Below are 130431 nucleotides of genomic sequence, written 5' to 3' on the forward strand. Positions count from 1 at the left end.
AAGTGAAGGGTTGGCAGGGAGAACCCATCAACCAGCTCACTCCCCAAATTCTCAGGAGCCAGGAACTCATTCATGTCTCCCCTGCGGTCGGCAGACCCAGCAAGCTGCCACATCCAGGGGCACACAGGACGGGGAGCTGGGGCCCAGAGTGGGCCAGGACTCGAGCCCACACCCCACCACATGGGATGCAGGCATCCCAAACTGCGACCAACCCCGGGCCCCATGCCTGCCTTGCGTTGCTCATGTTAGAACTGCGAGGTTTGCTCTCAGTGCCCACGATGGACCTTCCTGCCCCCACTATGAGTGGTCCACACTGGGCACCCACACCCGCTGGGGGAGCAAGCTGGGGACACCAGCCAGCAGCAAACCAGGGACAAACCCAAAGGAGATGGCCTTGGTGAGTCTCCCAGAGCAGGCAGGACAGAGTCTTTATATGAAACTCCGCTGGCGCAAGGCCTGGGGTGGCAAAAGGACAATTCTAGAAGAAAGAAAGTTGATTTGTTTGAAAATCAGAGCAAAAAAGAGACAGATCTCACATCTGGCAGTTCACTCCACAAATGTTTGAGACACCTGGGGCTGGGCCAGCATGGAGCCGGGAACCCGGAGCCAGAGCCTGGAGCTGCATGCTGGCTCCCTGTGGGCAGCATGCAGGGGCTGGGCCAGGTTGGAGCCGAGAGCCTGGAGCCAGAGCCTGGAGCTGCATGCTGGCTTCCGTGTAGGCAGCAGGGCTGGGCCAGGCCGGAGCCGGGAGTCTGGAGCTGCATGCTGGCTCCCATGTAGGCGGCAGGGCTGGGCCAGGCCAGAGCCCGGAGCCAGAACCTGGAGTTCCATGCTGGCTCCTGTGTAGGCAGCAGGGCTGGGCCAGGCCGGAGCCAGGAACCCGGAGCCAGAGCCTGGAGCTGCATGCTGGCCCCCGTGTAGGCGGCAGGGTGCAGGGGCTGGGCCAGGCTGGAGCCGGGAGCCTGGAGCCAGAGCCTGGAGCTGCATGCTGGCTCCCTGTGGGCAGCATGCAGGGGCTGGGCCAGGCTGGAGCTGAGAGCCTGGCTGAAGCCAGAACCTGGAGCTGCATGCTGGCCCCCGTGTAGGCAGCAGGGTGCAGGGGCTGGGCCAGGCTGGAGCTGGGAGCCTGGAGCCAGAACCTGGAGTTCCATGCTGGCTCCCTGTGGGCAGCAGGGTACAGGGGCTGGGCCAGGCTGGAGCCGAGAGCCTGGAGCCAGAACCTGGCGTTCCATGCTGGCTCCCATGTAGGCGGCAGGGCTGGGCCAGGCCGGAGCCAGGAGCCCGGAGCCAGATCCTGGAGCTGCATGCTGGCTCCCGTGTGGGCAGCATGCTGGGGCTGGGCCAGGCTGGAGCTGGGAGCCCGGAGCCAGAGCCTGGAGCTGCATGCTGGCCCCCGTGTAGGCGGCAGGGTGCAGGGGCTGGGCCAGGCTGGAGCCGGGAGCCCGGAGCCAGAGCCTGGAGCTGCATGCTGGCCCCCGTGTAGGCAGCAGGGCTGGGCCAGGCTGGAGCCGGGAGTCTGGAGCTGCATGCTGGCTCCCTGTGGGCAGCAGGGTACAGGGGCTGGGCCAGGCTGAAGCCAGAACCTGGAGTTCCATGCTGGCTCCCATGTAGGCGGCAGGGCTGGGCCAGGCCGGAGCCCGGAGCCTGGAGCCAGATCCTGGAGCTCCATGCTGGCTCCTGTGTGGGCAGCATGCTGGGGCTGGGCCAGGCTGGAGCTGGGAGCCTGGAGCCGGGAGTCTGGAGCTGCATGCTGGCTTCCGTGTAGGCAGCAGGGCTGGGCCAGGCATGAAGCCGGGAGTCTGGAGCTGCATGCTGGCTCCCTGTGGGCAGCAGGGTGCAGGAACTGGGCCCTTATCCAGTGCCTTCTCCAGGGAGCCAGACGGGAAGTGAAGCAGATGGGAGTCTGCAGCACTTGCTCAACACAGAGCAGCACAACGCCAACCACCCAGCCCTGACTCTGACAGCTGTCACCACTTCCAGAGGCCAGCAGCAGCAGTCACAGATGCAGGAACCTTCTGGAATCTTCTGTGTTGTGGTGGGCAGGGACTGTGGGGATGATGCAGAGTATGGTTCAGATAAGATGTTAAGGAGCAGTTTTTATTGCCCAGGTTTGGTGACGACAGCTCCCACTACACTCCGGGAGCCACTGCGGGAGCCGAAGCCGGGGGTTTAAGCTCTCATCCTACAGCCCAAAGTTCCCACACATTTAATTAACCAAGTGGCAGGAAGGGGCTGCCAGAGCCCCAAGTTGCCGAGGAGTCAATTACTCTAACACAGCGCAGTCAGGAAGGGCCGGTGGGCGGAGCCTCTGAAGCCATTGCACTGTCAGTTAACCTGAATGGCACCACAGGAGGTGAAGGGCCAGTGGGCTGTGTTGTTAACCCGGCAAGCAGGTGCACCCAGCACCGGGGTTGCCACAGAAGCTGGTCTGTGGGACTGGACATGCTAGGTTTGCCCACCTCCAGTGTGAATTGCGTTTGTGAGGCCTGTGCTGGCTGATTACTCCAACATGGGCTCTGGTGTGCCTGTCGCGGGAGCCAGACCCTCCTGTGACAGACCATGTATGCCCTATGGGCTCTGGTTCAAGTCCCGGCTACTCCCAACCCAGCTCCCTGCTTATGTCCTTAGAAAGCAGCATAGGATGGCTGAGTCCTGGGGCTCCTGCACCTGTGTGGGAGACCTGGAAAAGCTCCTAGCTTCCATCTGGCCAGCCCTGGTGCTTGTGGCCATCTGCGGAGTGAACCAGCAGGTGGAAGATATGTCTCTTTCTCTGTGTGTAGCAAATAAATAACTCTTTTGAAAAAGTCCAAAAACGTAGAAACTGCTTCGTCATCGCAATAGCTGCGGTTCCTACAGCTGAGCAGGCACCCCAAGCTTCAGACTGCGTCCCATATCCACCGCGCTGTCCGGGCAAGCACCCCATGTGTCCCGGCAATGCCTGTGCCGCTGACCGCTGGGTGTTGAGGTTTTGGTTCCAGGGAATTTTCAGTTTCTGTCTAGCTGACTTGAGCCTCGCGTACGCGTGTCGCTCCTAGGTGGACCCCAAGATGGAGGGGAAGGACCCCCGCGCCCCCACTCAGGAGGGAAAGGGGCAGCCTGGGACAGTGATGGCCGAGGCTGGCGGGCGAGTGGGCATCCCCGCCAGGGTGGTCCGGACGGGGTCCGCGCCGGGGGCGACGCGGGCTGGGGCGCGGGGCTCGCCCCGCCGGTCCTGCCGGCGCGTCCAGCCCGGGCCAGCCCCGCCGCCGCGGCCGCGCCCGGGAAAGCCCGGCCCGCACCCGAGCGCGGACCCCGTGCGCCGTCGCCATTGGCGGGCGCGGCTCTGCAGGGCCACCCCGCCGCCAATGGCCGCGCGGAGGCGGAGCCGCGCCCGCTGGTCCCCGGCCGCAGCTGCGAGCCGGGCGGATGCTGGCAGGCGCCGCGACCCCGCGCGTGCCCACGCTGCCGCCGGAGCGACCTGACGGCCGGCCATGCAGGAGCCCCTGCTGGGCGCCGAGGGCCTGGACTATGACACCTTCCCCGTGCAGCCGCCCGCCTCGCCGGGAGAGACGCCGAGAGGCGGGTGAGGGGTGTGGGCACCACGGGTGGGGGCTGGGGGACAGGGACCTTGGGTGGGTGGCCGCGTAGGGGTCATCTGGCTGCTTTCTTCCCGGGCGCACCCACCTGCTCGCTTGCTCGTCCTATTAATAACCTTGCAGGACCTAGTCCCCAGGGGACACTGAGGGGCAGGGGGCCTCGTCCAGGCGGGCAGCACAGATGGTGGCACTGCCCGAACCTCCTCTCGGGAGGAAAAGGCCTCAGCGTAAGTGGGTCTCCTCTCTGGAGGAAAAGACCTCAGCGCGAGTGGGTCTTGGCTGTGGCCGTGAGCTGACCCTGGGAAATTCCCAGGCGGGTGCAGGCACCTGCCTGCTCGCTGGTCCAAGCCTGCTTGGCCGCTGGCCAGGGAGGACTCAGTGCCCCATCCGTTTGTGCTCCCCCAGGGTCCTACAGAACAGAAGGGTGATTCTGGCCACGTTTGCAGCCGTGCTGGGCAACTTCAGCTTTGGCTATGCCCTGGTCTTCACATCCCCGGTCATCCCAGCCCTGGAGCGGTCCTCTGACCCTGCGCTGCACCTGACCAAGAACCAGGCATCCTGGTTTGGGGTGAGGACTGCGCTCCCAAGTGGGAGGTGGTGGGGCGGGGATGTGGAACTGTGTCCACAGGTAGAAGCCCTCCTAAGACAGCCTGGGGACCCCCCAAGGCCCTGCCCCCACACTCCCTGTTGTTAAGAGGGGTGAGGCTGATGTTGCCGCTGAAAAGAGGAAGTGAAAGCTGGTGGAGAAGGTGTGGGAAGGAGCGGGTGGAGCTGAGTGTCTGCCCCCCAGGTACCGCCCCCAGCTGCCCCTGTGGAGGGGGCGGGAGCACCTGGCATCCTGGGGAGAGAGGTCTCAGTTGGAGCGACTGGGCCCACGGACTTGCATCCACTGTTAAGTCTTGATGGTCAAGTTCATTGTCACCACAGACAACATAGCAGAGAAGAGAAAGTTGCCCAGGGGGTCAGGGATCAGCCAAGACCCCTGAGAACTCATGGATCTCCTGGGCAGGGCGTGGCCCGGGGGACCATGGCCATGCCCATCACACAGCCTGAGGCTGAGCCTGGGACCCGAGTGGGCAGAGTCAGAGACCCCTGGAGCCCCCAAATCTTAGCTGCCCACAGTATGAAAAACCCATGGCTGCACAGAATCCCTGGGGGCATGTGGCCACGCCCAGCCGCAGCACAGGGCTCTCTATGGGTGTCCCTAGCAGGTGGCCGTCCACATGTTGCTTGCACAGCTCGGGGGTGGGCAGCTCACTGCCACTCTTGGCCTGAGTCCCCCATCCCTGGGGTGGAAATTGTCTCTGACGGCAGTGGGGAACTTGGGGGCGCTGTTCAGGCCGACAGGGCCTCCATGCTGCTCCCTCCTCCACAGTCCATCTTTACCTTGGGAGCGGCGGCCGGGGGCCTCAGCGCCATGGCCCTCAACGACCTCCTGGGCCGGAAGCTGAGCATCATGTTCTCGGCCGTGCCCTCCGCAGCCGGCTACGCGTTCATGGCGGGCGCGCACGGCCTCTGGATGCTGCTGCTGGGGAGGATGCTGACCGGCTTCGCTGGCGGGCTCACCGCGGCCTGTATCCCGGTAAGGTCACGGACCCAGCACGATCCCTCCCTCAGCCGCCAGGGTGGCTGAGCACCACATGCCCAAGTGACAAGGCTTCCCAGCCTCCGTGCCTTCCAGTCTGGGCAGCTGACTTTGGGGAAGTTGTCCCAGTTTCCCAGCTTCCCCAGGCCAGGCCCTCTACTTCCTACCTTGTTGTCAGCCACAGAGGCATTGCACAAGGGGAGAAAGTCCACATTGAGCAATGGCTGAGGAAGGGAAGTCGCTGCGCTGTGCCCCACACACCCCAGGCGGGACGACGCAGGGTGCACCTGCTGGGTGTCCACCTCAGGACCCAGTGCTTCTGCCCGCTTGGCAGTTAGAGAAGCGGAGGCCGGAGGGTGGTCAGGCAGTGACCCGCAGCCCGAGGCCCACAGGGGCCGCCTCGCCCATCTTGGCCAGGTCCGGGAACCTGTGTCCCCCCCAGCGCTGGAGTGGGTGTGTCTTGCAGGTGTATGTGTCCGAGATCGCCCCACCCAGCGTCCGCGGGGCCCTGGGGGCCACACCGCAGCTCATGGCCGTGTTTGGATCCCTGTCGCTCTATGCACTTGGCAAGTACCCCCTGTGCTTCCCACTGGGTGGGGTGGGGGCACCTGGGGCCTGGATCCCACAGGGCTGGGGAAGAGACCAGGGCAGGTGGCCCTTGATGGGTACACCAGGTTGCCCAGGGCCTCCACGTGAGCAGCTGGCAGCGGGAGGCTCTGTCTGGCCCCTCACCTGCCGCCCCTCACCGCCAGGCCTCCTGCTGCCCTGGCGCTGGCTGGCCGTGGCCGGGGAGGGGCCAGTGCTGGTCATGATCCTGCTGCTCAGCTTCATGCCCAACTCGCCACGCTTCCTGCTGTCGCGGGGTCGGGATGACGAGGCGCTGCGGGCGCTGGCCTGGCTGCGGGGGGCCGCGGCTGACGTGCGCGCCGAGTTCCAGCAGATCCAAGACAACGTGCGCAAACAGGTGTGGCTGGCCCGCTGGGCGGCTCCCCGGGCCTCTCCCGGAAGGCCACGGGGTTGTGGACGTGGGGCCGAGTGGCGGCAGCAGCAGTGGCAGCCTTGTGTTTGTAGAGCAGCCGAGTGTCGTGGGCTGAGGTCCGGGACCCCCGCGTGTGCCGCCCCATCCTGATCGCGCTGCTCATGCGCTTCCTGCAGCAGTTGACCGGCATCACGCCCATCCTCGTCTACCTGCAGTCCATCTTCAGCAGCACAGCCGTCCTGCTGGTGAGGGACCCTCTGCGGGAACACCCCCTCCCCGCTGTGCTAGGGTGTCAGAGAGCACCCGGTGCTCAGCATGGGACTGCTGTGTCCAGCGGAGTGGGCCAGTGCGTAGGCATGGCCCCTGGGAGCCTGGAGCCTCAGGGCCCCCCAGGAGGACAGCACTTCCCCTCCCACCCCAGCTTCCTGCTCTGCGGGAGGCAGATAGCGGCTCCAGCATCCTGTCCCTGCTCTGCGAGCTGTGGCCCGAGATGGAAGATTAGCACAGAACGTGCGTGGGCAAGGGAGAGCTGGAGCAGCAGGCTGGGGTGGGAGGCCTTTCAGCCCTCATGCCTCCCCACAGCCCCCTGAGGACGACGCCGCCATCGTGGGTGCCGTGAGGCTCTTGTCTGTCCTCATCGCCGCCCTCACCATGGACCTGGCCGGCCGCAAAGTGCTACTGTTCGTGTCTGGTGAGCACTGCCCTTGTCTGTTGGGCCTGCTGCCCGCTCACCCCTGTCGCACCTGTGGGGTGGGGCTGAGGAGCCCAGGAGCCAAATGAGACACAGCACTCCCGGGGCTGGAGCAGAGCTGAACTGGCCAGAGCCCAGCTCTGGGGGGATTCGATCCCCGGGTCCTAGGGTTCATGTGTCCTGGCCCCTGGGGGCCGCCCATGTGTCCACAGCCACCATCATGTTTGCTGCCAATCTGACGCTGGGGCTCTATGTGCAGCTTGGCCCCAGGTCGCAGAGTGCCAACGGAACGGTGGGCCTTGAGGGCATGTTTCTGGAGGCCACGGAGCAGCCCCCAGCCACGCCCCCCAGCTACCTCACCCTCGTGCCCCTGCTGGCCACCATGGTCTTCATCATGGGTAGGTGTCACAGGGGCCTCTCAGGGGCAGGAGTTACCGTCCTGATGTGGCTGGGGGAAGGCAGGTGAGGGCCCCGGCCGTGCACGGCCTGAGCCGTCTGCCTGCTCTCCTGGGACAGGCTATGCCATGGGCTGGGGGCCCATCACCTGGCTGCTCATGTCCGAGATCCTGCCCCTGCGTGCCCGCGGCGTGGCCTCGGGGCTCTGCGTGCTGGTCAGCTGGCTCACCGCCTTCGTGCTCACCAAGTCCTTCCTGCCGCTGGTGGTGAGTGTGAAGGCCCCCTGGCCCAGGGACCCCCGCAACCCTTCCTCTCCAATCAGTGTGCAGACCACACTGCGGTCCTCAGGGCTTCAGTCCGCCTGGGCAGCTGCCCCTGCGCCAGCCCAGGTGAACCCTGCTCCCTCCCGATCAAATTCCCCTGAGGGAGAATCTCAGGGGGCAGCTCTGTGGCCAGGGCGGGTGTGAGGCCTGCTGACTCCCAGGCAGGGCGGGGTGGGGAGCCAGCTGGAGGTGCGGGGAGCCCAGGGCCTGGGCTGACCCCGTGCGCCCCACCTGCAGAACACCTTTGGCCTTCAGACGCCCTTCTTCTTCTTTGCCGCCGTGTGCCTGCTGAGCCTGGTGTTCACGGGCTGCTGCGTGCCCGAGACCAAGGGCCGTTCGCTCGAACAGATCGAGGCCTTCTTCCACACGGGCCGGAGCTCCTTCCTGCACTAGGCTGGGGACCCGCCGGGCACCGCCATCCCTGCCACTCTGCTGGCCCCGGCGGGCACGTGGGCCATGGCAGAGCACCCCAGGGACCATGCCCCGCCAGGCTGAGAACGGGCCACTGCCCGCGGAGGACGTGGTGAGGCTGTAGAGAAGAGGGCTGTGGGTGGCCCGCGGGCAGGGTGCTGGCGCTGTGTTGTGATGGCCTGGCACCATGAAGAGCCCCGGCTGTGGGTCTGGATCCACCGGGGCCCTGCAGGCTCTGCCGGAGACAGTCCCAACCTGCAGAGGCCAAGGGCGGGACCCACAGGCAGCCATGGCCTCCTCCTCAGCCCTGCCTTGGGGTGCAGGCGCTCCCCTCCATGCACAGCACTCTTCTTATTTATATTAATAAAGGACGTGGGCCTGCGGCTCGAGAGATGAAGGTGTGGGGTCTCCTCTCGCAGGGGCTCGCCCATACCCTTGCGTTAGTCCCAACCCACTCAGGGAAAGAGGGAGGCAGCCCATATGTAGGAAGCCTGCCCTGAGTCCACCTTTTAGCGCCCACCCCTGCCCCAGCCCCAGCTTGGCAAGTGGGACGGGGAACAGGCTCCATCCAATGGGACAGGCAACGCCAAGACGCGAGGGAAGGGGCCGAGCTGTGGACAAACGCCCGTCTGGCTTTATTGCTCAAAATGCAAGCTCCAGAACAGACCAGGGGCCAGATGTGGGGTGGAGCCCACTGGTGAGCACTCACCCCAGTGGGAGACAGGGTCCTGTGCTCTGCCACAGGCTTAGCGGGAACCTGGGGCTGGCAGACTGCCCACATTGGCCCGGGACTCAGTGACTGCCTGGGTACCCTGAGGGCCCTTTCCTGTGTGGGTCTGACCCCGTGGTCTGCCCATCCTTCACACACACAGTGGGCAGTCAAGCGCCTGAGCTGGCCAGGAACGAGCCGCCTAAGGCGTTTAGCCTGGGCACAAGTGAGCAGACAGGCAGCTTGGCCCCGGCCCCTCTGGGAGGTAGCACACACATGGGAGGTAGCCGGATCCTGTTCACTGCACACCTGCACACGCATGTGCGTGTACACACACACACACTCACACACACAGCCCTTGGAGGCCAGCGCCGGCCCAAACAAGAGAGCCGCCCGGGCCCTGAAGGCACATGTCCTACCAAGCTATCACACAGCAGCTACCTGCTGCTCCAGCACCCAGCTGGGTCACGTCCTGTGGAGGGTGGCTGCCATCTGCCCCCCCACCGCAGTGGGGCCGAAGGCAGGGGCACCGGCTCTCCCACTCCCCTGCAGACCATCCCTGGAGCAGGGACACAGTTCTCCAAGGAGTGCTCAAAGGTGGAGGCCTCCGGGGGCAAGGGCCGGGGATGCCTGAGGTGGTCAGGTTCATCCCAGCCTGGGGGGGAAGGGGACAACTTCACAAGCCTGGAGGAGCTTGTTGTACCACAGTGTTAGCACCAAGGCCCAATGCAGGTTGGAAACTGGGGGGTCCTGGAAGGGTGACCTGAGGTGCAGGGTCCCGGGGAGAGGGAGTGTCCTCCAGCTTGCTGCCCTGTCACTGCCAAGGCTGTGGTCCCAGGCATGGGAGGGGGCAAGTGGCAGCCAGGGCCACAGCCGCTGAGGACCGCGTGAGCAGCAGATGGGCTCAGGATGTGCTGTTCTGGAGACAGGCGGACAAGGCGGGCCAGGGCCCTCCCTGCTCACCAGCACCCTGAGCCTGGGCCAGGGGGATGGCCCAGCATTTCAGGGGAAGCCGTTCCCCAGCCTGGGGCCCATGGCCACCTACTGCCCACTGCCAGGGCTTCGCTCAGTTCACTAAAGCCCCACACAGGAGTAGGGGTGGGGGAGACCCTGCAGGAGCCTTGGGCAGTCAAATGACAGCTCTCCAAGACTAGCAAGTGAGGGGTCCCCAGGTGCCACATCACAGTTCACCCTCCAGGGTCTCGGCCAGCCTCTCCTCGTCCGCCTGCTGCTTCTGCTGCTGGATCCGGGCATAGGAGATGGCATCGCCCCTGGGAATCCAAGAGCTGGGTCACACAGGCCCCAGGCGCACAGCCCTGCCGCCGCCACCCGGCCTCCTGGTTTCCACAGGCAGGCTGCTCTGCTGGAGGACAAAGGCCCGCCCTGTGCCCTGAGCATGGCCCAGGATGCCTGGCCACTGGGCTCTGCAGGAAGGAGTGGAAACCACCGCAGTATCCAGTGCAGACCCTGCTACGGGCTGCGCTGGGCCAAGACCGGGCCAAGCAGGGGGTGCCTTGTGTCTGCTCCTCACTGCTCAACACCCTGGGGTCCCAGTCGAGTCATGTAGTGAGCAGTAGGACAGAAGGGGCTGCGGGGGAGGGGGCAAGGGAGCAGGCCCTGTGCCCCTCCCCTGAAGGGATACAGGAGACTCACTTCCGGCCCAGGGCCGCGAGCCCGTAGAGCACGCCCGTGGCGAAGGCGATGGCATTGCCCAGCAGAGTGGTCAGTGTCAGGCTCATGATGATGGGGACGACGGCCATCCTGGGGGTAGACGGAGAGCCGGGGCTGCTCCACTGCTCCCTGGGTCCCCCACCCCCCATCGCTTTCTGAAAGAACCAGGTGGTAGGCAAGCCCCCTAGAAGCCGGCAGGGACACGGGCTCAGGAACGGGCCGGCAAGGCTCTGGCCCCTGTTGGGACAGCACCAAGGCCATCAACAGGCGTTTAAGGGCCCATGAGATAATGACCATTCCTTGGGACACATGAATGCCCCAGATCACCAGCTCCTGGCAGTCCTGGCTGCCCTACTTCCTGTCCAGCTCCTTGCTGATGTGCCTGGGGAGCGGCAGAGGATGGCTCAAGTCTTTGGGCTCCTACACCCACGTGGGAAACCTGGGTAGACTTCCAGGTTCCTGGCTTCAGCTTGGTCCAGCGCTAGCTGTCTCAGGCATTTGGGGAGTGAGCCAGTGACTAGAAGATACGCTCCTCTCCCTCTTTCTCCCTTCTCTTTGAAACTCTGCACCAGCCGGTTACCAGGGCACCTGCCCAGTCCCACTCCTCCCCAGGCCACTGCCCAACAAGCCCAGGCCCTGCCTCACGCCGCCTGGCCTCGCCTCACCCGCAATAGAAAACCGCTCTCTGCCAGGAGCGCAGGCGCTCCACGCGCTCAGACACCGCGGTCGCAAACTCCACGAACTGGCAGCAGAAGGGCGCCTCGCACAGCAGCAGGACGAAGGCATTCATGCTGGAGCAGGAGGGAGGGAAGGGGGCCTGCTGGTGACCCCAGGACCAGGGCTGCTGGGGATGCTGGCCTCTCGCCCTCCCTCCTCCAGAGCCTAGCGCTGCCCCAGCAACCCCCAGAGGGAAGAGCCCCGGCTTGCTTCCCTGCCCCGTTTGGGGAGGGAGAAGCCCCCACACCCATGCAGCCGGCAGCAGCTTCGTCCACAGGGAACGCCACATGGCTCTGCAGACTGCCGCCACCGCCATGACCACCAGGCAGGCTGCCCCCACTCGGGGATGGAGAGCCAGCCCAGTGGGTGCCCCTGGCACCTAAGGCTGACCACCCGTATGCCCCACAGGTGAGCCCCCCAAGAAACCCTTGGGTCAGTGCCATGTTAAGGGGAAGTCTCCAGCTCGCCCCGATGGGCAGCATGATGGCTACTGACTGGGCCCCCATGATGCGCCAGGTCCTGTGCTTGCCCCCGCCTGCAAGTCCAGTGCTGCCACCCCTTCTCCCACCCACAGCTGGGACCACAGTGAGCCCAGGGAAGCCCACGGCCTCCTCCTGGGGGCCCCAGCACCTCCAGAGTCCTGGGAGCTCCCCCAGGACAAGCACCCCCAGTGGGCATGGTGTTAGCCCACTGGACGAAGGGTTTGTGGCCTACGAGACATCTCAGTGGTTGGGAGCCCTCCTGGGAGGGGTTGCCCAGGGGCCACAGGGTGAGGGAGGGGCCTAGCATGGCACCCAGGGCGGGCCCAGGGGCTTACATCATCCACACGCCAGCCGCGATGTTGAGAGGATGGATGGTGATGCAGTTAAACAGGCCGGAGATGGCACAAGCTGGAAGGCAAGAGACAGGCAGGCCTTGGCCCAGAGCCTGGGGCTGGCCAGGGAGACCTGGGCAAGCTCAGCGCAGTCCCCCCATGGCACCAACACGGGCCAGGTCATTGCTGCCCAGTGGCCTGCACCAGACCCCCACGCTTCCCCACTGTGCCCAGAGGCCCACACTGACACGGGCCAGGACAAGCTCAGGCAGCCGGCCACATGGTTTGTCCCCGGCAGGATGATGGCCAGGCTGTGGCTGCTGCTTGGGGAGGCCAAGCAGGTGAAGCCCCCCTTCTCTCTGCTCTGGCCCGGGGCAGGGGAGCTGAGCTTCTGGGTGCTCGCAGGGTGCAGAGCTGGGCTTCTGGGTGCTCGCAGGGAATCCTCTAACCCTTAGGGTGAGTGGTTCCTCTCTCAGATCCGGGCTGCGCTGAATGACTGTTGCAGCTCTGGTGGGCACAGCAGCCGAGGCCCTTGGGCACACACTGTCTTTCTGGACCCATCCTATGTCCTCTACATGACCTGCCCAAGCCCTCCAGCTCAGCCCAGCCACCACCAAGACACTAAGCTCCATCCCCTCCTATGCCAGAAGTGGTCTTCTCCGAGGTTCCAATGCAGAGCCTCATACTTCACCCCCGTACCCAGCTCTGTCTTGCCCCCTCCTCCACCCACAGGCATCAGGCTGTTACGGAGAGCCCAGGCCGGGGCGGGGCAGTGGACACGGCCTTTTCCACCAGCCACCAGCTCATTAAAGTTGCAGAAGCCGCTCCACACCGGATCCCTTCCCTCGGAGCTGGAATCCAGCTGTTTTCCATTCTCCCATGTCACCCTACACAGGAAAGGTGCCCCAGCTGCGGCAGGCCCACAAGGCCTCCTGAGACACAGGACCCCAGATGTCCTTCCCTTGGCATCCTTGGGCAGCAAGGTTCCCAGGGCGCCCAAAGACGGTCATGGCTCCTGCCTGCTCGCCAGGTGAGCCGGGTCTCGGCTGCCTGGGGCCAGCTCTTCCTGCTGCGGTCAGCGCCTACCCGAGCTCACCGTCCTCCAACGCCAGCCCGTTATGGGGTGGATGCACAGTCCCTCGGCCCCCTGGGCGTCCTGCTCCCCAGTGACTTCTGTCATTCCCTCAGCACCGCCCACCGAGGGGACCCACGGGGCTGGCTGCGAACCCACGGGCGTCTCCCTCAAAGCCTGAAGTGCACTTGCCCCGAACAGCAGAGATGGGGACCTCGTATGATAGAGGTGGTGATGGGGGACAGCATGTCAGCCAGGGCAACATCCCTAGGCATCCCCTGCCTGAATGTCCACCCCTGACTCAACTGGAGAGACCACGAGCCACAGTGGGTGTGGGCACGTGAGGAAAGCCGACAGGGCCTGCCCTGCCCAGGCCCGTAGGCCCCTCCCTGTGTGCCAGGCTCCCCCTGATGCAGTCCTATGGGCATCCCCGACCAGACCTGGTCAAAGTGGGGGACGGAAAGGCAGGAGACAGAGGTCAGCTCCACCATGCTCATTTCCCCAGCGCACCTGCTGCCTGCTTTGTGCCTGTTCTGGGCTGGTGCTATGAGGGCCACCCACTGCCTGCTGCCCACCTGCCCACTCTCCTGGACCCCCAGGCCTAGTGGCATCCAGGAGTGTTGTGAAGGCAGACAGGGGCCAAGCAGAGGCAGCTGGACGGTGAGGGTGGGTGGCCGGCTGTCCCAGCTTTCAGCACACTGCCCCGCCCCACTTCCAGCGCCTGTTCTCTGCACGCACACACCTCCCAGCCTTGCATCCCGGTGACGCTGACCCCAGCAGCGCTGCAGGAAAAGCTCGGACAGGCCCGGGGCAGCAGACATGTCCGGGGAAGGGACCTGGCCCGCCGCAGGCCCAAACCTGGTCACCACGGCCACCCCAGGGCGCCGGCTCCCCAGGGCCCCCACCCCTCCCCAGGCAGGCGCTCTGCAGACCCCCTGAGCCCTCGCGGGGGGCTACTCACACACGGCCCCCAGCACCCCGGACAGGCGACACAGCCAGCGGTACCACCACGTCACGCCCTCCTCCTGAGCGGCCGGCGCCGCGCCCGCGGCCGCCCCTCCGGAACCGTTCATCGCTGCCCCCAGCAGCCCGCGACCCTCACTCACAAAGGGCTCGCAGCCCGGCCGCCGGGGCTGGCGCGCTGCCTTGTGGGACAGCCGGCTCATTAGCATAGGGGCGGGGCTCGCAGGCCGCAGGTGCGCCCGAGGGCTCGGCGCCGATTAGCATAGAGGGCGGGGCTTGGCAGGTGCGCGACGAGGACGTGGCTCTGATTAGCATAAGGGGCGGTGCTTGCAGGGCCACGCAGCTCCGTGACGTAGAGACCTGCCAGGTCGGAGCCTGGGCCCGGCCAGCACAGGGCAGAGGTGCGCCAGCCTCGGGGCCAGCCGGTGTCCACCTTCCTGTCCTCCTGGGTAGAAGGCCTCGCTCAGGTCAGGGTGCAGCCAGTCCCACCTGGTGAGGGATGGGCATCCCAGGCCTGTCTGGACAGGTCGTATGAAGCAAGCAGCATTCAAACCCTCGTATTCAATGCTGTTTATTGGTCCGGAGCTGCCCACAGCAGCCCAGGTCTGGGGTCAGCAGGGGGAGGGCAGCTGTGCTGCCCCTCTTTGGTCCCACTGTTGCTCACAGGGTCCAGTACTGGCCTCGCAGGCTGGCCCCCGCCTCCAGGAACCTCTGGCTGAACTCCAGCTCTGCCTGGCTGCTCTGGGACACCCAGGAGAGCACCTGCTGGCCGTGGAAAGTTCTGCTACTCAAACTGTGGGTGTCCCGGATCTGAGGGAAAGGGGGCAGCCCAGAAGGCATGAGCCACACTCACCAATCCCACAAGGGCCCTGGGCCGGGAACGCTGTCGTTCGACCAGGAATCTGAGGCCCAGACCAGCCGTGCCACCTCCCCCAGCGCGTGCCAGCGTAAGGGGGCCTCCAGCTTCCTGCTGCTGTACCCGGGAAGGGACGGCTCAAGGCCTTGAGTCCCCGCTCCCACCCTGGACTTGCAGGCTCCTGGCCTAGCCTGCACAGCTGTGGGCCTTTGGGATGGACTGAGTACATGAGAGTCTCAGCTCTCTGCCTGTCAAAGATGATGAAATAAATAGTAAACTGCGCAAAGGAAAGTCCTTTTCACTCTTGCAGAGTTCCAGAAACAGGCTCTGCCGAGGGACACACTCTTCTCCCCATTGCTCCACTACTGCTTTAAGGGTTCTGCTCGAAGCCAACTAAAGGGGTTCCTCTGCCCAGTACCCCTAGTCCCATCCCTGGGGACAGATTGGACCCAAAGCCGGCCCACCGCTGTGCCCACCTCGGTGGCCTCACCGTGACATAGCTGGTGTTGGCCCCTTGGTGGTCAGGGGCCAGGCCAGTGGCCAGGGCATGGATGACTATCCGGGCATGTGGAGCCACACTGATGAACAGCCGGCAGCCTCCTGTCGTCCTTCCATCCGGGCCCAGCGAGGGGCTCACGATGTCCCCCCGGGGGCCAAAGAGCTGAATGTCACATTCTGCAAGGGTGAGCAGGTGGGTGGCCTGGCTGTGTGTCCTCTCAGGGACATGGGGGCCCAGACACAGCCCTGACACCACAGGCCACAGCAGCTCACAGCAGGGGAGTAGTAAGTGGACAGGATGGCACACAGGAGGAAGCCCCCGCTGGACCCCATCACCTCCCGACCTCAGCCCTCGGAGCACACAGGAGGAAGCCCCCGCTGGACCCCATCACCTCCCGACCTCAGCCCTCGGGGCACACAGTGTGGGGCCTCCTCCCGTCATACACATAGACCCAGATGGCTGCTGGATGCCCCGTTCTGCCCATCTCCCCCCCCACCCCCGGGACTGGCCCCAGCTCCGCAGCCCCTGCTCAGACACTACCCTGCTGTGAGGTGGGCTGCCCTGGCGCTGGCTGGCTGAGCATACCTTGGTAGGCTTCCGGGGCAGGTCGGCTTCCATACCGCAGCACCACTCCGCCTCCCAGCCCCACGCACCGCTGCCACACGACCAATGTGTTGCTCTTAGAGACAAAAGTCGTGCCTGGCAGCTGCCTACACACCTTCTTCCATGTGAGCCGGCCCCAGATCACCAGAAAGTCTCCTAGGAGGGAGCAGGTGTGAGGGGCCAGCACCCTGACTCTGCGGGCAGTAAGGGCAGTGGCTCCAGCCCTCAGCCCTCTCCCACGCTGGCCGCTGACGGCCATGGAGCTGAGTCCAGCCCTTAGCCCTCTCCCACGCTGGCCTTTGATGGCCGTGGAGCTGAGTCCAGCTCTCAGCCCTCTCCCACGCTGGCTGCTGACGGCCATGGAGCCGAGTCCAGCCCTCAGCCCTCTCCCACGCTGGCCTTTGATGGCCATGGAGCTGAGTCCAGCCCTCAGCCCTCTCCCACGCTGGCCTTTGATGGCCGTGGAGCTGAGTCCAGCTCTCAGCCCTCTCCCACGCTGGCTGCTGACGGCCATGGAGCCGAGTCCAGCCCTCAGCCCTCTCCCACGCTGGCCTTTGATGGCCGTGGAGCTGAGTCCAGCCCTCAGCCCTCTCCCACGCTGGCCTTTGATGGCCATGGAGCCGAGTCCAGCCCTCAGCCCTCTCCCACGCTGGCCTTTGATGGCCGTGGAGCTGAGTCCAGCTCTCAGCCCTCTCCCACGCTGGCTGCTGACGGCCATGGAGCCGAGTCCAGCCCTCAGCCCTCTCCCACGCTGGCCTTTGATGGCCGTGGAGCTGAGTCCAGCCCTCAGCCCTCTCCCACGCTGGCCTTTGATGGCCGTGGAGCTGAGTCCAGCTCTCAGCCCTCTCCCACGCTGGCTGCTGATGCCATGGCAATGCCTGCTTTAGTGTCCCCCTCTCTCACACTCCAGCCCAAGACAGAACGGAGAGAGGGGACACAGTTGGGACCACCAGTGTGGCTGTGGACATACCCGCGCTGCAGTTGAGGGAGCTCTCCAGCACGTGGAGGGTCACCACCTGCCCCAGGGGTCGCCCAATGGCCACGGCACAGTCCCCTGGCACTGCGCCTCGCAGGTCCAGAGTTCCTGCCGGTTCTAGGAGCTGTCTCCCGCAGGTACCTGGCCCACAGGGAGTATACTGGTGAGCCACGCGGGGTGGTGCCACCATCCCAGGGTCAGGGCTGCTTCTGGGTGCCTAAGCCAGCTTCCTCTCCCTCGTGTGTGACCCTCCAGTTATGGGGCTCTGAGGCGTCGTGTGCCTGGATCTCTGAGTACACCCCTTTAGCCCCAGTGCACGTGTCCCGTGGACCCCACCCCACTGCGCAGCCAGCACCCTTACAGAAAGCAGGGAGGCACCTAACTGGACTCCCTTAGGAGCCCCTGAAGCTGCTGGGAGGCTGGGAGAGCTGGGGGCAGGAGGCTGGTCCGGGGCTGCGGCCACTCCAGGGAGCCGCCAACCCCAGCAGCTGCAGCCCGGCTGGAAGTGGTGGCATCCGTGTGATGGGCAGGGCTGGGTGGCCCCAGGCCTGCACAGGGCCCGGCCCAGCAGCCACGCACAGTCACTGGCTTGGGCAGGTGTTGGCACAAGTCAGCCGGCACTGGGGTGTTGGCCTGGGGACCGAGGCAGGTGTCGCTGCGGTGCTGGACGCCGGCCCCACAGGAGACAGGGCACTGCTGGGAGAGGAGGGGGCAGCTGCAGGCGATGGGAACATGTCCCCGACGGGTGACAAGGACCAGGCCCAGCACAGGATGGCATCAGCTCCTTCCCGGGCTCTGGGCCTTGCTGCCCCTGCCCTCTCCTTTTGGGAGACCCCCTCCCCAGCCCCAGTGGAGGTCAGGGAGTGGGGAGGTCACGGCACTTGCCTCTGTCCAGGAGCCGACCTGCCACCGGAAGGCACAGTCGGCCTTGAGGCAGGGAACCCTGGCCTGCGGCCGTGCCAGAGCAACACAGGCGGCTTCGTCCACCTCAGTGTCCTGGCCGTGGTCAAGCTGCACACAGGCCACTGAGCGAGTGGCAGTGCCAAGGCCACAGCTGGCTGAGCATGGGCCGAGGGACACGACTTTCCACCTGAAGAAAGGAGAAGGCTGACAGAGAGGCTAGGACAGCCCCCAACACAGGACTGTCCCCAGGGGGTGTGTCCACTCAGTGCCACCTCTTCCTCCCGGGCAGGTGTCAGGCCAGGTGAGAAGGGCACCAGGGGCCACCATCTGCTCTCAGGATGCCCTGGCACAGAAGGGGGTCTGCAAGGCCCCTGGCAGTCCCCCTGCTCTGTTGCACACTCTCCATTAAGCCCACATAGCTGTGTGCTGGCCAAGGGAGACACTGGGGAAGGGCTTAGCACCCTAGTACTGCAGGGAGCCGCCCGGCCTGCCAAGGGCAAGGGATGATGACAGCATCTTCCAGAGCCAGACGTGAGCGCAGAGGGCCCCGGGCCCGGGGTTTGTGAGCGCAGAGGGCCCCAGGCCCGGGGTTTGTGAGCCCAGAGAGCTCTGGGCCCGGGGTTTGTGCCCGCATCCCTCAGCCCTTCAGTCCTGCCAGATGCAGGGAGGTGGCAGCGAACCTGCCACACTCCACCACTCTGGGCAGAGATGTTTTCTCTTCTTGGCACTGTCCACGTTCAGGAGGGAGGCCATCCCGGGTGCTGTACCCCACCGGCCTCCGCCCAAGGCCCATGGCAATAAGAATCTCCCCAGAAGTGGCTGGCATCCCTGGAGGCAGAGCTGCCCCTGGAGGCTGAGAAACCTGGCAGGAAGGGACAGGAATGGACAGAGCAGGTGGGGCTGGAGAGCTGAGGTAGGCCTGAGGCAGCAGGGGTGAGCTGGGTGCAGGTTCGAGCAGAGCCCTGCAGAAGCTGGACAGGCCATCAGGCAGCAGGGGTGAGCTGGGTGCAGGTTCGAGCAGAGCCCTGCAGAAGCTGGACAGGCCATCAGGCAGCAGGGGTGGGGGCAGAGAGCAAAAGCCCCAGATCCACAGTATCCCTGGAAGGTTCCAGAGCAAGCTGGCCCGAGTAGCCACAGCAATGTCCAAGAGGCAGGCAGAACTCCTGTGTGCTTGCAATTCCCATGGCAATCCCAGGTCACCCGCACGCATGGCCCAGGACACCAGCGGAAGCCAGAGACCCTTGTGCTGGGAGTGACGTGGGAGCCAGCAGATAAAAGATGCCTCTTTCGGCCTTGCAAATCAGTAAGGTTTAACAAATAAATACATTCAGGGGTTGGTGCCATAGCTTTTCTTTTTTCTTTTAATTAAAGATTTACTTATTTTTATTGCAAAGGCAGACATATACAGAGAGGAGGAGAGTCAGGGAGAAAGATCCTCCATCTGATGATTCACACCCCAAGTGACCACAATGGCCGGTGCTGTGCCGATCCAAGGCCAGGAGCCCAGATCCTCTTCCGGGTCTCCCACGTAGTTGCAAGGTCTCAAGGTTTATTAGCTATCCTTGACTGCTTTCCTAGGCCACAAGCAGGGAACTGGATGGGAAGTGGAGCTGCCGGGATTAGAACCAGTGCCCATATGGGATCCGGGCACATTCAAGGTGAGGACCTTAGCTGCTAGGCCACCGCGCCGGGCCCTGCCATAGCTTTTCAGACTAAGTCTCTCACTGCATCGCTGGCATCCTACATGGGTGCCAGGCCCGAGTCCCTGCAGCTCCATTTCTGATCCAGCTCTCTGCAAATGTACCTGGGAGAGCAGTGGAGGACAGCCCGAGTGCTTGGGAGACCTGGGAGAGCTCCTGGCTTCAGGCTGGCTCAGCTCCGGGGAGGGAACCAGCGATGGGCAGCCTCTCCCTGTCTCTCCTTTTCTGATTCTGCCTTTCAAATAAAAACACACTGACATTAGGTCTTACCCGTGATGTGATCTCCTCCAGGCAGGAGGCAGGGCAAGGCGGACAGCCACGCCCCCTAGCCGGTCCTAAGGAGCCGAGCACACTCACACCAGAGGTGGACACCCAGGCCTCCCCCACAGCTTCCTGCTGGGACCTCCCATTTGCATGCATCATGGTGACCTCTCTCTGCCTTGCATGTTGCCAGACACGGAGCCTACTCATTCCAAACCCAGCACAAAACCAGCCAAGGTAGCTCCCTGGGCCCTGCTCTCCCTCGGCTGCGTCCTCCGACAACATGGCCCCCCAGCTCCCACAGGCCTCGCCCCCCCCCGTGTCCACAATGGCTCTGCGTCTTCCCTCCCCCTCAGGCTCCATGCCAATGTTCCTTCCATCCCCCTGGACAGCGTCCAGCTCACCTGCCCAGCCTGGCCTGCCCTGCCCGCCATGGCTGCCTCCATGCCCCCTCCTGCCAGCACTGGACCTGGCACCCACCGTCCCTTTCGGCCCACTTACCTGGGTGGGCAGGGCTCCAGGCCGCAGGCCTCATGGGGCTCTGGGCGAGGCAGTCCCTGGCACTGGAGGTCTGGCAGGATCTCCTCGCTGCCATCCTTGCCATCGCGGGCACAGTACAGCATCCTTCGCACCAGCCCTCCGCCACAGCTCACACTGCATGCCGCCAGCTGGTATCGCCACCTGCACGGTGACTGTAGTCAGGGACCCCCTCTCCTCGCCCTGCCAGCGGGGTCCTGATGAGTAAACCAGGTCTCCTTGCCCCAGGCAAGGAAGGGCCTGGCCTGACCCAAGGGGTTCCTGTAGGTGAGGGTGTGGCAGGTGGGGGTGGGGGACACTGGGCCAGTGGGGGAGGGCAGAGCTAATCCCTGTGGCCCCTGGGCAGGGCCCACCTGGCAGGGCAGGGCTCTGAACTGCAGTCCTCGAAGGGATCGGGCTGGGGTGCTGGCCAGCACTTGGAGTGAGGCAGGGGCACCAGGCGGCTGCCATCAGGCCTCACACAGCGCACCGCCCGCGGCACCCGGCCTCCTCCACAGGTCACCGGGCAGGGCGCCAGGGCCCGGGTGTCCCACCTGCAGGAGGAAGGACCATGCTCTGCATGAGGCCACGCCCCAGGTGGGCAGGTGGGCCCCCTCCCAGGTACAGCCTCCCTCCTGCCTCACCGAGCAGGGCAGAGGGCCACCTGGCACACCTCCCGCCGACCCTGGGGCTTGTGTGCTGAGTCACACAGCTCCTCCTGAACCCGAGTCCCGAGGACAGCGTCCACGCACAGGAAATGCAGCTCCCGAAGGCCTGTGGGGAGCAAGCCAAGACCCCCAGCATGCCCTGAACACTGAGGGGTCGGGGACAGGCCTGGCCCAGCCCTGATTGTCACAGCATCTGGGGAGTGGGAGCTGTGTGTGTGTGTGTGTGTGTGTGTGTGTGTGTGTGTGTGTGTGTGTGTGCACACGCGCACGCGTGCCTCTCAAATAAACAAATAACAAATCCTAAAGAACTGCCATATTGGGACCAATGCTGTGATACAACGAACTAACACCGGTACCCACTGCGGGCACCAGCTGGCGCTCTAACTTCTCCACTGACGATCCAGCTCCCTGCTAGAGCACCCGACACGGCAGAGCAGCACACATGAGACCCGAAGAAGCTCCTGGCTTCTGGATGTCGTGGCCATTTAGGAAATGAACCAGCAGATGGAAAGTGAAGGTTGATAACACTGCTCACGATGAAAGTATCAAGGCTGCGTCCCTCCTACCCCTTCCTGGCAACAAGAGGGGCTTGCTGTGCCAAAGGGGATCAGCCTGAAGCATGCCTGAGCCGGCCGTCGGGGAGACCGCTGAGCGACCCCAGGCTTCGCAAACACGCCTAGAACTTAGCTCAGCTGTTTCTTATAAATGTCCGCAATCAGAGAACGTGAGCGCAAACCTGCCTGGAGAGTGGGGTGTTCACTGCCCTGCCTGGGGCGGCCTCTGAGGGCTCACCGCCCTGCCCTGGGTGGGTTCCTGGGGCTCACTGCCCTGCCTAGGGAGAGGGGTGTTCACTGCCCTGCCCGGGGCGGGCTCTGGGGGCTGACTGCCCTGCCCGGGGTGGGCTTCGGGGACTCACTGCCCTGCCCGGGGCGGGCTCTGGGGGCTCACTGCCCTGCCCGGGGCGGGCTCTGGGGGCTCACTGCCCTGCCCGGGGTGGGCTTCGGGGACTCACTGCCCTGCCCGGGGCGGGCTCTGGGGGCTCACTGCCCTGCCCGGGGCGGGCTCTGGGGGCTCACTGCCCTGCCTAGGGAGAGGGGACTCAGTGACCTGCCAGTGTGAGGGGGCTCCGGGAACTCACAGCGACCAGTGCCCTCTTGGGCACCAACATGGCTATCGCCACTCCTTTCTGTCTGCCGATTGGTCAGTGGGCACTCAAAGTGGCCATGAGCTCCCGGCCCCAGGGTCCTGGCATGCAGTCAGGGCCTCAGCTAGAGCCACCCTGCAGTGGGGTGGAGATCAGGGGACACAGAGAGCTGACCTTGGGCACACCCCCCAGCCCCCTCACCTCGCCCACAGGACACGGAGCAGGGCCCGGCCACTGGAGTCCACATGGGCGCAACTCGAGCCCCGGGGCTGGCAGTGCCCAGTGAGGGTGGGGCCCCATTCCTTGGAGACTCAGCGTGCAGCTGTAGGGCAGAGCAACAGGGGGATGCCAGGGAGGGGAAGGGTCTACCTGCAGCCCCCTGCCCACAGCCCCTCACGGCTGTCTTCAGGAGACAGCAGAGAACTGCGGAGACCATGTGCCTCCCACGGCTCCTGGCTGGAGCCCCTTTTCCAGCCGCCCACCCTCACCCCAGCCAGGGCAGCAGGTACTGAAACACCCTTCTGGTTCTCCAGTCCAAAACCCCAGGAGCCCACCCCCTGGCGCCAGAGCACTCACCAGCCCCCAGCCTGGAGGACACGCTGCCCCGACACCGGGCTCAGGGCTGGGCAGCTTCTCATTGCCGTGGCAGGGCCTGGTGGTCACTGGCACCTCCCCGCTGGATGCGGCCTGCACACATGTCACGTTGTGTGAGGCCTTGCTGAGGACGGCATGGACAGTCGTCAGGCCCTGCCCAGCCTCCCAGCTGAAGGTCAGCCCAGCTCTGGGGGGCAGGGGCCATGAAGTTGCTCCCCATCATCCAGGAACAGAGCTCAGGGCCTCGCCCCGAGTCGCCCATCTAGCAGTGAATGTGTGATGGGGCGGGGGAGCTGGGACTGAGATGGGGGCGGGGCCAGTGGATCCCATCCGGTTTGCAGATGGCAGGAGGGTGCCAGCTGGGTGCCGACCATGAGCACCAACAGCCAGCCAGTGTGTTAAGAAGGGTGCTGAGGCCACATCAGGCCTCCGAGGGAACCAATGGTGAGCGTCTAACATAGCTATTGCTGATGGAGAGGGGCAGGTGGCCCAGGGCCCAGCGGACAGCCCATGAACAAGGCTACCCTCTTCTCACTGGGCAAGCCACAGAACAGGAGCCCACAGCTGCCAGGGTTTACCCTCAGGCAGCCAATGGCAGGGAGAAGCCAGGTAGGTACTCTGGCCAGGGCAGTGGCCACGTTGGCACTGTGATAATGACAGGGTTCCACCTGCACAGGTCCACCCTATCCCACAGCCCTTGGGGAGCAGCCCCCCGCATTTCCCAGACACTGACAAGCTCAGAGGGGCCAGGCTGGGGCCCTTGAACAGGAAGTGATTCTGTTTGCTGACTCACTCAGGCCTGTGGATGGCCCGTCCGGCTGCCCTATCTCGCCCATCACTGGTCCACGGCCTGTGCCTGAGCTCACCTGGTGGGGCACGGCAGGGTACTGCAGGGTTCCACCATGGCCGGCAGTGGGGCCGCAGCTCTGCACCGGGCAGGGGGCAGTGTCCGTAGGCGGCCCCCCGGGGCCTCCTCCACACAGCGTACAGGCCGCTCCCGCAGGCCCTCGCCACAGGAGGCGCTGCACGGGCCCAAGTCTCCTGCTGCCCAGCTAAGGTGATGGCAGGGTGTCACGCCCCGAGGCTGACTCAGGGGCTGTGGGGCGTGGGTGTGGCAAGTGCTGCTCCTGCCCAGGGCCACACCTGTGTCCTGAGGTTCACGAATGGCCCTTCCCAGAGGGTGGGTGAGGGACTATCCTGACGTCCCCTGGACCACAGTGCTGGACAACAGGCGGCTGCCCTGTGCCCTGCAGAGTAGCCCTGCCCCGGCAGTGTGGCCCTCAGGGAACAGAGGATGCAGTGTAGCCCCCACTGCCTTCCCCAGGGGTTCATCAGCCCAAGCTGGCAGGAGGGACACGTCACCACATCTGCCCGGAGTCCTCATCAGCTGACACCCCCTCCATACTGTCATCGGGACTGAGGGGCACAGAGCTCCCAGGCTGGCCCAAAGCCCAGGAGAGAAAGCTGGGCACTCACCGAGGTGGGCACGGCATAGGGACACAGGGCTCCGACCACACGGGCGGCCTCGGGCTCCCCTCGCACAAAGCAGCGTCCACCCACTCATTCAGGGCCTGGTCCAGGCAGTTGTAGGTCACCCAGCGCAGCCCTGGGAAGGAGACAGGGGCTGGGCCACCCTGCCAGGAGCCAAGCGGTCCTGGGGGCGTCCCCTTGCCCAGCCTCACCTGCCCCACAGCTCACAGAGCAAGGCCCACGCATGGCGGCCCATGCCCAGGCCGGCCGTTGCTTCGGCTCGAAGTAGGTAAAGGCGATGTCAGGGTGGGCAAGGGGGCCATACTCGTCACCGTACCGCCGGTAAACCTGTACCAAGGGTCCCAGGGCGCTCAGGGCCCTTCCAGAGGGACCCCTCCTCCAGGAGGCCTTCAGAACCTGCACTTCATCTCTGCTCCACTGGCACTCCGCCCAGCCCTGCCCCTGCAGCCCCACAGGGCTTCTGTCTCCGCCTTCCAACCGGGCACTCGGAAGCTCATGATGTCAAGGACACGGCCAAGCGAAACCGTGTGGGGTCCCTGTGCCCCTGTCGCAGTCAAGCCAGGGAAGCTCCCACCCATCTGGGCTTCCTCCACCCGCCCCATGCCAGCTCTCAGCCCTGGCGCCTCTGGGAGCTGGGCTGCTTGTGGTGGGCGGGGACCCTCTTCAGCCCCCCTGGACAGGTGGAGGTCACACTGGACACAGCACAGGCCCTCCACCCTCATATAGGACTTGACCCGCAGGGCACCCGGTCCGTGCCCAGAGCTAGATGGCCGCTGAATGAATGAGTGACAGAGTGAATGGAGGACGGAGCCCGGGCCCTCCGGCCACCTGGATCTCCATGTCCTCCCAGGCAGGTCCCCGGAGGTGGACCTCCTCCAGGAGGGGCAGCTGGTCCTCGGTGAGTGTCACCCTGTACTCCAGGCGGCTGTCCTCCAGTGGGGAGGGGTGGCTGGTGTTGGAGGAGATGGTGGCATTTCCGGCCACCACGTAGCGCCCATGCACCCTCACCGCTGCGGGACAATGAGACGAGATGGAGACGTACTGACACCATGCCAGGTCATGCCCAGAGCGCCCAGCGGGAAGGGACGCCACCCACTCACAGCCCCAGCCCTGGGGATCCTGGGGGCAGAGGGCCAGGAAGGGATGCCCATCGACAGACACCGCCACCAGGGTGTGTGCCTGGCTCGCGCGTCCCCCAGGGAGCAGGGCAGGGCAGGAAGGTCACACCTCCCAGGAGTGTCTGTGCACATCACCTGTCAGTCACAAGGTGACACCAACTGGTGACTGGGGACGGGGCACTGGGTCTCTTGGACCACAAAAACTATCACTCCACCATCGCTTGTGCCCAGCAGTGAGGCCCCCGGATCTACGCATCCCAGGGGAGCTCCCCGGCGCAATGCAAGGTCACACCTTGGAGAGGTAGGCTTCTGCCTAGACCCCTCCCGTGCCTCGGTTCTGAACCACTCGCCCCCACGCCTTCCCCTCACCGCGAGCAGCTCTGGGAATCTTCCCAGAGGCCTGCCCATCCAGTCAGGGGGCTCACAGCTAGCACTAACAGCGGCACGTGTCAGAACAGCGCCTCTTCCAGGAGCTCACCCAGGTGTGTGAAGAGGGGCCTGCGGTTGGCCACGTACACCCCGGTCAGGTTGGGGGTGATCGTCAGGAAGGTGACGTACTCTAGGGAGAGACCAGAGGGGACTGTGTAGGCCACGTGGGGGTTGCAGGAGCCAACACCCTGGCAGAGTCCTCTATGTCACATGGGCTGCGTGGGTCCAAGTTTTGGCTCCGGCCTCCAGGCCTGGCTTCCTCCCCACGCACTCCAGGTGGCAGCCACGTGGGAGACCTCAGCTGCACTCTGGTCATGTGGGGAGTGTGCCACAGACAGCAGCTCTGTCCGTCCCTTGAGCGTGGCCTCTATCTCTTGCCACTCTCAGTCATGCTGGCCTGCACAGCCTGCTCTCTGTCCACGCCAGGACTGGAGGCGGATGGGGCCCAGCCCTGGGCAATGGGAGGCTCTCACCTCTGGCTCTTCCAGCCGAGAAGGAGCCGTTCCGCCGGCTGCAGGTGCTGGTGTCCCCGCCGCACACCTGGCAGGCATCCCACACCTGCAGGGAGTCCATCTGACCGTCACAGCCAAACATCTGTGCAAAGGGCGGGAGGACATGGCCTGAGGCTGGCGTGGCAGGCGGCCTCCAGGCAACACTGCCCCAGCACTGGAAAGGAGCTTGGAGGCCTTGCCCCTCTGGTCCGGGGCTCAGCCCGGCTCTGTCTCCCCACAGCTGCTTATTGCCCTGGAGACCACATACTGGCTGCAGGGCCCAGACAGGCCATGAGGGCAGCAGGGCACTCACTCACTCACACCTACCCTGCAGCTGCCCAGCACGCACACGCCCAGGGCCCCATCCTCCCGAGGGTCCTGTGGCACGCAGCGGGTCCCATCCAGGAAGTGGTCTCCACGCCTCACCAGGAAGTTTTCGCCAACTGCCCGGCACACATGTCTGCACAGCGTGTCCCCTAGGAGGGCAGGGGGCTAAGGCTCCCTCCCCCAGGCCAGGACATGGCTGGGGCATGCCTCTCTGGGGTCACACCCAGGCTGAGAAGTGGGGCACCCCCAGCATTATCCACCCACGCAGGAAACCCCACCATCATCTCCGCTCCACGGACTCAGCTGGGACAGACCCGGGGTGGGCGGCACCTGACCCAGCAGTGGACAGGGAGGCAGGGAGCAGCTCCACCAGGCCTGCAGCACGCAGCCCACCTCGGCTGTACTGTGGGGCGGCCTCCCAGCGGTAGAAGGAAACGCTGCCTGGGGAGAGGTGCAGGGGCTGTCCATTGGTCTGTGCGCACTGCTGGGCCATGAACTCCAGCTGGGTCCTCTCGCAGGCCTGGGGAGGAGGCAGAAACCAGCAGGCGTGACTCGGACATGCAGTCGAGGGGAACCTGTGAAGGTCACGGGGCCGTGGGAGGAGAGCACGGGCAGAGGCGGCCTGCGGGGCCTGACAAGACCGAGCCGGATATGTGTGTTCACCGAGTGGCTGGCCAGGTCATCAGATAAACCAGGCAGGGCTGTAGCAGACTGCCCCCCCACCACCTCAGCTGCCCTGGCCAGGCAGCCTTCCCCAGAGGCAAGGAGTGGCCGGAGGCATCTACCACGGCTGACTCCACGGAGCATGCAGGTTGAGCCTACCCCTACATGGACGACTGGAAATGGTAAAGCTGCCAGAGGCTGCTAGGGCCATAGGAGGAGAGAATGGGCGAGGCTAGGGGCAGCATGGCTGGGGGCAGCATGGCTGGGGCGGCACGGATCACACTGTTGAGGGGCAGGCTCGTGGCACAGGCGTGTTCAGGAGAGGGTGCTGTGGCCACAGTATCCCTCTGAGAAGTGGCTCCCGGCTCTGGCCACCCTGGGCCCAGCACACCTGAGGCCCTGTGGCCTGTCCTGGGCCACCCCCCCCCCCCCCCGCACCCTCCACCCCTGCACCTCCCACAGCTGCAGGGTCACACCCACCTGGGAGTTACACAGCTCGGCCTGCAGCTCAGGCCCGACGCACGCGCGGCCCCCAAAGGCAGGTCTGAAAATGCAGTAAGACGCCAGGAGTGAGGGGGGCCCACTGCCCGCCCCAGCACGTGAGGCAGCCCCTGTCCCTGAGTGGCACAGTACCTGGGGTTGTCACACCGCCGTCTCCTGGTGATGACGCCTCCTCCACAGGAGCGGGAGCAGGGACTGGGCGGCCCCCAGCTGGACCAGTGGCCGTGCACTGCCGCCACGGAGGGCAGCTCGGCCAGGGAGCGGCACCGGCCCTTGGAGCACCACTGCGCGGCAAGGCCGACTCCAGCTTCCGCCCCATGCATCACCCCACCTCGGGCCCCCCACACACACACACACCAGCACTCCCCTGTGGCCTGTGCACGCATGCCCTGCTGGGCCTGGGAGCAGGGAGGGGAGGCAAGCCCAAGACCAGCGAGCACACCCGCCTCCAGCCCCTCCCACCCACACACACTGTCCCTCCCACCTCCACCGACCTTCTCCACACCACAGGGTGTGCCGTCCAGAAGAGGGGTGAGGAGGCGGCTGCAGCTGCTCTGGTCCCCTGGCTCCGTGTGGCAGGAAAGGGCCTCACACACGTCCTGGCAGGGGCATGGGCAACCGGTCAGGGGCAAAGGGTCTGCCCATCTTAGACCGCAATCCAAGTTCTTACAAAGAGGCCCACGGGGCAACAGCCCTGGGGTCCTTGGGAGAGGCCACTCTGCCCCACCCCCACTCCCTGCTGAGGTGGTGGTGGTGGTGGGGCTGGTGTTTGCAGCCAGGCAAGATCAGTGGGATCCTGCCTCAAAGACCAACAGGGGTGCTTTTGCTCAAGCTTTTGGGGACTTTGAGGAGATGAGGCTGGCCCTGGCCAGTCTTCCCCGCTTGCAGGTATACACGCTGTGCGTGATGTCATGGAGGCAGCTCTCCCACTCACCAGAGGCTCCTGGGTAAAGGAACAGGCGACAGCCGCAGGACCAAAGGCAACGCGGCACTGCTGGTCGGCGCCGTAGTAGAGGCCGGGCTGCACCTCAGGGGGGCGCCCCACGAACCCTGGTGGGTCCCACACACAGCCTGCCCGCCCTGCACTGCCACACGACCCCTGTCAGGCTGCGCTGCACAGGTGCCAGGAGGAAGCTGGGGCAGGGCGCAGGTGGGGTCAGGCACTGGGCAGTCCCGGTGCCATCGGAGGGTACCTGGCCAGCGGTGGGGGGGAGGTCTGCCGAGGGATGGGGTGTCCAGGGCATGGAGGGGTGCGCGAGGTGCAGAGGGCTGGTGGAAGGGGGACAGGATCCCTAGCAGGGGCATGGCGGAAGTTGGTGGGGTCTCATGGAGGCAGGGGTGCCTCTGGGTCACTACCTGAGCAGGCTGCGCAGCTGCTGGCGGCTGCAGGCGGACCAGGCTGGGCCTCCGCGGGTGGGTGCCTTGCTGTCAGACCCCATCACGTGGCCGCTGGAGGCACAGCCGCTGCCGGGGACACCGTCGTGTTCCAAGCCAAAGCTGCAGGGCAGGGTGTGTGTGTGTGAGGGTGCGGGCACAGGGTGGGACAGTGATCGCTCAGGGCAGCCCACAGGGTCGCAAATCCTGGTGCACAGCTAGCCTAGCCCCTACAGGCATCGTGCCTCGTCTCCCGGCCTGCAGGACAGCTCTTCCCCTTAGGGATCCTGGAAAGTTTTTACAATACACCCTTCCTGGGGGTGGAGGACAGGAGCTGGGGTGTGGCCGGTGTGGGAGTGTCCTGTGTAAAGAGCTGTCTGGTAGTCCCAGCTCACGGTCTGGTGGAGTACGGGGTTAACTGGCAGGTGCAGTGACACTTCTGCCCGCAGGACCTTAAGGGGCACCGTGCCCCCTCCCTGCCTCAGTGCTCAGCCAGTGAGGGACGGGACAGGGCTGCTGGCATAGGAATTTCTGCCAGTGCCCCTGCGGCATCTTTCAAGACCTGCACTCCAACAGCTGAGGATTTGTACTCCAACCCCACTCCGGGGCTGCAGCCCCTCGGGGCAGTGGAAGGCAGTGACTTCCACACACCAAGCAGAATGGAGGTCAGTTCTCGTGGGGTGGGGAAACCAGGGTGCCAAGGCACCACGCCCCTGAGAAGGGAAGGCCTTGTCCGGAGGGAGGAGCCAGGGAGTGGGCGGGGCCCGGACACCTGCCAGCATCCTCTTCCTTCCAGGGAATTCTTGGTGACCCAGAGGGCTAAAATGGCGAGCGAGAGGGAAGCTATTTGCCGTGCATCTCTGTAGTAGCTGGGCTGTTACCACAATGACGTTGCTTACTGGACAAAAGGTGGTCAGCTGAACACGGGGCGGGGGGCTGTGTGTGTGAGAGAGACACCTGGGAGCAACGCAGATGAAGAAGGCACGTGTTGGGGCCTCTGCTGGCCGAGGTGGGCGGCAGCTGCGACCCCGTGGCAGGTGGGTCCTCCCCTCCCCCCACGGGAAACCGCGAAGGAGTGCCCTCTCCTCAGCTGGGCCTGCCCTCGGCCGTTCCCGGAATCTGATGGCAGCTCTGTTGTCTCTCTCTGCCTCTCAAACAAACATAATTAAATAAAATTTACACAAATTCAAAAGCAGTGTCCAGCAATCTCAATTCCTCAAGTAAAAAAAAAAAATCAGTTGTGTGCCTGGAGAGGCTGAGGTGCGAAGGGCGGGTCAGGTCCTCGGCTAGCGCCTGGGCAGTGAGCGGGCACACCCACCTGTGCCCGATCTCGTGGGCAATGGTGACCCCCAAGTCGAAGCCAGTGTCCTCGGTGATGAGACAACTCCAGGAAGATGAGCAGATGCCCCCCAACTGGGTGACCCCCCGAACCTGCCGGTTACCGTCTGGCAGCTCCAGGTCAAACCTTAACAAGAGAGAAGTGACCAGGGCCACCCTGGGGCCCACCTGCAGTTGGGCCACCTTGGCGGAAGGGGAGAGGGTGAAGGCATGACCCCCTCCCCCCACCTCAGGCGGGCTGGCTCACTACCTGGTGACGTAGAGGACCAGGTCAGCATGGCGGGGATCGGCGTCGTCTGCGGGGTTGATGGTTCGGCTCCACTCGCACACACTCAGCAGGGAGGAGGTGATGTTGGCTGTGATCTCCGGACCCTGCTGGGGTCAGCGAGAGCCACGTCCAAGGGGCTGAGCCAGGCAGGGCATTGACTTGGGTCACTCAGTAGAGCCCTGTTACTGCCCCATATTAAACAGGAGCAAACTGAGGCCATCAACGGCCCCGCAGGAACCCACAGGAGGCCGGGGCAGGGTGAGAGCAGGGCCTCTGGCTGCCCTTGCTGTGGGCACTTCCACTCAGTTCGGTGCCTACCTCGGGTTCCGTGAGAATGACCATCCTCACCAGGTGTAGCCGGAACTCGACCCCCAGCGACGGGTCCCTCAGCAGTTCCGACCCCTGCCGAAGGGAAAGCGGTGTGGGTGTCCAGGCCTCCCAGGCAGGCAGCCAGGGGTCCTCATGCTCGAGCCAGGAAGGCCAGCTAACAGGCGGACAGCAGTGGCAGCTCTCCCTAGAATCTTCCTTCCCACACTGCATCCATGACCCCTGTGCAGCGTGGGGCTCCGGGAGCAGAGCTGAGGCTGGAGCACCCTGCTGCAGCTGAGACCGCTAGGCCCGCCCTGGGCCTGCCCTGGCGGTGGCAGCGCCATCCCAGCACCTCTGCTTGCCCCTCCTCTGGCCCAGAATGGGTTATCACAGGTGGCTCCGTGCCCTGAGGCTGGTGAGCATAGCCTCGTGGGGGGAGTCCCTGGCATGGTGGGGGCCAGCAGCACAGCTGGGTTGGGGTCACCAATGTTACTGCGGGCTCACGGACGGCAGCTCACAGAGGCCAGGCTCGCACCCCGGCTGCCTCCTGACACTGCTGACATTGGGTTATGGGGGTGGCACTCCAGAGGGTTGGGGATGCCTGCGCCTGTGTGAGGGCCTTGTTTAGATGGGTCTGGGGGATCCGGACAGGGGGCAAGAGCCCCGGGAGGCTGGTCTCAGGGAGCAGCGACATCATCAGATACTGGGAAGAGCCAGGCTGCAGGGGACCCCAGGCAGGGGGACTCGAGCTGGAGAGGCATGGGGGGCTACACAGGCCACACACACCTGGCAGGACAGTAAGAAGGAAGGAAGGTGCAAGCAGGCCCCCTCACCTCTCCCACAGGTGCTGCCAGCCCTGGACCCACACCAGCCTCAGGTCTATGCCCAAGTTCAAATCACTGGCTTGCCACTGGCTTGGCCACAGGCCCTGAGCATGGCACCCGGGGCCTGCCCCACTTACAATGTTGAGGTTGGTGAGCACATAGCGCTCTGTGTCCTCCCGGTGCGCCTGCTGGACATCCGGGCCCACGGCCACCAGCAGCTCCAGGTGCAGGACATCCCCTGCGGTGTGGTTCTGTCTCCTCGGGGGACCTGCAGTGGGTGGAGGGCTGGAAGAAGAGGCTTCTAGCGAGCAGGGGCTGCTGAGCTAACAGAGAGAGGCTGGCGGTCTGCGAGGGGCTGCCTCCCACCGCACCTCCGCAGCCCCATCACACTTGGACACATGGAGGGGCAGGCTCAGGGACAACTGTGGCTTTTGTGTCTTCAGAATGTCCATCGAGTCTCCCCCACCCCCAGCATCTATACCTGGTACAGACCCTGCGGCCATGGGTTCCCAGTGAGGCCTGCCTGCCGGCCCAATGTCAACTTCATCTCCGCCCACCAGCACTGCGCCGGCCTGCAGGGCAGAGGGAAATGTCGGGACGTGGTGCCCCTTGCTCCCAACAGGACCCTGCACGCCCTGCCTATGCTGAACAGTGGGGAAGCCATACCCCTTCAGGCTCACAGCCCTACTCCAGGGCCCAGACCCCCATTCGTGCTTAAGCAGCAAGTCCAGAAGCAGGAGCCTGGGTGGGGTCTTACATGCAGCAGAAGGGCACCCAGGTTCTTCAAATGGGCCGAGTGCTGTCTGTCCCGGCCCCGACCCGACCGGACCCGCCTGCTGGAGGGGACACTCGGCCGAGGGGTTTGGCTCCCCAGCTGCTTCCAGAGCAGTGTGTGGATATATGGCCCCGTCCCATGCAAGAGGCTGGTGCCACCACTGACCCTGCCCAACTCAGCATCTGTCTCAAAAGCCAGGCTCTTGCCACTGCCCAGTGCCCAGGGAGCCAGGAAGCCCAGACCAGCCCCTGGCTCTGTTAGGGGCCGGGGAACACTCACTTGACCTTCTGCACCCACTTCCCTCCCTGAGCCTGGGGTTGGAAAGTTGTGCCTCTGTCACCTCACTGGGGCAGGTAGAAGGGGATGCAGAGGAGGACATCTCCAACACCCATGGCCACCCCTCGATGTGGCCCCAACGTGTGACTGGCTGTCTGTGAGGCAGTGGGGAGCTAGCAGCTGCAGGGGGGTGTTGGCTACCCGCTCACTGGTCAAGGAAGGGACCAGGAGGTCACTGCTGGGCCGGAAGGAGGAGTGAAGGAGCTCTCCCAGGGTACTCAGATGGTCAGCCCTGCATCTGCACTCAGTCACAGGGGAGCAGAGCCACCTGTTGTCCCTGCTGTCCGGCAGAGGAGGTTAGCCTGGAGGGAGGGCCTGGGCTCATGCTCACTCCTGCCAGCTCAGGGCTGGGGGGCAGACAGCCACGCTCTCTCCCAAGCCTTACTTAGGCTGGACTGGTGCTTGGCCAGCTAGCCTGGGCCCGGAGACATCAGGAGGCAACCGGCGACCCCAGTGGAGGCCGTTCACCTGTGCTCTGCCTGTCCCTCCATACCGCATGGCAGGCTCCCCAGAGGGAGACGCCCCCATCCTCTGGTTCTGGCACACAGAGGCCCACAGCCCCAGCCTGCAGACCACAGGGAGTCTTCATCACAGGGTTTGTACAAAGCTTGATCCAACGCCAACAGCAAGAGGAAAGAGGGGGAACAGAGCTCCCCGCCGCTGGTTCACTCCCCAGACACCCACAGTGGCCTGAGCTGGTCCGTAGCTCAGCACCAACCTGCTCCTGGGAATTCCATCTGGTTCTCCCATGTGGGTGGTGGGGGTTCAGTCAGCCCCAGGGTCTGCTTGAGCGGGAAGCCGGGAAGGGAATGTGGGGTCTAGATCCAGAGGCAAGTCCCAAAGCCACACAGCTGGGCTCCCCATCTTCCCTACCACTTATCTTGTTTCCCACAGAAAGGATAAATATTTATGCCAGACGCCCAGAGCCGGCAAGGCCGGGGACAGAGGGACCCGCCAGTGAGGGGCCATCCCAGGAGATAGCTCACAGGGCTCTGCTCGCCAGAACAGCGCTCCCGAGCCTTGGCAGGAAGTGACAGGTTAACGAATGGGTGTAGGAGCTTCTCAGATATCTGGGAAAACCCTGAACCCTCACTCTACGTGCACATCACCGTAGGGCCTGGGAAACACCGCAATAGGCAGCTTCTAAAGGCGGCCTCAAGAAACAGCTTGGCAAGCAGAGACGAAGAGGAGGCATCAAGGGGCGGCAGAAACCGGGGGTGGGGGGGCACATGGAGCCGCCCATGCACCCTTGCGTGAGCCCCAGACAGCAGTGGCAACCTCAGACTGTCCCCCCAAACCAGTGAAGATTCTTGCAGCTCCGGCCATACCCCTACCTCCCACCAGCAGGTGTGGGCAGACAAGAAGACACACCCACTTGCCTCCCTCACCTGTCTGCAGCACCCAGACCTGCACACGCACCTGCTGGGAATCGGAGAGCGCTCTGCAGCACAGGAGAAAGAGGACCCCAGCCAGGAGCCCCCAGGCCCCCTGCACCCGCTGGCCCATTCCCAGGCAGCTGCACGAGGAGGCACAAGGCCCTGCTGGCCTGAGCTTGGTCAGTGTGGAATGAGACAGGCCTGGCCTGCTGGAGGGGGACTGGGCGGAGCTTGCTTCGCGGAGCAACAGGGCTCAGAGGGAGTGGCCTGGGGCTTTGCCTCTTCCTGCAAGCCAGCCTGGCTCTGGGAGGGTCCCCTGAGCTGGGCCTCGTGGGGAAGTTCTCAGGCGTTTCCTGCTTCCCCCTTGAGCCCCGTCTGACCCCTCCTCTGCTTTCCCTGCTCTGGCCCCAACCTGGTCCTGCTTCCTCCACCTGTGGCTCAGCCAGACATCTGCTCCCACAGCTGACCACTGCTTCATGTCCTCCCCACATCATGGCCTCGCTCCTGCCCAGTCCCCAGGGAGGCTCTGGGACTTTCTTAGTGTCCTGTCTAGGAGACAGGACTGGACGACAAGCTGGCCAGCGCGTGTGAAGGCCGCTAGCGTGGACAGTGGGAAGCAGCAGGGGGAGCACACAGCAAGTCGCCAGGGTTGGTGTTGTGTGCTCAACCTCCGCCTGTGACAACAGCATCCCATGTGGGCGCTGGTTCGTGTCCCGGCTGCTGCACTTCCCATCCAGCTCCCTGCTTGTGGCCTGGGAAAGCAGCTGAGGACGAAGCCTTGGGACCCTGCACCTATGAGGAGACCCGGAAGAAGCGCCTGGCTCCTGGCGCCGACCATGGCAGTTACTTGGGCAGTGAACAAGCGGATGACGATCTTTCTGTCTCGTTCTCTCTGTGGATCTGCCCTTCGGGCGTCCCCGCGGCGCGTTTTGCAGGGTGACCCCGAGTTTAGCCAGCCGACACCCTCAAGTCGCTGACCCCACCTGGGGGCCGGTGATCGCTGGGACGCACGTCCTGTTCCTGCCCGCTCTGTTCCGGGTCGCGCGTAGCTACAGCAGAGGGCCTGGCCCTGTTTCCAGTCGGGCTCAGAAAAGACGAGCACTGGGACGGGCCGCAGTGCGCCTGCGTGCGGCGCGACTTCCGGGGTGAGCTCGCGGGAGCCGTTGCCCGGCGCGTGTCTGCTGGGTGGCTGTCCGCGGTGCCCGGGGCTGCTGTCCGGGGCTGTGCGGGGCTGTGGGGCGGCTGGCCGGGGCTGCCCTGGCCCGGAGTCCCGCCTGCGGAGCCGGCGCGGCCATGGCCAAGGCCAAGATGCCCAGTTCCGCCCGCGCCCCGAGCGCCCACGCCGCTGCCAAGGCCGCGCGTGTCGGGAACTCCACGCAGAAGAGAGGCAAGAAGAGCAGACCGGCGAAGGGAGCGGGCGGGAGGCCGGCGGGCGGCTCCGGGGCTGCGGCCGTGCGGCCTCCCACGACCCCGGAGGACTTTTCCCAGAACTGGAAGGCGCTGCAGGAGGTGAGGCCCGTTGGGGGTACAGAGGGGAGCTGTGCGCAGTGACGAGGGTGCCAGGCTGGGGAGGTGGGGTGGATGTAGGGGTGCAGAGGGGAGCTGTGCACATGGGGGACCGAGGTGTGAGGCACCCCAGAAGCAAGCAGTAGGTTCTTGAGCATCTCCTGGGCATGGGCTCGTCCTCCCAGGGGGGCAAGAAAATGAGGGCCGTGCCAGAGTGTTGGGGGGACCTGGGGGTTTCTCTCACCCATGTGGGGAAGTACTGCTTGATTCGTATTTGTTGCCTGCTGCTCCTTCTGAGTCCTGGGTCCCTAGTCCCGGTTATGGCACGCAGCCCCCCGGGGTTAGTTGAAAAGACGTGATTGGAGAGCTGCACGTGGCCCTGTCCTCAATCGTCAGGTCTCTGCTCACAGTACTGCTGTGGGCAGCGACTTTTTTTTTTAACTTTTACTGGTATTTGAAAGGCAGAGTTGGAGAGTCCTTTCATCCCCTGGTTCGCTCCTGGGTGTCCACAATGGCTGCAGCTGAGCTGACCCAAAGCCAGGAGCTCCGTCTGGGTCTCCCACGTGGGTGCAGAGGCCCCAAGGCCTGGGACTGTCCTCCCCTGCTTTCCCCGGGTGTACTGGCAGGGAACTGGATGGGAATTGGAGCAGCCAGGATTTGAACTGGTGCTGCAGGCGTAGAGCCTGTGTTCTGTCACTGGAACATTGCACTGGCCACCTTTCTTGTCATTGGTAGCTGGGACCTTCCCCTGGTGGAGTTGCCTGACTTGATAGGGGAGGAGCACCGGGGTGCAGTCCCTGGCACCTGGGTGATGGCTGCATCCCCATGGGCAACAGGCTGCCTGCAGCCGGGGAGTGGGCGGGATCTCCTCCCCCAGTGCCCCCAGGACTCCCTCTGGGCTGCCTTCAGGGCTGGGTAGGACCGAGGGGGTGGACAGGGAGGTTCAGATCCGCTGTTGGCCTCTCAGTGGCACGTGTGTTGTGTTTTGCGTCCCTGTAGCTGCTGAGACAGAAGCTGCAGGCCCCAGAAAAGCCTCTTGTTCCCCAAGTGAGGGACAAAAAGCAGCCCGACCTGACCCAGCGAGGCAGAGCCAGGGGAGACGGGACGCCAGTGGAGGACAGGCCCACGGTCACCCGGAACTCTGTCCCCTCAGGCCCCGGGAGGCACCAGAAGGGGCCACTGCCCCCCACGGGGCCCCGGCGGGCCAGCAGGACGGGTGGGGACGTTTCTGCGCAACGCAAGGACGCGAGAGACCGGAAGCAGAAAGCTGAGGCGGCGGCCCCGGTCCCGCCCACAGAGTGAGTGCTGGGTGGGTCTCAGATCCCGCAGCCGCGCGTGGGAGCCTGGGGTCAGGGCCATGTCTTCTGTCGGGGGCCTGGGCTGGGGTCTGCCTCATGGTCGCCAAGTGTCGCAGGAGTGTGCTGTGCAGCTGAACAGCGAGGAAGTGCCAGGCCCGCAGCCAGCGCGTGCTTGCCAGGCGCAGGAGCCCATCCCCGCTGTCCTCTGCCCTTTAGGGAAGACATCTGGTTCGACGACGTTGACCCGGAGGACATCGAAGCCGCCATGGGCCCTGAGGCAGCCCGGATAGCAAGAAGCCGACTGGGGCTGAAGGAGAGCAGTGTGAGCCTGGTTAAAGAGCAGGCCTTCGGCGGGTACGAGGGCGGGGGCTGCGCCCACGTGCCCCGGGGTGGGGGGCTGCCCGGGGCGCCCGACGCTGGGTGACCCGCCGCGCTCTCGGGCTTCCCTCCCAGGCTGACGAGAGCCCTGGCCCTGGACTGTGAGATGGTGGGAGTGGGCCCCCAAGGCGAGGAGAGCGTCGCCGCCCGCGTGTCCATCGTCAACCGCTATGGCAAGTGCGTGTATGACAAGTTCATCAAGCCTGCTGAGCCGGTGACCGACTACAGGACGGAAGTCAGTGGCGTGCGGCCCGAGGACCTCAGAAATGGTATGGCCTCCGTGGCACAGGGGCCAGGGTGCTGTCCCCGCTCCCCTTCTCTCAGGAGCCCTGGGCAGAACTGGGCAGGACAGGGAGGGGGAGAGCAGACAGGGTCTGCGGCCCCTCAGGAGCACTTGGGACATCTGGGGAGATGGCAGCGCTGGAGTCTTGTCTGGCGTAGGTTCTGGAAGGTTCCCTCAGGTGCAGCCTGGAGAAGGTGTGGGAAGCCAGCGGGGGCTGGGACAGGGCAGTGGGAGTGGTCAGTGTCACCGGTGGCTCCCCTTCCAAGGAGGATGGCTTGTGCTGCTGGGTCAGGCCGAGTGGTGGCTGGCACGCCTGTGGAGGTGGAGGCGACCCCAGCTGGGCCTGCTGGGAGAGGCTGAGCTGCTCTGGGCTGCAGGTCACCCACCCTCTGCAGACCGCGCAGCTGCCGGCCGTGACTTTGCTTCCCAGACTGCCTGGTCATGGCCTTGGCCGCTCCACGGTGCTGGGTGGTCCCGAGGGCGCTGTCGCTCTGTGCGCCTGCAAGTGTTGCTAAAGGCCGGATTTATTGGGTTTCAGGCGAGGAGCTGGGGGTTGTGCAAAAGGAGGTGGCTGCGATGCTGCAGGGCAGGATCCTGGTCGGGCATGCGCTGCACAACGACCTGAAGGTGAGGGACATGGTTCCTGGCCCGCTGCTGAAGAGCGCCACTGCCACTCAGCTCTCACTGTGTTGGGGGAGCCGTGGGCAGCTGGATGTAAGCCCTTCTCGGCACACTGCTGCCCCCTGGTGCTGGCAGCTGCCCTGGGGCTCTGTGTCCATGGCACACCTGTCCAGGCAGCCCCTGGTTTTTGTGGAGGAGGTGCAGGTGCAGGCTGCGCCCAGGCTGGGGCAAGCACAAGGTTTTCCCTCAGCCAGGCAGGGGGCTGTGAGCTGGCAGGGGTGGTCACACTCAGTTCTCTGGCAGATGCTTGGGGCTGCTTCTGAAGGGGCATGGGACGTAGGAGCCTGGGCCGCACAGAAGGGCCATCGTGTCCCTGCTTCCACCATCTTGAACAGTAGGGAGTGCTTGCAGGGCGTGTCCAGGCCGCAGCCTCCACTGTGTAGTGCCCGTTGGACACCTGTGTGATGCAGCTTGGCTGTCCCTGCTGAAGCCCGCTCGGTGACAGTGCACAGGGCAGGGCAGGTGGCAGGATGTGGCCTCTTGCCTCTGCCCCCTTGGGGGCTGCTGACCGGAAGCTCAGGGCGGGCAGCAGGGGACAGGGCCCTCCTGGCCCTGGGTTCCGCCGAGCCCAGAGCCTTCAGTTCTCTCAGGCCTGTGACCGTGGGCTCTTGTACTGTACGATGGCCTGACATCATCGGCCTGCTCCCTCCTGTGCGTCCCGGGCCGGCCGGGCGCCCTGAGCAGACCCGACCACGTGGGCTGCACTTCCCAGGCGTGCAGGACGGCAGCCGGTGGTGACTGCCTCTCCTACTTCCTGTCCGTTTGATCGGTGTGCACCAGCACAGGCTGGACGTGACAGGAGACTTGTCATTTACATTCTAGGTACTGTTCCTTGACCACCCAAAAAAGAAGATCCGAGACACACAGAAGTACAAGCCCTTCAAGAGGCAAGTGAAGGTACTGGAGGGCACGGCTCGGGTGGGCGGGCGTGGGCGGGCGTGGGCGGGACTGCACGCTCGGCTGCTTCAGGTCCTCAGAGCTGACTTAGTCGTCACAGAGCTCATTTGTCTTTTTCCCTCTATGTTTTATTTATTTTTAAAATTCTTATTGCATAGTCAGATATACAGAGAGGAAGAGAGACAGAGAGGAAGATCTTCTGTCCATTGATTCACTCACCAAGTGACTGCAACGGCCAGAGCTGCACCAATCTGAAGCCAGCAGCCAGGAGCCTCATCTGGGTCTCCCACACAGGCACAGGGTCCCAAGGCTTTCCCAGGCCACAAGCAGGGAGCTGGATGGGAAGCAGAGCTGGCGGGGTTAGAACTAGCGCCCATGTGGGATTCCAGGCGCGTGCAAGGGCGAGGACTTTAGTCACTAGGCTACAATGCCGGGCCCTATGTTTAGTTTTTATAACTTTAAGATGTGTTTTAATCAACTTGGAAGACAGAGTGGTAGAACTTGATCCGTTGTTTCACTCCCCAGTAGGCAGGGCTGGGCCGTGGCTGAGAGCCCCAGAACCCCAAATGGGTCAGCTGCGTTGGGGGTGGGGACCGAGACACAAGGCCATAGAGCAGGAAGCAGGATGGGAGAGGTCGAGCAGTGACTTCACGGTGGTCCCAAGTACTGGAAGGACTCAGGAGAGGGTGCTGCCGTGTGCTGTGGCAGATCAGGTCAGGCTGCCACCTGCAGTGGCAGTGCAATGCCAGGATCCCATGTGGGCACCTGATCTAGTCCTGGCTGCCCCACTTTGGATCCAACTCCCTGCTGGTGGCCTGAGAAGGCAGTGGAGGAGAGCCAGCCTGCAGTGTGCATGTCAGAGGGCAGGTCCTGGTAGAGGGCAGGGTCCCCCCGGGAGGGCCAGCTGCTCTGGAGGAGGCACCCAGGGGAGCCTGGACGCATCTGACACACCAGGGGTCTGAGCGGGAGGGCACTGCCCTCTCCTCCACCCCTCCTTCCTGCCGCGGCAGGGGTCACTGGCTAGTGTGGCTGGGTTCTGGTGACGGGTGCCGGAGCCACTGGGGTTGGGGCTCAGGGCGGCCTGGGCAGTGCCCTCCCAGGCTGACGGGCACCGTGTGCCGTGTGCCCGGCCTCTCAGAGCCTGCGGCCCTCCCAGGCTGATGGGCACCTTGTGCCATGTGTCCGGCCTCCCAGAGCCTGCGGCCCTCCCAGGCTGATGGGCACCTTATGCTGTGTGCCCGCCCTTGCAGAGCCTGCGGCCCTCCCTGAAGTTGTTGGCGGAAAGGATCCTGGGGCTCCGGGTCCAGCAGGCAGAGCACTGTTCGGTGAGTGTGTCCCGGAAGGGCGCGAAGTGGGGCGCGTGTGGCCTGAGAATGACCAAGGAGGCAGCGACAGGGATGGGAGGTCCCAGGGCCTCGTGCTCCAGCTCTGTTGTCTGCCTTGACCTTGGTGCCCAGCACAGGCTCAGGGCCCACAGGACCCCATGTTGGTCCCTTTCTGACCGCAGCCTGTGTGCCTGCTGCAGATTGGGGTCCCCCGCTTCCTGAACCCCCGCCACGTGCTGCCTGTGCTGGGGCCGGAGGGGAGGGCTCAGGATGCTGTCGGCTGAAGGTACCTCTTGTGTCCTGCAGATTCAGGACGCTCAGGCAGCCATGAGGCTGTACGTCTCGGTGAGGAAGGAATGGGAGAGCCATGCCAGAGAACGGGGCGCACGGGGGTACACCCCTGGGAAGTGCAGCAATGACACCTAACGCTGTGGGCACCCTGCCTCACGTGGTGGGGCCAGGGCGTTGCTGGGCACGGCCCTCCTCAAAGAGGCGCCTCTGCCAGGAGATGAAATGTGAGGGAACTGACTGGAGACTTCAGTTAAACCTGAGATGGAGCTGGCCAGCTGTGGGGTGGACTGGCTGCGGACATGAGAGGCACTCAGAGGGCTCACCCTTCCTGCTGCTGGCACTGTGGCCAGTGCTGCTCGCGCTGACGACATGCTGACTTTGGCCCGTGGGCAGCTGTATCATTGCAAATAAAGCCAGAGGTTTGGAGCCAGCAGAGGAGTCCTCACCCCAGCACAGAAAGCTCTGGAAGGGCCTCCAAGGCCAGAATGCTGCCCCCTGGTCTGGTCACATGAAGTCGCCGCCAGTGGACACTGCCCATGTCCAGAGATGACCAGCCGTGGAGGAGCAGACCGTGGGATTTATTCGTCACCAGAAGATGGCACACAGGGCCCTAGGTGGCCCTGAACCCCACCACCATGCCCACACCCAGGAAAGGGCCAGCTCTGACTGTGCCAAGGCTCGGAGGAAGGGCTGGCCCTCAGGGCTGAGGGAGAAGGCACCCAGGGAGGTTGGGGGTCTGGGGCGCAGCGGGGAGCTCTGCTTTGTCGGGGCTGGGCAGTGCAGAAGCCTCCAGCCTGCTGAGGACTGCATTGGCGTAGGAGACCAGCTCCTGCAGATGAAGGGTGGGTTGCTGGTTCTCAGGGCTGGGGTCCCTCAGCCCCCCTGGGGGCTCCCTGTCGGCCGCCACTCACCAGGCTGGATGAGAAGCGCCCCCGGACCTCGTGCACCAGCTCCTGGATGCCCGTGGACACCAGCTCCGGCAGGATCTCCTCTGGGGGCGGGGGCTTTGAGACCAGGCCATGCCCACACCCCTCGCCAGGCTCACCCAGGGGCCCCGGGGGAGGGTCTCACTGTAGCGGGCCAGGCATGCCAGGAGCATGCACACGTTCTCCACCACCTCGGGGTCGTCCCTGTGCAGCTGGTAGATGTCTTTGAGCAGCATGAGGCCGCTGCGGTCCTCCTCTACCACCGCCACCCGGAAGGCCGCCAGCTCTGCAGGGGAGGGTTCCTGTCCTGGGACTGCTGCTCGTGCGGGGCAGCAGGGGACCTGGCTCCTGGAGGGTCCTCCCGGGTGTGGCCTGCTAAAGGTCCCCATTCCCACACTGAGGCGTGTCCCAGCCCCCTCTTCCAGGAGTTGGAGGCGTGTGCTGAGAGCACTGGCACCCAGCAGGAGAGGAGCCAGGGCCCCCTTTGCTCCAATTCTGCTGCTGCTGCCCTCTGACTCCAGCCTGGGACCAAGGTGTCCCTCTTGAGTGGGCAACCCTGCGTGTGAGTTACTGTCTGGCCAAGCCAGCCTCACCTCAGAACAGCTGGTTATTTTTAAGTGGCACAGGAGAGGAGCACACTGGTGCCCCAGGGGACCAGGCCTGCAGGGTCTGTGGAAGGTGTCCCTGTGGGGGACCCAGCGTGGAGCACAGGGCAAAGCCACAGGCTGGGTGGGCTTTACCACTACCTGGGGCACCTGTGAGGCCTGGCTACTGCAGGTGTGAGCTTGTGGTCTCTGTCAAGTGACGGCTGTTCCCGTGTGTGGCTGCATGTGGCACTCCATGACAGCCAGAAGGCGTGTGCTGGAGACCTGGACACTGGCCTTGAGGCCTGGCCCGTGATGTGGGTCCTGTAGCTGAACCCTGGCTGCTGGCAGCTACCCGACTCCCTGCCAGTGCACCTGGGGAAGCAGTGGGAGGTGGCCTGCAGCCCAGGTGTTCCGGAGGAGGCTGCCTGCTGGCTGGCAGAGGGAGCTGACAAGATGCCTTCTAATAAACGCAATGGCGCCCACAGGATGGCGAGTTGTTTTGAATTCCGCTTGCAGGGGCTGGTGTTGGGAGCACAGCAGCTTGATTTGTTGCCAACACTCTGAAAGCTGGTGTGAACCTCAGCTGGTCCACTCCCAGTCCAGCTTCCGGCCGATGCCCAAGGAGGCAGAAGATGGCCTGCGGCCTTGGGCCCATGCCTGCCACGCGCACGCAAGACCGGGGTTGAGCTGCACATCCTGCGTGTGTCCTGGCCCAGCCCTGGTTCTCGGGGCCCAGTAAGCTGGCAGATGGAAGCTGTCCCCCCCACCCCTGCCCTCTCCACAAAGAACACAGCGCATTGCCTGGTGATGGGGCAGCTCCCACGGCTCACCGGACACCTTGACAAGGCTGGCCATTCCCCGGCAGGCGTTGTTCACCAGCAGGACCCGGTCTTGGCACAACCAGACACTATGCAGACACAGCGCCATCACATGTTCAAATTGTCGCTCCTGTATGCAGCCTGAGGAGGGTGGAGGGCTGGTGCTGTGTTTCCAAGCACCACAGCTCCTGCTGCCCAAAGGCGGAGGGGCTAGACTGCTTACCCAGCAACGAGAGCAGCCAGAAGACCCCACAGCCAGCCTCGGCCATTTCTATGTCCTCGGGATAAGTGGACAGCACCTGGATGACCAGGCTTGGGATCTTCCCCAAGGCAGCCTTGTTCACCACGACGGCTGGAGCCAGGACAAGGGCAGGGGACGCCGAGGCTTGTGACCAGGATACTGCTGGCACCCTCCTGCCAGGACGGCCCAGAGGGAGTGGGGGCTGAACAGGACTGCTGCTGGCCCTTGCACCCCAAATGCCTTCCTGCTGCCTGTCACAGAGGCGGAGAGCTAGTGCTCCCGCTGCCAGCACAGCCCCAGGGAGCAATGGCTGGGAGAGAGGCTGGGGCTTGCACTCCCGGGCCGTTGGTGGGGCTTGTGTGTTGAGGGTCGGCCCCTGCATGGGCCCCAGGCTTCTGCAATGGCTTCCCCGCCCTGCCCTCTCCCTCCAGCCCTTGCTTGTCCTCATGGGGGAGTCCCTGGGGCTCTCACCGTCCACCAGGATGGTCCAGAGCAGGTTCAGGCTGGTGACGCACACGTCCCTGTCATCAGGGAACCTGACCAGCTGCTCGGCGATGTGTTCCAAGGTGTGCTCAAATAGCCCTGCCTTGTGCAGCTCCTCTGAGGCGGATGCTGTGGATGGCCCAGAGTGAGGCCTCCTCCAGGAAGCCCTCCCGGACCGCTGCCCCCCGCTGTGACCCGTGTTCCTGGTGTCCTTCCTGGGCAGGTTTTGTGACTGCACGGAGGATGTAGGTGTGGTTCTGGCCTGGGCTCGTTCTGGATCACCCATGCCAGCGTCACTCAGCATCACTGAGCTGGCCTGTCCTCCAGTGCAGGCTCGCACTCCAGAAACTCGGCTCAGCCTCCATCCCTGCCCCATCCCAGGTTCCCTCGAGCCCCAGCTTTTGTTGGGAGAACAATGGGCAAGGGGCCTTGAAGGGCTCAGCCTGGGCCCGGTGGGTGGGTGACTGGGTCTGTGCCCCAGATCCGGCACAGGAAGCCAGTGGCAGGGAGGTCAGCAGGTCAGGAGGTGTGCATCCCTCGGGGGAGGATGTGGGAACTGCCATGGGGACAGGAGCAAGCACCTAACCGCAGGTGGCACAGAGCCGCTAACGCGCAGGCCGGCAGCTCCTGGGCGTGGCCGGCTCACCCTGGCTGCAGATGATGGTGAGCGTGCTGTAGACCATCACGACGAGCTGCCTGGCCTGCCGGTGACTGCGCAGGACACTCAGCAGGCTGGACATCATGGCATTGTCCCAGTGGGCCTCGGCTGACGCGTCCTGGGCCAGTGCTGCTCCAGGCCCAGGAAAAAACCTGCGATGAAACTCTGAAACCAGGACTCGGGGTGCCCCCCTCTGCCCGGGATCTACACCTCCACTCAGTGGTCATGGCCTGGCATCCAGGCCCAGTAAGGCGAGGACCAGGGCCCTGTCTGCCCATATCCAGGGCTGCAGCCCCATGGCAACCAGCCAGACCACGCGTGTCAACACACCTGCTTCAAACAGACCATGGGGTGACACCCTCCCCATGCAGCTGGATGGGAACGGAGCACTGGCTCTTTGGGAGTCCCAGGGCATTCAGCCTTAACACTGCAGACACTGCTGGGGAACCAGGGTCCCAGGGGCTCAGCTCCCACTATGGCCAAGGACCCCCCTGGAGGACCCCTATGCCCAGCTCCTAGGTTTGTGGCCAGGAGCCAGCTGGCTGGGTCGGGAGGGCTGTGGTGTGACACCCACCCTGGCCCAGGACACGCAGCAGCAGAGAGCAGCCGCACAGCTGCACGTCCAGGAGCCTCTCATGCTGTTTCATAGTGCTGATCACCAGCTCCACCAGCTCCGTGGGCCACGGCAGACCTGCGGGCAGGGGCACAGGGGAGAGGCGTGCCCCAGCAAGCCTCCCACAGCTCGGTGAGGGGCCCAGCAGGTCCTTGGGGTGACGGGCCCAGTGGGATGAGAGCAGTTGCTCTGTCACCTGAGCCTACAGCAGGGCCAGCCTCCAAGTGGACGTGTGGGCCCCACCCAGCCCTGCTATGTGCCAGGAGCTGCCCACCACAGGGGCCAGAGGCAACAGCTTGTGATCCTTCCTCAATGCTGGTCCCCCTGGCCTCTTCCTCATAGGAAAAATGAGGGTGACAACCGCCCACAGCAGGCTTGGCACTGGAGGAATGACAAGGCACTTCCAAGGCAGTGTGGCTCCAGGCTGTGGGAAAGGCTCACCTCTAGGGAAGGCGCCCCGAACTTCCTGCAGTCCCTGCAAGGGGAGAACCCTTGCCCCTGGACTCTCGGCCATGTCCCGGCTCCACAAGGAGGGGTCAGAGCTGAGCCTCCAGGATCTGTAATGCCCAGCACCGGGCACAGCCTGTGAGAATTCCAAGTGTGCTTTGTCTAGAAACGGACAGATGGAAGAATGCATGGGTGGACAGGAGGTGTATACATGGTGGACAGGAGGTGTTTACATGGTGGACAGAAGGTGTTTACATGGTGGACAGGAGGTGTTTACATGGTGGACAGGAGGTGTTTACATGGTGGACAGGAGGTGTTTACATGGTGGACAGGAGGTGTAGACATGGTGGACAGGAGGTGTTTACATGGTGGACAGGAGGTGTTTACATGGTGGACAGGAGGTGTTTACATGGTGGACAGGAGGTGTTTACATGGTGGACAGGAGGTGTTTACATGGTGGACAGGAGGTGTTTACATGGTGGACAGGAGGTGTTTACATGGTGGACAGGAGGTGTTTACATGGTGCAGATGAGGTGTTTACATGGTGGACAGGAGGTGTATACATGGTGGACAGGAGGTGTTTACATGGTGGACAGGAGGTGTTTACATGGTGGACAGGAGGTGTTTACATGGTGGACAGGAGGTGTTTACATGGTGGACAGGAGGTGTTTACATGGTGGACAGGAGGTGTAGACATGGTGGACAGGAGGTGTTTACATGGTGGACAGGAGGTGTTTACATGGTGGACAGGAGGTGTTTACATGGTGGACAGGAGGTGTATACATGGTGGACAGGAGGTGTTTACCTGGTGGACAGGAGGTGTTTACATGGTGCAGATGAGGTGTTTACATGGTGGACAGGAGGTGTATACATGGTGGACAGGAGGTGTTTACATGGTGGACAGGAGGTGTATACATGGTGGACAGGAGGTGTTTACATGGTGCAGATGAGGTGTTTACATGGTGGACAGGAGGTGTAGACATGGTGGACAGGAGGTGTAGACATGGTGGACAGGAGGTGTAGACATGGTGGACAGGAGGTGTTTACATGGTGGACAGGAGGTGTTTACATGGTGGACAGGAGGTGTTTACATGGTGGACAGGAGGTGTTTACATGGTGGACAGGAGGTGTTTACATGGTGGACAGGAGGTGTAGACATGGTGGACAGGAGGTGTTTACATGGTGGACAGGAGGTGTTTACATGGTGGACAGGAGGTGTTTACATGGTGGACAGGAGGTGTTTACATGGTGGACAGGAGGTGTTTACATGGTGGACAGGAGGTGTAGACATGGTGGACAGGAGGTGTTTACATGGTGGACAGGAGGTGTAGACATGGTGGACAGGAGGTGTTTACATGGTGGACAGGAGGTGTTTACATGGTGGACAGGAGGTGTTTACATGGTGGACAGGAGGTGTTTACATGGTGGACAGGAGGTGTTTACATGGTGGACAGGAGGTGTAGACATGGTGGACAGGAGGTGTTTACATGGTGGACAGGAGGTGTAGACATGGTGGACAGGAGGTGTAGACATGGTGGACAGGAGGTGTTTACATGGTGGACAGGAGGTGTAGACATGGTGGACAGGAGGTGTTTACATGGTGGACAGGAGGTGTATACATGGTGGACAGGAGGTGTATACATGGTGGACAGGAGGTGTTTACATGGTGGACAGGAGGTGTAGACATGGTGGACAGGAGGTGTTTACATGGTGGAGATGAGGTGTTTACATGGTGGACAGGAGGTGTTTACATGGTGGACAGGAGGTGTATACATTGTGGACAGGAGGTGTTTACATGGTGGACAGGAGGTGTATACATGGTGGACAGGAGGTGTTTACATGGTGGACAGGAGGTGTTTACATAGTGGACAGGAGGTGTATACATGGGTGGAGGGGTGAGAGGATATGTGCTTACCTCCTGTGTGTGTGTGGATGGATGGGTGGGTGGCCGTGAGGGCGGTTGGGTGGATGGATGGGTGTGTGTGCGTGCAGGTGGTTCTGTGGCAGGTGGATCCAGATAAGTGGCTGACTGGATGGGTTGTTGGTTGGGTGGTGGTTGCATTTTTGAATGGCAGGTGGGCAAGCTGAACTGGCTGGCTTGCTGGAGGGGTATATAGATGCAGGATGGGTGGCTGACTGGATGAGTGCATGACTACGGGGATGGAACATCTGGCAGGTAAGACTGCATACATGGGGAGATTGTAAGTTTCCTTTTTTCAATATCACTGAAAAAAATCGCTGCAATGAATGCCAACAGTGGTTGTGGTGGAGTGTCTGTGCATTTCTGAGATGGGGAGCTGCCATAGGGCTGTCTAGCACTGTGAAAACACTCAGAATCAGGAAACGCCCCGGCAGCAATGGACACACCCTGGACACCCCCAGGCTCCGGGAGTACTTTGTGGTGCTACTTATGCCAGTGGAAAACAAGAACACCCACTGGAAGCCGGCAGAGAGAGGCAGTCAGGGGGTCACGCAGTGCCACAGGAACCACGTGGAGGTGGCCAGGGCTGTGATGCAGCAAGTCAAACCGCTGCTTGTCACGGCATTCACACAGGTGCTGCTTCAAGCCCCGCTCCGTTTCTGTTCCAGCTCCGTGCTGACACGCCTGGAAAAGCCCCAGTCCTTGGGCCCTGTCCTGTGGCAGACTGGGTGGAGTGCCAGGGTCCTGGCTGCAGCCTGGCCTCGTCCTGGCTTGCGGCCATCTGGGGAGTGAGCCAGGAGAGCTCGGTATTTCCTACTCTCTCTATCTCTTCTTTCCCTCCTCCTTCTCTCTCCTGCTGCCTTTCAAACAAGTGAATATTTAACAATCAGCATGTGAGGGATGTCCCCTGCTCAGTGTGGTGACCCAGGGAGGATGCCCAGCAGGTGTATAACTGTGAGGACAGCATGGCGCTGCCCTGAAGTCCTGGGGCCAGCGGGGCCGCCCCCCCCCAGCGGCTGTGGCGGGGTGGGAGCTGGGATCTCTACCTAGCTGCTCCCCAGGCATCGCCAGGAGCCTCTGCATGCTCCTGAGCTGGACTTCGGGGCGGCTCGAGAAGTTCTGCATGACCTCTGCGGGGCACAGGGCAGTCAGCCGGGCAGAGCCTGGCCTGGAGGCCGCGAGGTGGCGCTCCTCATGTCCTCACTGTGCAGGCGAGGACACTGGCCAGGCCACCTATCCCACAGCAAATCCATGTCTCCAGGAGCAACACCGCGCACCATGGCAGGTAGTGTGTGGGAAGGGGCCGGGGGCCACTGAGAGCAGGCTGAAGAGGGATGGCTGGGTCCTGGGGGTACGGGGTGAGCGGGCTGTTACAGAGGACCAGGAGGCAGGTGGGACACGGGCCATGGGACGGGCCACGAGCAGGGTGGTATCCCAAGCAAAACAGCACTAAGGGACAGAGAGGAGTGGCCCCGTGGTGTCAGGCCTGCAGAAGGCACTAGCCCTGGGGGACAGAGGGGAGTGGCCCAGCCCTGAGGGCCCAAGCAGCGGGATGGGCGCACCACCTAGGATGCTGGCCAGGTTGCTTTCCAGCAGCGTGTCCATGATGAACGGGGGCACCACCTGCTGATGCAGGGACAGGGCGATACACGAGGACTTGAAGGAGTTGCTCACGAAGGTGATGCGGATTGCGTCCCTGCAGATGTGGGGTAACTGTCCTGGGCTCCGGTGCCTTAGTCCTCCCTCACAGCCCGCAGCCAGGACCCCGGGACAAACAGAACTCAGGCCACATTCACTGTCGTTTCCCCTCCTGACTTTAAACTGCAATTCAAACCTTGCCCCTCAAGTGCATGAGGCCTTAGGACCGCTTCTCCCACTGCGCGGGGGCAATGCTGGCTCAGCAGCACCCCAAGCACATGTCACATCCTTGGCAGCTGGACAGCTGGGATGGCTGAGATGTGTGTGTGCCCACCCACGCGGTGCTGGGCGCAAGGCTGTGCTGACAGGGAAGTCAGCAGGTGCCAATGGAACCCTGGATCCTGGGCTCACCTGATGGAGATGCGGTCCAGGGGTCTGACCTGGAGCATCAGCGGTAGCAGCTGTGAGAAGGTGTCTGCGTCTGGGATCTGTCTCTCCTCCATGGTCTTCAGCACGGCCCCCAGGCCACCTGGGTCCTGGCGGAGGGACTTCCGCAGGAGCATGGCCTCTGTCGCCTGCCAGAGAGGGTGCTGCTGCAGGAGACTGGCCTGGCCCTGGCAGGAGAGTGAGCTGGAGGCATGGAGGGACCCCCAACTTTGATGAGGCCACGAGAGCCTCCAGCTCGGCCAAGAGAAGGAGGCTTAGAGGAGTGGGTGGCATTCCATGGTCCAGCTGCGGCTGGAGACATTGCTCCAGGAGGCTGCGGATCTGCATCCAGCCTGCAAGACGACCCAGCCACGTGGGCCGGGGTCAGCACCAAGCACACACTCCCTCCTGCACCTTTGTCTCCCAGTCTCCTGGGGCATCTTTCCAAGGCAGGCAGCAGCAGGCAGTAGTTCCGGGACAGATTCTGGGGGTGTGGCCGGGAGCCTACACTGTTGGGGGACCTGGGTGGTGGCATGGGCTTGGGAGGAGCAGAGCCTGGGGCCTGGCTTCCCTCCTGCGGCCCCACAAGCCTCATCCTGCCAGGTGCCCTACAGCCAGGGTAGGGAGAGCCCCCCTGAGAGGCACAAGTGTGTTCAGGCCCAGGTTTCCCTTGCACAGCCGTGTCCTCCCTTTTATTTAAACCAGGGTACCTGGGCTGGGGCAGCTCTGTGGGAGTGGGTCAGGGTGAGAGTGAGGGATGGCTTGCTGAGGGTTGGGAGCAGGGAGGCTGGCTGAGTGGGCATGCTCCCGGGCAGCAGCGAGCAGCAGGGGCTCACCTCCAAAAACGAACAGCTGACCATCTCCAGAAGGATGCAGCCCAGAGACCAGACGTCCGATTGCGTGCTGAAGGAGAAGCTGAGGGCCTCGGGCGCCATCCAGGACTTCTGGAAGGGGTCTGTGGGCAGGAGCAGCACAGGGGAGCTGCTGAGTCCTAGACAATCTGAGGACAAGGGTAGGGCCAACCCACCCTGCCCAGCACTTGGGCATCCTTCTGTCACCCTGTTCAGGGCAGCTGGGAAGGGGCCCGCCACACTGGCTGTGGGCATGAGTGTCAGTGCCCATGAAGGCTGCTGCCAGCTGTGGGAGGCAGGCCCCAAAAGGCCATCTTGTAGCTCTGTGTTGTGCTCCCTGCAGGCGTAAGGGCTCTGGCATCAATCGCAGGTGTGCTGCTTCAGGCTCTGTGTCTGAGCCCCCAAGAGGAACTAGACAGCAAGGTCCTCATCCAGGCCTGTTAGTCCCTAACTGGTCTCAGGCAGCCCTTCATCCCTAAACCTCCACTTCCCAAAGGTCTGTGCCCACTACCCATCACCAAACATCTAACCAATCATGCATCCGGTCTCTTTTACCCACCCCAACCATCAATCCATCCTCTACCCACCCACCCATCCACTTATCCATCTGTGTATCCACCACCATCCATCCAGTTATCCATCCATGCCTCTGTCCAATTCCCACTCCACCCTCCCACCTTTCCACCCACCCAACATCCATCCTTCAGTTAGCCCATCCATCCACCCACACATCCAACTACCCAGCCATCCACCCATTTGTCCACTGATCCATGCATGCATGCATCCACCCATCAACTCCATCCAACCAATCACCCATCAACCCACTCTTCTACCCACCCATCCAGTTATCCATCCATTCAGTTAACCAGTTACCCATCCTTCCACCAATCCATTCACCCACCCATCCATCCGGTTATCTGTCTATGCATCTACCCAACCATTCCTCCACTTATACATTCAGAAAACTCCCCCTCCACCCACCAAACCATGCATCCATCCACCCACCCTCCCATCCATCCATGCACCCACCCATCTACTAACCCACTAACCAACCCACCCATCCTTCAGTCTCATCCACCCACCCACCCCTCCAGTATCCTATCCATACAACTCCCCCTACATCCAGCCAACTTTCGCCGGCCCATGCACGCACCCGCCCATCTGTCCATCCGCGCAGACATCATCAGTTGATGCATCTACACATCACCCATCCATCCATTCTTCCATCTACCCACTTTTCTGTTCTCTGTGAAACCAGGACTTTCATTGTTGCCTTCTACCCTGGGACTGCAGGATGGCCCACTGTGGCTTCTGCCTCTGACCCAGACAGCCGTCATAGGCGTGAAGCCCTGTGCCCTTTCAAGGGTTGCACCCTGGTATAGCCAGAGCCTGACGCATGCGTGTCCTTCCTTCTCAGGCTTTCCCACCCACAAGAGCTAGCACTTCTGAGATGCACACCCCCGAGAATTCTCTTGTGCATGCTTGGGGCCCCCCGGAAGCCTAAGAGCAGCTACCTTCCTCGGCTCGGATGGTCCACTTGGCCTCGTCTACCATCAGCTTGTTGCAGCACAAGTCCTGTAACTTACAGTGGTTGTCGCTCACCAGGGTGATGTTTGATGGCTTGAGGTTCCTGAGACCAAGAGAGAGAGGACCATCCTGGGGGCACTGGGGGCCCTTGGGGCAGGGTGTTACCTTCTGCCCCCTCCCACTGCTCCCGAGCAGCCCACCCCTCTGCTGCCCTCAGCAAAACGTCCCTTCTCAGGTCACTCTGCTTCTGAGCGGCATCAGTGCACCCGGTGCTCCTCCTTTAAGGGAAAATTCAAACCCCAGCAGTTGCTGGAGTCCCTGGCTAGCCCGAGGGGGACATCTGGTGAAATGCGTGCCAGCCGAGCACACGTGGGCAGCATGGAAGAACCTGTGGAGTTCCTGCTGGAGGTCCTTTCCTGGGATGCGGGGCCATGTGGCCGGCGGGCCAGAGGCCACACAGGCCGCTGCCTCGCCTCTGGGCGGTCCCTTTCGCTTTGCCTGCACCATAGACCCAGCTGGTGCCCCACATGCCCAGAAGCCTGCTCAGCTGTGACAAGAGCAGGTGGCCCTGCTCACCTGTGGACGATGCCCAGCTGGTGCAAATACTCCAGGGCGTCCAGCACCTGGCCCAGCACATTCTGTAGCCACTGGGAAGTGAGGGAGATGGATGGGAGGGGATTAGAGCTCCTGGGTGACCCCAAGGTCCCAAGAGCATGAGCCAGCACAGGAGGCTAGGGCCTCATCCCCAGACCCTGTGTTCCTGTGCCTTGCTGCTCCAGCTCCAGGGCCAGCAAACCTTCAGTGCCTGCTTGGGGTTTGCCCCCTGATGCTGTCAAAGGTAGAGCTGCCCTGAGGCCACACTGGGAGGAGCTGCATGCCCGGCAGGACTTTGTGGGGCAAGCGGCCAGTCACGTGAGCACACACACACCCAGCACAACCACAGATGTCACGTGAGCACACACTTTCAGAGCGTGTCACGCTGAGGCCACAGCAGCCTCGCCTCACGGGGCCCTGGGGTCTCACCGCGGCGTCCACGGCCTCCTTCGCCTTCCGCTTACTCTCGATGACCCTGTGGAGGCTCCCCTTGCTGTGCTCCATCACCAGACAGAGGAACAGGGATGAGACCTGCCGACGCGCCAGACGCCTCAGCCTGGGACCTGCCGAGCCCACGCCTCCTCCAGGCACAGCCCAGAGCCCCTTCTTCAGAAGGAGGGGAGCATGCTTCCAGAGGCTGGGGAGGGACGCCCTGCTCCCACTCAGGCCTGGGCTCCTCAACTCCAGGCAGGGCCCCAGTGGAAACCCAATAGGATCCGGTCAGCCACCCGCCTCCACAGGACAGGAGGTTGGAGCTACCAGGGAGGGCTCCAGAGGCGCCAAAGTGCAAGCCCCCGTGGCTTGCTCAGCCTCTGGTCATGGTGGGGTGAGCTGGGGGGACTCTGGTGCTGAGGCCTGGCCTCCGGCCCAGCCCCTGCTGGCTGCATAACCTCATTTTTTCCTATAAACTGGGTAGCTTTTTTTTTTTTTTTCGCAGGGAGGCTGCTGGGGGGCTCCAGCACAGTCCCGCGGAAGCAGCCGCATTCAGGGTCCCCACCATGGGTCTGAGGGGCAGAGGGCTGTGGGTACCAGGCCACCCACCTCCTGGTTCCACATCATGAACACCTCGTGGTACGTGGAGATGTGGGCGTGCTGCAGTTCCAGCAGCGGCATCATCTGCGGGCCATGCCAAGCGAGAGGACGAGGGGTTGGGGACGCTGCTCGCACCTCGGCCTTTTCGTCCCCTCTCCCAGGTAAAATGCCAGTGGCTGGCCCCGAGCAGGCCAGCGGAGTGGCCACAGGGAGGCTGTGCTGCCCGGAAGAGCCAGAAGGGCCAGCCCGAGCTGACTGCTGCGGGGCCGAGACAGGCTCTTCCACCTTTATCAGCCTTACATTCTCACCTGACAGTGGCAGGCTGAGGTGGCCCAGGGCTGGCCATAAGGGCCAGTGGCTACGGGCTTGGCAGTGCCCATGTCCTCTGCCCCCAGTGAAAGGTGACAGGGGTGGCTTCCCGCAGCCCAGGCCAACTCGTAGCAGCAGCAGTGTGGGTGAGAAAGCAGGCTCCTCCACAGGACAGAGGGGAATAGGTGTGGGGGTGGGCTGGGCTTCCCTCATGTTCTTTCTTCCCTTCTGTCAGGATGTGGTCCGAGCGCAGCCCTGTGCTGGCAAAGCTCCAGGAGAGGGCAGGTGACGGCTGGGTGGGGCAAGGCGCCGGCAGGCAGACAGCAGGCCTCGTAGACGGCCGTGTGGCTCCCGGCTTATGGGCCCTCCCGCCGTGTACTCCCAACAACCCCGTGGGCAGTATTGGACCCACACATTCGGCTCGGCAGCACTAGGAGCACGGAGGAAGGCGGCTCCTGGCACAGCGGCTGAAAGCCTGGCCGCCATGCAGACTTCCTCTGTCCCAGTGTGGGTTCAGGCCGACTGTGCGGCACTCCACCGATCCCGAGAGTGCTGGGCAGCGACTCCTGTCATGATGCAGGAGTCCTCCCACGCATGCTTCACTTTCCCACTTACAACAGGAGCCCTCAGCCCACAGTGTGTGGGGGGCACTGCCCCCAAAGACTCACCTCCTCCAGGGCCTCATCGGCTTGGTGCTTATCAATGCATTCCACCTGGAGGAGCAAGACGGATACTAACTCAGCTCGATGGACCTGACCCATCACTTCCGTCATGTCGATCACCACCACCACACCACTGTCACCTCCTCCATACCACCACCACACCACTGTCACCTCCTCCATACCACCACCACACCACTGCCACCACCTCCATACCACCACACCACTGCCACCTCCTCCCTCTCCACCACACCACTGCCACCACCTCCATACCACCATCACACCACTGCCACCTCCCCATACCACCATCACACCACTGCCACCTCGTCCATACCACCACCACACCACTGTCACCTCCATTACCACCATCACACCACTGCCACCACCTCCATACCACCACCACACCACTGTCACCTCGTCTATACCACCGTCATACCACTGTCACCACCTCCATACCACCATCACACCACTGCCACCTCGTCCATACCACCACCACACCACTGCCACCTCGTCTATACCACCACCACACCACTGCCACCTCCTCCATACCACCACCACACCACTGTTACCTCCTCCCTCTCCACCATCACACCACTGCCACCTCGTCTATACCACCGTCATACCACTGCCACCTCCTCCATACCACCACCACACCACTGCCACCTCCTCCCTCTCCACCATCACACCACTGCCACCACCTCCATACCACCATCACACCACTGCCACCTCGTCCATACCACCACCACACCACTGCCACCTCCTCCATACCACCATCACACCACTGCCACCTCCCCATACCACCATCACACCACTGCCACCTCGTCCATACCACCACCACACCACTGCCACCTCCTCCCTCTCCACCATCACACCACTGCCACCTCGTCCATACCACCAACACACCACTGCCACCTCCCCATACCACCATCACACCACTGCCACCTCCCCATACCACCATCACACCACTGCCACCTCGTCCATACCACCATCACACCACTGCCACCTCCTCCATACCACCAACACACCACTGCCACCTCGTCCATACCACCATCACACCACTGCCACCTCCTCCATACCACCAACACACCACTGCCACCACCTCCATACCACCACCACACCACTGCCACCACCTCCCTCTCCACCATCACACCACTGCCACCTCATCCATACCACCACCACACCACTGCCACCTCCTCCATACCACCACCACACCACTGCCACCACCTCCATACCACCACCACACCACTGCCACCTCCCCATACCACCATCACACCACTGCCACCTCGTCCATACCACCACCACACCACTGCCACCTCCTCCCTCTCCACCATCACACCACTGCCACCACCTCCATACCACCATCACACCACTGCCACCTCGTCCATACCACCACCACACCACTGCCACCTCCCCATACCACCATCACACCACTGCCACCTCCCCATACCACCATCACACCACTGCCACCTCGTCCATACCACCACCACACCACTGCCACCTCCTCCCTCTCCACCATCACACCACTGCCACCTCGTCCATACCACCAACACACCACTGCCACCTCCCCATACCACCATCACACCACTGCCACCTCCCCATACCACCATCACACCACTGCCACCTCGTCCATACCACCATCACACCACTGCCACCTCCTCCATACCACCAACACACCACTGCCACCTCGTCCATACCACCACCACACCACTGTTACCTCCTCCCTCTCCACCATCACACCACTGCCACCTCCTCCATACCACCAACACACCACTGCCACCACCTCCATACCACCACCACACCACTGCCACCACCTCCCTCTCCACCACCACACCACTGCCACCACCTCCATACCACCATCACACCACTGCCACCTCGTCCATACCACCACCACACCACTGCCACCTCCCCATACCACCATCACACCACTGCCACCTCGTCCATACCACCACCACACCACTGCCACCTCCTCCATACCACCACCACACCACTGCCACCTCGTCCATACCACCACCACACCACTGCCACCTCCTCCCTCTCCACCATCACACCACTGCCACCTCGTCCATACCACCACCACACCACTGCCACTTCGTCCATACCACCACCACACCACTGCCACCACCTCCATACCACCACCACACCACTGCCACCTCGTCCATACCACCATCACACCACTGCCACCTCCTCCGTCTCCACCATCACAACACTGCCACCTCGTCCGTCTCCACCATCACACCACTGCCACCTCCTCCATACCACCACACCACTGCCACCTCCTCCATACCACCATCACACCACTGCCACCTCGTCCATACCACCACCACACCACTGCCACCCCCGTCACTTCCTCCAGCATTGAGCCTGACACTACCATCACCATGGCCACCAGCATCATGTCGCTAATCGCTTAGCTGCTGTCATCCCGCCATCGTCCCCACCATCCGTGTGCTCACAGGGTCCCATGCTCCCACTGTCATGCCTCCAGCACGTGCCATCAGACTGGGGTGCACATGTTCCTAACACAGTGACCTCAAAATGCACTGTGTGACGAGGACACACTTGGAATCAGCGCAGCATCCCATCTCGGGCAGTGGGAGAGCAGGGTAGACGGTAGTGGGAAGGTGCGGGGGTGCCAGCTCTGTGCCTGCATTGCCCGCGTGGCAGCCCCTCGCCCTGCCCATGGCTTCTATGAGTGCACATGGGGGACCACACGGAAAGGGAAGGCGTGGGCAGTGGGTGGAGCACACTCTTCCACCACGACACGCCGAATGGGTCAGCAGGAGCATCTGCACTGGGGTGACCACAGATGCCACTGGACGGAGGGACCTGTTCCCAGGTACTCAGGGACCCGAGATGTCTGTGGGCCGCCTGTGTCTCCTGGGGGCCGGCGACAGGGGCGGCCGGTCAAGGCATCACAGTGTTGCACTGGGATTCTCCTGACGGTGGAGGCCCAGAACAAGCCAGCTGTAAGGCTGCGTATCTGCTTTGTGTGCACAGTGAGAACAGCAGCGCCACCTTGGGCAGTGTCCATCATGGCGCATCACCTGGCAAGGGCAGAGGAGGCCTGATCACCAGAGCCAGGCCGGGAGGAAGCTGAGCTCGCGGCATAGACACGTCATCAGGTGTTCCGGGAAGCTAGCAGCCTCAGCCACAGGTTCTCATAGAAATAAGCCAGTCTGGGAATGCTCCAAGAAGAGCTGTGTGTGAGTGTGTGAGAGACCTGGGTGTAAGTGTGTGTGACCTCTGTGTGTGACCTGAGTGTGTGTGCGCGTATGACCGGGCTGTATGTACATGTGACCTGAGTGTGTGTGATCCGGGTGTGTGTGTGTGTGACCTGTGTATGCTGTGTGTGTGTGTACAGATTCTTGCCTGCTCTTCCACCCCCGTGCTGTTCAGGCAGACAGGACTGGCTGGTTGACCGAGCCCTCGGGACCGCACTGTGACACAGCAGCTCTCCTTCCCTGTCAGGGTGCTGGTGGGAGACCCGCGGCTCCGCTTCTGACCCAGCTCCGTCATGCACCTCGGCAGGCGGCAGGTGTTGGCTGACATACAAGGGGGACCTGGCCTGGGTCTGGCCAGCCCCGGCTGTTGCCAGGGAGTGAACCAGCAGGAGGAAGATCCACTCTCTTCCTGTCACTCTTCCAATAAATAAATAGAGATCTTCCACCTGCTGGTTCATTCCGCAGAAGGCCACAGTGGCCAGCTCAAGCCAGGCCAAAGCCACGCACCTGGACTTTCTGGATCTCCTACGTGGAGGGCAGGCGCCCAAACTCTTGAGCCATCTTCTACTGCTTTTCCCAGGCCATGAGCAGAGAGCTGGATCAGAAGCAGAGAGGCTGGGATGTGATCTGGCACCCATACGGGATGCTGGTACAGCAGGTAAGCGGTGTTGCCCACCATGTCACAATGCAGGCCTAAATGTCTGAATGAATGGATAAATATTTTAAAAGTCTCTCGACAGTCCACAAAGCAGTCAGCATCCTGGCCAATGGCTTCAACTAGAAACAGACAAGTAGGTGGTGAGGCCTCCAGGTCGCCGGGCCTCCTGGGACGGGGCTGCTGAGCACGCCACCCAGAGGAGGACGTGTTTGGCACCCAGGGCAGCCTGTCCTGGAACACTTGGCTTACCTGGCCACCCAATGCTAGGAACACGAAGAGGGGGTACCTCCACACGCCCTGCCAGCCTCGGGAGGGGTGGAAGAAGTGCCCAGCGTCAGGAGTGCTGTGCTGCCTTGGGCCCCTGCCTCTCTGGGCCTTGCTCCCTCTTAGTGAAACTGGGAATGTTGTCCAGGGTTGGGGGAGGTGCCCTGAATTCGAATCCTGCTGGAACCATGTAGCTTTGGCAGGGCTGGAGCTGCCCGGAGGCCTGCTGTCGGGGATGGCCAGCTGGGGTCTTCTCTGCTGGACAGGCAGGAAAGGAAACGAGTTGGCGACTGGCATCTGCCACAAGCGTATGGCAGGTGATGCCAAAGCAGCTGGAGTGACCATCCGTGTCCCTTCCCCCATCGACCCTAGGGCCTGGCCGCGACAGGAAAGGCCCCCTGGGACCTGGGTCTCCAACACGGGCTGGGGTCACCACCCACTGCGTGGCGGCAGGACCCTGCCTCGTACCTGCTTCATCAACCACTTGACCTTGCTTTGCGTCTCCTGTACCACCAGGTTCGTCCCCAAAGCCCCGGGCTTCAGCCACTGCAAAACCTAATAATAGCAAGGGAGAGACCAGCTTTCCAGAAATGCCCACAGGTGCACCTGCGTGGGGCGGACAGAGCCACTGTCCTCTCCCCTGGCTGTACCAGGAAGGCTGAGGAGCTCTCCAGCATTGGGACCCTTCTCTGGGGCTACTTCGGAGCTGGACATCCCAGAGCAATGACCCTCCCTTTTCTTGAAAACAAAGCTTTTAAAATTCTCTGGGGGCCAGTGCTACGGGCAGCATACGACAGCCACCGCCTGTGGCCCGACATTCCACCCCGGCAGTTGGAACCCTGGTTGGTGTCCTGAGGCCCTGAACCCACGCGGGAGCCCCGGCGAAGCTCCCGGCCGGTAGGAACCGGGATCGGACCTACAGGCGCCTGACCACCAGCTGGGGGCCGCCTCCCGCGATGGGGGGCATGACCGTTACACCTGGGGGCGTCTGGGCGGCCCCAGGGCACCTGGTACTTCTCCATGCAGTCTCCAGGGGAAGCCTCCTCCACTCAGCTCCGCGTCCGGTCCCCGAGCGGCGTCTGCTGAGGACACCGGAGGCGGCGGGCGGGGCCCGGACGGACGCTGACCCCTCGGGGTGGCCGCGGGGAGCTGAGGCGGTGGGCGGGGCCCGGCTGCGGGGCGGAGCCTCGGGCGCGGGAGGCGGGGCCTGGGGCGAGGGGCGGGACCCTGGCGGCAGGGACGGTGCCCAGAGGCAGCGTGAGGGCGGGGCGCGGGGCCGGAAGTAGCGTCGGGGCGAGGCGGAGCCACGGGCGCAGGAGGCGGGGCCTGTGTGGTAGTGGAGGGGCGGGGCCCTGGCGTCGTGAGGGCGGGGCGCGGCGTCGGGGGCGGGGCCCGGGAGCGAGGCGGGGCCGGGCGTCGCGGGCGGGAGGCAGAACGCAGCGTGAGGGCGGGGCGCGGCGTCGGGGGCGGGGCCTGCAGCCGGGCCGCGGGCGTGCGCGGCCCCTTTAAGGCTTGGCCTACGTGGCAGCCGCCGGAGCCGCCGCCGCCGCGCAGCGAGGCCGGCCGCCGGGCACTTCCTGTGGAGGCCGCAGCGGGCGCCGACGGGCGAGGCCGAACCGCAGCAGCAGCCGCCGCCGCCGCCATGGGGCAGAACGACCTGATGGGCACGGCCGAGGACTTCGCCGACCAGGTGCGGCCTGCGGGGCCCCGGCGCAGGCCGCTCCCGCCCGCGGGCCTCTCGGCCTCTCCTGGGGGGCGCGGGCACCGCCCCGACCACTTCCCGCCTGGGGTGCGCTGCCCCCCGAGCGGCCTGGCCCGGAGCCTGGGGTGCGCTGCCTCCCGAGCGGCCTGGCCCGGAGCCTGGGGTGCGCTGCCCCCCGAGCGGCCTGGGGTGCGGTCCCCCCCACGAGCGGCCTGGCCTCGCGTGTACTGGGCTCGGGGCTGGGACCTCTTGGGGGGCAGGGAGGCTGTGTTGGGGTCCCCTGGCCTGTGCCGATGTGAATGCGCGTGGGAGGAGGGCAGGCCTGGGCTGGGTGTCCCTTACCCAAGTGTGATGGGGGAGGCCGCCCTATGTCCCCCCAAGCTCTGGGACCGCCTCCTGGAGCAGCCCCATGCACCCCCTCTTTGGATAGCACTGTCAGGGTTAGCTGCACCCAGGCGGGTGGGGGTGCTCTCCGGGAGCCCGTTATGTCCACAAACCATCGCCTGCCCCACAGGCTGGCTCATCCTAGTCTGGCTCCTGGCCGACAAGGTAAACTTCTTGTCCGTGGCCCATGGAGCTCTGGGCTGTACCACCTAGGGCCTTTCTGTGGCTTTTACCTATCTGTTGGAAGGCGTGTTCTCAGGGGCCGTGAGGCTCCCCTGGCCTGGCAGCACCCTGGGGGAGAAGTCCATCGCCTTGAGGCCCTCTGCCCCTCACCAGCCACGCTTCCCCTTCCTGGTGCTGCAGATCTGTTATCAGGAGCTTCCAGGAATCGGTGTTGATCGCTGGGTTGTGGGTGACCCAGTTTTACTTTCCCACCCCCAGTAACAATGCCAGCAGCTGAGCCCCGCTGGCGAGGGGTGTCCCAGGGCCCCGGGATGCCCGCAGCTGGCCCTGCTGGTGAGGGGGTCCCTGCACCTTAAGGCCCCAGGATGCCCGCAGCTGGCCCTGCTGGTGAGGGGGTCCCTGCACCTTGAGCACCCCCCCTCCAACCCGGCCAGCCCTGGCTTCATGAGGAAATTTCATAACCAAGTCCAGTAAAATGTTTCCAGTCAGGCTGCTGCCAGCTTGACATCGGCCCCGGCAGCCCTGGCTGTGCCTGTATCTGGCGCTCCCTCTCTTCCTCCCCTCTCTGCATTTTGTTTTCAGTACAAGAAATTTTTTTTTTAAGATTTTTTTAAGAGGAGAGCGAAAGAGCCACCACCTGCTGGTTCGCTCCCATGGTCACGGTGCTCGGAACTGAGCTGATCTGAACCAGGGGCTTGTGGGTGCAGGGGCCCAAGTACCTGGTCACCCTCCACTGTTCTCCCAAGAGCATTAACTGGGAGCTGGATCAGAAGTGGAGCAGCCTGGACTTGAACCAGCATCTGTATGAGATGCCGGTGCCATGGTTGGAGGATTAGCCTGCTAAGCCACGGCACTGGTCCTCTGGAAACTGTCCAGACCGCTTAGGGGTGCTCAGCCCTCTCTGGCCACCTGGTTGAGTGTCCCCAGGGCGTGTCCGGGGGCCATGCGGCTTTGCAATGGCAGTGTCCCAGTGTGCACACGTTGGAGTCCTTGGTCACGTAGGGTGACTCCACTTTCCTCATCTCGTGGTCAAGAACCAGAAATGAAGTGACCACCTGAGTCTGACCCTTGGACCTGGGCTGCAGAGGGTGGATGCTGGGGACGTCAGGTCCCCGACACCCGTTAGTGACGTCACGGATTGAACTCGGATGCCGTGGGGTTGGTGTCTGCTGCATGGCTGTCTGCCCCTGGCATTGACTGGGGTCCTCTTGCTCTGGGAAGCTGGCCTATGGGGATGTGCTGGCTGCTCTGAGGGCGCCCTCAGGCCCTGGCCAGCGCTCTGGTAGACTCCGCCTGCACATGTCTGAGCCCACTGGTGGTCTCCTGCGTGGCCCTGGAGGGTGGGAGAGTTGGTCATGAGAATTGGGGTTACCCCCCCAGCCTGGGTGCCTGCCTACCCCAGGAGGATGCCTGGGCCTGCAGGTGCCAGCAGGTTGGCCATGAAGGTGGATTCGTGGCCGACTGACGTGGCTGGGGCCCTGGTGACTGACTGCTCAGATGGTTCCCTGCAGGAGGCTGCCTGCTTGCATTGTGAGTGTGAGGCAGGGCGGTGGGGCGGACACACTTCTTGGCCTGCTGCGTTTGGGGGCGCAGGGGCAGACAGAGAGGTCAGGTGGCTGGGTGCAGCCCGTCCTGTGGCCAGCTTCGTGTGTGCGGGGTTCTCAGTGTGGAAAGCCAGGCCGTGCTCCCAGCTCGGGGGAGCTTGGCACTGCTCACTGCTCCTACTGGGCAATGTCCAGGGGGAGCTGTTGGAAGCCTGGAGTCACAGTGAGTCACCGAGTGCTGCTGCCTCCTGTGGGGACGGTCACTGGGCCTGTGGACTGTGGACCTGGGCAGCTTTGGGCCCTGGTGACCGCGACGTTGGCAGCCTCTGCGGGTAGCAGGTCGCCTCTGGCTGTTTGTCCTGGTTGCAGCCACGGCCCAGGTCCTTAGCGGGCACTCGGACAAGCCCCTTTCACGGCGGCCCAGCTGTCCACACTTCTCCCATCACTTGGCTACCGCCCCTGCATGTGAACCATGTCCCGATTGGCCACGAGGCTCCCAGGGAAGTTTGCCCGACACCAGGAGCCAGCTACTGTCCCTGTCCTACTGGCCAGCTGGTAGGCCGGGTCTGTGTCCACGTTGCTGCCTCGTCCAAATCCCCCAGCGAGGTGCCTGTCAGGCGTGAGCTGCGCCTCACCCCGTGGCCTGGTATGGGCTGTGCGGGGGATCCTGGTACTTCCCCGTGTTGAGTGGGCTGCAGCAGGGGCTGGCTGGGCCCTCCCTGGCCTTGGTGTGGGTGCACAGGGAGGGAGCCCCAGCGCCAGCCTTACCGCTCCCTCTAATCCTAGAGCCAGACACTCCAATTAACGGGAGCTGGCTCATCAGGCAGGCCCTTAAACACGGTCTGCGCTGCCGGAGAGTGGGGGTGCCGCCTGGGGGTCCTCAGGGAGGCTGCAGCTGGGCAGAAATGTGCATCGTTGGCGGGAGGCAAGTCTGTACACCTCTGCCAGCTGCCTGGGCTGGACCCCTGGCCAGCTCTGCTGCCCCGTTGGGTGTGGGAGGGCTAGGCCAGGTGGAGGCCCCGTGGCAGGCCAGTGGTGCACAGCTGGATCACACGGGTGACTGCCTTGTTGCCGAGCGGCCCGGGAGCGCCAGCGCTGAGGCAGAGGTTGGGGGGTGGGGTGGCCGAATACATGCTGCTTTCTGCCGGCTCACAGCTCACGTGGGACGAGACAGAAGCTGTTTTTTTTTTTCCCCCTTTCAAAAAGACTTATGGGCTCGGCACAGTAACCTAGTGGCTAAAGTTCTTGCCTTGCAAGCACCAGGATCCCATTTGGGTACTGGTTCATATCCCAGCTGCCCCACTTCCCATCCAGCTCCCTGCTTGTATCCTGTGAAAGCAGCAGAGGACGGCCTGAAGCCTTGGAACCCTGCACCCGTGTGGGAGACTCAGAAGATGCTTCTGGCTCTTGGCTTCGGGTCGGCTCAGTTCTGGCTGTTGCAGCCACTTGGGAAGTGAATCAGTGAATGGAAGATCTTTCTGTGTCTCCTCTCTGTATATCTACCTTTCCAATAAAAATTAAGTAAACCCTCTTTTTCTTTTTTAAGGATTGATTTTGGAAAGGCAGGGTTAGAGTGAGAGGCAGAGCTCTTCCATCCGCCTGTTAGCTTCCGAAATGGCCGCCACGGCCGAGGCTGAGCTGTGCATGGCCAGGAGCTTTCCCAGGTCTCCCAGGCGCTCGGGCCCTGCTCCGCTGCTGGCCCAGGTGCGTGAGCAGGGAACTAGATCACAAGTGGAGCAGCCGGGATTCAGGCTGGCACTCCTGAGGGTGCTGGCACTCCCGAGGGATGCTGGCCCCGTAGGTGACTGTTCAGCCTGCCGCACCGCAGCACCGGCCCCAGCAGTGGTTTCCATCAGCATGAGGGCCCGAGCGGCCCCTGTCACCGGGCGCGCCCTTTAGACCTGCTCCGGCGTGTCACTCTGGGCGGGGGCCTGATCTTTCTCCCGAGGGCCTGCTGCGTTATCGGCTTTCTCTTCCTTGTATCTGGGCTTTGCGGAACGGGACGGGGGCATGCAGGGTGCACCTGTTGTGCACAGCCGCTCTGAGTCACATCTGCGGCGCGCACAACCTGTGGACAGAAGAGAGCTACTCTGCTGTCTAAAGCTGAGGGGCCTCCTGCCCACTGCCCGCCAGCTCTCTGCAGACGGCCTGGGAGAGCAGTGCAAGATGGCTCAGGACCTGCTTCCCACGCAGGACAGTCGGAAGACGCTCCAGGGTTCCAGCTTCAGCCTGGCCCGGCCCTGACCACTGCGGTCATCTGGGGAGTGAGCCAGCAGATGGAGGGGGCACTCTCGCCTGCCATCTCCTCTCTGCCTCTCTGCCTTTCAATTAAATACATCTTAAAAAGAAGAAAGCTTATTTATTTGAAAGGCTGAGCTACATGGAGAGAGGGAGGCAAAGACCTTCAATCCCCGGTCACTCCCAGGTGGCCGCAATAGCCAGGGCCTGCCGAGGGGGTGGGGCCGCCTTCCTGCTGTCCTGTGTGCACTAGCAGGGCGCTGGGCACCAAGTGGAGCACCAGCTGGAGTTGGCGTGCTGCAGGATGCCAGTGTTGCAAAGCACAGCTCAGCTTGCTGTGTCTCCGTGGGTCAGGACCCTCAGCTTGTGCAAAGTGGTCCAGAAGTCCAGCCCAGGAGGCTGCGCTGCAGCCCTAGGGGTGGGCCCCTCCCCTCTGCGCAGTGTGGACAGGCCTGATTGGCAGGGACCAGAAATGCCCTAGAGCCCATGAAATCTAGTGGGGCGAGGGGAGGCTGGGTGCTGCCAGGTGTCCCCATTCTGCCCTGGACGTCCATCTGGCATGTCATTTCGTTTAGGACGGGGCTTGTCCCGTCACAGGTCCAGGTGCCCCTGGGGCGGGAGGAGCGCCTGTGGCGTGTGGCGTGCCTCAGCGCCTGTGTGTGGCCCGCAGTTCCTGCGTGTGACGAAGCAGTACCTGCCGCACGTGGCGCGGCTGTGCCTCATCAGCACCTTCCTGGAGGACAGCATCCGCATGTGGTTCCAGTGGGGCGAGCAGCGCGACTACATCGACAGCACGTGGGGCTGCGGCTACCTGCTGGCCTCGGCCTTTGTGTTCCTCAACCTGCTCGGACAGCTCAGTGAGTGCCCCCAGTCCACGAGGAAGGGACCTGTTCTTTGTGAGCCGTCTCCCCCTCCCCGTGCCTGCAATGGAGCAGGAAGCTCCCCAGGGAGGTGCCAGGACAGGTCCCCCTGTTGGTCCTCGGGGGGCCTCAAGGCTCTGCTGCCGCTGGGTGAGGATCCTAGCTGGGGAGCTGCCCCCCCCACCACGTGCCCCCTGAGCCCGCCTCTTCCTCTGCAGCTGGCTGCATCCTGGTGCTGAGCCGGAACTTCGTGCAGTACGCCTGCTTCGGGCTCTTCGGGATCATAGCCCTGCAGGTACTTGTGCCGCCCTCTCCCCGGGTCTCGGTGCCCAGAACCTGACCTTCCCTTAGAGCAAATGGGGCTGGTCCCAGACAGGGCCGCCTCTGCCCCGGGGCTCTCAGACCCTTCCCAGGCACTGGCGGAGGTCACTGTGGCCATGGTGCCCCAGCGGTTTGGCAGTGCCCTTGCTGTCCCTAAGCCCCATCAGCGTCTGGTTGTCTGATCACCGATGACCCGTCTGCCTGGCACCTGGGCTGCTTCTGCAAGCAGGCGTGATTTGGGGAAATGTTAAGCCGCCTCTCTCTGTCCCCACAGACCTTTGCCTACAGCATCCTGTGGGACTTGAAGTTCTTGATGAGGTAGGTACACGCTGGCCGTCGGGTTCTCTTCTCGGTCCCACATCGCCAACCTGGAATAGTCTGTAGTGGGTGGTCAGCTGGACTCCTTGCACTAACCAGTGTGCCTGGAGTCTGTGACCACCAGCGAAGGCTGCCCTGCCCCACCCCTTAAGCTGGGTGAGGTTGCTGTGGGGCGCCCCCTGCAGGATGGCCCTCCAGAGCTGGGTCCCAGCTGGCATTCCCTCCCTCAGGAACCTGGCCCTGGGGGGCGGCTTGTTGCTGCTGCTGGCAGAGTCCCGCTCGGAAGGCAAGAGCATGTTTGCTGGCGTCCCCACCATGCGTGAGAGCTCCCCGAAACAGTACATGCAGCTGGGGGGCCGGGTCCTGCTGGTCCTCATGTTCATGACCCTGCTGCACTTCGACGCCAGCTTCTTCTCCGTAAGTACCCTGCCTTGCTGGTGCCGTGTGCCCAGTGCTTCCCCACAGGAGCCTGTGTGCCATCCCTGGCCTGGGTGCCATGCCACGAGCAGGCTTCCCTGTGAGAGCCTTTGTGCTGTGGGGCTGGGTGGCACGCAGGCGAGGATGCACTGGGACTAGGGGTTGCTTAGAACTGTGCTAGACTGCCCCAAGCTGCCAGTGGGAGCCAGCGGCGCCAGCCAGGCCCGTGCATAGCAAGCGTGTGGCCTCTTGCCCCGTGCAGATTATCCAGAACGTGGTGGGCACAGCGTTGATGGTGCTCGTGGCCATTGGCTTCAAGACCAAGCTGGCCGCTCTGACCCTGGTCGTCTGGCTCTTCGCCATCAATGTCTACTTCAACGCCTTCTGGACCATCCCCGTCTACAAGCCGATGCACGACTTCCTCAAGTACGACTTCTTCCAGACCATGTCAGTGATCGGGGGCCTGCTGCTGGTTGTGGCGCTGGGCCCCGGCGGCGTCTCCATGGACGAGAAGAAGAAGGAGTGGTAACCGCACGCCGTGAGGACTGCTCACCGGTGGAGCCGGCCTGGCGCTCACTGTCCCTCCCCGCCCCTGGTAAAGGCACAGATGTTTTGAGAACTTTATTTGCAGACACCTAGAAATTGCTGGCTACCCATGGGCTGACTGCTGTGTGCCCGCAGGCCGGTGGCTTCGGAGGGTGGCCCAGCTGCTGGGCCCGACTGGTTTCTCTTCTTGCGGGGTTGAGTTGTACTGTGAGCTGACAAAATTGTTCATTTAAAGCAGTCTCCCTCATATTTTTAAGTTTACATTCTTAGCTTAAACTACTAAATGATCTGGGATGGCTGAGCCCGTCAGCCCAGGCTGCCAAACTCCCTGCTTGAAGCCACACCAGTGGCTCCCTGGCCCTACACACATCACAGGAACCCCACAGCCAAAGGGTGATGCAGTATTAGGAGGTCCCCAGGCTGCTGGCATGGCCAGGCCCTTACGCTGGCCCTGGGCAGGTAGTGGAGCCAGCCTGGCTGCCTCCATTGGCAGGTGCACGGCACAGCGCAGCAGCAGCCCTGTGGCCCTTGGGCCGACCCAGGCACCTCACCTGTGCCCAGCTTGGCCCCGACGCCCATCCTCCACCCTGGAGGCCGCCACTCAGTGCGGCCAGTCACCTGCTCCCATTTGTGATGCCTTACCTATTGGATCGCGATCCTGGATTTAAAGTTTTCTAACATTGCCTTATGCCATGGTTCCCTGGGGTCTCACTGCTCGTCTCACTTGTCTGCATCACAGCACCGGGGCACTCCTGCTCAGGCTGTGGACTTGGGGTCTGCCCTCCAGTCAGCAGCCAGGCACGCCCCCAGCTCCCGGCTCCCTGCTGTGCCCCTTCTCTCATGACCAGTTCGCTTACTCTTGGGGGTGATGGCTGTTGGCCAGGGGCCTCCTCCCACGGTCCCCTCAAGGTTGTGCATTTTGAACCTCAGCAGGGCTGTCTCCCATGCCCCCTCAGGTTCCTTGTGGCTCCAGGAGGCCACGTGCAGGGCCAGCCCAGGTCCCTGGCCCGACCCGGGGACCTGGCCCAGGGTGCTGCCCGGCTGGCAGCTCGAGATCGACAAGTCGGTTTTGGCGAAACAATTTCTGAGAATTCTTTGCTTTATGTGGGAAATAGGTATAAATCTCATTTTATGCTGTATTTTATATCTTAGTTGTGTTTGAAAACGTTTTGATTTTTGAAACACATCAAAATAAATAATGGCATTTGTGGTATGCAGTGTGGTCCTGTGGGACCCCAGCCTGGGCTCCTCCTTGAGGCTCCACTGGACACTGCTCAGGTCACCGCCAGACGACGGGCACTCGGGACAGCCAGCTGCAGCTCAGGAGCCCGGCTGCTGGCAGGAGCCGGAACCCGCAGTGCCATGGCGGCGTTGGAACTTCCTCCGCACGGGGCCCACCTGCTTCTGGGGAGGGATGGGGTGAAGTCAGAGGCGCCCCCAGCTTCAGGGCGAGGACCCACTCCACCCACGATAGGGGTCCCTTCTGTGTGCCCCAGGTGGGCGAGGGGTGTGGTACCCTGGTCCTGAGGCAGATGCTGGGAGGCATGCCCTGCCAGCCCCCGGCCAGCCATGGGACCCACAAGAGCTCACCTTGCGACGCTTGGGGACCCGCTGCGGGTCCTTGTCCATCTCTTTCCTCCGTCCTGCCGGGTGCCCCAGCCTCATGTCGTCCTCATCTGTCAGGGGGCCACCATCCGTGCTCTCGGGCCCCCCCAGGTCCTTCCTGCTGAACAGCTCCGCTGGAGGAGAGAGCTGGCTGCAGTCACAGGGGCCAGGCAGGGGCTTGGCAATGGGCCCGGCCCCCGGGTCGCTTACGTGGGTACAGGTCTGTCATGCTGTCATCACTCAGGGCCCCCTCCTCGTCCCCTGACGCGGGCTCCCAGAAGGCTTTCTGCCGCTCGGGACCGGCGCCGTCTGGCTTGTCCTGTCCGTGCTGTCGGCGGTGCCGCAGGCAGGCGGGCACAAACTCCTTTCCTTGCTTCTGACATTCCTCATCTGGGAGACAAGGCCGCACGCTGCTATCCTCCTGACAGGACCCAGCAGCCAGGTCCTTGCTGTTCCTGAGTTGAAGCCACTGTCCCCTCCTGCGGGTGGCTGCAGCTTGCTTCTAGGATGCGGCCCACGCCTCTGCCGGTCCTGCCCACTGGCCTCGGCCAGCAGCCCCTGGGCTCTTGGTCAGCTGCCCTTCATCTCCACCAGAAGCCACCATGCCCCGCAGCCTGGGCCCCTCACAGCCACATTCTCACCCTTCTGGACCGCTGCCCTGAAGTGGTCCTGCTGTCCTCAGCACCAAAGCCATACGCGGGTGCCCCATCTAGCAGCCTCCTGCCCACTCCAAAGGAGCGGAATACTGCCAGGGGCAGCTCTGGGCACGGGCCGGGACCTCGGCCCTGTGCCAGCTTGTGGATGTGTGTGGGGGCACCCGCCTGGGAAGCCAGGGCCAGGACAAGTGCCACAGCTGGGTACCCCTGTTAGCCCAGTCCCTCCTTCACAGGGTGGCACCTGCTGTTCCACACCACTCACCTCCCGGTCCTCACTCCGAACCGCAGCTGCACCCACTTGCACGCCCCGCTAGCCCGCCATGCCCCGTCCACCCTCAGACCGTCCTGTCCGGCCCCAGGCCTTGGAGAAGCGGCCTCAGGACACTGCAGCCCCTAGGACCCGTCCTGAGGGCGCTCCCCCACACCCGCAGCGCCCCTCGGCCCACCCAGGCACGGTGCGTGGGCGCACGCAGCATGGTGCGCCGGCTCACGCCCGCTTCCCCGCGGGACTCACACTCGCGCAGGGCTCTCTGGAAGCGACGGCCGCGCGTGTGTCTCAGCACGTGCTCCGGGCACTTGTTGAGGTGCCGCAGGGTGAGCCGACAGAACAGCTGGTGCCTGCGGGGCAGCGAGACGCGGGCGTTCGGCGGGGCCGGGGTCTGTTCGCGGCCGGGGGCAGGCGGGGTCCCCACCCGGACCACCTACGGGTTCTTGGTGCTGGGCACGATGTGCGGCTCGAACTCGGCGTAGTCGAAGGCGGGGCAGGCGCGCGCCAGCCGCTGGTATTTCTTGCCGCGGGTGTAGACCTGGAGCTCAGGCAGGCGGCAGGGCAGCTCGTGGCCGGTCAGGGCGCACTGGACCTGCGGCGCGACGGTCCCAGGTCGGTGCTCCGCGCTGGCCGCGGCCTCGGCCCGTCCTTTCCCTCCCTTCCGTCCCGCAAACCTTGTGCGTGCCGGGCAGCAGCCGGAGGCTCGGGTGCTCTCGCAGGAAGGCTCGCACCTCGGCCGGCAGCTCGGCCATGGCCGCCGCGCGCACCACGTGGAGCCGCGGGCGGGCGGGGCTCGGCGGCCGCCCCGGAAGCAGACGCCGTCCGCCCCGGGAACGCCCCCGGGCCGCCGGGGCGATGGCGGCGGCGAGGCGGGCTTGGCGGCTGCTGCTCGCGGCGTGCGCCGGGCCGGGCGCGCGCGGCTGGGGCCGGCCCGCGAGCTCACCCGCGCTCCCGTGCGCGCAGGTCCCTGCCCACGCCTACTGGAGGAGTGTCCCGGGGGTCCCGCGGCCTCCAGGTGAGAAGGGCGCGCCGGGGCTCCACGCGCTCAGGGGAGGGGGCGTGCCGCGGGAATCCCGGGTCCTGTCCTGGGGGCCCGGCCGCCTGCGCCTTGTGCGGGACTCGGGGCTGCTGACCTCCCGCAGGACTGGCCTGCGGGCCCGGCAGGTGCGGCAGCAGCTCGGCGGCGGGCGCGGCGGCCTCCAGAGCCGGCGAGGACTCCGTCCTGCAGTGGGTGCTGCTGCTCATCCCCGCGACCGCCTTTGGCCTGGGGACGTGGCAGGTAGGCCGCCCGGCTCTGCGCCCTCAGCCCCGCGTCTGCCGAGGCTGACGCTGTGTCCCCGTAGGTTCAGCGTCGGAAATGGAAGCTGAGACTGATCCAGGAGTTGGAGGCCAGGGTGATGGCGGAGCCCATCCCGCTGCCCGCGGAGTGAGTGTGGCATTGGCGGGACCCTGGCTTTGCCCGCTGCGGGGGAAGCTGGCAGCCTGCCTTTGACCCAGGCTTTGCGCTCCGGTGCCATTGCTGTCTGCAGCTGAGGGCAGGGCGTGGGTCGTCAGCATGAGGGTGGCGAGTGGAGAGGGGGTACCAGTGACTGCGTCCCCAACCCTCTTCTTTGAGGGACAGGCACGTCCACCAAGTGGATTCGGGGTAGCCCTTGGCGTGACGACTTGGCTAGCAGGTGGGGTTGTGGCCCACGTGGGAACCCCACTGCCTGTCCCGGCTGTGCACAGCTGGCCGCCCCCTCGGCATCCCCCACCCCCACACAGCCCGATGGAGCTGAGAGAGCTGGAATACAGGCCCGTGAGAGTCAGGGGGCACTTCGACCACTCCAAGGAGCTCTACATGATGCCCCGCACGCTGGTGGACCCGGCACGGGAGGCCCGCGAGGCCGGCCGCCTCTCCTCCTCCACGGAGAGCGGTGCCCATGTGGTGACTCGGTTCCACTGCACTGACCTGGGGTGAGTGGCCTGCTGGGCACCCGGGACATTGTCACAGAAGCTTCTAAGAGGAAGGGGGTACCGGGGCCCCCTGGAGATTGGCGGTCTGGCACAGCTCTGGAAGGGAGCAGCCCTGAGTGCCAGGGGTGGAGTTCTTACCTTTAGGAACCTGGGAGTGGGGGAAGGGCAGGTCAGCTGGGCAGGGGTCACCAGAAGCTTGAAGCCTCGCGGGTCCCTCACACGCTGGGGCAGGGCCAGGCTCCTCAGGCCCGCCTCTGTCATCCCTTCCCACCTGCTGCTCTAGAATCACCATCCTGGTCAACAGAGGGTTTGTCCCCCGGAGGAGAGTGAACCCCGACACTCGTCAGAAAGGCCAGGTGAGGACACGTGCCCACGTGTGGCGGGCTCTGGGCAGGTGGCCCGGCAGGCAATCTCACGCCACCATCTCGTTGCAGGTGGAGGGCGAGGTGGAGCTGGTCGGGATGGTGAGGCTGACGGAGACCAGGAAGCCTTTTGTTCCTGAAAACCACCCCGAGAGGAACCACTGGCACTACCGGGACCTGGCAGCCATGGCCAAGGCTGCGGGCACCGAGCCCATCCTCATCGATGCCGACTTCAGTGCGTGCGCGTGGGGCCTGCTGCGGGCAGGGGTGCAGTGTGCCCAAGGGGTCACTGTGGGCTCCATCCCACTGTCTTGCAGGGAGCACTGTCCCAGGAGGCCCCATTGGGGGACAGACCCGAGTCACACTCAGGAACGAGCACCTACAGTACATTGTGACCTGGTGAGCCCCTGCCCCAGCCTTGCCCGGCCAGGGGCCCCGGCGGCCAGGGCTGACCCCTTCCCCCAACTCCAGGTACGGCCTCGCCGCGGCCACCTCGTATCTGTGGTGGAAGAAGTTCCTGCGACGAGCCCCCTGATGGACACAACCACTTGGGTTGACCACGTCATGTCATCACAATAAAGCTGTAACTAGACACTGGCTGGGACAGGCTTTATTATGTACAAAGGACCCGGCCGCATGCTCATCCCAGCTTCGTGGCCAGCTCCTTGGCCTTGGCCTTCTCCAGCTTGGCGATGCGAGCCGCCGACTTGGGGCCCAGCACGTTGCCGCCCCAGTGTCGGCGGATCTCGTCGTAGCGGTCGTTGTAGTTGGTCCGGATGGCTTCCACCAGCTTGGCCAGGGCGCCCTTGTCCTCCCTGTGGGGACACGAGACCCGTGGGCTGCGGGGTCCTGGGCCCCCCTTCTGGAAGGACCAGTGGGCCAGCTGCCTCAGATACGCTGTGACCACACGGCTGGTTCAGGTGAAGAAATTCTTGCCCATCACCGGCAGGGCTCCCAGGGCTGAGCTGGGGGGGGAGGGCACTTACGAGTTGACCTGCGTGAAGGCCACGGTGGTGCAGGTCTTGCGGTGGACCAGGCGGCCGAGGCGGGCCTTGCCTTTGATGATGCAGTAGGGGACGCCCATCTTGCGGCACAGAGCAGGTAGGAAGACGACCAGCTGCAAGAGACGGAGGGTGAGCAGGCCGCCACGGCGGACGGACGCTCCCCGCTGCGGGCAGCTCTGGCTCAGGGTTAAAAAGCTCGGTATCCTACTCCACGGGGAGGTCAGGGAGAAGGTGTCATCACAGCCAGAGACTGCCACCAGGGTCCCCACTGCCCCCACACCCACCTCGATGGGGTCCACGTCGTGGGCGATCACCACCAGCTGTGCCTTCTTGTTCTCCACCAGCGTGGTCACCGTGTTGACCCCTACAAGAGCCCCTCCGTGAGCCCCGGCCCGGCCCTGCCGCCCCCACCCCGGCCCCGGGGGAGGTCGCACCTGCCCGCAGCACCGGCGGCCGCTTGGTCGGCACGTCCCCCTTGCCGGCTGCCTTCTTCTCGGCGCGGGCCAGCAGCCGCTGCTTCTTCTCTTGCTTTGTCTCCGGCCGGTACTTATGGGCCAACTTGAGCAGCTGCGTGGCTGGGGGCGTGGACAGCGCCGTCACCTGGGGCCCCCTGACCTGTGAGCCCTGCGCCCTGGTGTCCCTGTCCCTCCACCTGTGCTGTCCCTGTCCCCCCACCCGTGCCGGCCCTGCGCCCTGGTGTCCCTGTCCCTCCACCTGTGCTGTCCCTGTCCCCCCACCCGTGCCGGCCCTGCGCCCTGGGGTCCCTGTCCCCTCACCCGTCTGCCGGTCCAGCGCCTGCGTGAACTGGTTGATGGCCGGCGGCACCTTGAGCCGCTTGTAGAGGATGGCGCGCTGCCGCTGCAGGCGGATGTAGCGCGGCCACTTGACGAAGCGCGTGAGGTCCCTCTTGGGCTGGATGTCCTGTCCTGGAGGGCACAGAGGCCAGTGGGTGCGGGGTGGGGCGCCCCGTGTGTCCATGCGGCCCCCGCGCGCCCAGGGCCCCCCGAGGCAGGCGCATCAGCGATCTTGGTGGTGTGAGGTCGTCACCGCGACTCGGATAGCAAATATTCAGTCACATCATCTGCACCCCGGCCCCGGGCCCCCCACACCTGCCCGGGTCCCCCGACCTCCCCGCGCCCCCCGATCTCCCCGGGCCCCCCAGACCTGCCCGGTCCCCAACCTCCCCGCGCCCCCCGCTCACCGATGCCGAAGTTCTTGGGCCTCTTCTCGAACAGCGGGTTCACCACCTTCTTGGCCTCCTGCTTCTTGACCACGGCGGGGGCCGGGGCCACCTTCTTGCCCTTGGCTTTCTTCCCTTTGGGCTGGGGGCCGAGGGAAGGAGCGCGGGGTCAGCGGCCGGGCCCTCCCGCACCCCCGCGCCCGCACCCCCGGCCCCGCAGCGCCGCGCCCGCGCCGGGATGGACGCGGATGGAGCCGGGCCCGGCGCGGAAACCCGAGACGCGGACTCACCATCTTGGCGGCGGAGGGCGAGGGCGAGCCCGGGGGATTGTGGGCAATTTGTACGCCACGCCGAATATCGCGAGACCCGGCGGCCGCGCGAGATCTCAGCTTTAAAGCGACCGGCAGTCGCTGAAAAGGGGGCGGAGCCTCCGGAGGCGCGGATTCGGCCTGCAGAGCAGCTTGCTGCTGGCAGCGCGGGTTCAGCCCGGGGAGCACGGAACCTGGCGGGTTCAGGGAGTTCAGGGGCGCCCCAGATCAGCAGGGTGTGACCCCCCGGTCGCTCGCACCCCGTGGGCTGCAGCCGCCGGCGCCATGGCCCAGCAGCGGGTCCTCCCGCAGAGCAAGGAGACGCTGCTGCAGTCTTACAACAAGAGGCTGAAGGACGACATCAAGTCCGTCATGGACAACTTCACCGAACTCATCAAGACGGCCAAGGTGGGCGGGCAGGCAGGGGGCCAGGGGCAGGGGGAGGAGGGGCAGGGGGAGGAGGGACGGGGCAGGGCGAGGAGGGCTGGGGGAGGAGGGCCGGGGCAGGGGGAGGAGGGCCAGGGTTGGGGGAGGACGGTCGGGGGAGGGGGAGGACGGCTGGGGGAGGAGGGCCAGGGGCAGGGGGAGGAGGGCTGGGGGAGGAGGGACGGGGCAGGGGGAGGAGGGCCAAGGGCTGCGAGAGGACGGCTGGGGGAGGAGGGCCAGGGGCTGGGGGAGGATGGCCAGGGGCAGGGGGAGGAGGGCCAGGGTTGGGGGAGGACGGTCGGGGGAGGGGGAGGACGGCTGGGGGAGGAGGGCCAGGGGCAGGGGAGGAGGGCCAGGGTTGGGGGAGGACGGTCGGGGGAGGGGGAGGACGGCTGGGGGAGGAGGGCCAGGGGCAGGGGAGGAGGGCCAGGGTTGGGGGAGGACGGTCAGGGGAGGGGGAGGACGGCAGGAGAGAGGAGAACAGCCAGGGCAGGGGGCGAGGAACAGGATGGCCAAGGTGGGCAGTGGGCAGGGGGTGAGGAATGGGATGGTCAGGGCAGGGGGAGGACGGCAGGGGGCGTGGGGTGCCCTGCACATGGTACATGGTCAGGTGGGGGTCCCGCCCCATGCCCACACTCCGGGCTGGACGCTTGGGGCCAGTGTCCCCTGCCCGTTAGGCTCCTTGTGATGATCTGTGAGAAGGACAGGAGAAGAGTGGACACAGGGTGTGCTCTGCCAGGTGGGCAGAGCAGTCAGCACGTAGGCAGAGGTGGGTGGGCCTGGCGAGGACCCCCGCATCTGCTCCAAGACCGGTAGGACTCATCACCCTGTCCACCTGTCCGTGGGGACCCGCTCCTGGGGACGTCTCCGAGGCTGAGCCGCTAGGCTCCTCTGCGTGGGTCTTGTCCGTCCCAGCCCCTTGCAGGCTGCTGAGTGCCCAGTGCCCATGAGGCACGGAGCCCTGGGAAGCAGGATGTGCCCGTGTTCTCCGTGGGCCAGCTGAGGTAGGCTTTCTTGTCTGCTTCCAGATTGAAGACGAGACGCAGGTGTCACGGGCCACCCAGGGCGAACAGGACCACTATGAGATGCATGTGCGAGCTGCCAACATTGTGAGTGGCAGGTGGCTTCCAGACGGCCGTGGACAGGCAGCCATGGGTGTTCTGTGGCTCCGCGGTCATGGCAGGGTCCGACCAGCAGAGGCTGCGATGGGGGAGGGTCTGGGAGCCTGCGGACCCTGGCCGGTCCCTCTCTGGGACGTGCTGGGCGGGCCCCGGAGGGGCAGGCCCCGCCCCGGCCGCCCCCAGCCTCCCTGGTGATGCCGCTGTAGGTACGAGCCGGGGAGTCCCTCATGAAGCTGGTGTCCGACCTCAAGCAGTTTCTCATCCTCAACGACTTCCCCTCGGTCAACGAGGCCATCGACCAGCACAACCAGCGGCTGCGCGCGCTGCAGGACGAGTGTGACCGCAAGCTGGTGGCCCTGCGGGATGAGGTGTCCGTGGACCTGTATGAGCTGGAGGAGGAGTACTACTCGTCCAGGTACAGATAGGCCCGGGCCGGCCGGGCTCCGAGCGCTCGGCGGACAGACACTCGGCAGCCGGCTGCTGGGGCCCCGCTGTGCAGAGCGACGCACCCCCAGGACTCGTGGGAGTCGGGGTGGATGTCTGAAGGGTGGCCCCTCCCGCCGTGCGGAGCGCCTCCCAACTGGGCCACGTCTGAACCCACCTGTGCCTGTGCCCGTCTCAGCTGGGCCTACCTCCTCTGGACCGCCCATGCCCTGGCTGCCAGTGCTTGCGGTAGGGGGCTGTTGGCAAGCCCCAGGCCCGGAGGCCGGAACTGCATGATCAGAAACAGCCTGCGCAGCCAGCCAGGGCACGGCTGTCCTCACCCTGTCAGCGTTCCCTTTGAGGGAGCGTTCAGGCGCTCCAGGCCCTGGACAAAGCTTGTCACCCTGGCTCCCGGGGCCCCCAGCGTCTGAATATCAAGAGCGAGTGGGTTGGAGGGGCCCTGAGAAGTCAGATGGGCCTGGCTTACACAGGGGACCCTTGTGTCAACCCTGCTGGGTGGCAGGTACAGCGTCCCTCCTGGCCCCCCTCACCCATCCTGGAAGTGGATCAGATACGCCCCTCTTGGACCCCTGGAAACCATACAGCGGGGTCCTTTGCCTTGGGTGCCCTCTCCTGTGAGCTGCTGTCAGGGTACGCCTGGACATGGCCAGCAGGTGCACTGGCCCCTCCCTCCCCAGCCACGCCAAGCAACCTACTGCTTGCCTGCCCGCCCGCCTGCCTGCCCGCTCCCCTGCCTGCCCACTGCTGTCTGCTTGCTCTTTCTCATTCTGTTCTCCGGGAGAAGCAGGAGTGTGCCTGCAGCATGCTGAGGGTAGGTGCCAGCGTAGGGCAGGAGGTGCCCCATGGCAGAGCCTCAGCCGTGTCTGGGCCTCATTATTAGTTGGCAAAGTTATTCTCAAGTGCCCCGTGGAGGCTGGGGCACTGCTGCCCAACCATGCCTTAAAACCAGAGACTAGTGAGCGGGGGCTTGGGGAGGGGAGGGCCCCCTGCTACGCCTGGCTCTGCACCAGGCCAGCCCAGGGCAGGGGCACGCAGGACAGGGGTGTCTGCTTCCTTAACTCGGCTCTGTCTTGCTCCCCCTCCCGCTTTCCTTTCCGGCTGCTCCTGTCTCCCGGGGTTTCTGGTGGCCAAGCTCCAGTCTGTGCGAAGCCAGTGACCTGCCTTTGTGCGAAGCTTACTGGAGGTGGGACCATGACGAGGACTCTGCGCATGGCCTCGCGGCCCCTCTGCTGGCGTCCCCAGAGCCCGGGCCGGGCCCCTGCCGGCCACAGCCGCCACCCACGCCCACACGGGTGGCCCTGGTCCCACGGAGCATGCCTGAACCCACGGGGCCTCTAGCTCAGGACTGAGCTCCAGGGCTCCCTGCCCCGGGTGCCCGCCACTGCTCTGCCGCTTCCAGCCTCCGTCCACCCGCCCCTCTCCCCACAGTGACTGCAGGGCCCTGGGAGCCAGGACAGCCCACCCCAGCATTGCGTTGGGGGCTCTGGGAGGCCCTGAGGGCACCACCGCCAGCCACACCTGGCCTCCTGTCCCCCTGTACAGCCACGAGTCGGCAGAAAGCAGAAAATTCTGTTCCGCTGTTTGGTGATGAGACTGTCCAATAAAAATGCCACCACCGGTTTGTGCCGGTTCCTGCTCGGCCCAGGGGTGTCCTTGTCTCCAGCCCCATTGGCCCTGGGCTCCAGGCTGGCCCTCCTGCTGGGACCGCCAAGTGTGCAGCTGAGCCACACAGAACTGCAGGGCCCGAGCCCAGGCGCCCTGTCCTGGCTGTGACCAGCTGGGAGGGGCAGCGGTACCCAGGGCCAGCAGGCTAGGATGGGCAGGACGGTCAGGCGCTGGGACCTGGTGACCGCAGCCCGGGCCGGGGTGCCTCAGCCCAGCCCATCTCCACAGCATGAAGGACGCTGCGACCCTGAGGGATGGTCGAGGCGACTGGCCGGGCCTCCACTCGACCAGTCCTGCCAAGAAGCCCGGGAGCAGTGGGGACGCTCAAGTCGGATCCAAGTGGGGTCAGGGTTGGCACTGGGCACCGCCCTGGCTACCAGCTGGTGCGAGCCATGCCCCTGCCTGCAGTGTCTGCATTCCATATAGACACTGGCTCAAGTCCTGGCTGCTCACTTCCCATCCAGCTCCCTGCCTGTGACCTGGGCAAAGCCTGGGGACCCTGCACCCGTGTGGGAGACCCGGATCGGCTCAGCTCTGGTCACTGCAGCCACTTGGGGGAGTGAACCCGCTGATGGGAAGGTTTTCCGTTTCTCCTCAGCAAACCTGCTTTCCTAATTTAAAAAAAAATAAATTTAAATACAAACATTTTGAACAGACTTTGTGTTGCAGCTAGGACGCGCCCCGGGGAGGCCCAGGTGTCGGCGGCCGGGTGGGGCGTCCAGGCTTTGGGGCGTGAGGCAGCGCACGGATCGCCGCGGCCGCCGGAAGGGCGCCTGCCCCGACGGCCCACAATGCCCCGCGCGCGCGCGCCTCTTCCGGCGGCGGCTGGTGGCGCGTGCGCGGGCGGAAGACGGCGCTTCGGGGTGCGGGCTGGCCGGCCCCTGTCCGGGAGCTGCTGCGATGGCCTCTCTGCTCGCCAAGGACGCCTACCTGCAGGGCCTGGCCAAGAAGATTTGCGCGCAGCCGGGCCCCGAGCCGCGGAAGCGCAAGTGGGGTGAGCTGGGCAGGCGGACGCGCCGCGCCCCGAAACGCAGCCAGCGCTCCTCATGGCGGGGGTCCCTCACCGCTGGTTCGGGTGGTTTTGCATTTCAGCGGGGAAGCCCCAAGGCTCAGAAACCGCCAGGCCGCCCAAAAAGAGAAGGAAGAAGCCGGCCAAGAAGTCGCGGGAGCCTCAGGGGAAGGCCCCAGGGAAGCGAGCCCCCGAGGCCGGGGTGCGGGAGCCAGCCGCCGCGGGTGAGGGGGCACAGGCCGGGATACCCGGGGCCGGGGTGGGGGTCCGGAGTTCCTGGAGTCGGGGTGCGTGGTGCCTGGAGTTAGGGTGGGGGTGCCCGGAGCCGGGGTGGGGGTCCGGAGTTCCTGGAGTCGGGGTGCGTGGTGCCTGGAGTTAGGGTAGGGGTGCCCGGAGCCGGGGTGCGGGGCCAGTGGCGGCCTCGGGTGAGAGGTGCAGGGAGCTGGGCAGGGCACGGGCTCTGGGTGTAGCTTCTGCTCGGCGTGGCAAAGGCAGGTGCTGTCCCCCAGTGACCCAAGGGGGTCCGAGGGCTGGGCTCAGCGGCAGGACGCTGGGATGTGGAGCAGGCTCGCTCCACCTGCTGGCCCTGCAGGACAGTCTGCCATGGAACGCGGTGGAATGGCCTGGAGCTGCCCTGCTGAGTCCTCAGTGGCCTGGGCAGCGGCCCTGGGGCAGCGGGGAAGGGGGCCGTCTCAGGTCGCAGCCTCTCGGTCCCATCCCTCCTCACAGGTGGCCCGGCCGCACCGTCTGACTCCGTCTTTGCCCTGGACGTCCTGCGGGAGCGACTGCATGAGAAGATCCGGGAGGCCCGGGGCCAGGTGGGCCGGGAGAGCTGGCCAGGCGCTGGCTGGGGCAGCCCTTGCTCCCTCACCTCCCCGGCGGGTGTGGTGCAGCGCTCTGCTTGGCGCTGGGACTGGAAGGCTGCGAGGAGAGTGGGAGCTGGGGCGAGGTGGTGCGCAAGGACTCGCAGCTCCCCACGCCGCATGGGGGTGTGACCCTGTTCATCTGTGAAGGGGGGATGGCCTGTGAGCCGTGCCTGCGGTGCCTGCGGCACCTGCCACCTGGTGATGGCATGGCCATGCTGATGGCCCTCGCGCCGGGCAGTACGTGGCTCGGCCTCTGGTGCCCTGTGCACGCAGCTCCTTGGGCGCCCTCTGGCTTGGGCGACCCTGACGGGGACTCTGCCCTCCCCGTAGGGGGCTGCCGCAGAGCTGTCACCTGCCACCTTGGAGAAGCGGAGACGCAGGCAGCAGGAGCGGGCGCGCAGGAAGAGGAAACGCAAGGAACTGCGCGTGCGGGAGAAGGCCGCCAAGGCCGAGGAGGCTGAGGCTGCTGCGGCCGGGCCGACCCCCGAGGCCCCCTGCAAGCAGCCCCCAGAGCCGCCCGGGCTGATCTTCAACAAGGTGAGGGGCGCGGTGCCCTGAGGGCCCCGAGGTGCCAGGGCGGGAATGTGGGCACTGACGCCGGCTCCCGCAGGTGGAGGTGAGCGAGGATGAGCCGGTGAGCAAGGCCCAGCGCCGCCGGGAGAAGCAGCAGCGGGTGAAGGGGAACCTCACGCCGCTCACGGGCAGGAACTACCGGCAGCTGCTGGAGCGCCTGCACGCGCGCCAGGACCGGCTGGAGGCGCTGCGGGAACAGGACGCGGGCAAGGCGCAGGAGCTCGAGGCCAAGATGCAGTGGACCAACCTGCTGTACAAGGCCGAGGGCGTGAAGATCCGCGACGACGAGGGCCGGCTGCAGGAAGCCCTGAAGCGCAAGGAGCAGCGGCGGGCGCAGCGGAAGCGGCGCTGGGAGAAGCGTGCGGCGCACGTGGTGGAGAAGATGCAGCAGCGCCAGGACAAGCGGCGGCAGAACCTGCGCAGGAAGAAGGCGGCCCGCGCCGAGCGGCGCCTGCAGAAGGCCCGCAAGAAAGGCCGCATCCTGCCGCAGGACCTGGAGCGGGCCGGCCTGGCCTGAGCGCCCGTGCCTGTGGGCTGTGTGCACCCAGGGTGTAGGGTGACGCTGCGGTGCCCAGTGGGGCACAGCCCCGGGAAGACCGACGTTCACTACCCCCTAGTGGAAATCTCCCTGGGGACAGATGAGACCCCAGAGGTGGGACTGTGGGGGTCCTCCAGGCGGGGCTCTCCCGGGCCGCACACAGGCTGGCACACCCAGCACTTCCTTCTCCCACTGTGCACTGTGGTGGGCAGCGGCATCCCAGCCATCTTGATGTCCAACACTGATCCTCCTGCCACCCTGGGCGACACTGACTGGGGGCCCTGGATGGTGAGTTGACAAGCCCCACCATCTCCTGGAGCCGGTGGGGGTCAGGGAGACGGCTGCGGGTTGTGTCCAGTGCCTGCTCCCTTCCTGAGCAGCCCCCCAATGCCGGCATTCATCTTCTCTGGGGCCCCACCATGTCCTGCGTGTGCTTGGGACCCCAGCACAGTGGGACTGAAATAGTGAATGGGCTGGTGGAAGTTAGAGTAACTGGGGCTAGGGTTGGCATGGCTTAGCAGGGAAGGTGAACACCCGTAGTGCCCACCCCTTGGGCCCCCATTTGTACTCTGGCTGCTGTGTTTCCAGTCCATCTCCCTGCTGGAGGCCGTGGACAAGCAGCAGGAGATGCCCGCATACGTGGCCCTCACTGCCCATGTGGGAAACCCGGATGAAACTCCTGACTGTGGTTGCAGTCATCTAGAGAATGAATTTTGTGCCTTTTAAAAATAAATTTTTAAGAAAACGGAAGTGACTGGATTGTGATTTTTTTAGGCTTGGGGAGAGAGATTGGGAGACACCCGCAGCTCCTCGGGGTTCCCTCTGGGTGCTCCCGAAAGTGGCTTTGGTTCAGTTGCAGAAGCTGGGAGAGGAATTGCCTCTGGCTCCTTGCCTCGGCCTGCCCTGTGCTTGAGCTGGGGCCATGGTCTTGGGGGACCCACCAGTGGAAACAGTGAGGGGTCCAAGGCCCTTTCCCTGCACCCCGTTTTTCACAGGCGTTCCCCACAGTCCTCTGGGATACCTCCCTCCACATGTTTTTTGAAAGTGGGAGAGGTTCTGGAGGAATTCCACAAGAGGCGTGGGAGTGAGTGCCTCGCTGTGGCAGGTGGTCAGGGTCTCGGCCCCGACCAGGGTGGGAGTCCAGACCCACAGAGGAAGGCTGGCTGGCAGCTGGCAGCGCGACGCCAAGGAAAGGCCAGGCCTCGGTGCCTTGCAGGCAGGTCACTGACTGCCCCTTGGATGACTTGTGCCTGCCGGAGAATTCGCTTCACCTTAGCACTTGAGAAGATGAACTTGAAGCAAGAAAACGTGTTTATAAAAACTGAACTTGGCTGCCGTGTGGTGCAGCATGTTAAGCTTCCTGCGATGTGGACACCATGTGAGAGCTAGCTCAGATTCCACGTGGGGCGCTCCCATTGGGCCTGGAAAGAGCAGTCCTTAGGAGGCCGTGGGGGACTGGGAGATGGAGGGAGCTCCAGGCTCCTGGCTGTGGCCTAACCCAGCTCCGGCCGACCACCACAGCCATCTGGGCAGTGAACCTGCAGGTGGAAGAGCTCTCTTAACTGCCTTCCAAAGAAATGAGTTTTTTAGATGGTGAGCAGAAGCAGAGTTGCTGTTTTAAGTCCAAAGGAGTGGCAGTTGCGTAGCAACCAGAAGACCCGGGTGGCAGTCGGCCCAGTAACTCCAGCAGCTACATCACTGGGCGGCACGCATGTAGCCCACTTGTACCGGAAGCGTCCTGTTGGTTGGCGCCGGTACAGTGTGCAAGGTTGGACTTGGGGAGTGTTCCAGGCTGCTCGCACAGCCAGGAGGGGAGAGAAGGGTCCAGTTCAACGCAGTGCTAGAATGCCTGTGTGTGATGTAGTGGACACCACAGCTGCTTCCCCACTGGAGGCAAGTGGCAGTGTCAAAAACCCGCTGTGGCCTTGTAGCACAGGTGGGGCCCAGCGCCCTGCACCCTGCAATCCCCCCCAGGTACCGGGACTGGCATGAGCGTGGCCAGACGAGGGGCATGCCAGGACCGATCATGTTGCATGCTCAGTGCCCCGTGCTGGAGGCTGGGCCCAGTGTGGGAGTTGGCTCTGAGGTCTGCAGCAAGAAGAGAAAGGCAGGTGGCAGCTCCGCTGCGTGGCTGCCTGGGCTGGCTCCCAGGTAAGTGCCCAGCATGGCATGTGCAGTGTGGTAGAACCAGGGCCACAGAGGGACAGTCGGGGCAGAGCTGACCCAGGCAGGCCCTGGGTGTCCAGCAGTGTGCAGAGGGCAGGCCGCGTACCTCAACCCCAGCCATCAGCGTCAGAACCTGCCCCCACCTGCTGCAGGTGGCCGGCCCGTGTCTGATGGCCTGTGACTGACGGCCCGTGACTGATGGCCTGTGACTGACGGCCCGTGTCTGACGGCTGTGTCTGACGGCCCGTGACTGACGGCCTGTGATGGGCTTCCTTTCTGGAACGTCTTGCTGGGGCCTTCAGTCTGGGGTGAGTGGTTCCTGCAGCACTGTGGTGTGACACCATCCTCCGGCTTGCACTGCCCGGGGTTCTGTGCAGGCGGGGCATCCTCCTGAGTTCCTGTTAGTGCCCCAGGACCGTGACTTCTGGCTCCCTGGGTTTTCCTTTGGGCTCTGATCTGCCGCTTACCTTGACGCCACCCTCCAGTCCTGGTAGGGGAGTGAGAACAACCTGGGACAGGTAGGCTGACTATTACATGGGGCAGCCAGAGGGGGGCGGTATGGCGTGAGGTTGATGAGTCAGCTTGCTTCCTGCCCGGCCTCTTTCATTCTGACTGCTGAGTTGAAGTCCGGGGAGGAGACGGTTGGTTCATTTCTAGACTCCTGCTCTGGTCCTTTGGTCTGTTTGTCTAACTCGATGGCAAACCAAACTGTTTTATGTACTGTCGCTTTGTATTAAGTTTAAAAAGAGGAAATGCTAGTTCTCCGACTTTGTTTCTCAGAATTGATTTTGCTGTTGAGGACCCGGGCAAGCCCATCTAGCCCGTCTAGGAGTAGGAGTGACAGCCCTCACACGGGGAACTCAGCGGCAGAGTTCTCCCAGCCCCCCATCCCAGCTTCCTGCTAACGGCACAGTGTGCCAGGCTGCAGGCGGCCCGCCTGTGGCTCCCTGTCACCCACCTGGGAAATCTCCCAGCCTCATCGCAGCCCTAGCCCAGGGGGCAGTGACCCAGGACGGAGAGCAGGCCTGCCTCTTTCTCGGCCACGCACACACGCAGGCGTTCTTTTTCAAAAGGGAATTGCCAGAGGAGCTACAAAACGACGTGATTAGTGAATAAAAAGGAACCAAAAAAACAAACAAACAAACAAACAAAAAGCCCCGAAACAAAGACGAAAACATGATGTGGTTAAAGAAAAGAAGGCACAAGGTTTCAGGCCAAGTTTGTTTTTTTTTGCGGGGGAGGAGGGACTCTGTTGTGGTGGAGTAGGTTAATCTGGCCTCCATGTTGGAATGCTTTTTCTTTTGTCTTAATTTGTTTATTTTTATTATTTGAAAGGAAGATTCACAGAGAGAAGGAAAGACAGAAAGATCTTCCATCCACTAGTTCACTCCCCAAATGTCCACAACAGCTGGAGCTGAGCTGATGCGAAGCCAGGAGCCAGGAGCTTCTTCTGGGTCTCCCACACAGACAGGGGGTCCAAAGTGTCTCCCACACAGACAGGGTTCAGTGGTCCAAGCACTCGGACTGTCCTCTGCTGCTTTCCCAGGCCATAAGCGGGAGCTGGATGGGAAGTGGGGTAACCGACATGAACTGGTGCCCGTGTGGGATGCTGCTGGTGCCGCAGGGGCAGGGATAGCTGGCCTGGCTACTGTGCTGGGGCCCCTGGAGTGCTGGCCTGAGTCCCGGCTGCTCCACTTCTGATCCAGCTCGCTGGGAAGGCGTGGAAGACGGCTCGGGTGTTGGGATCCTTCTGGGATCTTTCATCTGGATAGGCACCTCCTGTTGTGGTCATTTGGGGAAGGAATCAGCAGGGAGAGGCACTCTCTCCTTTTGCCTTTCAAATAAATAATTTTTAAAGGCTTGTTTATTTTTTAATTTTTAAGTTTTCGTGATTTAGTTCCTTAGACTCAAGGAGTCCCTTTCTGCCCCGCCCGCACTGCTTCCCCTCTAGTGTAACAATAGTTAGTCCTTCCAAGGCGCTCACAGCCCGCGGTTTTATTACTTTAGTGTATCCTGACATTGTAGGTATAGGGAAAGGTATAAACTCCAACATCCTTTTTTAAATTGTTAACAACTCCTTTTATTTTATTTTTAAAGGTAATTATATTTTTTACATAATTGTGATTTTTACATAGTTGATCAGGGTGCAGAGGCTTAAGGACTACACGAAGGTGGGTGACACCATTATTTCCACATTTTTTTTTCTTCCTGTATCTGGGGGAAGTGGCGAGATAAGGGGAGAAGCCACACCGCGCCTCCCAAATGCCTCCGTACCCTAGGATGGACGACAGCCACCCGATGCCATCCCAGGGTCCCCAGTGTGGGGCACACTCTGAGGGCACTGTTCAAGAGGTTTCGGTAGTTGAACAGTTCTGAATTACTGCCGATCTCGCCACTGGAAGCGCGAGGAAATCTCTCCAGAATCCACTGGCTGACGTAGCTCACCTTAGAGCCTCCGACTGCTCGGATAGTCACTGCCAATGCTTGGTTGGGGTAGTGTGGGGCTCAGGGGCAAAGGGGTCGCTAAGTCAATAAGATGGTGACGGTCAAGGTCACTGGGTTACACGTGGTGAGCAAGATGGCGGCCAAGCACAGAGCCCTGGGCGTGAACCAGGGCAGGGATCAGGTTGTTCCAAAGAAAGGCTGATCGGCCAGGGCCATTTCTCTCACCTGCCCTGGCCCTTGAGGGGTGGCTTCCGCAGTCCTGCTCCCAGCAAGTGGCTCCTAGTTCTTCCCGCTGGAGTTCTGGGACTCCTGGCCTGAGGCTATCTGTACCTTATGTAAGAGTTTGTACTTCCCAAATAAGTCGGAACTGCTTAGACAAAACCCTGTGTGTCTGTCTCTCGTGTGCCGAGGCTGGATGGCAGGCAGCAGGCTCACCCCTCCGGCAATGGGGTACTGGAGGGATCTGTGGGGGAGACCCCTCATCTGCTGTTGTGGTCCCAGGTCTGCAGGCCCCCAGGGACTGCCACGTCCTCCATGTGCATCTGGTTGTGCCGCCGCACTGCTCCATCTAAGCCACCGAGGAGGCCCAGTCTGGCATGGCCTGTCTCACCTTGGCATTTGCCAGTGGGTGCCATAGCCTGGCCTGGTCCAGCCCACCTCCAGTTCCAGGTCACGCTGGCAGGGGCCCCCAGCCTGACCCGGCCTGACCCACACTCTGTTCTGGTGCTGATTCACCAGCAGGTGATATGAACTGGTCCAGGCTGACACGCCCCCAACCTGTGCCAAATGTATGCCGATGGGTACCACTCCCTGGCCTGGTCTGGGCTGCTCCCTATCATGGTTCTTGCACTCACCTGCAGCAACTGTGTCCCAACAGAGCAGTGGCTGAGCTCCTCCATCAGAACCTCTCAAGATGCGAGATCTCGTGCACACTGGTGGGTCCATGTGCCAGCCCGACTCAGTCCACCTCCTGTCCTGGCAGGAACAGTGGCCTATCCTGACTGATCTTCAACCCATTCCAGTTCTTGCTGTTGGGTGTTTCAGCCCAGTCGAGCTAGGTCCACACCCAGACACAGTTCACACATGGCTCGGCAAGGGCAGAGACCTAGCCCAGCCCGCCCTACACCTGCCCTGGTTCTCACGAGCATCAGTGGATACAACTCCAACATTCTTTTAAAAGATTTATTTGGGCCTGGTGCAGCAGCCTAGCAGCTAAAGTCCTCTCCTTGCACACAACAGGATCCCATATGAACATCAGTTCAAATCCCAGGTGCTCCACTTCCCATCCGCTCCTTGCTTGCGGCCTGGGAAAGCAGTCGAGGACGGCCCAGAGCCTTGGGACCCTGCACCTGCATGGGAGACCTGGAAGAGGCTCCTGGCTTCAGATTGGCTCAGCTCCAGCCGTTGTGACCGCTTGGGGAGTGAATCAACAGACGGAAGATCTTCCTCTCAGTCTCTCCTCTCTGTATGTCTGACCTTGCAATAAAAATAAATATATTTTTTAAAAGTGTCATGGAAATCTAGTAAAATAGCAAGCAGCACACAGAACAAGACATTCCGGAAAAGCCCTGAAGGGAAGTCGATTAACATGACTTCATTAAGGAAGCACAGCGGGATAATCAAGCCTTAAGAGATTTAACTGGACAAGACTAGAAATGAAAAAAAAAGTCCCGACTGCAGGCAACTGCCGGGGCTTCCTGGTGCCTAGGCAAGGGTCACACTGCTGGGAGCAAAGCAGCCAGTAGCTGGCAGGCGTCCTGGGCCTGGTGAATGCCCCTCCCCCCCCCCCCCCCCCCCCCCCCCCCCCCCCCCCTCCCCCCCTCCCCTCCCCCCCCCCCCTCCCCCCCCTCCCCTCCCCTCCCTCCCCTCCCTCCCCTCCCCTCCCCCCCCTCCCCTCCCCTCCCTTCCCCTCCCTTCCCTTCCCTCCCCTTCCCTCCCCCTCCCTCCCTTCCCCTCCCCTCCCCTCCCCTTCCTCTTTGTTACTTTTTAAAACTCACTTCAAGTTCTTCCCTGCTGTGCACAGCTCATCCCGCAGCCAGGTCCTCTTGTCACGGTTAGTTTCCTGTGAGAGAAACAACAGACCCAATGCGATATTAGGAGGCCCTTTTATTCCAACGGCAATGGGAGGGGGTGGAATGAGGGGATGGGACGGGAAACAGGCCTTGCCATGGTGGCAGGGTGGGGGCTGCCGGGGCAGGGGAAGGGGGCAGGATGGAGGAGGACGGGGGAGAGAGGGGAAGGGAGAGAGGAAGGGGGCCCACATGGAGGCTGGGAAGGGCAGAAGGGCACACGTGGGGGCTCACTATACAACCAGGAACCTGGAAGGCGTGGGGGATTGGCGGGGAGGAGCTGTGGGTGGGCCCCAAGGGACTGGTGACCACTGAGTCACAGGTAAGTGGGTGGAGGGGCCACGAGAGATTGGGGCGTGGGATTCTCAGGTAAACCGCCACGAGGTCACATTTCATTGGTGGATAAACGAAACAGCATAAAGTGAATTTTGCAAGCAGTGGAAGGGAAAGCAGGAAGCAAAGCTGGGTCCAAGATGGGATGTTCGAGCCTCTCCCCTCCCCTCCCCTCCCCTCCCCTCCGCCTCTTCCCAGCTGCTCCACTTCCCATCCAGCTCCCTGCTTGTATCCTGGGAAAGCAGTCGAGGATGGCCCAAAGCCTTGGGACCCTGCACCCACGTGGGAGACCCAGCAGAAGCTCCGGGCTCCTGGCTCCTGGCTTCAGATAGGTTCAGCTCCAGCTGTTGTGGCCGCTTGGGGAGTGAGCCATTAAACAGAAGATCTTCCTCTCTGTCTCTCTTTCTCTCTGTATACCTGCCTTTCTGATAAAAATAAATAAATCTTAAAAAAAGAATGACCCCGAGGTGAGGGTGAAATGGGTTTTTACAGAAAGAGTATGCTACTCAGCCATGTGAAGCAGGTGAGATGGGAGTTCATCCCGCTCAAGTTTGTAAACAGTATTAAAAAGGAAAAGTTAAAGAGATTTACTTTGGTTTTATTTGAAGGGGAGAGTTACAAAGAAAGGAGAGAAATTTTCCATCCACTGATTCATTCCTCAAGTGGCCACAGTGGTTGAAGCTGAGCTAGTCTGAAGCCAGGAGCCAGGGCCTCCTCCCAGGTCTCCCACAGGTGCAGGGTCCCAAGAGCTTGGGCCTTCCTTCAGTGCTTTCCCAGGCCACAAGCAAGGAGCTGGAACAGAAGTGAAGCAGCTAGAGACCAAGCGATTTTGAGGAGCGAAACGAGAGGACCTCTTTGGGTCAGGCAGATGTGTTCAGCCACATAGGAGACCTGAACTGGCTTAGTTAGCATCGACTACTGCTGACCACTGCTCACCAGTACACAGGAAATCTAGGGCTGGGGGTCTATCTGGCAGGGTGAGACCACGGTACTCACCAGTGAGTGTCCGAACAAGGGATGGATCATGTTAGACTGCGCCATCTCACTAACCAGCACACAAGAGAATCAGGTCTGGGGGCAGAGTCTGTGGGGCACATGTGTGCTCACCCCTATGGGTCTGCAACATCTACTGGTTTGCTCAAGAGCTGGGGGTGGTGATAGGCCAAATTGGGCATGACCATGGAACTTACCTACACTCACTGGAGCTGGGTTTGGAAACAGCCTGGGTTGGTCTAGGCTGCAGCACCTGCAGGCCCACCCAAGAATTAGGTGTGGGATGTGCAGGTGGGGCAAGGCTAAGTTGCAGCACCCGCCAGTGAGAACTGGGATTGAGGGTGGGCTGGGCCAGGCCAGGACTCAGGCTGCAACATCGGATGGCAAGGGCCAGCCAGGAGGGGAGGTGGGCGATGCTGGGCTGGGTCGGAGCAACGGCTGGCATGCTCAAGATCTGTAGCTGGGAGTGGGGTGTAAGGTGATGCCTGCCTGGGCAGTGGTTCTCACTGGTGAATGCGAGAGCCAAAATGGGGGGCAGACAACTGGGTTGGACATGATTGCAGCATTCCTCAGCATGGGTGTGGTCTGTGGACTGGGTCTAGGGTGTACCAGTCTGAGCTAGGCTCCAGTATCCTCTGAACCTTATGAGAGCTGGGACTGGGGGTGGGCCAGGTAGGGCTGGGCTGTAGCATGCACCAATAAGAGCCAGATGGGTGTAGATTAGTTGGGCAAAGCCACTGTACCTGCCAGTGGATGCTGGGAGAGAGAAGGGCCAAGTCAGGTTGGGCTGCAGCACCCACGAGCACATGTAAGACCTGGGGAGGAGGGGAAGGGGGAACAGAGGCCCGGTAGGGGGCCTGCAGAGGCTCTGCCAAGTGAGTGTGAGAGCTGGGACTGGGGCTGACCAGGCTGGGCAAGGATACAACACCTGTTGGGCTGCGTGTGACTTGGGTTGAGAGAGCCAGGCTGGGCTGAGTGACTGTATCCACAGGTGCAGGTGTGAGGCAGAGTCAGGGCAGGCTGGTCAGACTTTGCTGCAGCATCAGCTGGCAAGTGCTGGGATGGGGGAAAATCCTGTCAGGCTAGACTGCAGAACCACCTGGACAGTACAAGATCCGGGGCTGGGAGTGAGCCCATAGGGAAACTGTGGGCACCTCTGATGGACTGCAGCTCCCACGGGTGAGCATGAGAACTGGGACGGGGGTGGGCCAACTGGACAGGTGGTGGCACCCACTGGCACAAGTGTGAGCTGGAGCGTGGGGTCAGCTGGGATGAACTAGGCTCCAACACCCGTCGATGTGTATAAGAACTAAGTGGGAAATGGGACGGACCGGAGCAGTGTGCTGCACATACTGGCATGCACAGGGACTTGGGCTGGGCGATATTGGGGGTCACTCTGACCAGGCTGCAGTTCCCACTGGTGTGTGAGGGTCGAGTGTGTGGTGGGCAGGGCTGGGCTGGGCCGGGCTGCAGCATCAGTTGGTTTGTGAGATGGGGCTGAGGACAGAACTGACTGGTGACCTGCAGCAGTGTGTGTATGTAGGTTGATGTGGGTGATGCACTGGGCCGGACCCCACACTGCCTGGCACACACGAGTCAGGCTGGGGTCCCCTCTTGCAAGGTTTCTTTGGGGGCCCCCTGAGCTGGACTGCTGGATTCAAAACTCCGACCATGGAGAGTCACCGTATCTGTGGTCTGACCATGGGACGCGTGTTGGAGCTGGGCCTCCTTGTTGCTGAGGCCTGTGCCGTGCACGGCATCCCAGACTCACGGAGACAGATGACCGAGGACGTCCAGCACACGGAGGGCAGCTCTCCCGGCCACGCCTTGACAGCGAGCACCTGGGCGAGTGGGGACCAGGGTGGACCGTGCCAGCCAATGGACCTTGGAAGGGTTTCCTCAACCTTGGAGCGGCAGAATCAACAGCATTTCGGAATCATCGGAGCCAGTTGGAGTGTGCTCCGTCTCAGGGACCCTAGGGTGACACTGGCAGCCGTCCCGCAGCCCCAGGTTCGGCTCGATTGGGCTGCTGGGGGTGGCTCTCTGCCTTTCTCTCCCCTCTCCCCCAGATAAAGAAAGGAAGAAAAACGGAAACAATGGTCTTGTCCACTTTCCCTTATTCCTTGGCCCTTCCACCTGATGAGTCGCACGTGGCCATGCATCCGCCTCACGATGGAAACATCGGCAAACATAAATGTATTACATAAGAAAGAGGAAGTGAGTCAACCAGGGCTAGGAGCCATGCCCATCATGGGATGCTGGCACCACAGGCTGAGGCTTCGTGCCCTGCACGTGGTGCCAGCCCCAAACCCGGACGTTGGGCACAGAGAGCCAGGGTGAAGTCTGAGACTGCCAGGGGTGCCAGCGTGTCTCACTGTGCTCCCTTCTGAGTCCTGATCTACAACAGTTTCCTATTCAGAACACAAAAGTGAGGGACAAGATGTATTGTGGAAGTCATTAAAATACAGTGTAGATGCTGGCATGATCAAGCAAAGTTTGAAAAAGTCAGTGGCAGTTTCCAGGGAGGAGCGCTGGGGATTCGGGACAGGTGTGGTGTGTTCACTTTGAGTCTTTCTGTCTTTAACAAACTAAGCAAGCCGATTCAGGGCAGGGTGTCCTGAGGGGAGGGCCTGGACAGCCCTGACTGAGCTGTGGCAGCCCCCCAGCAGCCTGGCAGTCACTCCCTGGGCACTGCCCACCGGGCCTAGGGCTCTGTGCTGGCCGGGAGGGGCTGTCCCTGTTTCTCATAGGGTTTCATGGACACGAGAGAGCCCCCAGGCCCTAGAGAGGCCGTGGTGTTGGCTCTTGAGGGCAGGGCTGGGAGCTGTGCCCACATTCGGCATTCTGAAGCAAGGCCGAGGCCCACAGAGGAGGCGGGAGCTCGGCGCTCAGGGAAGCAGAGAAGTGGGGTTGGTTTCAAGGCGGAAGGTGGGGGGCGGGGGTGAGAATGTGGTGACCAGTGGCTCCTCCTGGCGGAAGGGAAGGGGTGGGCGATGGGATTTGCATGATGCTGAGTGCTGGGGGTCCACACCAGGCTCTGGTAGGGAGGTCATCTCGCCAGGTGGGGTTCAGACTCCGCTGAGGACGCTCTGCGGGCAGTCAGGGGCCTGGGTCCCTGGGTCCCTGGGTCCCTGGAGGACCGAGTGCACAGCTGGGCGTAGGCGAAGGATGAGAGTCCCCAGATTGCCTTCCACTCTCAACAGGAAGAGAGTCAGACAGGGGTACAGCGTGCGGGGAGGATGCTGAACAGGGGCAGGGCCAGCTGCCCATCTCCTCTGGGCTGGGCCCAGGGCCCTCCTGGGCTCCGGGAACGTTGGCTTCCTATTGTCTCCAGTGAACTTCTAAAACACCCCAAGTCCTTGACCTTCACATGGACCCTCCCCACACACACACCCTGGCTGGAACAGCTGGGGTGGAGGAACCGAAACTAGAGAGGTAACGGAGAGGGTGTGTAGCCATTCCTGGGCTTGGGGTGCCCTGCAGTGGGCAGAACCTTCCCCAGCCGGGACAGCAGCTGGGTGCTGGCTTCCTGTTTGTGTGGTGTGGACCAGGCTGACTGCCCCGCCAGGTCAGGCCAATCAGAAACCTGCTTCAAGTCCCGCCCAGAAGGGACAGGCTGGGTAGGAGCCCGGCCTTGTCCCCTGCCACTATGCTGGCTCTGAGCTGGCGTCACCTGGCAGCGGCCTCCACCTGCGGATGCCTGGCACAGGTCCTGTGGGCACCATGGACGTCCGAGGTGAGTAGCAGCATCGAGCAGTTCTGATGGGCCCTGGAGCCATGACTGAGGGAAAGGGAGGGGTGGGGGCTTGGGGAATGGGGAGTAGCTGGGGGGTCCTGGCACCTGAGAAGGCCCAGCGCCCACAGTATGCTCTAAGGCTGTGGGTCCTTGTTTCCTGGTGGGCAGAACCCACAGTTCTGAGGATGGGAGCCACTTGTGGTGTCCACCCGGCATCCCTGGGGAGACACAGGTGGAAGGATGCCCCAGCCGTGGCCATTCAGACCTCCAGGGCACCCTTGTGTTTGAACTAGCCTAGGTGGGGCCCCTCTAAGGGGCCTAGCTGGTCCCACATAGCCCAGGCCTGTCCTGGCATGGGTGCTGCTGGCTGGATTTGGGGTGGGAGGGAGAGGAAGCTGCCGGGGGTCCCCAGCTCTCAGGGTGGGGCCGGTGGACTATGTGAGGGTGGTGCGCCTCTGGTCGATGCCGTGAGTGGTTCAGGGTGCCTAGGGAGGGTCAAGCTGGACACTGCTGGGGTCAGCAGCGGGGAGACTCCGTCAGCTGCCCCAGGGAGAGGCAGGGACACCAGCCTGGGGCCGAGCCTGAGCCCACAGCACTCGTCCCAAGGGGGAAGCAGAAAGAGCCAAAAAGAGGAGTGGGCTGGCCAGGGTGTTAGAGAGTTCTGGAAACTCAGGTGAGCAGGTGTTTCCAGGGAGGGTTCAACTGTGTTGGCTGTGGCTGGTGGGTCAAGCGACATGAGGACGGGTGGGGCAGGATGAGCCTGAGCACGGTGCCAAGATGCCAGAGCCTTGGGTTTCTGTGGAGTGTGTGTGTGTCTGTGTGTGCGCGCGCGCGCACACCCGGGCTGTGTCCATGTGTATGCAGGCAAATGGCCAGCAGGGAGGGGAGAGGGGACAGTGTGGAATGAGGATGGAGGGTGTGAGTGCGGGTTTGAAAAGATTTACTCATTTCTTTGGCAAGCAGTTCAACAGGGAGGGAGGGAGAGGGAGGAGAGAGGGAACTGTCCATCTTCCGGTCGCTGCCCTCCCCGAGGCCAGGAACCCGGAACTCCATCCAGGTCTCCCCGAGTGTGGGACCCATTGCTTGGTGCCCCCTGGCTGCCATGCCAGGCGCATGAGCAGAGCTGCAGGGGAGGCAGAGCTGCCAGGATTGCAACCGGGGCGCTTGCACAAGGTGGACTACACCACGAGCCACAGCTTACCCCACCTGGAGATGATTTGTTCAGCTTTGTGGAAAGGGAAGTTAAAAGTGGAAGGGAGCTGGCAGGGGACGCACGCACAGCCTTCCGGGCACCTGCTCCCAGAGCCGCTCACTTCCCTGCCCACCTGCCACGCTGTGCCCCCTGCGGCCCCGGGCAGGGCTGTGAGAAAGCTCTGGGCTCAGGAGGACTATGGCCAGCTGAGGAGCCACAGGGAGGCCAGGCCCTGGCAAGCCAGCAGCGCTGAGTCACGGGGGCTCCTCTCTGGTCACCGCATGCTGTTCCGGCTTTCTCCCGGAGCCCCACCTCGAAAGGCCACGGTTGGGTCAAGTACCCATGTACTGGAAACCTTTCCAGGAATTAAATTCACAGGTTAACCAGACCCCACCTACGATCCCGGCAGGTGCGTTAGGAGCGGCCTCTGCCCCAGTGCGTGGAAGCTCCGGCTCAGCAGGCTCGTTGTCCCTGCCCTGACCGCCCAGGGGCCCGACGGCCACCTCGGCCCAGCAGCCACTCCCGAGTGAGGGATGGGACTTAGTGTGGCAGCACAGCGACCCCCGGCTCGCTCCCTTCTGCTTTGTCTGTATTTAACCCGTTTGGAAATGCTCCATCTTTACAAAGGCCTGTTTATTTGTCTTCATGTAGCTCAGTGTTTTTTATTTATGATTTTTCCAATTTGAAAGACAAAGAGAATCACCGAGCAACAGACAGGGAGAGCTCTGCTCGAGGGTCGCTCTCCAGGTGCCCTGGGCCCGGCTGAAGCCATGGGCTGGGGACCCAACCCGGTCTCCCACGTGCGTTCCTGAAGTCCTACGGGACAACCTCACTGCCTCTCGGGGTTTGCATGGGCAGGGGGCCGGAACTGGGAGCCTTAGCTGAGACTCATACCAGGTACTCCCCAGGAATGGGGGTGCCCAGACCTGTGGCTGAAGAGCTAAGGCCACCGCCTGCTGCATTGTTTGCTTTTTCAAAGTGTTAAACTGGGGCTGGCACTGCGGTGCCGCAGGCTCAGCTGTGTTCTTGTTGGGTGCCAGTTGGAGCCCTGGCTGCTCTGCTTCCTGCTCTGGCCCAGGAAAGCAGCGGACAATGGTCCAAGTGCTTGGGCCCCTGCAGCCACGTGGGAGACCTGGATGAAGCTGCTGGCTTTGGTCTGGTCCAGCCCTGGCCATCGCAGCCGTCTGCAAAGAGGAGGTCGAAGATCTCTCTCTGTGTCTCCTCTCTGTACAATTCTGACTTTCAAAGAAATAAAGAAATAGGTAAAGGAAAAGGCAAAAGAGAAAATCTAGTGTCACAATCTGTCCCTTCTGGCTGGAAGTTGAATCCTGCGCAGTGTCCCTGGGCTGGTCACACGCCATGGCTCTCTGGCTGGAATGTTGAATCCCGCAGTGTCCCTGGTGGTCCTGCATGGTCCAGCAGGTCCTGGCGGCCATGGCTCTCTGGTCGGAGTGTGGAATCCCACAGTGTCCCTGGGCTGGTCACACGCCATGGCTCTCTGGCTGGAAGTTGAATCCCGCAGTGTCCCTGGGCTGGTCACACGCCATGGCTCTCTGGCTGGAATGTTGAATCCCGCGCAGTGTCCCTGGGCTGGTCACACGCCATGGCTCTCTGGCTGGAATGTTGAATCCCGCAGTGTCCCTGGGCTGGTCACACGCCATGGCTCTCTGGTCGGAGTGTGGAATCCCACAGTGTCCCTGGGCTGGTCACACGCCATGGCTCTCTGGCTGGAAGTTGAATCCCGCAGTGTCCCTGGGCTGGTCACACGCCATGGCTCTCTGGCTGGAATGTTGAATCCTGCACAGTGTCCCTGGGCTGGTCACACGCCATGGCTCTCTGGTCGGAGTGTGGAATCCCGCAGTGTCCCTGGGCTGGTCACACGCCATGGCTCTCTGGTCGGAGTGTGGAATCCCGCAGTGTCCCTGGGCTGGTCACACGCCATGGCTCTCTGGTCGGAGTGTGGAATCCCGCAGTGTCCCTGGGCTGGTCACACGCCATGGCTCTCTGGTCGGAGTGTGGAATCCCGCAGTGTCCCTGGGCTGGTCACACGCCATGGCTCTCTGGTCGGAGTGTGGGATCCTGCGCAGTGTCCCTGGGCTGGTCACACGCCATGGCTCTTTTGACAACATGTCTGTGTTCTGTTTATCCTTGCCTGTCTCCTTTGTATTAACCAGGTGTTTTCTAGTCTGTTAGTCAATTCTTTTTAAATCCAAAGGAATTTATATTTTGTGCATAGATTATGCTGGAATCTGACGATGGTGCCCTTGGTGGTGGGACTGGAGGGAGAATTTTCTTCTTCTTTAAAGATTTATGTATTTTTGGATTCCACATTAAAGCATAGTGGTTCAAGACCTCGTTTTGCACACTCCGGGATCCCATATCGGTGCCAGTTCTAACCCCTGCTTCCCATCTAGCTCCCTGCTTTAGCCTGGGAAAGCAGTCAAGGATGGCCCAAAGCCTTGGGACCCAGCACCCGTGTGGGAGTCCTGGAAGTGGCTCCTGACTTTGGAGTGGCACAGCACCAGCTGTTGCGGTCACTTGGGGAGTGAATCATCAGATGGAAGATCTTCCTCTCTGTATATATGCCTTTCCAATAAAAACAAATTATTTTTGCTTTTAAAAAAATATTTGGCTACAATGGCCACAGCTGGGCTGATCTGAATCCAGGAGCCAGGAGCCTCTTCCAGGTCTCTCAGTGGGGTGCAGGGTCCTGAAGCTCTGGGTCATCGGCAATTGTTTTCGCAGGCCACAAGCAGGGAGCTGGGTGGGAAGCAGGGTTGTCGGGATTAGAACTGGTGCCCATATGGGATTCTGGTATGTGCAAGGGCAAGGCCACTGCGGCAGGTTTAACGTGAGAACTTTATCTGTTCTGCTATCGCGTTGGGCCCACCATTTCTTTTAAATTAGGAAAAATAGAAAAATCTTTATTCAAGTTTTTAATTTTCTATTTTTGGAGATTTATTTACTTGCAAGACAGAGCGAGAGTGAGAGTGAGAGAGAGAGAGAGAGAGAGAGAGAGGGAGATCTTCCATCCTGATTCTCTGATCCCTGCCCCACACAGCCCCAAGGCAGGGCCTGGGCATCCACCAGGTCTCCCTCACGGGCAGAGCGGCATGAGTACTTGGCCATCCCGTCATGCCTTGCTGGACATGTTCACAGGCAGTTGACCGTGAAAATACAAGAAAAGGAACTGCTTCTTCAAAGCTGATTACAACAGGACGGCCCCACATCCGACCACGCAGATGGAGCATGCGTGTGCAGATAGGGCGCGTTCCCCTCCCCTCTCAGGCCCCCGTCATCACAGTTCCGCTCCGTGGACTTAGAGAGGGGAGATGGACAGAGCAGGAGCTGCAGGTGGAAGGAACCGCCCAGTCAGCTGAAAGGGACTGGCGGTCAGGAACAGGGCTGGGACCCGGAGTGGGTGGCTCTTGACCCCATGAGCAGTGACTTCTGAACTCCACAGTCACCTGAGAGGAGGGTGGGACAGGGTGCTCAGGGCAGGGCCCAGGGATGAGCCCCCGACCCAGGGTGCAGCAGTGAACTACGGGGGCAGACGGCTCCTCATTGGCACAGCGTGTTGCGAGGAGAGGAGGGGGCTGGGGTGGAGCTGGGGGAGGGGCCGTGGACAGTGACAGGAAGGTCAGGTGCAGGGGAGCAGGGAGGGGAGGGGGCGTCCCTGGAACTCCCACTGCTCTTTTCCAGGAAGACCAAAGTGTGGCCCACTGCTGCAGCCTGGCATCTTTGTGCTGATTCTGCTCCTGGTCCTGTTTGGGTAAGAAACGTGTGGGCCCCAGCTGGGCGGCCTTAGACACAGTGGCAGGGCACCCCCTGAGCTGCCCCAGCCCCGCAGGCCCGGGACAGCTGTCACCCAAGTCCACCTCGCCCTTCCCTTGCTCCCTGTTTGACCTCCCCTGGGGTACACTCACCCCCTCCCATGCACACAGGGGAATTGGGGTCAGTCTGTGAGCAGCTTCCAGACAGAAGCTTCTAGGACCCCAGAGTGAGGACCCACCTGGGGCTCCTGGGGTGTGTGTGTGCAGACAGGAAGTCACCCCTGGGGTGACTTCTGGCCACCAACCCCTCAGGGGGCCCCCTGGCTGCTGCTGTCCCCAGGTTCCTGCCCCCTGCTCAGCTTCCTGCCTGGGGCCTTGTGGGACCTGAGAGCCCCCCTGAGGGTCTGTGCTCTGTGTAGGGAAGGGTGAGGGGGCTGGGCTCTGTGTAGGGTGAGGGGACAGGGTGAGGGGGCTGGGCTCTGGGTTCTGAACCCCACCTGGTGCCTCCTTTCCACAGCTACGGGTTCCTAAGTTACAGAAGCCAGCTACCAGCGGATGTGGGAGCCGAGCCTTGGTGAGCGTGGCTGCAGGTCAGGGCTGTGTGCCCTGGCCCCTGAGGGCCCACTCTCCTGCCCTCCCTCCCCAGCCCTCCCTCCCCTGACCCTCGTGTTCTGCCCAGAGCAGCCACCCCTCCCTGGTCTGGCCTCAGGCTCCCTGGAGTCCCTGGGGCGGCCTGCTCCGTGTGACCGTCCAGCTGCCCACAGGGGCCTACAGCCGGCCCTGAGCCTTCCTTCAGGCTCACCTTTGCCCACCTGTCCCCGGCCCCTCAGCCATGCCTCATCCTGCCTCTCAGCTGGGTCCCCTCACCTCAGCGCCAGCTGCTCACCCTCCCCAGCCAGGTCCCCTCTGCCTCATGGAAGCCAGTGTGTATGGCACCCTCCCTTGGTGGGGGGACTGGCCTGCTGGGCCTCTTGCCCTGGCCTCTTGTGGCTAGGGTGTCTCTGCAACCCATCTTCTTGGGGTTCCTGAGCTCCCCAAGTGCTCTTAGGGATGGCTGGGACCGTCAAGACGTTGCTGACTCCAACCGGGCCTCCCCATGTGGCCTGGGCCTCCTTTCCTCAGCCTGACTGGGTGGTCCCAGACAGGAGACCCCGAGGGTCAGGTAGAGGCTGTGTCTGTGGAAGCTGTCAGCACTAGACCCCCTAGTGGGAGGGGCAGGTTCTGAACCCCCACCTGTGGAATCATTCTAGAAGCTTCTGCAGGAGCTGGGAAGGAGGAGGGGCGTGGGGTAGAGTCACAGGGCAGCTTAGTACCCAGGAAGACCCTAGACTGGGATGGAACAGGCTCTTCCAGGGCCCAGCAGGCACCAGGCCACCCTCACCATTATACCCACAGGTCTGATGGTCTCAGACCCCTGGCTCCCGCAGCCTCTGCTGACCCCAACACGTGGTCCTGCCTGCTGCTCTTGAAGCCAGCCCTCTCCTCACTTCTCTCTCCCTGCAGCCCTGACAAAGCCCCCTCCTCTGTGCTCTCTCCTTGCAGTGTGGCTCTTGGGCACCCTTGCAGCCAACCCGTGGTGGCCTTGTCCAGGTATGGTGGCCTTTTTCAGTCGCCCTCATGGACCTGCCCTCAGTCCTGGAGTACGTGTGACCCGAGCAGACCCTTCTCCTGCCCCCAAGGGTCCCGGGTTCTGGCTCTGACCTTGGCCTCATCCCACACCTCAGGGAGGCTGAGATGGCAGTGCCAGGCGTGCCCTGTGGCAGGTGGCTCCCGGCTCAGGGTGTGGGGCCTGGCCGGGCCTTTGTCAGGGCTGAGGCTGTGGGCAGTGCTGGCCCCGTGGGACCTGCTGCAGTTTTATCTGTGTGTCCCTGTGGGAAGCAGGTGCAACCTGTCCTTGTCCTGCTGTGCTGAAGCGCTGTCCCTGCCAGCGGTTGACCTGCCCGGCCTCATCTCCCACCTGACCTCTGCCCCACCACCCTGTAGACCCCTTTTCCCTCCTGCCCCCGTGGGTGTGAGAGAACGTACACGTGGCACTCCATCTAGACGTGGCACTCAGCCATACTGGACCTCAGCATGTGGTCATTCCATCCTCGCATGGCACTCAGCCATACTGGACCTCACCAGGTGGTACTCCATGCACACGTGGTACTCCATGCACACGTGACACTCCCTCCCTGCCCTCTGCCACCTGCTGCCCCTGCTGTCTGCAGCTGACCGCCGTCTTCAGACCTTATTTCCAGTACGTGTGATTTGGCTGAGTCCACTCCTGGTCTCGTGTCTGTGCTGTGCTGCTTTCCCACTCCCACACTGAGGAGCCAGGCCACTTCCTGGGGCTGTGGGTGACTCAGCCACCTGCCCTGCCCAACAGCGGGTCCCGTGAGACTGAGCAGGTCCACCTCTGCCAGGGCCAAGTTCCCATCCCCTCCCTGCCTCCTGAGGTCACATGGTCTCTCTCTTGTTGACAAATGCCGAGTCCGGCCATATTAAGGCCATGTGGGCCAGAGCAGCCAGTGTGGGACTGCCGGGAGCCACTGGTGGCCTGCACCCCAAGTCACCCGCCAAACCCCACACACGCATGCGTCCTATATACCTCACGTCAGTCATCCGCGCCCACACACATGCGGCCTACACCCCACGTCACACTTGCTCACACGCGTGTGGTTGGTGTCTTGCAGGATGCTGTACCCACAGCCGAAGGCGCTGACTGCCATGTGAGTACCATGACTGCCCTATGCCCCCCTTCTTTGCAGTGCTGTGACAGGGTGTTTGTCTTGGGGACGGGTCTCCTGTCCACAGGTAGGCGGTGGGACCAAGTGTAGGCCTCAGGCTGACCTCCCATCCCTGGTTGGGCAGCAGGGTCAAGGGGCCAAGCTGGCTGTGAGTCATTGACTGGTGTCCTGCTGGGCCTGCACTGTACTGCCCTCCTGCCCAGTGCCCTGGCAGGGGCAGCCCTGGGGCATGCCAGGCTGGAAGCTGAGGGGCCTGATGGGTGGGCGCTGTCTGTGGGCTCCTCCTGTCTGGCTGCCCTTCTGCCCAGTGCCCTGGCACGGGCAGCCTTGGGGCACTGGGCAGGTCGGGCCGGAGGCTGAGGGGCCTAGGGGTGGGCGCTGTCCGTGGACTCCTGCCGGCTCCCAGGCACCGTGTGGCTGTCCTCCTGCAGGAGGAGTGATGTCCTTGTCCTCACCCCCTGGCTGGCGCCCGTCATCTGGGAAGGGACCTTCAACATCGAGCTCCTCAATGCACAGTTCCAGCAGCAGAACCTGACTGTGGGGCTGACCATGTTTGCCGTCAAGAAGTGAGTTTGTGGGGAAGGGGAGGGGGAGGGGACAGGCAGACACCTGGAGCCCTCCGAGTCTAGGTTGGAATGCAGAGGAGGTGGCCTGGTTGGTTACTCTCCATGGGTGATGGATCGACACCTGCCCGGCTGGCAGAGAGGGTCCAACAGGGGGCTCAGGTGGACCGAGTGTGAGGCCCAGCCCTGCCCTCCCCTGGGCTGCAGGGTATCCACTTACTCTGCCGTCAGCTCAGTGCCCGGCCTGCTCTGGGATATAGGGTTAAGCAGACATAGCCACGGATGCACCCAGAACCCTGCTGATCAGTGTCTGGGTGCCTGCAGCTTGCAAACTCTGGAGTCTTCATGTTGCTACTGGCCCAACTGCCCTGAGCTACTGGGTGGGCGCTAACCAAGGCTGTAGCCCTTGGAGGCCTCATGTCTCTGCAGGACCACCTTCTCTGAAGTGGGCACTGACCAAGGCTGCAACCCTTGGAGGCCCCGTGCCCCTGCAGGACAAGCTGTCCTGGGCTGTGGGCTGCGCGCTGACTGAGGCTACGGTCTTGCCGTCGCCCCTTGCAGATACGTGGTCTTCCTGAAGCTGTTCCTGGAGACGGCAGAGCAGCACTTCATGGCGGGCCACCGTGTCATCTACTACGTCCTCACCGATCGGCCGGCCGACGTGCCTGATGTGCCGCTCGGGGAGGGCCGGCGCCTGGTGGTGCTGGAGGTGCCGAGCCACGCACGCTGGCAGGACGTGTCCATGCACCGCATGGAGGCCATCGCCCGCTTCTCGGAGCAGCGCTTCCGCCACGAGGTGGACTACCTGGTGTGCGTCGACGTGGACATGAAGTTCCGGGACCACGTGGGCGTGGAGATCCTGACCCCACTCTTCGGCACCCTGCACCCCGGCTTCTACAATACAAACCGTGAGGCCTTCAGCTACGAGCGGCGGCCGCAGTCCCAGGCCTACATCCCCCGTGATGAGGGTGACTTTTATTATCTAGGGGGTTTCTTTGGGGGCTCGGTGGCCGAGGTGCAGCAGCTGGCCAGCGCCTGCCACCAGGCCATGCTGCTGGACAAGGCCAACGGCATCGAGGCCGTGTGGCATGACGAGAGCCACCTGAACAAGTACCTGCTCTACCACAAGCCCACCAAGGTGCTGTCGCCCGAGTACCTGTGGGACGAGCGGCTGCTGGGCTGGCCGCCGGTCATGAAGAAGCTGAGGTTTGTGGCTGTGCCCAAGAATCACCAGGCCATCCGGAACCCGTGACACCTGCCCACTGCCCTGGCTGCCCTGTGTGGTTGAGGGTCCCGGGAAGAAGCTGCAGGGAGAGGCTGACACTCAGGTGCCAGCTCCAGCTCAGGCAGGCAGGATCGCTCTCACACGGCCTAGTGCCTGCCATGCCCTTGGCCAGCAGCGGCTTAGGAGCCTTTTCCACTCCTCTGACTCCTGGTGGAAGCGTTTGGGGATGGGGCTGGTGGTGTGGCGGTTCAGAGCGTTCTGGGCTGAAAGTCTTACGGGGTGTGTGCTGTGAGCCTACTGACAGGATGAGGTTTTGCCCACGACTCTTCCCTGCTAACCAGAAAGCAGCTGTAAGAGCCATAGTCTGGGGGAGGGTCCAAGGAGAGCCAGCAGCCCAGACCTCCATAGGCCGACCTGGGGTATCCGTGGTTCTCTGAGCAGCGTCCTCCCTCTAGGCCCTCTGGGCCCTCAGAGAACAGAGCCGAGTCTAGCTCCCTCTGGTACGTATCCCACGGATCCAGTGGATACGGCCCGGATCTCCTCTGCCCCATCCGTGACCCCTTGGGTTATAGACTGAAGCTTGCAATGTCTCGGACCTCAGGAGGAGTTAGGGGAGGCCTCACAACTCATTCTCATGGCAAGTCCTGGCCCCCAGGCCCACCCCAGCCCACGGTCACCCTCAGGGCCCTCCTTGCAGCTGCCCCAGGAGTCAGCTGCGGAGCAGGTGTCTGAGGACTCAGGAGCCGATGGCGGCTGGGTGACATGCCAGACCCGTTTCCCCACTTGGCTCTCTAACAGGTCCTGCTAGCCACAAATAACCAGCACGGGGCAGAGCCCTCATCTCAGCCTCCAGGGTGAATTCTAGAAACTTAATGGATTCCCGTTTAAACCTATGAACGGAAACCGTTGGAATACTGGGCCTCAGCACTGCCTGTGCCTCAGACGCCTCCGTGGCCCCTGCACCCATCCCTCCTTATTCCACGGTTTCAGCTTGAGCAATTTATGAAGGAAAACAAAAAAGATTTTAAAAGATAAAGAAATTTTTTGCTGGCTGGAAAATTGTTAGCCCAAGCCTTGAAAATCAGATCAATGCAACTGTGCCCGCTGGCCGATTCTCAGAGTTGCCGCATCGGCTATGCCCTGCGGGTTCGGCCCAAAGAATTCAAGCTCGGGATTTCCTTGGATGGAGAGTGTCTTGCAGCAATAGGTTGCTAAGTCAGCTGGGTGTGGTTGCCCAGAACAAGTGGGGTGAAGGTGGACTGGAGCAGTGATGCCACACACACCTCAGGGCTCTTGGCACCTGCCGGCCCCCCACGGCTGTGGCAGCAGCTCTGTGTTGGCAAGCTGTTGCAGTAGTCACACTTCAGGGCTGCTTTCCAAGCAAAGGCTCTCCAATTCAAAATGTTGTTTGCCCTGATTTGGAGGTGTCAAAAGGTAAACTGAGACCTTAGTAGGCAAGCAAGAGAAATGCAAAGAAAGTTCTAAACTTGGAGCTGTGAGGTGGGAAAGCCAAGACCTGGTGGGGGAGGAGAGGGCTAACCTTAATGCAGAGTGGCTTTATTGATCTTCTAAGTTACACCTGCTGAGCTGAAACCTCTTCCTTCAGCATTTCCACAGTTCTCTTTTATGACAGGACTTCAAACCCATGCATCCAAAATTTTCTTTACATTTTTAGCAGCTGTGGCACCTTGTCACATATTAATTGTCGCACTCAGGGTTGATGACTGACCAAGGAAGCAAAATGTTGCTGTGTCAGGAAAAGCTCTGATGTCTCTGTGCCTTTGTTAAAACTCTGCTTGGGGGGGGGGGGGAAGAAACCTGCCTTAAGCCTTCAGACTTCTTTTTACAAGCCAATTATTTTAAAATATGGTCCCAAAGGAAACGTTGGGCACCTCTCTGATGGGCTGCAACTCCCACTGGTGAGCGTGAGAGCCAGGGCTGGGTGCAGGCTGGCTAGATAAATAATTAAAAACAACAAAAAAAGGAATTAAAAACACATGTCAGTGATGACTTCACAGCTCTGGTTGCGTCTGCCCAATGGCTGCTCGAATCCTTGGAAACACCCACTTGACCACGGATGGGCAAGATTTTGTGACTGCTTCTGTATAAATAAAGGGGACAGCTTTCTTGCATTGTCCATTGTGAGCATTAAATCCTAGCAGTCTTTTCTCTTTACACCGACTCCACACACCCTGCTGGAGCTCCAAGCTCAGCTGGAGCTGGCCCCAGTGTGCTAAGGCCTGGTCCAACCCTGCCCGCTCCACCCCCCACACACTTGCTGATGAGTAGAGCTGGCCTGCCAGGCCTGACCAACACCAGACCTGAATCACACGCCCAGCAGGAGCTGAGGCCCACGGGGCAGTTTCCCAAGTTCCCCAACCAGGCCAACTCCCAGAGCCAGAGCTCACACGGGCCAGTGGATGCTAGCCCTAACCTGGCACAGTCTGACTGGGTGATTCTTGAGCCACCCACTTGAAAGAGTGGCCAAGGTTTCAGCAGGCTTGGACTGTCTCAGGGAAGACCTCTCCCTCTCTTTCTCCGCTAGGCCACCGAGCCAGGCCCAAGATTTGTTTATTTTTGTTTAAAAGGCAGATTATAGAGAGAGAGAGAGCGGGAGAAACACAGACAGTTATCTTCCATCTGCTGGTTCATGTTCCAAAAGACCTCGACTCCCAGATCCGGGTTGATCCGGTCTGAAACTTCAGGAACTTCTCACATGGCTGCAGGGGCCCAAGGACTTGGGTGGTTCCCAGGCCATAAACCAGCAGCTGGATGGGAAGGAGAGCAGCCAGGACTTGAACTGGTGCAGATATGGGATGCCAACACTGCAGGTGGAGGTCCAATCTACTGTGCCACAATGCTGGCCCCTGGTTGCTCACCGTTTAGACGAGCTTTGCCACTTTGTGTACCACATGCATGCCTGCTTCTCCGAGCGAAAGGCAAAGACTTATGGCCCTCACCTGACCCTACCCCCGACTTAGGCTGTAGCGTATCATGGCACTGCCCCTAACACTGCCCCCCCCCAAGGAGGGGCTAACCCTCTGGTACCGTGCTGGGGTCCATGCAGTGGGTGTGGATGACACAAGGGTGTGAAGAGAACAGCTCCCAGCTGTTAGGCAAGGCCCGGCGGAAGTCTCTCGACCACCTTGATGCTGTTTCACCCCCTGGCTGCATGGACACTCAAGCACCCCACTAAGAATTCTGTATCCTATTGAGGCATTGTTGTTTGCCCCTGTGAGACAGTTTTTGCAGGTTTTTGCAACTGAAGTGAGCTTCAGAGTTAATGTCACTGATAATGTCTTGGTGAGTGAGCCTTTGACAGTTTACACACAGGAGCACAATTAAGCCTGTGCCATTTTTGGACACCTTATTGTGTGCTAACTATTGCCTCAGAACCTGGCCCAGACACGCAGCACACCCGCTGGGAAGGGGCTTGATATATATGCCTTAAATACTAATGCAAGTGTTTGGAGTCAGAGCTGAAACTGCTATGGCAATAAATATAGTTATTGTCTCAAAGGCTAGCCTGCCTTTGCAATTTTTTGGAGCCTAGAAAATGTAATTGTTTTAGTCGCTTTTATAATTTTTAGCTAGAGGAATTAAGGATGCTTTTATTAAAGAAAAATGCTTTTGATTATTGCTTTATTGTTTATGGGGTTGTAGGGGTCTATAGTTGAAGGGGGATTTAACATTTGAAGTTTTATTTTAGATTTTAGGTTTTTCCCTTGTAACCTATTTTCCCATTAAATAATGGGTAAATTGTAGAAATAGAAATGTGGTAGGAATGTACTACTGATTAGTAGGTAACCTCATGTGCCTTGGCCTTGGAGTCCTGGCTGTTGCTCCATGGCTATTGTTGAAGAAAGAATAAAGGCTTGCTTTGAAGAATATGAATACAGTATTTTGCAGAATTATCTCTAGGGGCACCTGCTTAGCCCTGAGGTGCAGACAGGATGACCGAATGTCTGTACATGCCCCCCCAGTCTTAAAGTAAAAAATAGAACAATTAGTTGCTTGTGTAGAAGCTTGAGAAAGTTTTTGAGTAAATAAAAAGGACAGTTTTTTCCTGAGCTGGAGTGAGAACGCACCAAGTGTCTGTGTCTGTGTCTTTCTTTATCGCCGACTCCACGCACCCTTCCCGCTCCGAACTCGGCTGGAGCTGGACTCCGGCAGTACCGCTTCTGTCCCCTGATCCCGCAGAGCGACGCACCAAACCGATGGAAAGAAGAGGCTGCTTTGTTGTGCTGCTCAGCCATGGTTTCCTGCTTCCAGGCCACACCCCCGGGGCCACCTCCAGGATGGCCAGGTCAGGCACACCCTGAACCCCAGTTTACGAAGATTGGGGGTAGAATGGTCACAGTGCCTGGGTGCTGGGGTCCGAGCAGCGGGTGTGGAAGACACAAAGGTGTGAAGAGGACAGCTGCCCTGTTGGCAAGGCCGCGTGGAGCTCCCAGCTGCATGGCGAGGCCTGGCAGATGTCTCTCCAACCACCTCAGTGTAGTTTCACCTGCTTTGCACGGACACTCAGACACCCACTGAGGATTCTGTAATCCATTGAGGCACTGTTGTTTGCTCAGTGAGATGTTTTTTGCAACCAACATAAGCTTGGCAATTAATGTTGCTGATAATGTCTTGGTGAATGGGCCTTTAACCATTTACACACAGGAGCACAATTAAGCCCATGCCATTGCTGGACACCTGATTGTGTGCCTACCCACTGCCCCGGAATCTGACACAGACATGTAGCACGCCTTCTGGGAAAGAGCTTGGTAAGAATCCTAAAAAATAATGGAAGTGAGGGGAGTCTGAGCTGAAACTACTGTGGCGATAAATACAGTTGCAGTGATCCTAAAGGCTAGCCTGTCCTTGCAACTTTTTGGAGCATAGAAAATGCATCTGCTTTAGCTGCTTTTATAATTTTTTGGTTAGAGGAATTACAGGGTGCTTTTATTAATATCATAGAGATATGCTTTTAATTATTGTTTGACTGTGGGGTTGTAGAGCTGCAGTTGTAGAGGGATTTAATGTTTGAAACTTTTGTCTTAGATCTTTAAGTTTTTCCTTTGTAACATCTTTTCCCACTAAGGGATATGTAAGTTGTAAAAACAGAAATGCAGTGGGAATGGATTGCTGGTTAGTAGGTACCCGCATGTGCCCTGGCCTTGTCCTGGCTGTCGCCCAGTGGCTCCTACGGAATGAGGGATGATGGCTTGCTTTGGAGACACCGATCACAGTATTGCGAAAGGGGTTAGACTGGGCAGTAGGCAGTTAGGGTATTCCAAGCCATCGTTTTCCCTCAAATATAAAAGGGTATTTTCCCCACCATGTCCTGCATTCACCAGAGCACGTTTCTCCCGAGAGACAGGTGCATATTTTAACACATCAGGAACATGCTTCCCCAAGAGGCAAGGGCGTATTAACACGTTAGTTCCCACCTGAAGCGCCAGCCCAATGCCATCTCCGGCCATTGTTGAGGGGGCAATGTCAGACTGGCCTCTTCATCATCAAAAAGGGACTGAGGAAGATGGCCTGTAATTTGCGGCCTTCGGTCCCGGGGCCAGGTACCATGGAAACCAGGAACTCTCCTCTGCTCACGGAGAAACATCTTTGAGGTGAACGTTGAAAAGACAACTACCCCCACCAGTAATTCGGGATCCTTTTGCTTTCCACTTCTGCCACTGTGGCAAAGCCCTAGGCTCTTTCCCCCTTCCTCCCGCCGCTAGGGCAGCAGGTCCGGGTTCTTTTCTCTCTTGAGGTCCTCTCCTGTTACTAGGACAGGAGTCTCTCTTCTCAGCTTTTCTAATAAGTCTTGCTTTAATATTAAACTATGTCCACAGGAAAATTCTGTGAGACAAAAATTGAGGTTGTTGCTGTATTCTGGTTCAAAAACCCTACAACAGTAACTTACAGAAGCATCTTTAAGAGCTCCTGGTTGGCCATGCAGGGAAGCAATAATGAATCAAACATCTGTGATGCCGGCGTGGTCGTGAAGGTAAAGACAGCAAAACCGAACGTGTGCAGAGGCTGGTGGCGTCTGAGGAAATACAGAGGACAGCTTCTCGAGCTGCTGGCAGAGGGCACCGTGACGTGTCCGTGTCTCCTCACCGCCTCCACATACCCTTCCTGCGCTCCGACCTCGGCTGGAGCTGGCCTCCGGCACCTGGGTGCTCATGTCTGGCTTCCTTCTCTCACCTCACGGGCCTGGCTCATCCATGGAATAGGCTGTGTGTGACTAGACGGCAGGTGGCTCCCCGGCCATCAGCTGGGACTGCAGTGACCTCTGGCTGCTCCACATGAAGGCTGGGGACGTGCTGAGCCACCCCCCTTGGGGGCATCTTCCAAGGAGTCTGCGGCCAGGAGTTGGAGCTTGGAGTGGGGCCCAGGCACGGGAGTAGTGGCTGTCTGCTTGGCTGCCAGGCAATGGCAGCCTGTCTGTGGGGCTCCGGCCTGCGCCTCGCTGGGAGTGGACCTGCAGCCTCTTGTGTTTGTCAGCCATTCATGTAGCTTTTAAGGAGAAACATCTGTCCACGCGCTTCTCCCCGTTTTCATAAAGGTTGCAGATTATTCGAAAGGCACAGTGAAGAGAGAGGAGGGACAAAGAGAGAGAAAGGGGTAGACTTTCCATCTCACAGCTCACTCCAGGAGCCCAGACTCCCTCTGGGTCCTGCATGTGGGGGCATTGTCTAACAGGAAGGTGGATTGCAAGCATGGAGAAGCAGGACTGGAACCAGGCATTCTGCTGTGGTTGGCAGCGTCAGGTGGCGGCATGACCCACGGTGCCGCAGTGTGTTTCCTTTGCTGGTCTGTGTCGTCTCCCATTCTGTGGTCTATGTTCTCATCCTCTTCACCGTGTCCTTTGCTGCGCCAGAATCTTCACATGAAGCCTGATTCATCATTTTCATTTCTGTTCTTTCCATTTCCTGCTTGGGCTGATAGCCCTTGTCTAAGAAACCATCACCAAACCCAAGTGCCCCTCCCGCATCCTGCCCAGTACTCTAGGAGCCTGACACTTCAGCTTTCACATTTGTCCTGTTTCGTGTGAATCCAGGCGCCTGAGGGGAGGGGTGCTGACCTCACGCAGCGCCCTCTGTGTGGGGTGGCCACAAGGGGGTCCGGCTCTCCGACGAGGAGCCACAGACCAGGGCTCCTCAGAAGTGGTGTGGGCAGGTTGCTCTGGTCCATCTCAGATGTCTGGTGCACAAGCTGGGGGGAGGGGGGATGGGAGAGGAGAGGTTGTTGGGCTGCAAGAGAACAGAGGGTCGTGGGTGCAGGTGCCCAGCTCCTTGCCTGGTCCTCTCCCTGCACCCTTGGCCAGGTGGAAGCCCTCCCAGCAAGCATGAGCCTCCCCCTAACCACCCCGAGCTGTGACACTTCTAATTCCTGGGTGGGAGCTGCAGAGCTGAACACACCTGTGGTGCACAGCTTGACCTGTTGGGCTCCAGGAATTCGGGGGTTCCTCTGAAGACAGGTCATGACCCCTCAGACACGGCCCCCACCAAGGCCCTCATTCAAGCTCTTCTTTGGCCCAGAAATCTCTGGGACCAGGAGCTTTCCTTCCGGGGGACCTGGTACGACCTGACTGGAGCAGAGGTGACAGCTCCAAGGTATACATGTCGCTGGGCTGTGTCTAACGCCACCTGTGGATTCAGTTAAGCCCTGGGCAGGGTGGCACTCCCTAGAGCTCTAAATTCCTAGACGCAGGGGGAAATCCCGTGCTTTCGGGGTGCTGGGCAGTTGCATCTGAGTCGTGGTAAGAGATGCCAGGTCTGTATCAACCTGCAGGGGCCTTGAGGTGACCAGATAACAAGGCCATCTTGGCTCACTGGCTGCACATCCGCCAGCGCCGTGGCTCTCGGTTTCTGTCCTCCTTTCTTTGTGCTGTTATTGAGCAATAATTCCATCTTTATTTATTGTATGGCCAGCAACTAAAGCAACTCAGCGGAACCCCAGGTACATAGGCAGGATAAAAGTCAGTTACACTTCTGTAAAACGTGCAAAGATCAATCGGCAGTGAAGTGAAAGAATGCTTCGTCTAGCATCGGAAAATGTGAAACAGTTGGACACATCAGAGCGATACCTGGGCAATGAAAGCCAGCACACAGTGAGGGTGGGGAAATACAGGGGGTGAGCTATACCATGTTCATCGACGCAAGATGGAACACTGCTGGGTTTTCGCTTCTCCACAGGTTGATCAAACGGATTCTAAACTTTACAGGGAATTGCGAAGATCCCAGAATAAGCTAACAGTCGGGATCATGGGTTGAGTCTCAGCTCTGCTTCAAATTCCAGCCACCACGCGAGACAACAGACCTGCAAGGCAACAGGTGAAGCTCCAGCGTGAGGGGGCTTCACCCAGGTGGGAGTCCTAAAGCTCTGGGCTCTAGGTTTAGCCCGAGCCAGTCCCAGCTGTCGTACTGAACCAGCGAGATGCAAGGTCTCGCTCTCTTCTTGCCTTTCAAAAACATAGAAATAGTACATACAAATGTAGGTTTTAGCCACTGAAAACAGAGGAAACTAGCAGATATATGTTTACAAAGATCTCCAGCTTTTATATCATATCACCAAGTAATTTAAGGAATGAATATTCATGAGCCTTGGACTGGCAAAAAATGTATTGCACGTGACCAAAACACTCCACTGGTAGAAAAATGATCAACTAGGCTTTGTTGACGCTATAACCTTTTCTTCAAAAGGAGCAAAAATGAAAAGTGAGCAGGTAAACCGAGACTGAGAGGACATCTTTGCGTCAAGCAGAGAACCCTGTTCTAGAACACTCAGCTGAGTCAGTCTCACTGCTCCCGCATGGAAAGGGACAGTGGGACCGAGCAGGCGCAGCAGGCTTAAACAGACACTTTGTGAGAAGGAAGAGGGACACGGGGCCAGGAAGAGAGCCCAGGGAGTCCTCTGCCACCATGGAGGCCTGGTCACTGCAGGAGGCTGTGTGGGGGCCACCGGAGGGACGCTGGTCTGAGTGTGGAAGGCGGCGTGGGGGTCCACGGGCGGGACGCTGGCCCGAGTGTGGAAGGCTGTGTGGAGGTCCACGGGCGGGACCCTGGTCTGAGTGTGGAAGGCTGTGTGGGGGCCATGGCCAGGATGCTGGTCTGAGTGTGGAAGGCTGTGTGGAGGTCCACGGGCGGGACGCTGGTCTGAGTGTGGAAGGCTGCGTGGGGGCCACAGCCAGGATGCTGGTCTGAGTGTGGAAGGATGTGTGGAGGTCCACGGGCGGGACCCTTGTCTGAGTGTGGAAGGCTGCGTGGGGGCCACGGCCAGGATGCTGGTCCGAGTGTGGAAGGCGGTGTGGGGGCCACGGCCAGGATGCTGGTCTGAGTGTGGAAGGCGGTGTGGAGGTCCACGGGCGGGACGCTGGCCCGAGTGTGGAAGGCTGTGTGGAGGTCCACGGGCGGGACCCTGGTCTGAGTGTGGAAGGCTGCGCGGGGGCCATGGCCAGGATGCTGGTCCGAGTGTGGAAGGCGGCGTGGGGGCCACAGCCAGGATGCTGGTCCCGGTGCAGAGCACTGCGATTCCGCATGGTTGCAGCTGGAGAGGAAGCGGTCAGGGTGTGTTGTGGGAAACCTGGACCGTGTTGATCTCGCCCAAAGCAAGATCAATGCACCGTGTGTTACGAGGAGAGGAGGGGGCTGGGGTGGAGCTGGGGGAGGGGGCCTTGGACAGTGGCAGGAAGGTCAGGTGCAGGGGAGCAGGGAGGGGAGGGGGCGTCCCTGGTCTGCCCACTGCTCTTTTCCAGGAAGACCAAAGCGCCCCCCGCTGCTGCAGCCTGGCGTCCTTGTGCTGGTTCTCCTCCTGGTCTTCTTTGGCTAAGAAACATGTGGGCAGCCTTGGACCTGTGGCAGGGCGTCCCCTGATTCATGCCCGCCCCAGCCTGCAGGGGTGGTGAGGGCCCAACATCTGGGGCTAAGCAGAGTCTGTGCCAGCACCCATGTCAGAAGGGGTATAAAACCCTCACATAAACCGTTCGCTTGCCTTTGTTCCCTTCCAGTTCCTCAGGCCTTGCTCTCTGCTCTTTCCCGCTGCTGGCAAGGACCCATGGGTGGGTCTCAACAAAAACCTCTGTACATCTTGTTTTACAACTGCCTGATGTTTGCTCCTCACGGGCGGTCAGCAAATCTAGCACATGACTCTGCTGAGGGACCACCAGGCGATCTGAAACCTGTGAGGGGCTTGGCAAGACAGGGCCTGGGAGCCCCTCTGCAGGGCCGCCGGGTACAGGAATGCCACTTGTGGTACCCAGACAAGGCCAGCAGGCCCAGCCCCTGCCCCCACACAGGACACCGCCAGGAGCAGACACACATGCTACCAAGCACACACGTGTGCACACACAGCCCCAAGTGTGTTGGGTATAGAACACGCGGTATGTGTCGTGTGTGGAGTAGAGTTTGTGAGTGTAGTATATGCGTGGTGGGAGAGTGTGTGTGAGTTGTGGGGTGCTCATTTCGCTGCTGGGCACCCCAGTTGCTCCAGTACCGTTTGTGGGGAAGAGCATCCTTTACTGCATTGCACTGTGTCCACATAGGAAAAAAATGGATGCATGTCTGTGTGTCTATTTTGGGGCTCAGAGGCACCTGCTAAAGCAGGAAGTGGACTTGTGTCTCCAAGGGCCATGGATGCAACTGGACGTGGACTGCTGGGCACAGCAGGGATTTTCACGACCTGGGGACACTCTAAGGAGTGCTGATGGCCAGGCAGCCCCGCCATTGTCCGCAGTCACTGCAACGTGCACTGGGGACGCAGGTGCTGTCCTGGCAATCCCATGTCAACACCCTAAGACAGAGCTCCAAGGAGACTGTGCCCCTTCAGTGAGGTGGGGAGGAAGAGCCTGACAGCCCCGAGGGCAGCCCTGCCACTGGGAGGGGGCGCAGAGTTCCAGGTGACCTGCCCTGAGGAGGACTCCCAGCTCAGCTAGTCCTCTGTGCCGGGGTGGTGACAACAGCCAATGTGCCAGTCCTGCTCCAAAAAACAGAACAAAGAGTAGACAGGCAGGGAAAGAAGACTGACCAGCCCCCAAGAACCGGGACAGAAGTCTCTTGCTGGACAAAACATTCCGCTGTGAGATGCCAGGGGCTGCAGGGGGCGCTGTTTGGCCTCCAATGGGCTGGACGCTGCCATTGCTCAACAAGGTGTGCAAGGAGAAGGGAGGAGTGATGTCATTGCCCCGGCTGGGAGCTGACATCTGGACACACACTAGCAGCATCTGGGGCTCCTGGGAGCTGGCAGGCGCAGGCTCCTGGGGCCGGGCCAGAACAGGTCCCGGGCAGGGCACAGGGAGACAAGAACCCTTTCTGTCACCTCCTACCAAGAGTCTGTGGCACAATCCCTCCCACCCTGACATGTCTCCCTCTCAGACAAGGTGTCCCCAAGAGTCCTGCCCAACAACGCTGGCTCCTGCCCCGGACTCTGTGCCAACTGCTCATGGCCTCTAAGCAAACAATACCATCTCCACCCTCTGCAAAGTGTGGGGCCCTCGTGTGTGGGGGAGGAGAGCTGCTCCAGGGCCACTCAGAGCAGGATAAATGCGGGGCAGGGAGGCAAGGAGCCTGCAGTAAGCAGGCCAGGACCATGCAGCTGCTCCTGCTGACGGCCGGGCTGGGCCTGCTCTGGGCGCTAGAAGAACAGAGGCCTCAGCTGGTGCCAGCCTCCAGTGGACAGGTGAGACCCAGCGGCAGGGATGTGGGCGGTTGGGGGGAGCAGTGCTGGCGGTCATGGTGGGACCAGTGCTGGGTGCTATGGTGCAACCGGAGCTGGGTGTCATGGTGGGACCAGTGCTGGGTGCTATGGCAGGAGCAGTGTTGGGTGTCAAGGCAGGAGCCTGTGTTGGGGTGATGTACAGTCCCTGGACCCTGTGGCTGTCAGCACCTGGGCTCTGTCCTCTCTGTCTCCTGTCCCTGGCCTGTCCTTACCCAAAGGTTTCCTGGGCCTATGGGTGACATCCTAGCTGCTTCCTGTGTGTCTGAAGCGGCCCTGGGAGCAGGTGCAAGTACTGCCAGGTCCCAGCTGTGCTGGGAGGTGCTGCCAGACCACGCGGCCGCATCAGTTGAGGGAGCAGGGACAGTCCTGGGGTCGGGGACTCTGCTGCAACTCTTTACACCCCTGAAGTTGCACTTCTGCCCCACTCAGCCCCGCCCTCCCCCTCCCCTACAGCTCCGTTCACCCTCTCCTAGCCCCTCTCCTGCTGCTCTGCCCTGCCCCTTCCCTGCTGCCCTACTCAAGATGCTGTTCCCTCCCAGCTCTTAGGCAAGTGGTACATCCAGCTCTGGGTGGGAACCCTGCCTATTCCTGCCCAGCGGAGGAGCCACCCGCTGCCTCCCTTCACCTTCGTCATGAACCAGCTCCAGAAGCTGGAATTCAGGATGAACCTCACGTGAGCTCCTCCCCTGGCCCTCCCCTTCCAGGGTCCATGCTCCAGGCCCAGCTGCTGCCTGAGCTCAGCTCCCGGCTTGCCCACGCTGGCTGGCATCTTCTGCTCCCTACACCACTGCTCTGTCCTGGGCCCGGGCATGCTCCGCCCAGGCTGTGTGGAGGAGGCAGAGCGCCTCTGCAGATTGTGGGAAGCTGGCCTTCTGCTGGGGACCCCCAAGGGTGGGCACAGGAAGGACTGGGTGGGACTGGGTGAGGGGCAGGACCATGACCTGATTTTGTGCCAGGAAGCCCATCGGATGCCTACCCTACAAGATGTCCCTGTCCCTGGGCAATGACCCTGGCTCTTTCTACACTGGTGAGTGACCCTGAGGACAGCCCCTGTGGGTTCAGCAGGGCCTGCAGGGGCCCTGCCCAGCACTCCGGGGCTCCTGTTCCTTGCAGGGTGGCGGCACCGCATCCGCATCACGTTCCTGCCAGGGAAGCAGTTTGCCATCGCGTACTTCAGTGGCACCATGGTCCAGACCTTCCACCAGATGATGATGCTCATGGGTGGGTCCTGCCTGGCCGTGCTCTCCGGCTCCCCAGGCACAGAGCAGCTGCCCAGGCTTGCTGCCCGGCTCCCTCCAGCTCCCACCTCTGAGCCCTGCCTGGGGCTTGGGGGAAAGGAAGAGCAGGCTCTGAGCCTCCCCTGCTCAGCTCTCAGTCCTGGGCCTGCTGCCCTGTGATTGACTTTGGGCCCCAAGCACCAGCAATGACTTCGCCGGAGCTCAGAGGAGAACGCGGGCATGGAGAGGAAGCCAGGCCCTACCTGGCGCCTCAACTTGAGACCCTGAGACCCACTCAGGGACTCCTGGGGCTGCCCAGTTCGGTGTGGGCTGGAAGGGGCCCTCCGCAGCACACCTGCTTCCTGGTCTATGCCCTGGTCTGTCAGGCACGGGCCTGGGGCTGCCCAGCACATCTGTGCCCCTCGCCTGCAGGCCGCACCCCGGACAAGGACCCGGAGGCCACGAGGACCTTTGAGGAGTTTGTGGAGAGCAAAGGGCTGAACAGGAGCGACATCGCCAGGCCCCCCCAAGTCGGTAATACGGGGCTCCTGGTCCCCTCCCTCCCCGTGTGGCGCCCCCAACCACTGTGGGGTCTGTGTGTGCTGGCATACACAGACCATTCACACCCTACCCCACCCTGCCCCGGCATTTCTCTGGGTACAGATGCCTGCAAGCTCACCCAAGTCTTCTAGCACCCAGAGTGCACTCCTGCCCAGGAAGGAGCTGGCCCCATCCAGCCACCTGTGGTCAGAACTGGGGCCCTGGAGGCTGCCCCGGCCAGGCCCTGCTCCTGCTCTGAGACCTGCGACATGGAGCCAGAGGTGGCTCCTCCTGTGTGTGCGGACACCCTGCACACAATGGGCCCTCCCCAGCATGGGCGCCAGGGAGCCCACCAGATGCTCTGAGAGGCTGGGCAGTGACTCTGCCTCACCCAGACGTCACTATGACATTAGTGTCCTGACAGGAGCAGTGACCCTGCCTGCCTGTGACCCCTGCCAGAGGGAGACCCCTGTGGCAGTCCTCTGCAGCTCTGCGCTCCTGCCCAGCCACCCTCACACTGCCGCGTGGCCCTGCCCCTGCACCCGCTGACTTCTTGGGAATAAAATAAAAGCTGCCTACTGCACCATCCTGTCTCTTCCTTGCTGACCATCAGAACCTGGCAGCTTCAGGCGTTGCCTCTGGGCTGTGTCTGTCACATGGAGGTTCTGGTACCTGTGGGGCCACGTGCCATAGGAGTCCCAAGTCAGGCTTCCTGCTGGACCTTGTCTTACTGAGGCCCCCCTCAGTCAACCCCCATGATTGTGGGATTCCTATATGACAAGGCACCCCGGAGCCCAGGGCTCACTGTGGGTGCAGCCACCCTGCACCTGGCCTGGGAGACCCAGCGGGAGCCAGGTGCAGGGCTGTCCCCGGTAGGCAAGGCGCAGGGTGCTTCAGCCTCCAGATCAGGGGTGAAGCTGTTCTCTGCAGGGTGGGCGGGGCTCCCTTGCCTGGGACCTCGAGGACCTGTGGGTGAATCAGGAGCACCCTCAAGCTCAGGTGTCTGGAAACTTCCAAGGAGCTCTGGTTTTTCTCTGGGAAGTTGAAGGCTCAGGACCCGCATGGCCCAGGAATACTACGCTGGATCTGAGCGTGGTCCTCCCTGGCTGGCTGTCACAGGTGCTGTCCACTCAGGTCCTGCTCAGAGCTCTGCTGGGCACAGGGGGGGGGGAGGCGGGGAACTTCCTGTTTCAGAGCCTGTGAGCTCTCTGAGGTCTCACTCGCCTCACCCCTGCTCTGTGGCGCGGTGTGGGTCAGTTCTCCCTGACCTGTGCCTCTCCATGTGGACAGGGGACGTGCCAGCTTCCTTGCCGCCCAGTTGGCACAGGGCTGTGCAGGGACCAGGAGGGCTCAGGAGAGGAGGTGGGGGCGCCTCAGCCGTCCACCCTGGGAGGCAGGGCTGCTGGTTCCCAGAGGAGACACCTGCAGCTGCAGACCTGGGGCAGCCTGGGCTCCTTCCTGCCTCCCCCTCCATCCAGCCCAGCCCTGTTCCCTGCAGTGTGCAGGCCCCACGTGTCAGCCTCAGTGAGAAAAGCCAATGGGCTCTCCACCTAGCTGCCTGTGAGCCCTGACCCTGGGCAGGCCCAGCTGCTCTCTTCTCTGGGAGGTGTGGCTGAGGTTAAACTCTGTTGCTGGAGGGTCCTGGGACTGGCAGCCAGCACTGTCTCCTCTGGAGTTGTCTGAGGAATCCCTGGAGACCCCCGGTCAGTCTCCCACAGGTTCTGGTCCTGCCCAAAGTTGCTCTGGCCCCACTAACAATGAAGTGTGGAGGATGGGAACCAGGTGTGTGTGTGAGCTATGCCCCATGAAGGGTCCCTGGAGCCCCGGCCCTTAGGTGTCCCTGTGACCCTGTCCCCTGAGGTGTCCCTGTGACCACGCCCCCTGAGGTGTCCCTGTACCCCACCACCTGAGGTGTCCCTGTGACGCCGCCCCCCGAGGTGTCCCTGGAGACCCACACCCTGAGGTGTCCCTGTGACCACGCACCCTGAGGTGTCCCTGTGACCCCGTCCCCTGAGGTATCCCTGTGACCCCGCCCCCCGAGGTGTCCCTGAGACCCACAACCTGAGGTGTCCCTGTGACCATGCCCCTGAGGTGTCCCTGTGACCCCACCCTATGAGTTCCCCGTCGTGAACCCCATCCTCCCATCAGTGATCTGGGCTCAGGCAGGTGCCCGGTCCTGAGGATGAAGAAGGCACCTTCCTCCTAACCAGGAGCTTCCTGCAGTGCCTGCTGCTCCCTCCCCAGCACCAGGACCGGCCCTGCCCTGCTGGACCCACAGCCCCGGGTCCACACCAGCTTTCCCTCGAGTCTGTGCGTCTCCCCATGCTTCCCCCTCACTTCACCACAAGTTGGCCGATTGTGCCTGCTTCAATCTGACCAAACTTCCCTGTGCTCCCACTGGAATCCTTGTCCTCTCCTGCCTAAATCCTGCTGGTGGGCAGTTCTCATCTCGGCACGTGGTAGGGTGAGCCAGTGAGTGGGAGTTTGTTGGGATGCGAAAGACCCATGCACACTTTCCACTGATGTCAGTTTCCATGACCTTTGTGGGGCCCTGGTTTATGCTCACACCGGGCACCTGTGGCGGTCCTCTCTGCACCTGCCCCGTAAGGGTGCTTGCTGCCTGCACAGCTGGCATAGCGGGGGAACCCTGGTTCACGGCCCGTGTTCCCGTGGGCTTTCCATGGGCTGTGAGGGTCCAGGTTGTGTCTCAGGGTGAGTGTCCTGCCCAGGACCCAAAACTTGCTGAGCCAACCTGCACCCTCTGTGGCATCAAGCACGTTCCATGCCCAGGTGCCCAGCAGTGTGGGCTTGGTACCTGCTGGTGCTGTCATGACCTGGGGCTCAGGCCGAGTTTGAGCTCCGCCCCTGGACTGGAGCCCACTCAGATGACCTTTGCTGACTCAAGTGCTGGGCTGAAGAACGTCCAAGAATAACGACTTCTCCCCGCTCTGGCGCAGAGCTGGCCACGGTCATGGCCAGGAAGGGACTGGCCAACCTCTCGGCCAAGTTCCGGGGGACCCTGTGCTCAGCTATAAAAGGGCGGTGGGGAGAGGAGCTGGCCCAGCCTCTCTCAGACCTGGAGAGTGACCTGTCGGAGCTGTGAGAGCAGACCCCCGAGATGCAGCCCCTGCTTCTGCTCCTTTGCCTTGGCCTCATTGCTGCCCTGCGGGCCCAGGACCCCCTGGCCTTGGACGAGGGCGATCAGGATGTGAGGCTTGGGAGGCAGTGGGGAGGCAGGGGGGACTCCGCGGAGACCCTCACTGTTGGGGCCTGTGCCTCTGAAAGGCAGCGGGAGTTGGGGACCCCGGTGTACAGGGTGCTGTGAGAGAGGCACGTGGCTGGCAGTGAGGGGCCATGAAGCAGTGCGGGCACCTGCAGGGCTGGCAGCCATCATTTGGCTCAGACTGGTGAAGTCACTGGGAATATTCCGGGTGGAATGTGGGGTACAGAGGGCTCCCTGTGTCCCAGCCTTGGTGCACCACAGAGTCTGGGGGCTACAGACTCAGACAGGGAAGCCCTGGAGACGTTGCTCAGGCTAATGGAGACGCCCCTTCCCCAGTTGTCAGGGACCTGGTACGTGAAGGCCGTGACCACGAACATGGACAAGCCAGAGAGGAAGCCCGATTCTGTGGGCCCCATAACCATCGTGACGCAGGATGGGGGCAACCTGGAGGTCAGCCTCAGTTTCCTGTGAGTGTCTGAGGCCTGCCGTGGGAGGGCAGGAGTGGAGGTGGGGCATGGCAGAGTGACCACCGGGATGCCCTCCAGCTGAGCCCCTGCAGCTCTGAGGAAGAACTGACCCCGAGGTGCCTGGGCTGTGTGCGTCCCTGAGGATGGCAGATCCGGCTCTGACCACCTGGCTTCCAGGGGCACCTGCAGGGGCCTGCCTGGGACTCATAACCTCCAAGTCCTGTGTGGTAGCCATTCCGGGCAGGAGAGGCCCAAGCAGGCCCAGCACTGCCCACACGCTCCTGTTCCCAGGATCAAGGGCCAGTGCCACACACTCGATGCTGTCCTGGAGAAAACGGAGGAGCCGGGCAGGTACACGGCCTGTGAGTACTGAGCCAGCGGGCAGGCCGTCGGCCAGAGCACCACATCCCTGACTTCCTCTCTGCCCACCTCTCTGCCCTCCCTGCCCTCCCTCCTGTCTCCTCTCTGAGAGTGCCCAGTTTCTCACACCCAGGAGCAGGGGCGGTCCCGTGCTGCCTAGAGGGGGCTAACTGCCCAGGGTTCCCTTGGAGGGTCCCTAGCTTGGTCCTGGGAGCTGGGGGAGGGGCGCTGTGAACCCCACCCCTGCCTCTCGCCCTGGAAACGTCTGAGCCCCCAGGATGTGGCTGGGCTGCCGCTGCTGCACGGGTTCTTGGAGTATGTGCAAGACTCTATCAGCCTCTTGGTAACTGGACTCCTGCCAGCAGGTGGCTGAGGGGTCTGCCAGGCCAGGCACTGGGCCCCATGTCTGCTCCTTTGTAAGGAAGCGTGGCCTCGGGTGGACCTGATTCTGTGCTTGCAGTTGGGGGCAGGAGTGTGGCACAAGTGACCCCGCTGAAGGAGAAGGACCACTTTGTCATGGTGTGTGAGGGTGTGATGCACGGGAAGGCTTTCCGCCATTTCAAGCTCCTGGGTGAGTGTGACCTGCCCATGGCCCTGATTCCCCGTGCCCTCCTGCTCGTCCCTGAGCCCTCCTGGCCCACAAGAAGCTGCTGGGATGCAAAGCACCTTTGGCCTCCAGCACAGGCCCTGATCTATCTCTGACCCCACATGCGAAGCCCAGGGCTTTCTGGGGACAGCCCAGGTCCCCCAGGTTGGGGTGCTGAACGCGGCAGCACTTCCCGAGTCAAGTGTGAGAGCACAGCAGGGTGGGTCAGCAAGTGCCCAGTGCCCAGGGCAGCCTGGCTTCCTCAGGGCTGCAGGGCCCTGTGCTGTCCTCCCCTTCCCTGCCTGGGGGGGCTCATGTGCGTTGGGGGACACCCCATCCTGGTCCTCCAGTGCTGCCTCAGATGAGCTCAGGAGTGGGATGCAACCCTGGTGGCCCTGTCGGCCCTGCTGAAGGACCCTCCCAGTTGAGGGCCTCCTGGTATCCCAGGCTGGGTGCTGACCCCTTGGTGCCCAGTGCTGTGCCACCTCACCCTGCTGTCTTGTCCTGGCTGCACCTGCAGGCAGAGAGCCTGAAACCAACCCGGCAGCCTTGGAGGAGTTTCAGAAGGTGGCAAGAGCCAAGGGCTTCACCACGGAGGACATCGTCATCCCCCGACTGGGAGGTAGGAGGGATGCACCTGCCTGCTCTCCCGGCCCAGGGATGCACAAGTCTCCTTTTGTCTTTGTCCTTCTGGGGCTCAGGGAAGTGTCAGAGACAGGGCAGGTTTGGGGTCCTGGCTCACTCCCAGTGTGCTCCAAGGCACCATATTCCCTCTTTCTGCAGAATCCTGCTCTCCAGAGACTGACTAGGGTAAGCCCCATGGCCTTCTGGGAAAATGTGGGTCTCAGGTTTGGTGGGGGTGTGGGCGCCCCGGCTCTGTCCCCAGCCTGCAGCCTGGGCAGGAGGTTGATCTGGCCAGGCAGCCTGGGTTCTGTCCTGAGCCCTCCAGACCCTCTGGCGATGTTTCTGATCCTGCTGTGGAGTCACCCTGGGGTGCTGGGTGCTCTCTCCTTGTTCCTGACTAGAGCAGACACTGTGGGGACAGAAGCACAGGTGTGGGCAGCAGCACCCCCACCCCAACAGCCCAGTGACTCTTCTGGGTCCTGGGAGAAGCTAAGAAATGGGGTAGGAGCATCCTGAAGGTGCAGCCCCCAGGCCCTCCCTGCTGAAATTGGGGTGTCTCCCTGCGTCCTGGTGAATCTCTGTGGGTGTGCAAGCCAACAGATTCACTAAGGAGGACTCTGCCCCACCAGGCCGCAGCAGGCCAGCACCAGCACCAGCCTCCTTGGATGGCCGGGGACAGCCCAGCCCTCGCCCAGCAGAGGCCTGGTGTGTGGGAAAGCCCTGGGTCAGCTTGATCGCACCCACAGTGTAAACACTCGCCTGCCAGAGCTGAGAGAATAAAGCTTTGAAACCAGCAATGCTGTGGTCATGTTTGCTCATCTTGTATCTGCGCTGGCTGCTGGTCCCGGCCTTGTGTCAGCACGTGTTAGCTTGGCCCCTCACCGACATACTGCCCGCGCTCTCGGCTCTGTCCTGGCGTGTTGGGTAGGGGACGTTTCTGGGGTCAGTCACCTCCTCCCCTTGGCTCTCCAGCTTTTGCTCCCCTCCCATGTAGTGCTCGCGTGGGGTTCAGGCCGCTGCCTGCGCCCTCACTGAGCCAGGCCCGTCAGTCACGTCCTGTCCCCCTGCCCTGGCCCTCAGCAAGGGTATAACTGCCTCTTTCCTGGGTTTCCTGATGGCTCCGTGGGTCCCTGTCCCCCACGGCCTGCCCCCTGCTCACTGGGGCTTCTGTGGTGCTGGCTTCTTCTGGCTCGCCAAAGTCAGCCCTCGGCAACCCCAGCACAGCCCAGCCAAGCTAAGCCGGCAGGGTTCAGCCCACTCCACACCGTCCCTGACTGGCCATTGGCCGTGACCGCCTCACAGCCCCACCCTCCTGGGGGCCATAGCTTCCTCCCCAGAGGCCACTGAGCCTGTGGCCAGTCCTCTTAGCCTGTGGCCAGTCCTCTTCTGCTGTCCACTCCCACAGCACCACGTGGTCCTGTCCCGTGGCTCCTGGAGTGCTCCCAGGGAAACAGTAAGCTGCCGCCTGCCCGTGCCGTGTGGGGCTCCTGCTTGCTGACCATCAGAGCCTGGGGGCCTCAGGTGTCATGTCTGGGCAGTCTGTCACCTGGTATTTTGGGTACCTGTGTGCCACGTACAGCTGGCTGCCATAGGTGTCCCCAGGCTTGGGCCTAGCTTCCCCTAGCCTTGTGCACTGAGCACCCCCAGCCAACCACCCCAACATTGCGGATCCCTGGGTGATGTGCAGAGCAGAACCCGGTCCTCACTGTGGGCACAGCCGCCCCACACCTGCACCTCTGCCTGTGGTGTACATGGCAAGGAGATGTGGGGGACCCAGTGGGGGCTGAGTGGGGGACTGTGCCAGGAAGGCCAGGTGCCATAGGCTTCACCTTCCGAGGAGCATAGCTCCCAGGGCACAGGGCCCTGCTCCCCCACCACCTTGCCCTAAGCACCATGCACTGAGCCGTACCCACACCCAGGGCTTCAGGCGTGGCTCCACAGGCCCCCCACTTAGTTCTGATGGCAGTTCTCCCCATATTCCAAGGAGTCACCCCGAGGGTGCCCTGGCCGCTTCCTGGCAGAACCCCGGGGTTGGGGGTTCGTGTCCTCCCCTTTTCCATGTGTGGGGGTGTCACACAGCACGCAGCTGTGTGCCTCGCATGCTGGCTGACCCCTATGCATTGTCATGTCTGACACCTCCATGCTCCCTGTGACCCCCATACCACCCACGGCACCAGAGTCAATCCTCATCCAGGTTCTTTGGTGTGCAGGGGAACCGCACCATGACACGTCCGCCTTCCCAGTGCCCAGGGTAGGGGTGGGTGCTGTGGGCAGACATTGTGTGCCCTGCCAGCCAGGGCAGAGCAGAGCGCCATCTCAGGGGACCGCCCATGGCTGGGCCAGGGAGCGCAGTGCCCTGACAGCACAAGGACAGGGAGGGCAGTGGATGGCCGTGGGCCCGGGCTCGTTCCACAGTGGGCTCTGACACACTTACTCAACAGGAGGTAGAGATTTTTTAATTGATAGAAAATCCATGTAAATCAATCCCTGTGAAAGTCTTCAATTCCATGTTCTCTGGTCTGTTTTCATTCTAGAAACCACCACCAGCTTGTTCTGGAACATTCTCAGGGCCACCTTAACATCACTCACTGTTTATCCCGCCCTGCTTGTCTGCTCACTTGTGTCCTGTCTGGGTGGGTGGACAACATGGTGGACAAGTGGGCACAGGGTGGGGGTGTGGTCCCAGTCCTGGGGTCTTGGATGGTCCTGGCTGCTGGGCGGGGTGGGCGTGTGGGTCTGGGATGGTCCTGGCTGCCTGGCGGAAGTGGAGGGGTCCCAGTCCTGGAGTCTGGGATGGTCCTGGCTGCTGGGCGGGGTGGGCGTGTGGGTCTGGGATGATCCTGGCTGCTGGGCGGGAGTGGAGGGGTCCCTGTCCTGGGGTATGGGATGGTCCTGGCTGCTCGGCAGGGGGTGGGTATGTGTCCCAGTCCTGGGGTCTGGCATGCTGTTGGCTGCTGGGCGGGTCACACCCTGGAGGATGCGGAGAGCAGCTGTCTCCTGTCTGCCATATTCTCTGCACACGGCCATGCTCAGGTCAGGGGTGGGCGTGGACGACAAAGTGCCCTCCAGTGCCTAGGGCAGTACCCGGGTGGTGCGTGTCTGGGTGGGAGCTCTGGGCCTTCCTGCAGCCCAGCAGGGGATCAGCCCTCATACTCCCTGCAGCTCCATGTCTCCATGAGGCACCTCAGTGTCTCGTCCCCAAACCCAGCCTTGCCTCCCAGCAGCCAAGGGGTGTGCACTGCAGCTCAGTTGGCTGTTCCTGCCCGAACGGAATGGTGGGCATCGTTCTCTCCCTGGGCTCACCGTCCTGGGCATCTTTCTCTCCCTGGGCTCACTGTCCTCATGCGGTGCCCATTTTCCTTGCCCTGGGTGCTGTGCTGCTCTGTGTGGTGCATCTGGTGCCGCGGGCCTTCCTAACCAGGGTCTGCAGCTGATTCCTCACGCTCCGTCCCTCATCCTGTCACTTCCTGATGTTGCCTGCACTTGTGCCAAGGCAGCTGGTTTGACAAAGTCTACTGTGTCTGTGTTTCTAGGCCTGGTGAGGATTCAGTGCCCTCGGGCCACTGAGTGTGTCACAGGTGCCCACCCACCAGCACACCCATTGGGGTTCCTTGACCTTGTGCGGAAGGCTGTGGGATGAGGCCCCACCCTGTCTGTCACAGGTGGGCTTGTTAGCAAGGGTCGCCCTCGGGGATTCTGTGGCTTCTGCCTCGTTGTGGCATTTGTATCTCTCCTGCGTGCTGTCCCTCCTGCCTTCTGAGTTCTGCTGATGGTGCTGTGTTGGCAAGCTGGGCCCTTCACAGGAGTCTTGGTGTGAGCTGCTCAGTGCTGTGGCTGGCTGGCAGGGCTGCTGCACACCTGACTGGCACGGCAGCTGGGTGGATGCCTGGGCAGTGCAGTCAGGTTGGGCTGCCCGGTAACACCATCACCTCAGCTTGTCTTGGCTCACTCTGGCCCTGCTCACATCAGGTCTCTCACACCTGCCTGTGTCTCTGAGAGTGACCTGACGCCCCAACATGGGCCACAGCCAGCATCCTCATCCATCCCCTCGGGCCTGCCTGGGCCTGATGTCCCCTGGGTCATTGGCCTGCCCATTTCCTTCTCCACCTGCACAATAACCTGGGTGAGCCCGGCTCCGACCCTCCCTCAGAGCACAAACGCCTCCTTGTCCTCACCCATCTGGCCAGCTCGGTCCACTTTGCTTTTTCCCAAAGCGCTCAACTCCTGGGATGTAATCGGTAATTATAGGCCTTGATGTCCAACCAGGATGTGAGGCATGGGACGCACAGTGCAGAAGGCATTCATGGGAGGGTGACGTTCATGGCAGAGGCTGTGGCAGGTGGGCAGGTTCCATGAGCCTTAGACTCCCCTGGGGTGTCTGTGTGGCTGCCGTGGCCTGAGCAGAGCACAGCAGTGTCTGGCACAGGACCCAGGGCTGCCTGTTCAGTGCTCGCCTGTCTTCTTGGGCAAGCCATTCCTTTTTGCCTGTTGTCCACTTTCCACATTTTTTTTTTTTTAAAAATTCAGAGGTTTCTTTATTACCCTGAACATTCTGGGATCCCATTTGGCACCGGTCCTGTCCTGGCAGCTCCACTTGCCATGCGGCTCCCTACTGTGGTCTGGGAAAGTGGTAGTTGATGGCTCAAAATCATGGGACCCTGAACTGGGTCCCAGAAGAAGCTCCTGGCTCTTCTGACTGGCTCAGCTCCAGCTTTTGTGTCCATTGCGGACTGAACCAGTGGACAGTGGATCTTTCTCTGCCTCTCCTTCTCTCTGTAAATCTGCTGGCTCACTCCTCAAGCAGCCTGGCCCCAGCCAGGAGCAGGTGATGGTGCAGGTGAAGGAGATGGGGGTCCTGGGTGCACAGAGCTAGGTGTGTGTGGGGGGGTGTCCCCTCGGTCCAGGCTTGCTGAGCTCGCATTCACTCTGCGAGCCACAGAACTGGGAATTCAAATCTGTGATGGATACAGGCAGGAGAGCCGACAGGACAGCCAGGGACGAGTAGGGCTCTGAGTCAGCCCCATGAGTCTGGGAGGGCTGAGTGGGCTCCAGAGGTTACGCCCCCGTGCAGGCCTGTGGAGGTGAACTTCATCCACCCTGAGCTGCACACAGAGCCCCTTCCAGCTCAGGACACTGAGGCCCCAGGGAAGGAAGCGGCAGCCGGGGGTGGGGAGTGCGGCTCTGGGCGTGCAGGGGGTGAGTGGCCAGCTACCCAGCACGGCTCCCCAGCCCTACCCCAGCCCAGCCCAGTGGTATGAGTGGAGACAGGTGCGCCCTGTCCCTGATGGCTGGGGCCCATCCAGGTGGCTGGTCCGGAGCCCTTGGAGGTGCCAGCACGGGGAGGCTCCTGTGTCTTTATTCTGCAGGTGGCATTGCTTGTTACTCATGGGATCCCAACAATAACAGCACGACACGTTCCCAAAAGAGACGGCCTTGGCCAGGACGGGCAAGCTGGCGGGGCAGGGTAGGCACCGGCCAAGGGTGATGTAAGGGCACCGTGAGCAGAGCTGGCACCATCTGCTGCCCAGCCCCGTGTCCACTACTGCATCTTCTACTGTGAGTCCCCATGCTCTAGGCAGAGGTCACATTGAGGACCACCGGCCCACCCACCTTCTAGACACTAGAGCTCTCTGAGAGGTGCTGGGCACTGCAGAGCAGGGTGCAGGAGTCCTGTCCCCGAGGCCCTGGAGGAGTTTTAGGACTTTGTGCAGCGCAAGGGCTTCCTGCCAGAGAACATGATCCTCCCTCCGGAGCACGACGGTGCGAGACCACGAGGCACACAATCCCAGGTTCACCCCGTGAGCTCTTAGTGCTGAGCCCCACTCTGTGGTGGCTGTGGGAAGCCAGACCTGTGGCCAGGGAGGGGCAGGGCCGTATTCTGGGCACCCCCTCATCTTGGGTTTTCCTGTCTCAACAGAACGCTGTGAGTAGCCATGGGGAGGACATGGTTACAGCCCCGGGGCCTGAATCCCGAGGCTTTTGCTCCATCTCAACTCTCCTGACCCATCCCCTGGGCGGACAGGTGCCTGCCTGGACCAGCAGAAGGGCAGTCTCCTTGGCCGACCCCACCCCCGGCTCATTGGCCAGCCTCTCAGGCCTTGGACATCACCCTAAGGACAGCTCACACCTGCTCCCTCGGTCGTGGGAACACCAGGCTCATTCTGCAGCAGTGGCTAGCTGTGGCTAGTGTCCACCGCGCAGCCCAGGAAGGAGGCTTGCTGACCGGCTCTCCGCCTCCATCAGACTATGAGCTCTGGGGTGTTTCTTGTTTCCAGTTCTAGGCTGGCCCCTGCTGACCCAGAGGGGGAGTCACTGGGGCCTGCCTGTCCTTGTCCGCATGCAATCCCTCCTCCATGTACCCACTCCCCAATGAAGAGGGAAAGCCACCACTCTGGACTCTGCCTCTCTGTCCAGGGTCCCCAAGGAAGCTCTCAGAGGCTGATGAGGTACCTGGGATCTAGGGGAGAGGCTTACACCAGGGCACAGCTGGGCGTGTCCTGGGAAGAGGACCTCTGGGGCCTGCTGTCCAGCTGTGGGCAGCCTGATGCTGATCATCTCCGTGTGCAGCCAGAGGGCAACGCGCTGCGGGCGTGGGCTCATCACGTGCTCTGTGAACAAGCTCCTGTTCTACAACAGCTCAAGTGGGGCTGGTGCTGAGCCCAGGTGTCTCCCCCTAGCGACGCCCCAGGCTCCAAACCAGTGTCAGGGCAGTCCAGGGAAGTCTGCTCAGAGGCAAGGATGTCTGACTGCCACAGCCCTGTGGCTCAGAGAATGTGCATCGGGCCAGGCTTCCTGCTGGGGACCCCAGCTCCCCACCCACCACTGCCAAGCAGTGGGTGATCCTGGGCTTGCAGGTGGCCAGGGCACCCACCAGTACTGTTGACGCTCTGGCCGCTGGACGATGAGCTCTGGGGTCTGTGGGGTGTTAACTGCTGCCCAGGGACATCCATGGATAAGGCCACTGTGCGCGTAGGTGAGGGAAGGATGCTGAGGGACTCCCAACGACAGGGCCACTGTACTTGCAGGTAAGCGAGGGGACGGAGACCTGGTGGTTCGGAGGGGAGACACTGGAGGATCTGTACGGATCAGACCGATGCCCCAGCCCACTTGGAGTCCTGAGTAGGGCTTGTAAGCATGGAACATTGCCGACCACCACATGCCAGTGCACGTGAAAGCTAGGACTCGGGCCCTGTCTAGTGGGACTAGATCCCAGTACCTGACTGAATGTGGAACAGGGGACAGGTCACATCAGGCAGGGCCGTGACACTAACCAACATGAGAGAACCAGGTCTGGGGTAGGTTCTGTGAAGGATATGTGGGCCCAACCCTGTGGAAATACAAGTATAGTCTGTCAATTAAGTCCACTGGCCTGCAGAAGGGCCCAGGAGGGCTCCCCCGGCTGCCCTGGCCCTCCTGTGATCCAAGGGGCTCCTGGCACCTGGGGCTGGGGCTCCTTCTGTGGCAGAGCAAGGGCCAGCTGCAGGGAGGAGGTGGGCATTTGGAGTGTCCACATCCTGAGGGAGACGCTGGTTCGAGTCTCAGCTGTTCCACTTCCCGTGTAGCCTGGGCGCCTGAGGAGCCATCTCCAGGCTGTGCCCGTCACACGGGTGATTCGGGTAGCTTGGGGTCCACGTGCAGTCACTGTAGGTGTCCTGGAGCCAGGCTTCCTGCAGGGTCTTGCCCGCTGAGCACCCTCTTCAGGTCCCTGCAGCCCAGGGCTCACTGTGGGTGCAGACACCCTGCACCTGGCCTGGGTTCAGCATGCGCATGGCACAGAGACGTGAGGGAATGCGCATGGCACAGAGACGTGAGGGACCCAGCGGGAGCCACGTGCAGGGCCTGTCCCCGGTAGGCAAGGCGCAGGGTGCTTCAGCCTCCAGATCAGGGGTGAAGCTGTTCTCTGCAGGGTGGGCGGGGCTCCCTCGCCTGGGACCTCGAGGACCTGTGGGTGAATCAGGAGCACCCTCAAGCCCAGGTGTCTGGAAACTTCCAAGGAGCTCTGGTTTTTCTCTGGGAAGTTGAAGGCTCAGGACCCGCATGGCCCAGGAATACTACACTGGATCTGAGCGTGGTCCTCCCTGGCTGGCTGTCACAGGTGCTGTCCACTCAGGTCCTGCTCAGAGCTCTGCTGTGCACAGGGGGGAGGCAGGGAACTTCCTGTTTCAGAGCCTGTGAGCTCTCTGAGGTCTCACTCGCCTCACCCCTGCTCTGTGGCGCGGTGTGGGTCAGTTCTCCCTGACCTGTGCCTCTCCATGTGGACAGGGGACGTGCCAGCTTCCTTGCCGCCCAGTTGGCACAGGGCTCTGCAGGGCCCAGGAAGGCATTGACCCTCTGCCCTGACAGCTTGGCTGCTGGTTCCCAGAGGAGACAGCCTGAGAATTGGCAGCGTCCTGAGATCCTTCCTGCCTCCTCTGCATCCACACCCCAGCCCCTGTGACCTGATCCTGGGCTGTAGGCCCCACGAGACACCATGACCTCTGTCCGTGGCCCCTGGCACCTGGGGTGGCTCCTGCCTCACAGCCAGGAGTGGGCTCAGGGCTGGAGCTGCCCCACCGCCAGGAGTGGGCCTGGCAGAGGCTGAAGCAGCACTAACGCCAGCAGGGGGCACCCTGGGTCAGCTCCAGCATGGCCTTGTCCTGGGGCTCCTCCTGCACCCTTCTGTGTGCTGGACAGTGTTGGACTCAGGACCAGGACAAGGATGCCTGTCTGCCCTGTCCCCAGCCAGGGCGACTTTCCTTCTGCCACAGCCATGTCCAGAGCATGCGCTGCCCTGCCCAGCCGACTGTCGGCTCTACAGTCAGCACCAGGACCCCAGGTGTGCCCAGCTCTTTATAGAAGTGCCCCTGAAGTGGTTGTTTTGGCCTGGTGCTCTGGCCAGCAGAGCCAGTAACGTGGACACGGCGAGGGGATGAGGCACCCTCAGGAGACAGGTGATGGTGGAATCCTCTCGGAAGTGTCCCTTTATTGCCCTTTCACCTCTCCTTGACACTCTTTCCCCCACACCCTCATTAGCAGAATATTGGGTACAGCTGAGTCCCATTAGACCAGGTGCTTCTAGCCCCAACCCATTCCCTGTAGTGCTCAGCTTAACCAGTGCTAATCAACTGCTTGGCTCACAACAGCCTGGTCGTCCACAGGAACTCCACGACAAATCCTGGGCACACAGGCAAGTCCTAGTGGGAAGACAGGGTCGGGGGCGGCCGGGCTGGGGCCCT

The 130431-nt window shown here is 62.2% G+C and overlaps 14 protein-coding genes and 2 non-coding genes across 26 annotated transcripts; 9 read left to right on the plus strand and 7 right to left on the minus strand.

The window, feature by feature from the left end:
• Window positions 1-3387: 3387 nt before the first annotated feature.
• On the plus strand, window positions 3388-8351 carry SLC2A6 (solute carrier family 2 member 6). Of its 5 annotated transcripts, none has more exons than XM_040963364.1 (10): window positions 3388-3562; window positions 3981-4143; window positions 4366-5157; window positions 5627-5726; window positions 5913-6124; window positions 6232-6384; window positions 6722-6830; window positions 7043-7228; window positions 7347-7492; window positions 7787-8351. In XM_040963364.1, the coding sequence occupies exons 1-10, from the start codon at window positions 3471-3473 to the stop codon at window positions 7940-7942; spliced, it is 2109 nt and encodes a 702-aa protein (XP_040819298.1). In that variant the 5' UTR covers window positions 3388-3470; the 3' UTR covers window positions 7943-8351. The 5 variants fall into 5 exon arrangements, with proteins under 5 accessions (XP_040819298.1, XP_040819299.1, XP_040819302.1 ...); XM_040963366.1 differs by having other exon boundaries at window positions 3393-3562; window positions 4951-5157; XM_040963369.1 differs by lacking the exon at window positions 7043-7228 and having other exon boundaries at window positions 3390-3562; window positions 4951-5157.
• Window positions 8352-9667: 1316 nt separating this feature from the next.
• CACFD1 (calcium channel flower domain containing 1) lies at window positions 9668-14307 on the minus strand. 2 transcript variants are annotated; one of them, XM_040963396.1, is made up of 5 exons: window positions 13905-14307; window positions 11875-11947; window positions 11006-11131; window positions 10323-10430; window positions 9668-9940 (listed from the first exon to the last, which is right to left on the minus strand). In XM_040963396.1, the coding sequence occupies exons 1-5, from the start codon at window positions 14113-14115 to the stop codon at window positions 9850-9852; spliced, it is 609 nt and encodes a 202-aa protein (XP_040819330.1). In that variant the 5' UTR covers window positions 14116-14307; the 3' UTR covers window positions 9668-9849. The 2 variants fall into 2 exon arrangements, with proteins under 2 accessions (XP_040819330.1, XP_040819331.1); XM_040963397.1 differs by lacking the exon at window positions 11006-11131.
• Window positions 14308-14461: 154 nt separating this feature from the next.
• On the minus strand, window positions 14462-32211 carry ADAMTS13 (ADAM metallopeptidase with thrombospondin type 1 motif 13). The gene is made up of 28 exons (XM_041004640.1): window positions 32131-32211; window positions 31897-32082; window positions 30945-31028; window positions 30609-30733; window positions 30339-30485; window positions 29003-29143; window positions 28581-28731; window positions 28141-28245; window positions 27779-27930; window positions 27626-27689; window positions 26876-27002; window positions 26483-26631; window positions 26138-26258; window positions 25714-25794; window positions 24946-25127; window positions 24309-24444; window positions 24103-24232; window positions 23493-23678; window positions 22609-22750; window positions 22234-22354; window positions 20865-20994; window positions 20206-20385; window positions 17726-17930; window positions 17224-17533; window positions 16835-16981; window positions 15847-16020; window positions 15253-15437; window positions 14462-14716 (listed from the first exon to the last, which is right to left on the minus strand). Exons 1-28 carry the CDS (start codon window positions 32209-32211, stop codon window positions 14567-14569), a joined length of 4092 nt encoding a protein of 1363 aa, XP_040860574.1. The 3' UTR covers window positions 14462-14566.
• Window positions 32212-35490: 3279 nt separating this feature from the next.
• REXO4 (REX4 homolog, 3'-5' exonuclease) lies at window positions 35491-42426 on the plus strand. Of its 2 annotated transcripts, XM_040963380.1 has the most exons (8): window positions 35491-35755; window positions 36752-37050; window positions 37267-37404; window positions 37504-37697; window positions 38250-38338; window positions 39215-39289; window positions 40540-40614; window positions 40921-42426. In XM_040963380.1, the coding sequence occupies exons 1-8, from the start codon at window positions 35540-35542 to the stop codon at window positions 41038-41040; spliced, it is 1206 nt and encodes a 401-aa protein (XP_040819314.1). In that variant the 5' UTR covers window positions 35491-35539; the 3' UTR covers window positions 41041-42426. The 2 variants fall into 2 exon arrangements, with proteins under 2 accessions (XP_040819314.1, XP_040819313.1); XM_040963379.1 differs by lacking the exons at window positions 38250-38338; window positions 39215-39289; window positions 40540-40614; window positions 40921-42426 and having other exon boundaries at window positions 37504-38118.
• Window positions 41603-59899, minus strand: STKLD1 (serine/threonine kinase like domain containing 1). The gene is made up of 19 exons (XM_041004641.1): window positions 59786-59899; window positions 59247-59333; window positions 54645-54689; window positions 53677-53751; window positions 53065-53166; window positions 52618-52688; window positions 52029-52144; window positions 50500-50618; window positions 49649-49812; window positions 49165-49295; window positions 48646-48729; window positions 45193-45309; window positions 44607-44747; window positions 43949-44089; window positions 43460-43588; window positions 43249-43377; window positions 41977-42117; window positions 41817-41896; window positions 41603-41734 (listed from the first exon to the last, which is right to left on the minus strand). Exons 1-19 carry the CDS (start codon window positions 59798-59800, stop codon window positions 41603-41605), a joined length of 2019 nt encoding a protein of 672 aa, XP_040860575.1. The 5' UTR covers window positions 59801-59899.
• Window positions 59900-60298: 399 nt separating this feature from the next.
• SURF4 (surfeit 4) lies at window positions 60299-67525 on the plus strand. Of its 3 annotated transcripts, XM_040963390.1 has the most exons (6): window positions 60299-60468; window positions 65500-65686; window positions 65908-65984; window positions 66285-66328; window positions 66559-66745; window positions 67008-67525. In XM_040963390.1, exons 1-6 carry the CDS (start codon window positions 60421-60423, stop codon window positions 67272-67274), a joined length of 810 nt encoding a protein of 269 aa, XP_040819324.1. In that variant the 5' UTR covers window positions 60299-60420; the 3' UTR covers window positions 67275-67525. The 3 variants fall into 3 exon arrangements, with proteins under 3 accessions (XP_040819324.1, XP_040819326.1, XP_040819325.1); XM_040963392.1 differs by lacking the exon at window positions 66559-66745 and having other exon boundaries at window positions 60344-60468; window positions 67008-67175; XM_040963391.1 differs by lacking the exon at window positions 60299-60468 and having other exon boundaries at window positions 65584-65690.
• Window positions 67526-68467: 942 nt separating this feature from the next.
• Window positions 68468-70578, minus strand: SURF2 (surfeit 2). The gene is made up of 6 exons (XM_040963394.1): window positions 70495-70578; window positions 70258-70412; window positions 70067-70170; window positions 69107-69286; window positions 68882-69030; window positions 68468-68695 (listed from the first exon to the last, which is right to left on the minus strand). Exons 1-6 carry the CDS (start codon window positions 70570-70572, stop codon window positions 68612-68614), a joined length of 750 nt encoding a protein of 249 aa, XP_040819328.1. The 5' UTR covers window positions 70573-70578; the 3' UTR covers window positions 68468-68611.
• A 428-nt stretch (window positions 70579-71006) lies between these two features.
• LOC121144834 (surfeit locus protein 1) lies at window positions 71007-72730 on the plus strand. Its single transcript, XM_040963398.1, has 6 exons — window positions 71007-71246; window positions 71585-71776; window positions 72060-72132; window positions 72211-72373; window positions 72456-72537; window positions 72610-72730. Exons 1-6 carry the CDS (start codon window positions 71218-71220, stop codon window positions 72671-72673), a joined length of 603 nt encoding a protein of 200 aa, XP_040819332.1. The 5' UTR covers window positions 71007-71217; the 3' UTR covers window positions 72674-72730.
• A 3-nt stretch (window positions 72731-72733) lies between these two features.
• On the minus strand, window positions 72734-74668 carry RPL7A (ribosomal protein L7a). Its single transcript, XM_040963393.1, has 7 exons — window positions 74613-74668; window positions 74344-74464; window positions 73919-74068; window positions 73577-73717; window positions 73427-73506; window positions 73125-73255; window positions 72734-72953 (listed from the first exon to the last, which is right to left on the minus strand). Exons 1-7 carry the CDS (start codon window positions 74613-74615, stop codon window positions 72779-72781), a joined length of 801 nt encoding a protein of 266 aa, XP_040819327.1. The 5' UTR covers window positions 74616-74668; the 3' UTR covers window positions 72734-72778.
• Window positions 73319-73388, minus strand: LOC121145153. Its single transcript, XR_005881950.1, has one exon. It is a non-coding gene; the product is annotated as a small nucleolar RNA SNORD36 (small nucleolar RNA).
• LOC121145155 lies at window positions 74156-74228 on the minus strand. The gene has a single exon (XR_005881952.1). It is a non-coding gene; the product is annotated as a small nucleolar RNA SNORD24 (small nucleolar RNA).
• A 215-nt stretch (window positions 74669-74883) lies between the features above and the next one.
• MED22 (mediator complex subunit 22) lies at window positions 74884-78261 on the plus strand. The gene is given in 5 exon segments (XM_040963399.1): window positions 74884-75038; window positions 76085-76165; window positions 76384-76592; window positions 77754-77869; window positions 77872-78261. Coding segments are annotated over 5 exon segments (600 nt in total). The 5' UTR covers window positions 74884-74915; the 3' UTR covers window positions 77943-78261.
• An 890-nt stretch (window positions 78262-79151) lies between these two features.
• On the plus strand, window positions 79152-82390 carry SURF6 (surfeit 6). Of its 2 annotated transcripts, XR_005881913.1 has the most exons (6): window positions 79152-79280; window positions 79379-79519; window positions 80025-80113; window positions 80492-80698; window positions 80772-81466; window positions 82378-82390. XR_005881913.1 is itself a non-coding variant. In XM_040963383.1 (5 exons), the coding sequence occupies exons 1-5, from the start codon at window positions 79187-79189 to the stop codon at window positions 81249-81251; spliced, it is 1011 nt and encodes a 336-aa protein (XP_040819317.1). In that variant the 5' UTR covers window positions 79152-79186; the 3' UTR covers window positions 81252-81729. The 2 variants fall into 2 exon arrangements, 1 of the variants encoding a protein (XP_040819317.1); XM_040963383.1 differs by lacking the exon at window positions 82378-82390 and having other exon boundaries at window positions 80772-81729.
• A 16017-nt stretch (window positions 82391-98407) lies between these two features.
• Window positions 98408-103502, plus strand: LOC121144827 (histo-blood group ABO system transferase 2-like). Of its 2 annotated transcripts, none has more exons than XM_040963387.1 (4): window positions 98408-98553; window positions 100655-100690; window positions 101140-101274; window positions 101833-103502. In XM_040963387.1, exons 2-4 carry the CDS (start codon window positions 100656-100658, stop codon window positions 102521-102523), a joined length of 861 nt encoding a protein of 286 aa, XP_040819321.1. In that variant the 5' UTR covers window positions 98408-98553; window position 100655; the 3' UTR covers window positions 102524-103502. The 2 variants fall into 2 exon arrangements, with proteins under 2 accessions (XP_040819321.1, XP_040819322.1); XM_040963388.1 differs by lacking the exon at window positions 98408-98553 and adding an exon at window positions 99559-99569.
• Window positions 103503-114070: 10568 nt separating this feature from the next.
• LOC121172566 (lipocalin-1-like) lies at window positions 114071-119059 on the plus strand. The gene is made up of 6 exons (XM_041004642.1): window positions 114071-114160; window positions 114739-114872; window positions 115156-115226; window positions 115313-115420; window positions 115849-115950; window positions 118914-119059. The coding sequence occupies exons 1-6, from the start codon at window positions 114071-114073 to the stop codon at window positions 119057-119059; spliced, it is 651 nt and encodes a 216-aa protein (XP_040860576.1).
• Window positions 119060-119074: 15 nt separating this feature from the next.
• On the plus strand, window positions 119075-121401 carry LOC121172568 (lipocalin-1-like). The gene is made up of 6 exons (XM_041004643.1): window positions 119075-119164; window positions 119516-119646; window positions 119938-120008; window positions 120467-120577; window positions 121113-121214; window positions 121376-121401. The coding sequence occupies exons 1-6, from the start codon at window positions 119075-119077 to the stop codon at window positions 121399-121401; spliced, it is 531 nt and encodes a 176-aa protein (XP_040860577.1).
• Window positions 121402-130431: the final 9030 nt, after the last annotated feature.

Source organism: Ochotona curzoniae, unplaced genomic scaffold (genome assembly GCF_017591425.1).
Source record: "Ochotona curzoniae isolate NIBS_2020 unplaced genomic scaffold, NIBS_Ocur_1.0 scaffold_3208, whole genome shotgun sequence".
In the NCBI taxonomy this organism is placed as follows: Eukaryota; Metazoa; Chordata; class Mammalia; order Lagomorpha; family Ochotonidae; genus Ochotona; species Ochotona curzoniae.

Bases quoted from the DNA above. Each gene is read 5' to 3' on its own strand.
- LOC121172568 (XM_041004643.1), top strand. From the start codon at position 119,075: ATGCAGCCCCTGCTTCTGCTCCTTTGCCTTGGCCTCATTGCTGCCCTG. The intron at 119,647-119,937 runs GTGAGTGTCTGA...TCCTGTTCCCAG, and splicing joins GAGGTCAGCCTCAGTTTCCT to GATCAAGGGCCAGTGCCACA. The intron at 120,578-121,112 runs GTGAGTGTGACC...CTGCACCTGCAG, and splicing joins CCGCCATTTCAAGCTCCTGG to GCAGAGAGCCTGAAACCAAC.
- LOC121172566 (XM_041004642.1), top strand. From the start codon at position 114,071: ATGCAGCTGCTCCTGCTGACGGCCGGGCTGGGCCTGCTCTGGGCGCTA. The intron at 115,227-115,312 runs GTGAGTGACCCT...TGTTCCTTGCAG, and splicing joins CCCTGGCTCTTTCTACACTG to GGTGGCGGCACCGCATCCGC. The intron at 115,421-115,848 runs GTGGGTCCTGCC...CCTCGCCTGCAG, and splicing joins CCAGATGATGATGCTCATGG to GCCGCACCCCGGACAAGGAC.
- LOC121144834 (XM_040963398.1), top strand. From the start codon at position 71,218: ATGGCGGAGCCCATCCCGCTGCCCGCGGA. The intron at 72,133-72,210 runs GTGAGGACACGT...ATCTCGTTGCAG, and splicing joins ACACTCGTCAGAAAGGCCAG to GTGGAGGGCGAGGTGGAGCT. The intron at 72,374-72,455 runs GTGCGTGCGCGT...ACTGTCTTGCAG, and splicing joins CCTCATCGATGCCGACTTCA to GGAGCACTGTCCCAGGAGGC.
- SURF2 (XM_040963394.1), bottom strand. From the start codon at position 70,572: ATGGCCGAGCTGCCGGCCGAGGTGCGAGCCTTCCTGCGAGAGCACCCG. The intron at 70,171-70,257 runs GTAGGTGGTCCG...GCTGCCCCGCAG, and splicing joins GTGCCCAGCACCAAGAACCC to GCACCAGCTGTTCTGTCGGC. The intron at 69,031-69,106 runs GTAAGCGACCCG...TCTCTCCTCCAG, and splicing joins CATGACAGACCTGTACCCAC to CGGAGCTGTTCAGCAGGAAG.
- CACFD1 (XM_040963396.1), bottom strand. From the start codon at position 14,115: ATGCTAATGAGCCGGCTGTCCCACAAGGCAGCGCGCCAGCCCCGGCGG. The intron at 11,132-11,874 runs GTAAGCCCCTGG...CTCCTGCTCCAG, and splicing joins GCGGCTGGCGTGTGGATGAT to CATGAATGCCTTCGTCCTGC. The intron at 10,431-11,005 runs GTGAGGCGAGGC...GTCTACCCCCAG, and splicing joins AGAGCGGTTTTCTATTGCGG to GATGGCCGTCGTCCCCATCA.
- STKLD1 (XM_041004641.1), bottom strand. The intron at 48,730-49,164 runs GTGGTGCGCCCA...TGTGCCCCGCAG, and splicing joins CAACCTGGCCAGCATCCTAG to AGGTCATGCAGAACTTCTCG. The intron at 43,589-43,948 runs GTGAGAGCCCCA...TCCTGGCTCCAG, and splicing joins CTGGACCATCCTGGTGGACG to CCGTCGTGGTGAACAAGGCT.
- ADAMTS13 (XM_041004640.1), bottom strand. From the start codon at position 32,211: ATGGACATTCTGAAGACACAAAAGCCACAGTTGTCCCTGAGCCTGCCC. The intron at 30,486-30,608 runs GTAGTGAGCCAG...TCTCTTGTTAAG, and splicing joins CTGGTCCTCTACGTCACCAG to GTTTGACCTGGAGCTGCCAG. The intron at 20,995-22,233 runs GTGAGGGGGCTG...TGCTCCCCACAG, and splicing joins CTCCGTGTCCTGTGGGCGAG to GCCTTCGGGAGCTGCATTTC.
- SURF4 (XM_040963390.1), top strand. From the start codon at position 60,421: ATGGGGCAGAACGACCTGATGGGCACGGCCGAGGACTTCGCCGACCAG. The intron at 65,985-66,284 runs GTACTTGTGCCG...CTGTCCCCACAG, and splicing joins TCGGGATCATAGCCCTGCAG to ACCTTTGCCTACAGCATCCT. The intron at 66,329-66,558 runs GTAGGTACACGC...TCCCTCCCTCAG, and splicing joins GACTTGAAGTTCTTGATGAG to GAACCTGGCCCTGGGGGGCG.
- LOC121144827 (XM_040963387.1), top strand. From the start codon at position 100,656: ATGCTGTACCCACAGCCGAAGGCGCTGACTGCCAT. The intron at 100,691-101,139 runs GTGAGTACCATG...GTCCTCCTGCAG, and splicing joins CCGAAGGCGCTGACTGCCAT to GAGGAGTGATGTCCTTGTCC. The intron at 101,275-101,832 runs GTGAGTTTGTGG...CGCCCCTTGCAG, and splicing joins ACCATGTTTGCCGTCAAGAA to ATACGTGGTCTTCCTGAAGC.
- RPL7A (XM_040963393.1), bottom strand. The intron at 73,256-73,426 runs GTGGGTGTGGGG...CGTCTCTTGCAG, and splicing joins ACGACGTGGACCCCATCGAG to CTGGTCGTCTTCCTACCTGC. The intron at 72,954-73,124 runs GTAAGTGCCCTC...GTGTCCCCACAG, and splicing joins GCCTTCACGCAGGTCAACTC to GGAGGACAAGGGCGCCCTGG.
- SURF6 (XM_040963383.1), top strand. From the start codon at position 79,187: ATGGCCTCTCTGCTCGCCAAGGACGCCTACCTGCAGGGCCTGGCCAAG. The intron at 79,520-80,024 runs GTGAGGGGGCAC...CCCTCCTCACAG, and splicing joins GCGGGAGCCAGCCGCCGCGG to GTGGCCCGGCCGCACCGTCT. The intron at 80,699-80,771 runs GTGAGGGGCGCG...CGGCTCCCGCAG, and splicing joins CCGGGCTGATCTTCAACAAG to GTGGAGGTGAGCGAGGATGA.
- REXO4 (XM_040963379.1), top strand. From the start codon at position 35,540: ATGGCCAAGGCCAAGATGCCCAGTTCCGCCCGCGCCCCGAGCGCCCAC. The intron at 35,756-36,751 runs GTGAGGCCCGTT...GCGTCCCTGTAG, and splicing joins ACTGGAAGGCGCTGCAGGAG to CTGCTGAGACAGAAGCTGCA. The intron at 37,051-37,266 runs GTGAGTGCTGGG...TCTGCCCTTTAG, and splicing joins GCCCCGGTCCCGCCCACAGA to GGAAGACATCTGGTTCGACG.
- SLC2A6 (XM_040963364.1), top strand. From the start codon at position 3,471: ATGCAGGAGCCCCTGCTGGGCGCCGAGGGCCTGGACTATGACACCTTC. The intron at 3,563-3,980 runs GTGAGGGGTGTG...GTGCTCCCCCAG, and splicing joins GGAGAGACGCCGAGAGGCGG to GGTCCTACAGAACAGAAGGG. The intron at 5,158-5,626 runs GTAAGGTCACGG...TGTGTCTTGCAG, and splicing joins TCACCGCGGCCTGTATCCCG to GTGTATGTGTCCGAGATCGC.